The sequence below is a fragment of the Schistocerca cancellata genome, chromosome 10, assembly GCF_023864275.1.
Source record: "Schistocerca cancellata isolate TAMUIC-IGC-003103 chromosome 10, iqSchCanc2.1, whole genome shotgun sequence".
Classification (NCBI taxonomy): Eukaryota; Metazoa; Arthropoda; class Insecta; order Orthoptera; family Acrididae; genus Schistocerca; species Schistocerca cancellata.
This window is the reverse complement of record NC_064635.1, coordinates 17,399,884-17,521,779: the sequence shown is the minus strand read 5'-3', so window position 1 is coordinate 17,521,779 and position 121,896 is coordinate 17,399,884. Positions and strand designations below refer to the sequence as shown.

At 44.8% G+C, this 121,896-nt stretch overlaps 1 protein-coding gene and 1 pseudogene across 1 annotated transcript; one reads left to right on the top strand and one right to left on the bottom strand.

The window, feature by feature from the left end:
• The first annotated feature begins 2,729 nt into the window (after window positions 1-2,729).
• On the top strand, window positions 2,730-90,584 carry LOC126106718 (uncharacterized). The gene is made up of 7 exons (XM_049913098.1): window positions 2,730-2,858; window positions 34,761-35,069; window positions 46,607-47,000; window positions 54,860-55,098; window positions 67,044-67,203; window positions 72,050-72,338; window positions 88,089-90,584. The coding sequence occupies exons 1-7, from the start codon at window positions 2,730-2,732 to the stop codon at window positions 88,402-88,404; spliced, it is 1,836 nt and encodes a 611-aa protein (XP_049769055.1). The 3' UTR covers window positions 88,405-90,584.
• LOC126107165 (5S ribosomal RNA) lies at window positions 24,093-24,210 on the bottom strand (annotated as a pseudogene).
• Window positions 90,585-121,896: the final 31,312 nt, after the last annotated feature.

The window sequence follows — 121,896 nt, the reverse complement described above, 5'->3', positions numbered from 1 at the left end:
GACGAACGTATCCGTTAGGGCAGTGCAGCGAAATTCGCCATTGATAGGCTATGGCAGCGGTCGACCGACGCGAGTGCCTTTGCTGACAGGCCAACATCGCATGCAGCTCCTCTCCTGGGCTCGTGAACATATCGATTCGACCCTAGGCGACTGAAAAATCGTGGCCTGGTCAGATGATTCTGGATTTTCTTTGGTGGATGGTTCGGATCGACTGTTGCTCAGACTCCATGATGCCATCGATCCAAGTTGTCAACAATGCTCTGTGCAAGCCTGTAGCGGCTGCATAATCATGTGGGCTGTGTGTACTTGGAATGGACTGGAAATGGTTTTGTTCAGCTACTTGTAGACCATTTGAAGGCATTCATGGAATTCGTGTTCCCAAACAACGACGCAATTTTTATGGATGACGCTGACCCATGTCACGGGGCCGTAGTTGTTCGCGGTTGGTTTGAAGAACATTCTGGACAATTCGAGAGAATGATTTGGCCACCCAGATGGCGCCACTTGAATCTCATCGAACATTTATGAGACACAATCGAGGTATCAGTTCGTGCACAAAATCCTGCTTCGGCTACACTTTCGCAGTTACGGGCGGCTAAAAAAGCACCACGGCTCAGTATCTCTCCAGGGGACTCAATAACGACTTGTAGAGTCCATGCCACGTCGAGTTGCAGCAACACGCCCGTCAAAAGTACACTACTGGCCATTAAAATTGCTACACCAAGAAGAAATGCAGTTGGTAAACGGGTATTCAAAAATGGTTCAAATGGCTCTGAGCACTATGGGACTTAACTTCTAAGGTCATCAGTCCCCTAGAACTTAGAACTACTTAAACCTAACTAAAGTAAGGACATCACACACATCCATGCCCGGGGCAGGGTTCGAACCTGCGACCGTAGCGGCCGCGCGATTCCAGACTGTAGCGCCTTTAACCGCTTGGCCACCACGGCCGGCGGGTATTCATTGGAGAAATATATTATACTAGAACTGACATGTGATTACATTTTCACGCAGTTTGGGTGGATACATCCCGAGAAATCAGTACCCAGAACAACCACCTCTGACCGTAATAACGGCCTTGATACGCCTGGGCATTGAGTCAAACAGAGCTTGGATAGCGTGTACAGGTACAGCTGCCCGTGCAGCTTCAACACGATACCACAATTCATCAAGAATAGTGACTGGCGTATTGTGGCGATCCATTTGCTCGACCACCATTGACCAGACATTTTCATTTGGTGAGAGATCTGCAGAATGTGCTGGCCAGGCCAGCAGTCGAACATTTTCTGTATCCAGAAAGACCCGTACAGGACCTGCAACATGCGGTCGTGCATTATCCTGCTGAAATGTAGGGTTTAGCAGCGATCGAATGAACGGTAGAGCCACGGGTCGTAACACGTCTAAAATGTAGCGTCCACTGTTCAAAGTGCCCTCAATGGGAACAAGAGGTGACCGAGACGTGTAACCAGTGGCATCCCATACCATCACGCCGGATGATACGCCAGTATGGCGATGACGAATAGACGCTTCCAATGTGCGTTCGCCGCGATGTCGCCAAACACGAATGTGACCATCATGATGCTGTAAACAGAACCTCGATTCATCCGAAAAAATGACGTTTTGCCATTCGTGCACCCAAGTTTGTCGTTGGGTACAGCATCAAGGCGCTCCTGTCTCTGATACAGCGTCAAGGGTAACCGCAGCCATGGTCTCCGAGCTGATAGTCCTTGCTGCTGCAAACTGTTCGGGCAGATGGTTGTTGTCTTGCAAACGTCCCCATCTGTTGACTCAGGGTTCGAGACGTGGCTGCACGATCCGTTACAGCCATGCGGATAAGATGCCTGTCATCTCGACTGCTAGTGATACGAGGCCGCCGTGATCCAGCACGGCGTTCCGTGTTACCCTCCTGAACCCACCGAAACCATATTCTGCTAACAGTCATTGGATCTCGACCAACGCGAGCAGCAATGTCGCGATACGATAAACCGCAATCGCGATAGGCTACAATCCGACCTTTAACAGTCGGAAACGTGATGGTACGCATTTCTCCTCCTTACACGAGGCATCACAACAACGTTTCACCAGGCAACGCCGGTCAACTGCTGTTTGTGTATGAGGATCTGTTAGAAACTTTCCTCATGTCAGCACGTTGTAGGTGTCGCCACCGGCGCCAACCTTGTGTGAATGCTCAGAAAAGCTAATCATTTGCATATCACAGCATCTTCTTCCTGTCGGTTAAATTTCGCGTCTGTAGCACGTCATCTTCGTGGTGTAGCAATTTTAATGGCTAGTAGTGTAGTTCCGACCCCACATTAGGGGTATACCATGACTTTTATCGCCTCAGCGTAGTTTTAGCTATGTCAGTTCAATTTAAACTGTTGACATACAAAGGGTTAATAGATTAATTTTTCAGTGGGAATAATGTGTGTTCGTAAAATTAATTTTGTTTTGGTTCATATGGATATACAAGCGGAGGAGCGGGCGCTAAGGTGGTAGTTAGCAATTAGTTACTTGCTGCGCCTTCTGCTGTTAACGGCCAGGCCATTTTGTTCCTGGCACCACGGTCATCGCTTCACAGGACTTGTATCGTATATCTACCTGTCCTGTACCGTTCGCAGGGAGAAAGCATCGTTACTCAGCTAATCTCGCGGAGGAAACTGCCCCCGCTACAGTAGTGCAGAGAGCCTCGCTGTTTTCTGCGCCCCGCGGACAAGTCGATAAAAGCGCCAATGTCGCCGGCGCCTTTTTTTACTGTTCCTCCGGGGTCCGCGCTCGCGGCCGCCGGCGGTCGGGGAGGCTACCTCGGCGGCGTCCGTCCGTCTCTGCAGGCTCCCCACCACCACCACGAGGCCGCGGCGGTATAAAGGGGACCGCCGACGGGCGCCGTCTCACAGACAAGACCACCAGCAGCAGCAGCCGCAGCCGTCCGGAGACCACACGGGACGCCATGGCAACCACGGTGAGTCCGTCTGCGACTCTCTCCACCACTGACAGCTCCACTGCCGCGTCTCCAGCTCTTCGTCCTTTTAGTCACTACTAGCTCCGAAGCTGACCGAGGTTTTTGGGGGTTTTCCCCTGGTCATCAGGCGAATGCCACAGCTACATGTTCCCCCTCCCCCCATCCCCCACCACCAGCTATTCCCAGCTGGTAAATTGCTGTGCATATTGGGATATTTGGCTCTAAAGATCAGATGTCTACAATATCTACTAGGGGCATCCAATAAGTAATGATGTAGTTAGAATCTTTTATTTAGCTGGCAGAATTGGCGCTCGCTGTATTGCAGTAGTTCGAGTAACGAAGATTTTTATGAGGTAAGTGATTGATGAAAGGTATAGGATATTGTTAGTCAGGGCCATTCTTTTGTAGGGATTTTTTGAGATTGCGTTGCGCTAAAAATACTGTGTGTTAGTTTAGTGTTGATCAGAATAAGTAAAGAGCGAAATGTCTGAGTACGTTCAGTTCTGCTCAGCTGTTTGAAAATCAAATAACGTAAGGGGTTTACCAGCACAGTAATTCAATAGTTTCTCTAAGGGGACGTTTCAATGAAACTCATTTTTTTTCTGAAAGGAGGTTGGGATTCTTCAGGAGTCCAACATTTTTTTGAATCATCAGCCTTCTGACCAGTTTTATGTGGCCCACCACGAATTCCTCTTCTCTGCCAACCTCTTCATCTTACAGTGACACTTGCAACCTATGTCCTCAATTATTTGCTGGATGCATTCAAATCTCTGTCTTATTCTTCAGTTTTTGCCTTCTACAGCTCCTTCTAGTACCATGGAGGTTATTCCTTGATGTCTTAACAGATGTCCTACCATTATGTGCCTTCTTCTTCTCAGTGTTAACCACACATTGCTTTCCTCGCCTATTCTCTGTAGAAAATTTGGAAATTTGTGGTAAGCTCCATGGGACCAAACTGCTGTGGTCATCGGTCCCTAGGCTTAAATACTACTTAATCTAACTTACTATCCTGTCCCTTCTTTTTGTCAGTGTTAATCACACATTGCTTTCCTCGCCGGTTCTCTGTAGAAAATTAGGAAATTTGTGCTAAGTTCTATGGGTCCAAACAGGTGAGGTCATCGGTCCCTAAGCTTACACACTACTTAATCTAACTTAAACTAACTTAAACTAAGGACAACATACACACTCATGCCCAAGAGAGGACTCGAACCTCCGACGGGGGCAGGCGCACGAACCGTGGCAAGGCGCCCACGGCTACCCCGGTCTGCTCTCTGTAGAACTTCCTCATTCCTTACCTTATCGCTTCACCTGATTTCCAACATTCTTCTGTAGCAGCACACGTCAATTGCTTCTATTCTCTTCTGTTCCGGTTTCCCCACAGTCCATTTCTCACTACCATACAATGCTGTGCTCCAAACGTACATTCTCAGAAATTTCTTCCTCAAATCAAGGCCCATGATTGATACCAGAATGCCCTTTTCTCCAGTGCTAGTCTGATTTTTATGTCCTCCCTACTTCCCTCGATCACGAGGTATTTTGCTGCCTAAACAGCAGTTTTTCTTAACTGCATTCACTTCGTGTTCAACGATTTTCATCTTAAGTTTCTCACTGTTCTCATTTCTGCTACTTCTCATTACTTTCGTCTTTCTTCGATTTACTGTCAGTCCGTATTCTGTACTCATTAGGTTTTCATTCCACTGAACACATCCTGTAATTCTTCTTCACTTTCATTGAGGATAGCAATTTCATCATTGAATCTTAACGCCGATATCCTTTTACCTTGAATTCTAATCCTGCACTTGAACCTCTCTTTTGTTTCTGTTATTGCTTTCTCAACGTATACAAGCAACAGCAGGGGCGAAACACTACATACCTGTCTTATACCCTTCTTAATCCAAGTATTTCGTTCTTGGTCTTCCAGTCCTATTCTTCCATATTATATATAACCCATCTTTCGCTACAGCTTACCCCTATCTTTCACAGAATTTTGATCGTCTTGCACCATGTTACACTATCGAACGCTTTTCATATGTCGACAAAGCCTACGACCTATCTTGATTTTGCTCCAGTCTTCAGCCATTATCATCTGGAACGTCAGAACTGCTCCTCTGGTACCTTCACTTTTCGTAAACGAAAAGCGATCGTCGTCTTACATATCCTCAGTTTTATTTTCCATTCTTCAGTGTATCATTCTTGTCAGCAAGTTGTATGCATGAGATGGCAGATCGGTGTACACATTACTAATTTATAGTCCACGACGCGTTTTTGTGTCTGTATGTGAAGGCAAATCTCAGGAACTACTGTAGTGATTTTGGTATGGATTTCACTACTAGGTGAGACTAATTCGCGAGGAAGGTTTCTGTATCGTTGGCGTATAGGTCGAACCGTATTCAGGCTTGAACTTCGTAAACAGCTGGCGTTACCAGTCCTGGTGTTCTGGTAGGGTATATAAGGGGCGCGAACAGCGTCAGAAGCTGAGTGATCACTGTGTAGGACCCCGAGAATCGTGTACTCGTGTGAGACAGCGTTATCAGCATATGACAAAATTTGAAAGGAGCCTCGTTGTAGGGCCCATTATGGCTGGCTGGTCGAATCGTCCAGTACCCAGATGTGAGGGACATTTTGACGTGACAGTGGCCTGATGTTGGAGAGTGTGGAAACGTGAGGGCTCCAATCGACCATATCTGACCGCCCCAACGGAGGATCGCTGGTGCACCAAGCATATCGTAACCCCTTCACACCTTCGCCTACTATTCGAGAACAAGCAATGGACCCGCTGGATCATTCTTTGTCCTCTCCGCACCGTCGGTCAAAAACTGGCAACAGCCCGACTTGGATATTACCGCCCCATATGTAGGGTGCTGTTGGCACCACAACACAAATGGACGGGTTTGGTGTGGTGGAGTGATCGGGAAGTATAGAACGCTGATGAATGGTATCGCACTGTGCTCGGCGATGAATAGCGGACGTGCCTTACTCCCAAAGATCATCTTCGGCAGTATGGCGGCGGTCTGGGGAGAGGTCTCGTTCTTCTAACGTTTTGGAGAGACACAGAAGTGATATTCCAGGCTTCGTGGTGTGTACAGCCATCTGCTAATGTCAGAGCTGGTCGTGATTGATGAAACTCTGATGGCATAACTGTATGTCACGGACATCCTGGCTTCACACGTATTACCTCGTATGCGACAGTATCGTGTCGCTATTTCTCACTGACGTGACAAAAGTCGCGGGACAACAATATGCACATATACAGATGACGGTAATATCGCGTACACAAGACATGAATGGGCAGTGCATTGGTACAACTGTCATTTGTAGTCAATAGGTTCTTGTAAAAACGTTTCCGGGCTGATTATGGCTGCACGACGGCAATTAATAGACTCTGATCGCATGGGACATTCCATTTTGGAAATGGTTCGGGAATTCTATATGCCGCGATCCACTGTGTCAGGAGTGATTCCGAGAACACTAAATTTCAGGAATTACCTCTCACCACGGACAGTGCAGTGGCTGATGGTCTTCACTTAACTACGGAGAGCAGCGGCGTTTGCTTGCAGTTGTTTGTGCTGAGAGACAAGCAACTCCCCGTGAAGTAATTGCAGAAATTGAAACATCCCCTTACAAAAATTTATGAATTACTGTGCTGATAAACCTCTTACATTATTTGACTTTCAAATAGCTGAGCAGAACTGAACCTACTCAGACGTTTCGCTCTTTACCTATTCTGATCAACACTAAACCGACAGACAATATTTTTAACGCAACGCTATCTAACTTTCAATAATCTCTACAAAAGAATGGCCCTGACTAACAATAACCTATACCTTTCATGAATCACTTACCTCACAAAAATCTTCGCTACTCGGACTAGTGCAATACAGCGAGCACCAATACTGACAGCTAAATAAAAGATTCAAACTACTGAAGGCACTAACTACTGATAGGCATAGTTAGCAAATCAAAAATTTTGATAGAGAACAAACAATGTATATATATATAAACAAAGATGATGAGACTTACCAAACAAAAGCGCTGGCAGGTCGATAGACACACAAACAAACATACACACAAAATTCTAGCTTTCGCAACCAACGGCTGCTTCGTCAGGAAAGAGGGAAGGTCAGGGAAAGACGAAAGGATGTTGGTTTTAAGGGAGAGGGTAAGGAGTCATTCCAATCCCGGGAGCGGAAAGACTTACCTTAGGGTGAAAAAAGGACAGGTATACACTCGCACACACACACATATCCATCCACACATATACCACGTATACCTTCCCTCTTTCCTGACGAAGCAGCCGTTGGTTGCGAAAGCTAGAATTTTGTGTGTCTGTCTGTGTGTCTATCGACCTGCCAGCGCTTTTGTTTGGTAAGTCTCATCATCTTTGTTTTTAGATATATTTTTCCTACGTGGAATGTTTCCCTTATATATATATATATATATATCAGTTCATGACATCCAGTCTTACAAATTTACTCTTTCTCGCGGACACACGTCCAGATCATCCGCTCTTAAAATTCTGCCATCTCTCTCCCCACATCCACCACTGCTGGCGGCTCACCTCCAACTGCGCAACGCTTCGCGCTCAGTGTTGCCAACTATAAAAAACCCGAGTCGCTAGATTCAATATCAAAAGTCGCTAGAAAGTCGCTAAAACTGAGTTTACTAGGGGTGTACTGAAAATTTCGTGCTGTGAATGGTGCAATAAACCAGTGGGGGTGAGGGGGGGGGGTTCAATGAAATATTAATAAAAATTGTCTCATACCTAATTGCTATATTGTCTTAATTAAATGACGCATCGCTTGCAACAACATACTTATAAAATACACTAACGTTTAATTAAACATGTTATCATAATTGACGCAACACATAAATTGTTGTTTCAATCACAGTAGTCAAATATACTAGAAATATACAACTATATTTGTAACAAAAGAAAGCAAGAATTCAAATTAGGTTACAAAATATATACATACCGGTATGTGAGCTATTCATCGTCGTCACTCAGAAGATCGAATAACTCTTCTGTTTCATGCTCTGACAGAACTGTAGTTGGTATTCACTGAGGCGTGCGAAACTGCAAGCTGAAGAGAGTGACAAATGCAACGGATCACTACCAGATGCTTCAAACCATATTGTCTCTTGAGATGTTCGTAAAGCCCATTGTTTATTCCAACTATTGCAGAAGCATTATCTGTGCCAATTCCTACCATATTAGCGATTGGAAGTTTGCGATCTTTCAAAGAATTCACAAGAACAGCAGCCAGATTTCTTGCGTCTGCAGTTTCTACTACAGCGAGTTTGATAAATGCTGATCTAATGGTTTGGTTGTTTACACTATAGTACCGTACAACTATACCTAGCATTTTAGATATTGATACATCTGTGGATTCATCTATTAGTACACTGTATTTTTGGTCACTTATATCTTCAACCAATTATTGTGTAAAATATAGAGCCAAAACTTCTGTTATAATGTTAGTGCACTTTGTATGATGTAATTACATGTTTTATCACCGTAAAACACCTTCTTGCACAGTATTGCTAAATGATCTACAGCTAAAATAGAACAATATTCAGCAATAAATAAAGAAAGGGCAGCTTCCTCTCTGCTTGCTATTCTAACTGTAGTTTTCGGAACAATTTTCACAGGTAAGGTGGTTTGTGTTTTTTTTAATCAATTTTTTGTTTATGGTTAATAGTTTTCGAATGCTTTCTAATATCATACAATTTAGCATAAAACTCTGTTGCACATACTTGACATCTTGCCTTGGATAAGTCTCCAGCGACTGGTTTCAGCCACCCATTGAATTCAGGTTCTGCTTCCCACACATCCCGATATTTATGAGCGTACTGCTTCTTCTTCTGCGGTAAATCCATTATGTAAGCCACCACAACATGAGTTTCGCCAATTTATAATTACTGAAAATACATTCAAATTGAGGCGAACTAGAGGTCATGAAACAATCTACTCACTCGGTAACTCGATATCAGTCCTACTGTTCATTGTTTAAAACGTAATAATGTCTGATATACCCCTACCGAATTGTCCTTGCATTACCACTGTGCATGTGTTAATAATTTGACTGCGAGTTAACATCTCCAAAAATTAGAGATTGCTGGACAGAAATGTATTTTATTATACTTAATATTATGTATGTTTTTTGTCAATTCGAAAAATAAAGGTAGTTCAAAAGTTGAAGAATTATAGATCGATACGCTATCGATGATAGCAGGCTAGTGGGTAATGAATAATGAATTGTTCTATAGTCAAGGTTTTCTTACTCTGTAGGCAATTCTGACATTCAGGTTTACTAAATGCTGAACAGTGCTACATGATCCGCTAAGAACTTAATTTAACTTAGTAAATCTAGAACAAAGTCAGTGTAGTACCCATTCTATAGTTAAAATCTTAGTTTTGTTACTGAAAATACTGGACCAAAATAGTTTTCATTTGTACTGCAAAAGTCGTCAGTACTCCAAAAGTCGCCAGATAAGTCGCTAAATAATTTTTGTCGCTAAAAAGTTTTTTTTGTCGCTAAGACGAAGGCAATAGTCGCCATTTCTAGCGACAAAGTCGCTAAATTGGCAACACTGTAATCGCGCTGTTCACATCCAACAATAGCGACTATTCCAACAACGCCAACGAGCCACAGACTGCACACAGCACAGTCAGTGATTTCCATACAGAGCGCTACGTGACGTTACGAATATAAAAACCTAAACAGCCTACTTACAAAAAATCAGTGTGGGGCGTACGACGGACATAAACATTAGGAAGTGCAGCGATTTTTGGCATTAATGGGCTGTGGCAGCAGACGGCCGATGCGAGTGCCTCTGCTAGCAGCACCACATCGCCTGCACCGCCTCTCCTGGGCCGGTGACCTGTCGGCAGGACCGTAGGCGGCTGGGAAACCGTGGCCTGGTCAGATCAGTCCCGGTTTCAGCTGGTAAGAGATGATGGTAGAGGTCGAGTGTGTCGCAGGCCCCACGAAGCCGTTGTTGTCGTCAACAAGGCACTGTGCAAAGCTGGTGCTGGCTCCTTAAGGGGCTCCGGGACGCCCTATACTTGCAATGTTAAAATAACGCTTATAAATTACATCTTTCCTCACAAAGTATTTGAGGCAGGAAGTTGAACTTTTTACAGATTATTTATTGGAATATGGGCGACAACTTAACACAGGGATTTTACAAAATTTTAGTTCAGTTATTAAAGATGATTTTTTTTCAATTGTAATGAAAATTCGCAACATTTTTTGCAATTTTTTATTTATATATTCAAAAATATTCAGTTTTTTGGAAAAAGGCTGTGTTAAATTCTGCAGAAGGTACTGTGTAACATTTACTGAAAGTTTGAAACAAATATGTTTGGAAGATCCTTAGAAAACATGTAATTAGTATGAGAAAATAAAAGTTTTGGGAATCGAGCGACAAAGATTGGATTAACTTTTTAGTGCATTCCAGGTCCATAGGATGGATTATCTTCATCCTCTGCAAACTCCTCCTCCAGCTTCCTCTTGTTCCTCCTCCTATTTACTCTTGCTTGTATTTCTAGACTCTTTACAGCCCTGTCTGCAGCCCGAAGGCGTTTCTTGTCTAAAGCGAGCATCGCTCGTACCATGTTAGAACCTATCTTCATTCCCATATTTCTAAATACCTTGCACCTTACAATGTTGCCGTCATTGAAAGTCGCAACAGCATCATACACACCAAAGTGAAGTGTTTCTATTCCAACAAATACAGTCTTGAGGATTGTCGACCACATAACACTATTTACACTTTCATTGGGGTTTTGAGTTTTTCCGTGAATACACTTTTTCAACAGTTCAGGTGCTGCTAAGTCTCTGAAAATAGGTTACCCACACACATACTTTATCTCACATCACTAAAATGTACCTGATGAACACGGACGTTAATAATAATTAATGGTGTGGACTGTGCTTACAGGGACTGGATCCTCTGGCCTAACTGAACCGATCATTGACTGGAAATGGTTTTCTTGTTCCGCGAGACCTGTGTCTTAGGGTATATGTTGCATCTAACTACCTAGGAACTACAATTCCGAACAACGTAAACTGCAACGATCCCAGAGATAATGTTGTTGGGAAGGCAAACCAAAGACTATGTTGTATTGATAGGACGCTAAGAAGATCCAACGGATCTACTACAGAAATGCAAGCACTAAGCTTGTTCGTTCTTCTGTGAAGTATGGTCATTACCAGAAAGGACTGAGGAGGACGTACAAGAAGGGCTGCAACTTTTGTATCACCGAGAAATAGGGGACAGAGTTGATGTGGCAAACAGTAAAACGAAGGCTGTCTTCGTTGCGAGGAGGCCTTTCCACGAAGTTTCAATCTCCAACTTTCTCCCCCCAAATGCGAAAATATTGACGCCCACCCCTAGATAGGGAGAAATGACCACCGCAATTAAAATAAGAGAAATCAGAGATCGCACGCAAAGGTTTAACTGTTCCTTCTTTCCCGCGCGGTTGAACCATTGCTTTATTTCACTTGATGAAAGTACTACAGACTGACTTCACTCAGAAGAATCACTGGATAACTCAGTCAACTAAATCACTAAAAGCCAGCCGGAGTGACCAAGCGGTTCTAGGCGCTACAGTCTGGAACCGCGCGACCGCTACGGTCGCAGGTTCGAATCCTGTCTCGGGCATGGATGTGTGTGATGTCCTTAGGTTAGTTAGGTTTAAGTAGTCCTAAGTTCTAGGGGACTGATGACCTCAGAAGTTAGGTCCCATAGTGCTCAGAGCTATTTGAACCACTTTTTCCCGCACGCTGTTCCAGAGTGCAAAGGTAGAGGAATAGCGTGAAAGTGGATCGATGAACCATCTGCCAAACACTTGAGTGTGAATTGCAGAGTAGGCATTAAAATCCATGGATAAGAAATAAAAACTTTGAGGTTCGCCGATGACATTGTAATTCTGTCAGAGACAGCAAAGGACTTGGAAGAGCAGTTGAACGGAATGGACAGTGTCTTGAAAGGACGATATAAGATAAACATCAACAAAAGCAAAACGAGGATAATGGAATGTAGTCGAATTAAGTCGGGTGATGCTGAGGGAATTAGATTAGGAAATGAGACACTTAAGGTAGTAAAGGAGTTTTGCTATTTGGGGAGCAGATGATGGTCGAAGTAGAGAGGATATAAAATGTAGACTGTCAATGGCAAGGAAAGCTTTTCTGAAGAAGAGAAATTTGTTAACATCGAGTATAGATTTAAGTGTCAGGAAGTCATTTCTGAAAGTATTTGTATGGAGTGTAGCCATGTATGGAAGTGAAACGTGGACGATAAATAGTTTGAACAAGAAGAGAATAGAAGCTTTCGAAATGTGGTGCTACAGAAGAATGCTGAAGATTAGATGGGTAGATCACACAACTAATGAAGAAGTATTGAATGGGATTGGGGAGAAGAGAAGTTTGTGGCACAACTTGACTAGAAGAAGGGATCGGTTGGTAGGACATGTTCTGAGGCATCAAGGGATCACCAATTTAGTATTGGAGGGCAGCGTGGAGGGTAAAAATCGTAGAGGGAGACCAAGAGATGAATACACTAAGCAGATTCAGAAGGATGTAGGTTGCAGTAGGTACTGGGAGATGAAGAAGCTTGCACAGGGTAGAGTAGCATGGAGAGCTGCATCAAAATAGGATCAGGACTGAAGACCACAACAACAACAACAATGTAAATGTACAAGTAGATGAGTGTAGTGAGTGTGGTGCTATGTTGGTGGCCCAAAGATGAGCACGAGAGAAGATAGACTGAATCCCGATGCTAGTACACACAAACTACTGCTCTCGAATAGCACGGAGGTGGGCCGGCGAGCTTAACTTCCCCACCCGAAGACGGATCACCGTCAACAGTGTCACATGGCCTCGCTCATGAAACAGTGCGAAGACGACTGGAGTTTAAACCGTGACATTTGGCGTAAAGTCTGCTAACGAGGGACATTATGCGGGGTAAATACTGGAAGCCACAACACAGACGTGTGGTAGCTGATCTCGGCTAAGGAAAGCTGGTTTCGCTGCACGTGTACGTTATTACTTGCTGCAGGGGTGTCTACTTTTCCCTTGCGTCCATCAGCACCGTAAGTCAGACGCTACCGTAAATGTCTCATTGACCCACATTCGGCTGATTTAGATCACGCTACTTAGGAGCTAATTACGACAGTAAACGGAACGTAAGTTTCTCCCGTTTATTGCACAGGCAGAAAGCAAACCGCGCTGCTGGCGTCTCGAAAGTCAATTTAGAGGGTCTCACCTGCAGTGTTATACGGCCGTTATACGGCGGTGGAGGCCAGCAAAATAGAATACGGGCGATGTAGTACTTGGTAACTGGTGTGCATGAAGGAGAGAGCTATAACATGATATCTCGATTGCTAGAAAATGAAACGACTACAGACGCCCCTGTGATCTTACTTATTGTGTAGCTACCAGTTTCGGAGCTTCGATGCGCCATCTTCAGGCCTTAGGTGACGCTGAAGGGGTTACCACGATCCATATACAGGGTAATTCACGAAGATATGCAAATATTTTAATATGTTATCCTACTAGTAAAACTAAACAAAAAAGTTCACATAAACATACGTCCGCAAATGTTTCGTCACGGAGTTACGGCTAATAAAAGAATTTGCCTGAAATTTAGCAACTTCGCTTCTATGAAGCCATCGCAAATATGCACGAGGTTAAAGTAAAGCACGATTTCCATTTATTTTGTTGTTATTGGTCTGGTGAATCTAATAAAACATGGTTCAAATGGCTCTGAGCACTATGGGGCTTAACATCTGTGGTCATCAGTCCCCTAGAGCTTAGAACTAATTAAACCTAACTAACCTAAGGACATCACACACATCCATGCCCGAGGCAGGATTCGAACCTGCGACCGTAGCAGTCGCGCGGTTCCGGACTGAGCGCCTAGAACCGCTCGGCCACATCGGCCGGCCAATAAAACATGTCCCAGACATGTCTCTGCAGTAGTTTTCCGGAACATCCGCAGAAACAAAGACGAAATTTCGTAAAATTTTCTAATTTACTAACTATTTGGCCTATTTTTTTTTAATTCCATACAATTGCACGAAGCTTTCAACAGAAAATGTAGAGAATTTAATTTTGGAAAAATGATGGTAATAACGTTACCTAAAACTCTGTGAATTTGTCAGATAATCTGCTTTTATTAATACCATAGCACACGTGTATTCATGTTAAACCGGGAAAAACAAACCTCAGTATTATGGAACTTGTACAGTGTGCATACAATGTCACAATACATTCATCACAAATGTTGAAAAAAAAAAAAAACAACTCACTAGCGGTCGTCAACAATCACATAAACGTTTCTACATTCTTAATGGAAAGTAAACAAATTTACTTGTAAAAAAATCTTTGCTTCTCTGGATGTTCTGGAAAACTACTGAAGATACACGTCTGGGACATGCTTTATTAGACTCACCTGACCAATAACAACAAAATAAGTGGAAATCGTGTTTTACTTTAACCTCGTACAGTTTTGCGATGGCCTCATATTAGCGAAGTTGCTAAATTTCAGGCAAAATCTTTTATTAGCCGTAACTCCACGACTAAACATTTGCGGACGTATGTTTACGTGAACATTTTTTGTTTAGTTCTACTTGTAGGATAACATATTAAAATATTTGCATATCTTCGTGAATCAACCTATACGCAGCGTCAGTGGCCAACATAACTGGTTTACGCAGACTGTCTGTAACTGTGACGTCAGCACTCCAATCATTAACTTCCAACTGATGCAGCGTTTATATGGATTGTGATAACCACTTCAGCATGAAGTAAGACCTGAAGATGGCGCACTGAAGCGGCGAAACTGGTAGCTACACAATAAACAAGATCATAAGGGTGGATGTAGGCGTCTCATTTTTTACCACAGTGAACGGCCGTGTGTCCAAGACCTCCAGTCGAAAGGATGGATATACAAAAACTTAATGTCTGGATTTGTCGTGCTGGGGACTATTTAAGCTGGAAAGGCAGGTATATCTCTACTTTCTGTCTCTCTAGTTTTGCATTCATGACATTTTCGCGATATACACATAGGAAGCGGTGAAAACAACAGTCTTGATTGCAGAACTGATTTTATTGCTTTATTATTCACGTGTGGGCCCAATAGGACCATGCGAGGTACAATCTATCAATGTTACTTTTGATAGTTGTCCTTCCTTTGTGTCCAAATATGTTACATCCGTTCAGAATGACGTCTCTTTCTTTCAAGATACCATCGTGTTCCAGTCCGTTTTCTAATTTCCCTCCGATCAACTTTCCAAGCAAATATCTTATTGCTTTATTGATTCCTAATGCATGGCATCTTCAGATAGACCAGTGTAAAGTCGGTAAGTGGGTACTGGGTGCCACGATGAGGGCATCGACAGAACTAACAGGCTCTCGTCATATATAGTAAAATAAATCGACGAGGACAGTCTATTTCAGACGATGCCCTAATCGTCGCATCCAAAACCGGCTTACCGACACTATACTGATCAATCCGAAGATGCCTTGTATTAGGCAAAACGCACGTCATGAATAAATACAGCAATAAAAGTAATTCTGCAACCAAGGCTGTTGTTTCCACCACATTCTACACACTGGCTGCTGCATCAACGCGCCATGAAGTGGAAATCAGTTTATGTAGGAGGCAGCATTATGTTGTAGGGACGATGATGTCGAAATTTTAATAGCGAATCACGTGAAGATCAAGAGTTGACTTTAGTGACTAGTTTCAAATGTATATAGTTTGCCGCAGTTATTCGGAGATGAAGAGGCTTGCACGGGACAAAGTAGCTTGGAGAGCTGCATCAAATCAGTACTCGGAATGAAGACCACAACAACAGCAACAACAACAACAACAACGACGACGACGACGGCGACGACAAACCATACCCTGATGCAAGACGCCTCTGTCGCAGCCTCTGCCACTACAGTCAGACGAGCACCTATGTGACGCTTTCACCCTCACTAAACGAACCTGTGACGAAATGCGCTGCTCTTCTTTGGATTTTCTCTGTTTACTGTATCAGTCCCACAAGCTGCGACATCGCCGCGAATAAAACAGGGAACCGTAAACTGCAGAATAAATCGCTTTTATTTCAATCTGTGAGCACAAAATGTTTGTTCTCAGACTGCCGGTTTCAGTCTGCAGTGACGATCTTCAGTCTTGTTTTACAACCATTTGCTATAGCTTTCTTATATTTGGACTTGTCTCAAAACAGACCTGAAGATGGTCACCGCCAACCGAAACCGTTAGTATACAAAAATTTTGTGATCGTAGACTGAAGAAAAATAAATTCTGCATCTCTACATCTACATCTACATCGATACTCCGCAAGTGGCGGAGGGTACTTTCAGTACCTCTATCGGTTCTCCCTTCTGTTCTAGTCTCGTGTTGTTCGTGGAAAGGAGGATTGTCGGTACGCCTCTGTGTGGGCTCTAATCTCTCTGATTTTATCCTCATGGTCTCTTCGCGAGATATACGTAGGACGGAGCAATAAACTGCTTGACCCCTCGGTGAAGGTATGTTCTCGAAACTTCAACAAAAGCCCGTACCAAGGTACTGAGCATCTCTCCTGCAAAGTCTTCCACTGGAGTTTACCTATCATCTCCGTAACGCTTTCGCGATTGCTAAATGATCCTGTAACGAAGCGCGCTGCTCTCCGTTGGAATTTCTCTATCTCTTCTATCAACCCTATCTGGTACGGATCCCACACTGCTGAGCAGTTTTCAAGCAGTGGGCGAACAAGTGTACTGTAACCTACTTCGTTTTCGGATTGCATTTCCTTAGGAATTCTTTCAATGAATCTCAGTCTGGCATCTGCTTTACCGCCGTTCAACTTTATATGATCATTCCATTTTAAATCACTCCTAATGCTTACTCCCAGATGATTTATGGAATTAACTGCTTCCAGTTGCTGACCTGCCATATTGTAGCTAAATGATAAGCGATCTTTCATTCTATGTACTCGCAGCACATTACACTTGTCTACATTGAGATTCAATTGCCATAGCCCTGCACCGTGCGTCAATTCGCTGTAGATCCTCCTACATTTCAGTACAATTTTTCATTGTTACAAACTCTCGATGTACCACAGCATCATCCGCAAAAAGCCTCAGTGAACTTCCGATGTCGTCCACAAGGTCATTTATGTATATTGTGAATGTCAACGGTCCTACGACACTCGCCTGCGGCACACCTGAAATCACTCGTACTTCGGAAGACTTCTCTCCATTGAGAATGACATGCTGCGTTCTGTTATCTAGGAACTCTTCAATCCAATCACACAATTGGTCCGATAGTCCAAATGCTCTTACTTTGCTCATTAAACGACTGTGGGGAACTGTATCGAACGCCTTGCGGAATTTATTCTAATCCTGTCCGGTAAGGATCACAGACTGACAGCCAGTATGCAATTAATGGTCGAACGAGAATTTTGCCAGTTACCTCTCTTGTGGATGGAGTCCATTTTCTAAGGATTCTTACAATGAGTCTTAGACCCGCATCTTTCTTACCTCGGCCTATACTCATACTCCCAGATATTTGATAAAGTCGCTTCCAGTTCTCGGTCTGCATTCCGACAATCAAACAACACCGCGTCTTTCCTCTTGCGCAGTATGTCACATGTACTTATATTGAGGGTCAGCTGCCGATCCCTCCATCAAGCTTCGATGCTCGGCAGGTCTTTCTGCACTTCGCTACTATTTTCTGACGTAGCGTCTTCTCTGTATTGGTCAGCACAATCCACGAACCGTTTCCTGGAGATCCCGACTTTATCTCCCCCTTTAATCCAAGCTAGCAAGGGTTCCGAATCCGACGAGCAGTACATAAGCAATGGTCCAGCGAGGAGTTTGTAAGTGACGCCACTCGTCCGCAAATTTTTCCTCCAGGTTGGCACAGGAGAGGAATTCGTGGCGGACCGCATCAAACCAGTCATAAGACTGATGACGCAAAAGGAGTAAAAGTTTTTTCCAGTAAAATCTCTCGCATCTGTCCTCATCACGGCTAGTTTTATGTGGTCGCTGAAGTTTAAATCATCCTGGAAAGATACGAGGCGATATCAAAAAGCAAGATACACATTAGTGTGGCAGTGCTGGTAAGTCTTATTCAGTACTGCACCACACGTCATAGTGACACAGATACACTGACCAGTCAGAACATTACGGCCACCGACCTACTAGCGATGTAAACACGTCCAGGCGATAGCACCGAGACCTGGCGAGGAATGACTGCTAGTCAGACACACTTACCATGGAGGTAAGAATAAGGGGAGATGGCGCTACGTATCCCAGCCGTACTACGTTTTGAAGCCATGGGGGCGTGGCTCGCTGCCATGACACTCTGACCAAAACATTGCCAGTGTGCTATAGCGCTGCGTGTATTACAATCGCTAATTGCACCATATACGCAAGTAACGTCATCTGATTGGTTGTTTCAAAGTTTTTGTTTAAAATAAAATCTCGTAAAGGCGAAATTCCGCGTTTCTTCTGATTAAAAATAGTTTAATGTAATATTACGAATAGCTAGCCTTCAATGTAAACGATACAATTTGGTTAATTCAGTAATGAACGTGTATCACAAACTAAATGATGGAAACTGAAGATTAAGTTAGCTATACCCTCCCTCCAAAGCCCCATAAATACATCTTGTTTGTAATACGTACTGGGACATTTCAGTTACGTTACACTACTGGGAAACACTGTTCATTACTACCAATATTTACTGAAATACGGTACATAGATTGACAAATCTACACAGTGTCCTGTTTAGGCCTATACTTTACGCCAGTTAATGTAGTGTTAGCTTTTAATTTGGTACATGATGAAGACAAAGTGAGTTACTCAACACTTCGATCATCGACGATACGTACGTATTATACTGAAACGTGAACTTGAAAACTAAGAATTTAATTCTTTGAATTAACATATCTTTTGCAAATGTTTTGGGTGTGTAGGGAAAACTGATGGTACAGCATTTTCTCGGAGCCTTACTGTTGAAAGGGAAGTTCGGTCTATGTCCTCTTCTCGGAAATGCTGAGAACATATAGTGCTCCATTTAGACGCACGCCAATTCTTCCTCCTCACGGCATTCTCCCACAGAGCTTTCCGACTTTCATTTTTAGGAAATCTAAAATCATACAGGAGAAAAACACGCTATAGTACAAGTACCGATGTAGCACACGTTCATTCACAATGAAGTTGTAAAATCACACTTGAGGAGACAACTTACACATGAAATGTTATTCCATTCGATTTCGCATCACAATCAGAACGATTCGTACATCCGAACACCACACAAGTCACCATAAAGCGAGCGACAAGCCTATGCACACAAGCTAACAGCAACAATGTTTTGGTCGGATTGAGACGGCTACCCTCGGCTTCACATAGCTTCGCAGCTGTGACGTCACGGCGTCTCCCTCTATTCTTACCTCCATGACACTTACGGTGCATTTAGTATCTGTGAAAATGCTGTCCGCCTCTAGAATGGTCTACCTGAGTTTGACCGAGGGCAGATTGTGATGCCCTGGAGGCTCGGCGCGAGCATATCGGAAACTGCACGAGTTGTCTCGTGTTCGAGGAGTGTTGTGGGGAGCGTCTTCAACACGTGGCGAAACCAGGATGAAACTGCGCCCAGACGTCTTGGCTTTGGGAGGCCACCCCTCTTTACACATTTCGAACGTCGTAAACAAATAAATAAATGTCTTTTGAGTAGGACCTCCCGTCGCGTAGACCGTTCGCCGGGTGCAAGTCTTTCGATTTGCCGTCGCTTCGGCGACTTGCGCGTCGTGGGAGATGAAATGATTAGGACACTTTTTTTTTTCACTAGCTGCTTATATTTTATGACCCACCATCTAATTTCTCATGGTGGGTCGTATGTTGCCACTTAGCCGCTGTGACTGGGTCCGGGGTCCCGTTCTACCATAGGTATCCGTCGGGTTGGGCTCAAAAGAGAGGGACCACAATTAAGGTCCTTCCATCCAGATTGTGCGCTGCCTCTTAACGGAAGGCGTAGGTCCCTTGAAGAGGTACCCAGCTTTAAGCTCGTATTAGACATGGAGATGCTGTTAACTATTTACATATAAGGTGCAATCTGTTTTTAGGATTGTGTGTGACTTGTGCACCTCTTGTCGGTTGTTCCACACTGTTCTTGCCCGTGTCCCGCCACGTGGAGGCGGGCTCTATTTGTTTACATCCATTTGATATCTTCTTTTTTTGTGCAGCATTAGAAAAACTTATAACTAATAGAAAATCAAGTAAGATATTAATAACCAAATCGAAATTAAATATTTAGAAAGAAGGAAGGAAGAGAACTGAATAGAGAAGGGATAGGTATAATGTTGCCCGTCACCTGGTTGTGGGCGGCGGCCCGGGTCTTGGAATGACCCTCAAGACGCTGGCCGTCGCTCACCACGCCTTTAACATCTACCATCCTAAAAACTAACTTAACTAGATCAGAGTACGTTAAAGCTAGAAACTAAGACTAAGACCTCCATGTCCAGATTGCTAAACTATTTACGATATACAATAGAGAGGTAACTGATTTTGTGCTCGGCTCAAAGTTGCTAATGTAAGGGTACTTGTGGTAAAAGTAATAAGGTAATGACGCTAACGGTTTGTGTTGAGCCTACAAGGCTCCTAGTAGAGTACATCAGGCGCAAGCACCTCCCGGCCCTGCCGACAACACGACCTGAACGGTGGTTTTTCCCGATCTACCATAGGTATCCGTCGGGTTGGGCTCAAAAGAGAGGGACCACAATTAAGATCCTTCCATCCAGACTGTGCGCTCCCTCTTAACGGAAGGCGTAGGTCCCTTGTACCCAGATTTAAGCTCTTATTAGACATGGAGATGCTGTTAACTATTTACATATAAGGTGCAATCTGTTTTTAGGATTGTGTGTGACTTGTGCACCTCTAGTCGGTTGTTCCACTCTGTTCTTTGAAGTTGACTTGGTTGACACTATGGACCATCCGCGCTGGACGCTTCAGTATCTGTGTTGGTGCCCTGGTCTGTATCTGTTTCTTCTTCATCACTCGTGGTGCTAATCATATCTGTGTCCCCCTGGGCCTCGTGACGTCTGTTTGGACCGACTTGCCTTCGGTAGGGTCTGTTGCGCAAGTATTCTATTTGTTGGATCTTCGAGATTTCGTCAGTTAGTTTGTTGAGTTCAGTCCACCTTTCCGGGTCGCGTGTTATGTCATGTAGTTCGTTCTGTGTGTTCAGCCGATTTATGTGTACTGTGTGTCTTATGTTCGTGCGCTGTCCGCAGAGGAAGATTAGGACAACACAACATCCAGTTCCTGACCGGAGGAAATCTCCGACCCAGACGGGAATCGAACCCGGGCCAAGAGGACTGAAATTCTGTAGCGCTGACCATTCCGTTACCGGGGGCGGACGTAGAACGTCTAGGTTGAGCAGACTGGTAAAACAGGACAGGCGGCGAACTGTACCGGAACTGACATCAGACTTTAATGCTGGCCAGAGTACCAGTGTGTCCGAACTCACAGCGCACCGAACACTCCTAACGGTGAGCCCCCGCAGCTGACCACCCGAGCACGTGCCAATGTTGACACCACGAATTTGGGAATTACGACTGAAATGTGCACGTGACCATCGGAAAAGGACGCTGGCGCAGTGGCGGAGCATTGCACGGTCTGATGGTTCCCCATACCTGCTTAATCATGCCGATGGGAGGGCTCGAAGCGATCGTTTTCCAGGGGAACAGCTTCTTGAGTCCTGTACTGCAAGCTGGCGGCGGCTTCGTTATGCCCTGGGGAACATGGTGGGCATCCATAGATCCAGTATATTTTAATTTTAACTGGACTTGGTACTATGTCAAGAAAGAGGGAAAATCGAATCATTCGGAACATTATATGAATTTAATTCATATTATCCATTGGATTAATAGGATATATTGTATGGGCATACCATATACACTACTGGCCATTACAATTGCTACAGCAAGAAGAAATGCACATGATAAACGGGTATTCATTGGACAAATATATTATACTAGAGCTGACATGTGATTACATTTTCACGCAGTTTGGGTGGATAGATCCTGAGAAATCAGTACCCGCAACAACCACCTCTGGCCGTAATAACTGCCTTGATACGCCTGGGAACTGACATGAGCTTACATTTTCACGCAATTTGGGTGGATAGATCCTGAGAAATCAGTACCCAGAACAACCACCTCTGGCCGTAATAACGGCCTTGATACGCCTGGGCACTGAGTCAAACAGAGCTTGGATGGCGTGTACAGGTACAACTGCCCATACAGCTTCAACACGATACCACAATTCATCAAGAGTAGTGACTGGCGTATTGTGGCGAGCCAGTTGCTCGGCCACCATTGACCAGACGTTTTCAGTTGGTGAGAGATCTGGAGAATGTGTTGGCCAGGGCAGCAGTCGAACATTTTCTGTCTCCAGAAAGGCCCGTGCAGGACCTGCAACATGCGGTCGTGCATTGTCCTGCTCAAATGTAAGGTTTCGCAGGGATCGAATGAAGGGTTGAGCCACGGGTCGTAACACATCTGAAATGTAACGTCCACTGTTCAAAGTGCCGTGGATGCGGACAAGAGGTGACCAAGACGTGTAATCAATGGCACCCCATACCATCACGCCGCGTGATACGCCAGTATGGCGATGACGAATATACCCTTACAATGTGCGTTCACAGCAATGTCGCCAAACACGGATGCGACCATCATGATGCTGTAAACAGAACCTGGATTCATCCGAAAAAATAACGTTTTGCCATTCGTGCACCCAGGTTCGTCGTTGAGTACACCATCGCAGGCGCTCCCGTCTGTGATGCCGCGTCAAGGGTAACCGCAGCCATGGTCTCCGAGCTGATAGTTCAAACGTCGTCGAATTGTTCGTGCAGATGGTTGTAGTCTTGCAAACGTCCCCATCTGTTGACTCAGGGATCGAGACGTGTCTGCACGATCCGTTACAGCCGTGCGGATAAGATGTCTGTCATCTCGACTGCTAGTGATACGAGGCCGTTGGGAGCCAGCACGGCGTTCCGTATTACCCTCCTGAACCCACCGATTCGATATTCTGTTAACAGTCATAGGATCTCGACTAACGCGAGCAGCAATGTCGCGATACGATAAACCGCAATCGCGATAGGCTACGATCCGACCTTTATCAAGGTCGGAAACGTGATGGTACGCATTACTCCTCCTTACACGAGACATCACAACAACGTTTCACCAGGCAACGCCGGTCAACTACTGTTTGTGTATGAGAAATCGGTTGGGAACTTTCCTCATGTCAGCACGTTGTAGGTGTCGGCAGCGGCGCCAACCTTGTGTGAATGCTCTGAAAAGCTAATAATTTGCATGTCACAGCATCTTCTTCCTGTCGGTTAAATTTCGCGTCTGTATCACGTCAACTTCGTGGTGTAGCTATTTTAATGCCCAGTAGTGTACTACTGAAATGCCTCACTGATATTTCCATGATTGATTATGTCGTGTTTGCATCCTGCAGAGAGATATTTTGTTTCAGCAAAAAATATTGTTAGTCAGACCTTATACGCTTCTACGATTTTCTTCGTCACTTACTCTATATCTGAGTCATCTGCAGCCAACAGAACTCAATTATCAGCGAATAATATACCACATGGGGAATCCACATCCACGTCTTGGCCCATTCCTCCATCCGTTGTCGACTGTTCTTTAAGAACTTCGTTCAGAAGCATTTTGAACAGAATAGGTGCCTTGGTTGGTCGTATTACATGGGAGATATTTTTCCTGTTTCAATCATTATGTGTAGTCCCTCAGAACACAAGACGTCCACGAGGGCAATCGGAGCACATGGACTGGGAAGGGAATCGGCCGCGTCCTTTCAAAGAAACCACTCTAGCATTCATCTTAAGCGATTCAAGCGAAAATCGCACTCAGTCCGTCTTCAGGCCACAAGTGGCTCATCGAGACCATCCGACCGCCGCGTCATCCTCAGGTGACGATGCGGATAGGAGGAGCGTGTGGTCAGCACACCGCTCTCCCGGTCGTTACGATGGTTTTTTGTGACCGGAGCCGCCACCATTCGGTCGAGTAGCTCCTCAGTTGTCATCACGAGGTTGAGTGCACCCCTAAAAATGGCAACAGCGCATGGCGGCCTGGATGGTCACCCATCCAAGTGCCGGCCACGCCCGACATCGCTTAACTTCGGTGATCTCACGGGAACCGGTGTATCCACTGCGGCACCGCCGTTGCCGCAGGCGAAGACCGCGGGATACGTACATCTGCATGGCCAGACGGGAATTTGTGACTCCGGCGCCTTCCCACTGCGCTATCACTTCTCGGCGGTCGCCTCGGGTTCCCGCTGCGGTATTCACGCCGAGCAGTCCAATTTGCTGTGGTGTGGCGCACGAGCGCCAACGGGGCGTGTAAACTGGCGCGGGAGGAAGCGACATGTCGAACTTGAAAGGCGCGCGGTTTCTCGGAGAAAGCGGCGCTTTTTGCGCGGCCTGCCCTCTCGCGGAGACTTTTCCCCGCCTTTGTCGGCGGCGGAGGCGTGACTTGTCTTCGCGCTGCGGATACCTTTCGGTCCGATCCGGTCCGCTCGCTCCATTCTCTCTGTTTTTCCGGTCGGATCCGCAGAATTTGGCGGCGCTGACGCAGGGAATGGAGGCACTCGAGCGGTGTCCGCGAGACGCGATGATTCCCTCACGGGGCGAAAGCGCTTAAGGGGCTCCGGAACGCCCTATACTTGCAATGTTAAAATAACGCTTATAAATTACATCTTTCCTCACAAAGTATTTGAGGTAGGAAGTTGAACTTTTTACAGATTATTTATTGGAATATGGGTTACAACTTAACATAGGGATTTTACAAAATTTTAGTTCAGTTATTAAAGACGATTTTTTTTTCAATTGTAATGAAAATTCACAACATTTTTTTGCAATTTTTTATTTATATATTCAAAAATATACAGTTTTTTGGAAAAAGGCTGTGTTAAATTATGCAGAAGGTACTGTGTAACATTTACTGAAAGTTTGAAACAAATATGTTTGGAAGATCCTTAGAAAACATGTAATTAGTATGAGAAAATAAAAGTTTTGGGAATCGAGCGACAAAGATTGGATTAACTTTTTAGTGCATTCCAGGCCCATAGGATGGATTATCTTCATCCTCTGCAAACTCCTCCTCCAGCTTCCTCTTGTTCCTCCTCCTGTTTACTCTTGCTTGTATTTCTAGACTCTTTACAGCCCTGTCTGCAGCCCGAAGGCGTTCCTTGTTTAAAGCAAGCATCGCTCGTACCATGTTAGAACCTATCTTCATTCCCATATTTCTAAATACCTTGCACCTTACAATGTTGCCATCATTCGAAGTCCCAACAGCATCATACACACCAAAGTGAAGTGTTTCTATTTCAACAAATACAGTCTTGGGGATTCTCGACCATATAACACTATTTATACTTTCATTGGGCTTTTGAGTTTTTCCGTGAATACACTTTTTTAACAGTTCAGGTGCTGCTAAGTCTCTGAAAATAGGTTTTGTCACCTCCATTATTGCATGAGGCAGACTATGCTTATGAGTGTACACTTTACCAGTTAGCAATCCTTTGTTATATTTACACCAACTGTCTTCTTCTTTGGGACACAAGCTGTGTTGGGGATTTTCATCGGTTGAAGAAGTATGAAAAAAAAAGAGCCCAAACAGCCTTCTTCATTTCGTCGACACTTTGTGTATTTTGCCTAATAGCCATTCCATAATAGTTCTGTATTTTGTCAATTACACTGTCAGTTAACCTTCCCTTCCCATCCAACCCTTTACCATCACTGAGTTTTTGTTTTTTGTACGAAGCTTTCAGTCGCCGAAGTCTTGTTCCCATTCGCTTCTGTACGTGTCCAATACACTCAAATTTCTGGACTACAACATCATCACCATAGGGCTTCAGTCCTTGAACATGTTTGAAACGTTTAGAATCACCGTCACCAAGGTAATTAACATATCGCACAGCGCCACAGTGAGTCACGCCCATGTAGAACACATTTCAAAAAAAATTTAAAAATAGTTGTAGTCTTCGGAATTGAATAAATTATATATCTATTAAAAGGTAATAGTCTGCAGATTCAGAAAAAGCAAAAAAGGAAAAAATTGAACTTTTCATGATTTTGAGCCTTTCCGGAGACCCTTAACCGCCGACGCATTCCGCTTTACCGGGACGCGTAAGCTGAGTCCGTCTCTGCATCGGCGTACGTACAGATGACTGCATCCTGCGTTGCATAGTTTAGTGACAGACTTAACAGCTTTCCTGCAGGCCGTAGTATAGCGGTTCCCAGTCTGGGAGTAGATACTGCCTTCCACATTCATATCCACGTACGTATTCGGCAAGCTATCACATGGCCCGTGGTGGACCACTCCCACTACCACTACTTGTTACTCCCCAGCCTGTTACTTTTGCAAACGGAGCGAGGGAAAAGGGCTGTCCATAAGCGTCCGGAAGACCTCGGATTGCACTTATATCCTTCTTTGGCAATGTGTACGTTGGTGGCAGCAGACTCGTGCTGCAGTCAGTAGCAAGTCCCGTTCACTAAACACTCTTAATAGTACTCGACCTACCAGTGTTAAATTTCCTTGCCGGCCGGAGTGGCCGTGCGGTTCTAGGCGCTACAGTCTGGAATCGGGCAACTGCTACGGTCGCAGGTTCGAATCCTGCCTCGAGCACGGATGTGTGTGATGTCCTTAAGTTACTTAGGTTTAAGTAGTGCGCGCTACTGCTTAACATTTTGTTGTCCTCGTGGAGTACTACGAGTCTACGAAGTATGCAGTAAAATCCGCCTTCCAAACGTCGTGGCTTCCCCTTGTAAATTGTACGCACAGCCGGCCGGCGTGGACGAGCGGTTCTAGGCGCTACAGGCTGGAACCGCGCGACCGCTACGGTCGCAAGTTCGAATCCTGCCTCGAGCACGGATGTGTGTGATGTCCTTAAGTTACTTAGGTTTAAGTAGTTCTAAGTTCTAGGCGACTGATGACCTCAGAAGTTAAGTCGCATAGTGCTCAGAGTCATTTTTTAAATTTCCTTGAGTTAGTGCATTTGTTTACATTACGTGCGTACAAATGGCTCTGAGCACTATGGGACTTAACTTCTAAGGTCATCAGTCCCCTAGAACTTAGAACTACTTAAACCTGACTAACCTAAGGACATCACACACATCCAAGTCCGAGGCAGGATTCGGACCTGCGACCGTAGCGGTCGCGCGGTTTCCGACTGTAGCGCCTAGAACCGCTCTGCCACCCCGGCCGGCTGCGCGTACAATTTACAAGGGGAGGCCACGACGTTTGGAACGCGGATTTACTGCAAACTTCCTACACTCGTAGTACTCCACGAGGACAACAAAATGTGTAAGCAGTAGCGCGCACTTCTCAAGAAAATCGCAAGAAAATTTCGGTCGTCAAATATATTAAATGGAAGAGGCTGTAGATGAAGATGAAATGGGAGATACGGTACTGCGTGAATAGTTCGACAGAGCACTGAAAGACCTGAGTCGAAACAAGGCCCCGGGAGTAGACAACATTCCATTGGAACTACTGACGGCCTTGGGAGAGCCAGTCCTGACAAAACTCTACCATCTGGTGAGCAAGATGTATGAAACAGGCGAAATACCCTCAGACTTCAAGAAGAATATAATAATTCCAATCCCAAATAAAGCAACTGTTGACAGATGTGAAAATTACCGAACTATCAGTTTAATTAGTCACAGCTGCAAAATACTAACGCGAATTCTTTACAGACGAATCGAAAAACTAGTACAAGCCGACCTCGGGGAAGATGAGTTTGGATTCCGTAGAAATATTGGAACACGTGACGCAATACTGACCCTACAACTTATCTTAGAAGCTAGATTAAGGAAAGGCAAACGTACGTTTCTAGCATTTGTAGACTTACAGAAAGCTTTTGACAATGTTGACTGTAATACTGTCTTTCAAATTCTGAAGATGGCAGGGGTAAAATATAGGGAGCGAAAGGCTATTTACAATTTGTATGGAAACCAAATGGCAGTTATAAGAGTTGAGGGGCATGTAAAGGAAGCAGTGGTTGGGAAGGGAGTGAGACAGGGTTGTTGCCTCTCCCCGATGTTATTCAATCTGTATATTGAGCAAGCAGTGAAGGAAACAAAAGAAAAATTCGGAGTAGGTATTAAAATCCATGGAGCGGAAATAAAAACTTTGAGGTTCGCCGATGACATTGTAATTCTGTCAGTGCCAGCAAAGAACTTGGAAGAGCAGTTGAACGGAATGGATGGTGTCTTGAAAGGAGGATATAAGATGAACATCAACAAAAGCAAAACGAGGATAATGGAATGTGGTTGAATTAAGTCGGGTGATGCTGAGGGTATTAGATTAGGAAATGAGACACATAAAGTAGTAAAGGAGTTTTGCTATTTGGGGAGCAAAATAACTGATGATGGCCGAAGTAGAGAGGATATAAAATGTAGACTGGCAATGGGAAGGAAAGCGTTTCTGAAGAAGAGAAATTTGTTAACATCGATATTGATTTAAGTGTTAGGAAGTCGTTTCTGAAAGTATTTTTATGGAGTGTAGCCATGTATGGACGTGAAACATGGACGATAAATAGTTTAGACAAGAAGAGAATAGAAGCTTTCGAAATGTGGTGCTACAGAAGAATGCTGAAGATTAGATGGGTAGATCACATAACTAATGAGGAGGTGTTGAATCGGATTGGGGAGAAGAGGAGTTTGTGGCACAACTTGACTAGAAGAAGGGATCGGTTGGTAGGACATGTTCTGAGGCATCAAGGGATCACCAATTTAGTATTGGAGGGTAAAAATCGTAGAGGGAGACCAAGAGATGAATACACCAAGCAGATTCAGAAGGATGTAGGTTGCAGTAGGTACTGGGAGATGAAGAAGCTTGCACTGGGTAGAGTAGCATGGAGAGCTGCATCAAACCAGTCTCAGGACTGAAGACCACAACAACAACAAATATATACCTGCGCGTGGCCATTTTAACCAAGAAGCGGCGGCAGCCGAGTGGTTAGCGTTCAAGCCCCGTAATAGCTGTATCGCTGGATCGAGTCCCGTTCGTCAGTTTCTCTTTTTATTTTCAACACAGTCATTTCCTTTACTATTTACATTACAACTGATAAAATGGGAAAAATACGTGTAATCGGATGAACTTTTATTAAATTTACAACGTTATTTGGCTGTCTACATATTTTTATTATCACAAATAATATAATATTCATAACTTTACTGAAACGACCGGTTCCGACCTGGGCTTCCGCCACCTTCAGACAGCACCAGCAGCTGAAGTTGACGACGTGTAGAAGAGTCAGTTGAGATCCAAAACAGTCTACCAGTACTGAAGAATGGGCGGCAGTAGTGTTCTGCACGCGGTCTCCCTGATAGAGGGATACCGTGTACAGGTACAGCTGTCCATGCAGCTTCAACATAATACCACAGTTCATCAAGAGTAGTGACTGGCGTATTGTGACGATCCAGTTGCTCGGCCACCATTGACCAGACGTTTTCAATTGTTGAGAGATCTGGAGAATGTGCTGGACAGGGCAGCAGTCGAATAGTTTCTGCATCCAGAAACGTCCGTATAGGACCTGCAACATGCGGTCGTGCATTATCCTGCTGAAATGTAGGGTTCCGCACGGATCGAGTGAACGGTAGAGCCACGGGTCGTAACACATCTGAAATGTAACGTCCACTGTCCAAAGTGCCGCCAATGCGAACAATTGGTGACCGAGACGAGTAACCAGTGGCACCCGATAACGTCACGCCGGGTGATACGCCAGTATGGCGATGACGAATACACGCTTCCAATGTGCATAAACCGCGATGTCGCCAAACACGGATGCGACCGTCATGATTCTGTAAACAGAACCTGCAATCATCCGAAAAAATGACGTTTTGCCATTCGTGAACTCAGGTTCGTCGTTGAGTACACCATCGCAGGCTCTCCTGTCGGTGATGCGGCGTAGAGGGTAACCGCAGCCATGGTCTCCGAGCTGATAGTCCATGCTGCTGCAAACGTCGTCGAACTGTTCGTGTAGATGGTTGTTGTCTTGCAAACGTCCCCATCTGTTGACTCAGGGATCGAGACGTGGCTGCACCATCCGTTACAGCCATGCGGATAAGATGCCTGTCATCTCGACTGCTAGTGATAAGAGGCCGTTGGGATCCAGCACGGCGTTCCGTATTACCCTCCTAAACCCACCGATTGCATAATCTGCTAACAGTCATTGGATCTCGACCACCGCGAGCAGCAGTGTTGCGATACGATAAACCGCAATCGCAATAGGCTACAATCCGACCTTTATTAAAGTCAGAAACGTGATGGTACGCATTTATCCTTCGTACACGAGGCATCACAACAATGTTTCATGAGGCAACGCCGGTCAACTGCTGTTTGTGTATGAGAAATCAATTGGAAACTTTCCTCATGTCAGCACTTTGTAGGTGTCGCCACCGGCGCCAACCTTGCGTGAATGCTCTGAAAAGCTAATCATTTTCATATCACAGCATCTTCTTCCTGTCGCTTAAATTTCGCGTCTGTACTACGTCATCTTCGTTGTGTAGCAATTTTAATGGCCAGTGGTGTAACTTATGTGCAGCTTAAGGTCACTGTCCTCCATAGACTATGTTGTCTAAATGTATGAGTTGACCTCAGTCGCTGAAACTGCTAAAAGCAGTTTTAGTGATTGAGGTCAACTGACCGTTCGACGCATCGTCAATTTCATTTGATTGATGATGCTGTCTGAAAATGGCCTCAGGCCGAAACCGGTCATTTTAATAAAATAACCATCGCGATCCACATTGTTTTTCCACTGATTTTGCATAGAAACAGGAAGCAGTACGTTACCATACCGAGTGCACACGGCCGGGAGCCAAATGGCTATTTGATCTTCTTCTGCTGGTCCCGGCGGAGGTTCGAGTCCTCCCTCGGTCATGGGTGTGTGTGTTTGTGCCTACGATGATTTTGGTTAAGTAGTGCGTAAGCTTAGGGACTGATGACCTTAGCAGTTAAGTCCCATAAGACTTCAGTCCGTCTAATTAACACGTTCAGTATGCTATGGGACTTTAAACTTCCTCCGACGTTCCTTCATTTGCTCACCTTTGCCTTCCAACTCTTGCACAGTGGGTTTTCTTCCTATATTTTGGAATTGTTTTGTCATGGAAATGTCCCTCACCTCTTAATTTTGTTGCTATATTTTGTTCTGACTTCAACCTCTTGTTGATTTATACCAATTTCTTGCAGCTCTCTTGTTGTTGTTGTTGTTGTGGTCTTCAGTCCTGAGACTGGTTTGATGCAGCTCTCCATGCTACTCTATCCTGTGCAAGCTTCTTCATCTCCCAGCACCTACTGCAACCTACATCCTTCTGAATCTGCTTAGTGTATTCATCTCTTGGTCTCCCTCTACGATTTTTACCCTCCATGCTGTCCTCCAGTACTAAATTGGTGATTCCTTGATGCCTCAGAACATGTCCTACCAACCGATCCCTTCTTCTAGTCAAGTTGTGCCACAAACTCATCTTCTCCCCAATCCTATTCAATACCTCCTCATTAGTTATGTGATCTACCCACCCTAATCTTCGGCATTCTTCTGTAGCACCACATTTCGAAAACTTCTATTCTCTTCTTGTCCAAACTATTTATCGTCCATGCTTCACTTCCATACATGGCTACAGTCCATACAAATCCTTTCAGAAAAGCTAACACTTGGTTCAAGAATCATAAAAGAAAGTTGTATACATGGAAAAAGCCTGGAGATACTGAAAAGTTTCAGATAGATTATATAATGGTAAGACAGAGATTTTGGAACCAGGTTTTAAATTGTAAGACATTTCCAGGGGCATATGTGGACTCTGACCACAATCTATTGGTTATGAACTGTAGATGAAAACTGAAGAAACTACAAAAAGGTGGTGATTTAAGGAGATGGGACCTGGATAAACTGACTAAACCAGAGGTTGTAGAGAGTTTCAGGGAGAGCATAAGGGAACAATTGACAAAAATGGAGGAAAAAATACAGTAGAAGAAGAATGGGTAGCTTTGTGGGATGAAGTAGTGAAGGCAGCAGAGGATCAGGTAGGTAAAAAGGCGGGGGCTAGTAGAAATCCTTGGGTAACAGAAGAAATATTGAATTTAATTGATGAAAGGAGAAAATGTAAAAATGCAGTAAATGAAGCAGGCAAAAAGGAATACAAACGTCTCAAAAATATCGACAGGAAGTGAAAATTGGCTAAGCAGGGATGGCTAGAGGACAAATGTAAGGATGTAGAGCAGGGATCCCCAAACTATTTTGGACAAGTGACCCCTTTTCCAAAATGAACTGTTACCTCAGACCCCATGGCCAAATTAACTACTTTTAAGATCAACCCCCTTATTCATAATGGACCGCTAACTTAAAACAGCTGCTACAGAGTGATATTTTTCATTCTGACTTAGGCCAATAGAAGAAGACAGAGTGAGAATTAGCAATGCTTTAAGTTAGCAGAGTATTATGAATAGGGGGGCCTACCTTTAGTTTTTTCCTATTAAAAAAATAGCTAGGTACTAAGGTACCAATTGGAAAACTTTGCACTTGGTTAAGTGAGTAAAGTTGACTTCATTTTCTCATCAAAATTTAACAAGATAAAAGACATACAATTCAGTAAATATCAAGTTTAATTTATAATGATTATTACAAATTAAGTACTTATAAGTAGGTAGGAAATTATATTTAAAAAAGTATTAATTCGCAAAGAGAAAATAAAACATTCAGTGTGATGGATGAACCTGGTGACTATCTACTAATTTAGCTACATCTGATTCGATATTGGTGAGTTGCAACCTTAAATCTCCACGTTCGTAGATTTTGAAACGGTTTCTTTGTTTCGTCAAAATGTTTGTTACCACACTGAAGCTTTCTTGAACTAGGTATGATGATGGAAATGCGATAAGATATCTTTCAGCAATGTTCCACAATGTAGGATACTGTGTTTCAATGTTGCGTTGCAACCAGAACTTCTGATAGCCTTGGTTGAACTTCTGCTTAAGCTCTTCGTCTGTGCTGATGAACTTGTGTTAATTTAATAGGGGTCGATTTTTAGACCTCGTCGACCCCCAAAATCAGTTTTCGTTTATGTCGACCCCTTGGAAACCGATACCGACCCCAAGGGGTCGATATGGACCACTTTGGGAAACCCTGAGTTGTAAAGGCTTATCTTTTCTCTGTGAGGTACTGGATGGGCTAAACAAAAAGTTTCGAACGCTTGGCGTATTTTTTGATTTAACAAAGGCATTTGACTGTGTTGATCTCACAATATTGCTCCAGAAGTTGGATCATTAGGGAATAAGGGGAGTAGCTCACAATTGGTTCATCTCTTACTTTAGCAACAGGCAGCAAAAGGTCATTATTCACAATGTTGATAACGGCTGTGATGTGGGATCTGAGTGGGGTACTGTTAAGTGGTGGGTGCCCCAGGGATCAGTGTTGGGGCCGCTCCTGTTCCTTATTTATATAAATGATATGCCCTCTAGTATTATGGGTAACTCTAAAATATTTCTGTTTGCCGATGACACTAGCTTGGCAGTAAAGGATGTTGTGTGCAACATTGACTCGGTTTCAAGTAGTGCAGTGCATGACCTCAGTTCATGGCTTGTAGAAAATAGACTAACGTTAAATCACAGTAAGACTCAGTTTTTACGGTTTCTAACACACAATTCAACAAAACCTGACGTTTTAATCTCACAGAACGGGCATATGATTAGTGAAACTGAACAGTTTAAATTCCTAGGTGTTCAGATAGATAGTAAGCTGTCGTGGAAAGCCCACGTTCAGGATGTTGTTCAAAGACTTAATACTGCCATTTTCACTATTCGAACGGTATCCAAAGTGAGTGATATTTCGACACGTAAATTAGTGTACTTTGCTTATTTTCATTCACTTATGTTGTATGGTATTATGTTTTGGGGTAACTCTTCCCATTCTAGAAGGATATTTTTGGCTCAGAAACGGGCGGTTCGGGCAATAAGTAGTGTGAGTTCACGAACCTCTTGTCGACCTCTGTTCACGAGTCTGGGTATTTTGACATTGGCCTCTCAATATGTATATTCCTTGTTGTCGTTTCTTGTTACCAATATTAGTTTATTTCCAACAATAAGCAGCTTTCAATCGGTTAATACTCGGTAGAAATCAAACCTGTATTTGGCTCGGACGTCCTTAACTCTTGTGCAAAAAGGTGTGCAGTATACTGCTGCATCCATTTTCAATAAGCTGCCACTCGAATTCAAAAATCTTAGCTTTAATCCACACGCTTTCAAATCGAAACTGAAGAGTTTCCTCATGGGTGACTTCTTCTATTCTGTCGAGGAGTTCCTTGAAAAATTAAGCCGATTCTCGTTGTATTACTGATAGCGTTTGCTTAAACTTATGGACTGATTTTCTTTCAGGTTCATGAACATTTATTTTTATCTGTTATTACTTTTATGTTGTAAGTTAATGTACTGGCACGTTCCATGACCTTGGAGATTCGCTTCTCAATTTGGTCCTACGGAACTCGACGTGTAAATAAAATAAAATAAATAAAACTAGGGGTAAGATAGATACTGCCTACAGGAAAATTAAAGAGACCTTCGGAGAAAGGAGAACCACTTGTACGAATATCGAGAGCTCAGCCGGAAACCAGCAGCTCTCTTGCAATTTCATAAATCAGTGAGTTTGGGTTTTCACTTTTCAAAATGTCGTTTGACTTTTTCGTGTGGGAGCTGCCTAGTCCTGAGCGACGCGTTCTCGTGTTTCAGAGTACCTCGGGAGCGCGGAGCCCCCTGAGACAGGCGCAGGTGTTTGCCCTGCTGGCGCTCTTGGCGCCGGCTGCTCTGGCGGCGGGTGTCGAGCGACTCGCTGAGGGCGTGGCAGCAGGAGGCGAGGCGGCGGCCAGCGCGGTGGGGGCGGCGGCCCCCGAGGGCAAGGGCAAGCGGCAGGCCGTCTACGGAGGACCCTTCTCCTCCCTGCTGTCGTCAGCCTACCAGCTGCCGGCCGCGGCGTCTGGAGGGTCCGGCTCCACGCTGCTCTCCTCCGGCACTCAGCACGCGCCCGCCTACCAGCCACTGGTAAGGGCGCGACGCGCTGACGAGTTCCCACATGATTTTCATGTCGGTGTACACGGTGTAACAAGACGACACAGCCAACGTTCGACTTTATGAAATAAACATTTTCAATTAAAAACTTTTAATACCTAGACCGCGTGCTTATATATATCATCATCATCAGCCAATTCAATCATTAGATGATGTGGCCTCTTCGAGTCGTGGATTCAGGTAGGCTTTCAGCAGTCTTCTCCAAGTGGGACGGTCTTGGGCAGTTCTCTGCCAGGTGTTACCAGCGATCTTCTTGATGTCTTTGTCCCATCTGTCTGGTGGTCTTCCTCTAGGCCTCCGGTGCTCTCTCGGACTCCACTCCAGTACTAGCTTCGTCCACCTGTCGTCTTTTCTTCTTGCAACGTGGCCAGCCCACTGCCATTTCGAGGAACCTACTCTCTCTAAGATGTCATTAACCTTCGTCACAGACCGGATGTCTTTTCCTGTCCTTTCTTGTATAGCCCAGCATTGATCTCTCCATGGCTCTCTGTGCTGTCCTTCCTTTTCCCTTTTGTGAATGAGTTCAGTGTCCATGTCTCGCAGCCGTACGTCATCACAGGAAGAATGCACTGATCAAATACTGCTTCCTTCAGATTTACTGGCATTTTTGATCTGAATACTTTTGAATTCTTCCCAAATGCTTGCCAGCCAAGCTTGATGCGTCGATATATTTCTGGTCTTATGTCTCCCTTCATATTTATAATCTGGCCGAGGTAGACATATTCACTGACCTCTTCTAGTAGAGTGTCCTTGACTTTCACATCTCCAGCTGCGACCCATTTGTTGGATATTACTTTTGTTTTGGAAAGGTTCATGTTCAAGCCAACCAGCTGACATTCCAATGCAAGATCTGTAACTAAGTTTTGGAGCTCTGCGACGTCTTTGGCCTGTATATATAGATATATATATATATATATATATATATATATATATATATATATATATATATAGATATATATATATAGATATATATATAGATATATATAGATATATATAGATATATAGATATATATAGATATATATATAGATATATATAGATATATATATATATATATATATATATATATATATATATATATATATATATATATATATATACAGGGTATTACAAAAAGGCACGGCCAAGCTTTTAGGAAACATTCCACACACACAAAGAAAGAAAATATGTTATGGGGACATGTGTCCAGGAACACTTACTTTCCATGTTAGAGCTCATTTTATTACTTCTCTTCAAATCACATTAATCATGGAATGGAAACACACAGCAACAGAACGTACCAGCGTGACTTCAAACACTTTGTTACAGGAAAGTGTTCAAAATGTCCTCCGTTGGCGAGGATACATGCATCCACCCTCCGTCGCGTGGAATCCCTGATGCGCTGATGCAGCCCTGGAGAATGGCGTATTGTATCACAGCCGTCCACAATACGAGCACGAACAGTCTCTACATTTGGTAGCGGGGTTGCATAGACGAGAGCTTTCAAATGCCCCCATAAATGTGGAGGCCACGGAATTGGTCCGCCTCTACCAGTCCATCGGTCACCGAATCTGTTGTTGAGAAGCGTACGAACACATCGACTGAAATGTGCAGTCGCTCCATCGTGCATGAACCACATGTTGTTTCGTACTTGTAAAGGCACATGTTCTAGCAGCACAGGTAGACTATCCCGTATGAAATCATGATAACGTGCTCCATTCAGCGTATGTGGAAAATGAGCTCTAACATGGAAATTAAGCGTTTCAGGACAAAATGTCCACATAACATCCTTTCTTTATTTGTGTGTGAGGAATATTTCCTGAAAGTTTGGCCGTACCTTTTTGTAACAATACATATATACACTCCTGGAAATTAAAATAAGAACACCGTGAATTCATTGTCCCAGGAAGGGGAAACTTTATTGACACATTCCTGGGGTCAGATACATCACATGATCACACTGACAGAACCACAGGCACATAGACAAAGGCAACAGAGCATGCACAATGTCGGCACTAGTACAGTGTATATCCACCTTTCGCAGCAATGCAGGCTGCTATTCTCCCATGGAGACGATCGTAGAGATGCTGGATGTAGTCCTGTGGAACGGCTTGCCATGCCATTTCCACCTGGCGCCTCAGTTGGACCAGCGTTCGTGCTGGACGTGCAGACCGCGTGAGACGACGCTTCATCCAGTCCCAAACATGCTCAATGGGGGACAGATCCGGAGATCTTGCTGGCCATGGTGGTTGACTTACACCTTCTAGAGCACGTTGGGTGGCACGGGATACATGCGGACGTGCATTGTCCTGTTGGAACAGCAAGTTCCCTTGCCGGTCTAGGAATGGTAGAACGATGGGTTCGATGACGGTCGGATGTACCGTGCACTATTCAGTGTCCCCTCGACGATCACCAGTGGTGTACGGCCAGTGTAGGAGATCGCTCCCCACACCATGATGCCGGGTGTTGGCCCTGTGTGCCTCGGTCGTATGCAGTCCTGATTGTGGCGCTCACCTGCACGGCGCCAAACACGCACACGACCATCTTTGGCACCAAGGCAGAAGCGACTCTCATCGCTGAAGACGACACGTCTCCATTCGTCTCTCCATTCACGCCTGTCGCGACACCACTGGAGGCGGGCTGCACGATGTTGGGGCGTGAGCGGAAGACGGCCTAACGGTGTGCAGGACCGTAGCCCAGCTTCATGGAGACGGTTGCGAATGGTCCTCGCCGATACCCCAGGAGCAACAGTGTCCCTAATTTGCTGGGAAGTGGCGGTGCGGTCCCCTACGGCACTGCGTAGGATCCTACGGTCTTGGCGTGCATCCGTGCGTCGCTGCGGTCCGGTCCCAGGTCGACGGGCACGTGCACCTTCCGCCGACCACTGGCGACAACATCGATGTACTGTGGAGACCTCACGCCCCACGTGTTGAGCAATTCGGCGGTACGTCCACCCGGCCTCCCGCATGCCCACTATACGCCCTCGCTCAAAGTCCGTCAACTGCACATACGGTTCGCGTCCACGCTGTCGCGGCATGCTACCAGTGTTAAAGACTGCGATGGAGCTCCGTATGCCACGGCAAACTGGCTGACACTGACGGCGGCGGTGCACAAATGCTGCGCAGCTAGCGCCATTCGACGGCTAACACCGCGGTTCCTGGTGTGTCTGCTGTGCCGTGCGTGTGATCATTGCTTGTACAGCCCTCTCGCAGTGTCCGGAGCAAGGATGGTGGGTCTGACACACCGGTATCAATGTGTTCTTTTTTCCATTTCCAGGAGTATATATATATATATATATATATATATATATATATATATATATATATATATATATATGGTATTACAAAAAGGTAAGGCCAATCTTTCAGGAAACATTCCTCACACACAAAGAAAGAAAATATTTTATGTGGACATGTGCCCGGAAACGCTTACTTTCCATGTTACAGCTCATTTCAATACTTCTCTCCAAATCACATTAATCATGGAATGGAAACACACAGCAACAGACCGTTCCAGCGTGACTTCAAACACTTTGTTACAGGAAATGTTCAAAATGTCATCCGTTACCGAGGATACCCTCAAAAAATGGTTCAAATGGCTCTGAGCACTTTGGGACTTAACATCTGTGGTCATCAGTCCCCTAGAACTTAGAACTACTTAAACCTAACTAACCTAAGGACAACACACACATCCATGCCCGAGGCAGGATTCGAACCTGCGACCCTAGCGGTCACGCGGTTCCAGACTGAAGCGCCTAGAACCGCACGGCCACATCAGCCGGCCATCCACCCTCCGTCGCATGGAATCCCTGATACGCTTATGCAGCCCTGGAGAATGGCGTATTGTATCACAGCCGTCCACAATACGGGCACGAAGAGTCTCTACATTTGGTACCGGGGAAGCATAGACGAGAGCTTTCAAATGCCCCCATAAATGTGGAGGCCACGGAATTGGTCCGCCTCTACCAGTCCATCGGTCACCGAATCTGTTGTTGAGAAGCGTACGAACACATCGACTGAAATGTGCAGTCGCTCCATCGTGCATGAACCACATGTTGTTTCGTACTTGTAAAGGCACATGTTCTAGCAGCACAGGTAGACTATCCCGTATGAAATCATGATAACGTGCTCCATTCAGCGTATGTGGAAAATGAGCTCTAACATGGAAATTAAGCGTTTCAGGACAAAATGTCCACATAACATCCTTTCTTTATTTGTGTGTGAGGAATATTTCCTGAAAGTTTGGCCGTACCTTTTTGTAACAATACATATATACACTCCTGGAAATTAAAATAAGAACACCGTGAATTCATTGTCCCAGGAAGGGGAAACTTTATTGACACATTCCTGGGGTCAGATACATCACATGATCACACTGACAGAACCACAGGCACATAGACAAAGGCAACAGAGCATGCACAATGTCGGCACTAGTACAGTGTATATCCACCTTTCGCAGCAATGCAGGCTGCTATTCTCCCATGGAGACGATCGTAGAGATGCTGGATGTAGTCCTGTGGAACGGCTTGCCATGCCATTTCCACCTGGCGCCTCAGTTGGACCAGCGTTCGTGCTGGACGTGCAGACCGCGTGAGACGACGCTTCATCCAGTCCCAAACATGCTCAATGGGGGACAGATCCGGAGATCTTGCTGGCCATGGTGGTTGACTTACACCTTCTAGAGCACGTTGGGTGGCACGGGATACATGCGGACGTGCATTGTCCTGTTGGAACAGCAAGTTCCCTTGCCGGTCTAGGAATGGTAGAACGATGGGTTCGATGACGGTCGGATGTACCGTGCACTATTCAGTGTCCCCTCGACGATCACCAGTGGTGTACGGCCAGTGTAGGAGATCGCTCCCCACACCATGATGCCGGGTGTTGGCCCTGTGTGCCTCGGTCGTATGCAGTCCTGATTGTGGCGCTCACCTGCACGGCGCCAAACACGCACACGACCATCTTTGGCAACAAGGCAGAAGCGACTCTCATCGCTGAAGACGACACGTCTCCATTCGTCTCTCCATTCACGCCTGTCGCGACACCACTGGAGGCGGGCTGCACGATGTTGGGGCGTGAGCGGAAGACGGCCTAACGGTGTGCAGGACCGTAGCCCAGCTTCATGGAGACGGTTGCGAATGGTCCTCGCCGATACCCCAGGAGCAACAGTGTCCCTAATTTGCTGGGAAGTGGCGGTGCGGTCCCCTACGGCACTGCGTAGGATCCTACGGTCTTGGCGTGCATCCGTGCGTCGCTGCGGTCCGGTCCCAGGTCGACGGGCACGTGCACCTTCCGCCGACCACTGGCGACAACATCGATGTACTGTGGAGACCTCACGCCCCACGTGTTGAGCAATTCGGCGGTACGTCCACCCGGCCTCCCGCATGCCCACTATACGCCCTCGCTCAAAGTCCGTCAACTGCACATACGGTTCGCGTCCACGCTGTCGCGGCATGCTACCAGTGTTAAAGACTGCGATGGAGCTCCGTATGCCACGGCAAACTGGCTGACACTGACGGCGGCGGTGCACAAATGCTGCGCAGCTAGCGCCATTCGACGGCTAACACCGCGGTTCCTGGTGTGTCTGCTGTGCCGTGCGTGTGATCATTGCTTGTACAGCCCTCTCGCAGTGTCCGGAGCAAGGATGGTGGGTCTGACACACCGGTATCAATGTGTTCTTTTTTCCATTTCCAGGAGTATATATATATATATATATATATATATATATATATATATATATATATATATGGTATTACAAAAAGGTAAGGCCAATCTTTCAGGAAACATTCCTCACACACAAAGAAAGAAAATATTTTATGTGGACATGTGCCCGGAAACGCTTACTTTCCATGTTACAGCTCATTTCAATACTTCTCTCCAAATCACATTAATCATGGAATGGAAACACACAGCAACAGACCGTTCCAGCGTGACTTCAAACACTTTGTTACAGGAAATGTTCAAAATGTCATCCGTTACCGAGGATACCCTCAAAAAATGGTTCAAATGGCTCTGAGCACTTTGGGACTTAACATCTGTGGTCATCAGTCCCCTAGAACTTAGAACTACTTAAACCTAACTAACCTAAGGACAACACACACATCCATGCCCGAGGCAGGATTCGAACCTGCGACCCTAGCGGTCACGCGGTTCCAGACTGAAGCGCCTAGAACCGCACGGCCACATCAGCCGGCCATCCACCCTCCGTCGCATGGAATCCCTGATACGCTTATGCAGCCCTGGAGAATGGCGTATTGTATCACAGCCGTCCACAATACGGGCACGAAGAGTCTCTACATTTGGTACCGGGGAAGCATAGACGAGAGCTTTCAAATGCCCCCATAAATGTGGAGGCCACGGAATTGGTCCGCCTCTACCAGTCCATCGGTCACCGAATCTGTTGTTGAGAAGCGTACGAACACATCGACTGAAATGTGCAGTCGCTCCATCGTGCATGAACCACATGTTGTTTCGTACTTGTAAAGGCACATGTTCTAGCAGCACAGGTAGACTATCCCGTATGAAATCATGATAACGTGCTCCATTCAGCGTATGTGGAAAATGAGCTTTAACATGGAAATTAAGCGTTTCAGGACAAAATGTCCACATAACATCCTTTCTTTATTTGTGTGTGAGGAATATTTCCTGAAAGTTTGGCCGTACCTTTTTGTAACAATACATATATATATTACTAGGGTCATTAAAACTGCTACACCAAGAAGAAATGCAGATGATAAACGGGTATTAAGTGGACAAATATATTATACTAGAACTGACATGTGATTACATTTTCACGCAATTTGGGTGCTTAGATCCTGAGAAATCAGTACCCAGAACAACCACCTACGGCCATAATAACGGCCTTGATACTCCTGGGCATTGAGTCAAACAGAGCTTGGATGGCGTGTACAGGTACAGCTACCCATGCAGCTTCAACAAGATACCACACTTCATCAAGAGTAGTGACCGGCGTATTGTGACGAGCCAGTTGCTCGGCCACCATTGATCAGACGTTTTCAGTTGGTGAGAGATCTGGAAATATGCTGGCTAGGGCAGCAGCCGAACGTTTTCTGTATCCAGAAAGGCCCATACAGGACCAGCAACATGTCCTCGTGCATTATCCTGCTGAAATGTAGGGTTTCGCAGGGATCGAATGAAGGGTAGAGCCACGGGTCGTAACACATCTGAAATGTAACGTCCACTGTCTAAAGTGCCGCCAATGCGAACAAGAGGTGACCGAGACGTGTAACCGATGGCACCCCATACCATCACGCCGGGTGATACGCCAGTATGGCGATAACGAATACACGCTTCCAATGTGCGTTCACCGCAATGTCGTCTAACACGGATGCGACCATCGGGATGCTGTAAACAGAACCTGGATTCATCCGAAAAAATGACGTTTTGCCATTCGTGCACCAAGGTTCGTCGTTGAGTACACCACCGTAGGTGCTCCTGTCTGTGATGCAGCGTCAAGGGTAACCGCAGCCATGGTCTCCGAGCTGATGGTCCATGCTGCTGCAAACGTCGTCGAACTGTTCGTGCAGATTATTGTTGTCTTGCAAACGTCCCCATCTGTTGACTCAGGAATCGAGACGTGGCTGCACGATCCGTTACAGCCATGCGGATAAGATGCCTGTCATCTCGACTGCTAGTGATACGAGGCCCTTGGGATCCAGCACGGCGTTCCGTATTACCCTCCTGAACCCACCGATTCCAGATTCTAACAGTCATTGGATCTCGACCAACGCGAGCAGCAATGTCGCGATAGGATAAACCGCAATCGCGATATGCTACAATCCGACCTTTATCAAAGTGGGAAACGTGATGGTACGCATTTCTCCTCCTTACACAAGGTTCAAAATGGTTCTAAGCACTATGGGACTTAACATCTGAGGTCATCAGTCCCATAGACTTAGAACTACGTAAACCTAACTAACCTAAGGACATCACACACATCCATGCCCGAGGCAAGATTCGAACCTGCGACCGTAGCAGCAGCGCTGTTCCGGACTGAAGCGTCTACAAACGCTCGGCCACAGCGGCCGGCCTTACACGAGGCATCACAACAACGTTTCACCAGGCAACGCCGGTCAACTGCTGTTTGTGAATGAGAAATCGGTTGGAAACTTTCCTCATGTCAGTAGGTTGTAGGTGTCGCCACCGGCGCCAACCTTGTGTGAATGCTCTGAAAAGCTAATCATTTGCATGTCACAGCATCTTCTTCCTGTCGGTTAAATTTCTTGTCTGTAGCACGTCATCTTCGTAGTGTAGCAATTTTAATGGCCAGTACTGTGTCATTCAGCAGTCTCGCGGTAACGTCAATAATATTGTGCAATACAGGGTGTTACAAAAAGGGCTTTACAACTTTAAAAATTCATATAAATTTATTGAAAGAAGATACAGAGCTGGGTTCAATGTTTTTTTGTAGGGAAACAGATCAATTTTTTTTTTTCCTTAGAGAGATTTTGTATGTGGGTTCCAGTGGTTTTCCTGCACACATCCCATCGGAAGTCAGTTTTTTCCCAAACTTGCTGTAGCATCGCAGGTGTAACTTGTTCAGTGACAATCTGTACGGTTTCAAATGCAAGCGGTTTTTCAACACACGCCAAATAGTCGAATGTGGGATTTGCAGTTTGCGAGATGCGCAACATGTCGATTTCGTAGGGTCATTGTCGCGCTCACTCAACGAACTCGTCTGACGTGCTTTTCCCATGCCATACCGAGCAGCCGGTTTCTACAAAACGTTTATGCCACTCACAAATTGTAGGCCTACTAGGAGGATCTTTAGCGTACTGAGTACGGAAATTACGCTGAACTGTTGTCGCCGACTTCGATTCTTCAAACCAAAACACACAGCTAGCACACTCGTGTCCAGTGAAGGCAGCCATCTTTAAGGGGCGTAGGACGTCAAACGGGACGACTTGGAGCAGGAGAGACACCACAGGACATTTTAATTTCCACTGTCTATACTGTTACAAATAGATTCATAAAACGTTCTCAGAATGACCAGAAAGGATTCAGGAGTTACACTTATGGTGGTGGAAGTTCAAAAATATAAGAAAATAATTTATTTTTTTGACATTTGTATTTCACCTTTTTTCCACTTACCATTGGCTGCACTTTTGCTATAGGTACACTTTTCTTCATAAGTAAGGGAGAGTCTTCGATGAATTTTGCACAACATACAAAGCACACTTACAGGTGTATGAAATTCTATAATTTTCCAAATCTACTAAAAACTGTGGTAAAAATTGAGGTAATTAACTATAAAATTTGAGTTTTTTCTAAACATGAAGTTTAAAATATAACAGCACACTCATTTTTTCATAAATTAAATAATTTCTAGAGTTTCATACACCTGTAAGTATGGTTTGTATGCTGTGCAAAATTCATCGAAGAATCTCTCTTACTTATGAAGAAACGTGTACCTATAGGAACAAACGCAGCCAATAGAAGTGAAAAAAATGATGAACTTTCACATGTAAAGAAATTTATTTTGTTATTTTTTTTAACTTCCACTGCTATGATTGTGAATCCTTAATCCTTCCTGGTGATGCTGACAAAGTTCTATGAATTTATTCGTAAAAGCATAGACAGTGGAAATTAAAATGTCCTGTGATTAGATTAGATTAGTACTTGTTCCATAGATCATGAATACGACACTTCGTAATGATGTGGAACGTGTCAGGTTAATAAAAGGTGTCTATACAAGATATTACATTAGACAAAATATTACGACACTCAATATCTTTTTTTTGTGGAGGTTGGGAAATTTCCCACTTACTATATCCAAAAATTCATCTAATGAGTAGAAGGAGTTGCCATTAAGAAATTCTTTTAATTTCCTTTTAAATGCTATATGGCTATCTGTCAGACTTTTGATGCTATTAGGTAAGTGACCAAAGACTTTTGTGGCAGTATAATTTACCTCCTTCTGAGCCAAAGTTAGATTTAACCTTGTGTAGTGAAGATCATCCTTTCTCCTAGTGTTGTAGCCATGTACACTGCTATTACTTTTGAATTCGTTCGGATTGTTAATAACAAATTTCATAAGTGAATATATATATGTGAGGCTACAGTGAAGATTTCTAGCTCTTTAAATAAGTTTCTGCAGGATGATCTTGGATGAGCTCCAGCAATTATTCTGATTACACGCTTTTGTGCAATGAACACTCTTTTACTCAATGATGAGTTACCCAAGAATATGATGCCATACGAGAGCAGAGAATGAAAATAGGCGTGGTAAGCTAATTTACTCAGATGTATATCGCCAAAATTTGCAATGACCCTAATAGCATACGTAGCTGAACTCAAACGTTTCAGCAGATCTTCAGTGTGTTTTTTCCAGTTCAACCCCTCATCAATGCATACACCTAGAAATTTTGAGTACTCTACCTTAGCTACCGATTTCTGATCGAAATCTATATTTATTAATGGGGTCATTCCATTTACTGTGTGGAACTGTATATACTGTGTTTTGTCAAAGTTTAATGAGAGCCCATTTGCAGAGAGCCACTTAATGATTTTCTGAAAAACATCGTTTACAATTTTACCAGTTAATTCATGTCTGTCGGGTGTGATAGCTAAACTTGCACCATCGGCAAAAAGTACCAGTTTTGCATCTTCGTTAATATAGAATGGCAAGTCATTAATATATATTAAGAACAGCAGAGGACCCAAGACCGAACCTTGCGGCACCCCATTCTTCATTGTTTCACAGTTTGAGAAATCACCAGTTTTTTGCATATTATGTGAACTGTTTATTTCAACTTTCTGCACTCTTCCAGTTTGGTAAGATTCATACCACAGTACTTGAGCTTATCTAGAAGTATTCCATGATTTTCACAATCGAAAGCCTTTGATAGATAACAAATAATCCCAATGGGTGACTTACGGTTACTCAGAGCATTTAATATTTCATTAGTGAAAGTATATATAGTATTTTCCGTTGAAAAACCCTTCTGGAAACCAAACTGACATTTTGTTAAAACTTTATTTTTACAAAGGTGTGAAGCTACTCTACAATACATTACTTTTTCAAGAATTTTGGATAAGGCAGTCAGAAGAGAGATTGGGCGGTAGTTGTTGACATCAGACGTATCCCCTTTTTTATGCAGTGGTATAACAATGGCATACTTCAGTCTATCTGAGAAAATAACCTGCCTCAGAGAGCTATTACATATGTGGCTAAGAATCCCACTTATTTGTTGGGAACAAGCTTTTATTATGCTGCTGGAAATGCCATCAATCCCATGTGTCTCCCTTGCTCCAAGACGGCCCGTTTGACGTCCTACACCCCCCTTAACGCAACTGCCACTAGCGCTTCTTCCGGTGTGATTCGGCACTATCGAACTATGTGAGACAAAACTTGAAGTATTTCCCTACAAACTGACACTACAATCACCTCTCTAGGTACTATGAATTAATTTATATGAATTTTCAAAGTTGCAAAGTCCTTCTCGAAACACCCTGTATTGCGGTGCAGTATTATTGGCCGCCTAGGGGCCGCTTAACACCAGCTGCCCTGTTCGCAGACGGGCCTGGGGCTGCCCCTGGGCTACGGCAGCGCCTCCGCGGCCTACGCGCCTTCCCTGCTGCGCTCCGGCCTGCTGACCGCAGCCTCCAACCACTCGTCTGCCGGCTCGCCGCTGGCGGCGCTGCTGTCGGCCGGCTTCCCCGCGGCTCAGTACTCGGCCCAGCACAACTTCACGCTGCCCGTGGCGGCCAACCTGCTGGCGCAGGGCCCCTCCTACTTCCCCGGCGGCGGCCTCTACGCCTCGGCCGCGCCCGCTGCCGCCGACTACCCGCAGAACTTCACCTTCGGCCAGCCCGCCGCCAGCAGCCTCTTCGCGCAGAACTCTGCCGCCTACCCCAGCTTCTACCCGGCGCCGTCGGCCTTCAGGCAGAATTTCAATGCGGGGCTCTTCGGTAAGTTGCCGACCTGACTACTACCACAGTCTGACGTAACAGTCGCGACACTCACTGCTGTAAAAGTTTGACAGACGGAGCGACACTAGCGCTCCAAGCGGCAGGTAAGGTGAACGTCACACGCGTCGTAAGCATAATGTTTGTTTGCATCCATTTCCTACGTAGTTTCCGAATTATTTGAGTTATTTTCTTGCCTCCAATAGTTTGTGTAGTATCAGAAGGTGCAGTGTGCGTACTGTAAGACCTTCGGTACACACACCATCAGATTATTTGACTGGTCGCTCTAACGAAGTAGGCGAGTGTCAGCAATATGTCTCGTGGTCTTATCGTGGCGTGTTTATCTTCTGCCGCTAGGTCAGACGATAGAAATGCCACTTGCATGCTTATAGTAGCAGATTGACGGTGACCATCTTTAAACAGAACTTGATTAATTTTCACACACATTTATTAAAATAATAAAAAGCCTAGACATTACGTAACTTGATTCTGGATGCTGCTTACAGTTGACAATCTGAAGCTCCTTTGGTCTTGGTACGTTAATCTTATTCTCACATATCTCTGATACTTGAGAAAGTGTCTATACATCTTTCTTCATGGCTATGTACAGGAATATGATAATCTTCTTAGGCGTAGACAAACTTGACTATAGACTGGTACAGACTAATGCAGACTGGTACAGACTGGTGCAGACAAATGCAGACTAATTATTGGGAGGTCTGTACACTCGTTATAATACCTCGCGCGTTCAGGTATCACTGCGCGAGTGTGATCCGCGAGGAGAAAAGGTTCTACGTTAGCAGCAATCTGATTGACTGCGTTACATATTACTATACGGATCGGCGGAAGCAGAATTTGGTCCGTGTCTAAGGCAGCGCCTTTTCGTAGTGCGGAGACGGACGAGTGCTGCGCCTGCACTGTTGCATTTAGCGGGGCGCACTCTAGTGGGAAAGCTGTGTACGCGCTGACTACGCGGAACTATGTACACAACAGAAGGCATATACGTTTCTAAAACTGATTCTAAAATATGCGCAAGTATGGACAAAAACCATGAATAGAGTGGCAAGCTACAACACATTCGTGAAGAAACACTTATGACATTGGACAGAATTGCAGCTTACCACATTGATATCAAAACAATATAAACACACAGATTCACATGGAAGAAGCATGTACCTCTACATGCAGTAACGATCGACAACTCGTTTATTGTTCTGTAGGCCTACTGCGTTTGTCATTGTCGCCTGTTGCCACAAGTACGACCTTCATCTTTATACTATTCTAAGTGAGACAAGCAACTGCCAAATAGTGGGAGAATTATGCTGAAAACATTATAATGAGCTGATTACATTACATTTCACGAGAAACCAAATATTTGAATAATTTTCAAACAATCTGTCTGTAGGCACTTTCCTTGTCCCGTAATAGTTTCGCTCGAAGTCTAGCGATCTGCACATTCTGACACTTCACACGCTTTTGTAAGATACGAACAGCTGCACTTAATTTAACCACTTCATCATCATCAAAGCATGTCTGTGTTGACGATTCACACGAATTCGCCACTGATACATGGAGAGTTGAACTGGCTGCTTCTGTGTCATAGAACTGTTTTACAGCTTCAGATTGACTTCGAATCTTTGTGGCAGTTTCCTCTTCACCGTCAGTTGAGGTGGCTTATTTGGAATGTCAAACAGTGTGGGTACTGCATTCCAAACAAGTTTGTTATTGTCTGCGTTCATGAACTGGTTTTGTTCGAAATGTAGCGAACAAAACCTAATATTATTATACAGGTAAACTGGGCCTTTCTTCATAAGGTCTTCTCGTCTGCTGTTAACTACCCGTTTTCTGCTCCCAAAACGAAACATTCATCTTTAAATACATACAGTTTGCAAGTGAATCCTGGCGATACAGTTAGTAACATGATGGTATAGACCTCTCAGGATCCTTAGGAAACCTAAAAAAAAGACAGTTGTGGTGACTTCTTCCTGTTGTTGTTGCAATTTATTGCGCTACAGACGCTCCCGATAGTAAAAACCATTGTATTAATCAAAATAAACAATCACTATTCGCTTTCACGATCGCGCCGAACTCACAGTTCAACCTACCGGCCGCTTGGTGCGCTGCTGGCGCTGTAGGCAACAAAATCGAGGCGAAGTGTCGCGACTGTTATGTTAGACTGTGCTACTACCTCGGCACGACACCAATCGAAAGCCTGCCGCAGCCAACTGACTATTTGCTGCCGATTACTAGTGTAAGACACGTATCCAACTTGAGCTGCGCCGTTGTGCTGTAACAGGTTTGATCACCAAGAATGAACTGAACGCCAGGGGACGATATCTTTGCTACAAACGATTATTTCCGCTCTTCTGGTAGGATAATACTTTTTTTGGGTCACCAGTCTTCTGGCTGGTTTGATGCGGCCCACCACGAATTTCTCTCCTGCGCCAACCGCTTCATCTCAGAGCAGCACTTGCAACCTATGTCCTCAATTATTTGCTTGACGCATTCTAATCTCTGTCTTCCTTTACAGTTTTTGCCCTCTACCGCTCCCTCCAGTACCATGGAAATCATTCCTTCATGTCTTAACAGATGCCTTATCATCCTGTCCCTTCTCCTTATCAGTGTTTTCCACATGTTCCTTTCCTCTCCAATTCTACACAGAACCTCCTCATTCCTTACCGTAGCAGTCCACCTAAGTTTCAACATTCGTCTGTAGCACCACATCTCAAGTGCTTCTATTCTCTTCTGTTCCGGCTTTCCCACAGCCCATGTTTCACCGTGCTGCACACGTACATTCTCAGAAATTTCTGTCTCAATTTAAGGCCTATGTTTGATGCCAGTAGACATCTCTAGGCCAAGAATGCTTTTTTGGCCATTACTAGTCTACTTTTGAAGTCCTCCTTGCTCCATCCGTCATTAGTTATTTTCCAGCCTGAGTAACAGATTTCCTTAACGTCAACTACTTCGTGACCATCAATCCTGTTCTGATTTTTGCTACCTATTACTTCGTCTTTCTTCGATTTACTCTCAGCCCATATTCTGCACTGATTAGATTGTTCATTCCATTCAGAAGATCGAGTAACTGTCATTCGCTTTCACTCAGGTTAATAATGTCACCAGCGAATCGTATCTTTGATATCCTTTCACCTTGAGTTTTAATTGCACTCCTGAACCTTTCTTTTATTTCAATCATCGCTTCTTCCGTGTACAGATTGAACAGTAGGGGCGAAAGTCTACATCCCCGTCTTACACCCTTTTTAATGTCCGACTGCTTACGTGGGAAGTAACGTGCTCGCCTCCCATGCAATCGGTCCCAGGTTCTATTCTCGACCGGGTTGGAGATTTTCTCCGATCGGGGACTGGGTGTTGCGTTATCGTCCCGGCCAACGATGCCATACGTTCATTTCCATTTTACCCGTTTTAATCTGAGCACTTCGTTCTTGATCATCCGTTCTCATTATTCGCTCTTGGCTCTTGTACATATTGTATATTATCCGTCTCTCCCTGTAGCTTACACTTACTTTTCTCAGAATTTCGAACATCATGCTCCATTTTACATGATCTAACTCTATGAACGGGTCTTGGTTTTTCTTTAGTCTTGTTTCCACTATCAGTTGCAACGTCAGAATTGCCTCTCTCTCGTGCCTTTACCTTTCCTAAAGCCAAACTGGTTGTCATCTAGCACATCCTCAGTTTTCTTTTCAGTTCTTCTGTATATTATTCTTGTCAGCAACTGGGATGCATAAGCTCTTAAGCTGATTGTGCGACAATTCTCGCACTTGTCAGCTCTTGGAGTCTTCTGAATAGTGTGGGTGACAGTTTTCCGAAAATCAGATGTTATGTCACCAGACTCGTACATTCTACACACTAGTGTGATTAGTCGTTATATTGCCATAATACATAGCGTGACGAAAAACTTGAAGCAGCGAAAGCTGAGCAGCAAATGGAATGGAAGTTCATGGACTTGATGTTATTTCAGTGATTACAAGATCGAGTCAGATATAGAGGATTTATAAGTTAGTCATGCAAAAGTAACCTTCAACTTTGAAAAAGGTAGATAACTGACACAAATGTTTGATACAGCCCTGAACGCAGTGTGCTAACTAATTTATAAACTGTATAAAATACATGTTTGACTATCAGCTGTTTTTATTTTAAACCCAAATATCAACCGATTTTAGCCTTGGACCACCTTCACGGATAAGGGTTAAAATGGTTTAAGCCAACACATTACATTTTTCATTACTTAAATACTGTGTGGAGCATGTCATGAATATCAACATAGGACACAAGACTTTTAGAAGCAAACATACTAATACTAAATCTTCTTTTCAGTACTGCTTCGTGTACATTTAGCATTAGTATGTTTGCTTCTAAAAGTCTTGTGTCCTATATTGATATTCATAACATGCTCATTATTTAAGTAATGACAAATGTAAGGTGGTGGTTTAAACCATCTTAGGCCTTATCTGTGAAGATGGTCCAAGACTGAAACCAGTTGATATTTGGGTTTCAAATAAAAACAGCTGATGGTCAAACATGCATTTCATACATTACTTGACGCCTGTTGATAGTCACCTTCCAGAAATATTTAATTTAGAAACTCCTTGTATATAAAGCGCTTGGCAGTTTGAGGCCACTTATCAGTACGACATTGTACCAACTTGTGGCTTGAGTGCATGCATTGATTCGGTGCAGAAGGGCGTTATGAAGCCACTGCACCCTCTCATGGGGCAAAATGCTCCACAACTTTCGTAACTGGTCCTCGACGTCATGGATGCCCGCAATGGAACGAAGTTGACCTCTGAGCTGGTCCCACACAGGTTCTGTTTGGGACATATCTGGGTAGTTGCTGGCCGTGGGAGTAACTCAACAATATGCTGACAGTTCACAGGCACATGTGCCATTAATGGACCAGCATCGTCTTGTTAAAAAATGGCAGTACAATACTCTCACATGAGGAGTAACTCAGCAGGATACGGGATTTCTACCACATATTGTCCTGCCATCGGAGTTTCCCCAACCACTGACCTAAACTCATGCCTGATGGTCTCCCACACCATAATGCCATAATGCTAGAAGTAACACGGTTGACGATGGACACGCAGGGCAACGTGGAACTGCCATTCATCGCTGAACACAATGCAACGCCATTCTTCGTCAGTCCAGGTTTTCTGGTCACAGCACCACTCAAAACACACCCATTTGTGCTGTGGTATTCACAGCAGCTAATGAATTGGACGGTAATTCAATAGTCCAGCTGCTGCTAGTGTCTGACCAATGGTGTTGAATGGCACAGAACGCTACACGGAGTCCCTCATAGATGGCAGGCACAGACGTGAAGCGGTTCCGTTGTGCTTCGTGCACAGTACAGTGATCCTTCGTTGTACTGGCCAAACACGGACTGCATGAATCTAGACGGCCAGTGTGCCTCCCTTTACCTTCTGGTGCAGACCAACACCGGGCCACTGTCACAGCCGAATGACCCACAAATATGGATATTATTGCACAATGCGTCCAGCGTACCAAATTCACACCCACGATGGGGTCCCTGTCGAACTCTGTGCCGAGCGAGCTGGCGGAGTGGTTGGCACACTGGACTCGCATACGGGGGGGGGGGGGGGGGGGGGACGGCGGTTCAAACCCCCGTCCGGCCATCCCGATTTGGGGTCTCCGTGATTCCCCTGAATCGCTCCAGGTAAATGGGAGGGTGGTTTCTTTGAAAGAGCACGGCCGACTTCCTTCCCCATCCTTCCCTAATCCGAGCTTCCGCTCCGTCTCCAAATGATCTTGTTGTCGACGAGACATTAACCACTAATGCTGTCCTCTTCCTCGAACTTCGTCAGTTACGGATAACGCTACGTGGCATGTCTGTGTTCTTCACAGTGATTAATCATTTACGTAAAGGCCCTGGTTTGCGAGTGTACAAACATTGGCATCTCGCTATGCTTTGGCATGATTTTTTTTCCCCTTCTTGTCAGGCACCAAGAGATGAATACACTAAGCAGATTCAGAAGGATGTAGATTGCAGTAGGTACCGGGAGATGACGCTTGCACAGGATAGAGTAGCATGGACAGCTGCATCAAACCAGTCTCAGGACTGAAGACCACAACAACAACAACAACAACAACTTGTCAAGCACAGTATGACGGATCTCTTGAGCATTCTCGTGGAGAACCACATGAAGAAATGTTTGGAGACTAATGCGGTGGAAAGAAAGGATGGCTCGCCTGTTGGTTCCATGGCCAGTTTTCCACAAACTCGTGAGGAGAACAAGAAAATGCTGTTCATTGGGAGCCCCAAATTCAGACAGGTGTCCTTGACGGAACTCCACGCCGGAGACAGGAGGGGGACCACTATGCACACAGTAGATGAGAAATTAATTATAAAACAATCTAGATCGCAAGGCACGTTTGTTAAAAGGCGCCAGTTTCGATCATCGCATGACCATCACCCATATTGACGAACAATGGCTGTGCATGGAGCAGGAACCACTGAATGAGGTCGCTTTTCAGAAAACGTCCCTTGCGATCTACACTGCTACAATTAATTTGAAATATTATGGAGAGTAGTAATTCGCAACTTAACTGCGAAGCGAAGCAGTAGGGGGGGTTCAGCCTTGAGGGAGACTAGGCAGCATGGTTTCAGAAAATATCGTTCTTGTGCAACGCAGATAGCTCTTTATTCGCACGAAGTAATGGCCGCTATCGACAGGGGATCTCAAGTTGATTCCGTTTTTCTAGATTTCCGGAAAGCTTTTGACAGCGTTCCTCACAAGCGACTTCTAATCAAGCTGCGGGCCTACGGGGTATCGTCTCAGTTGTGCGACTGGATTCGTGATTTCCTGTCAGGAAGGTCGCAATTCGTAGTAATAGACGGCAAATCATCGACTAAAACTGAAGTGATATCGGGTGTTCCCCAGGGAAGCGTCCTGGGACCTCCGCTGTTCCTGATCTATATAAATGACCTGGGTGACAATCTGAGCAGTTCTCTTAGGTTGTTCGCAGATGATGCTGTAATTTACCGTCTAGTACGGTCATCCGAAGACCAGTATTATTTGCAAAGCGATTTAGAAAAGATTGCTGTATGGTGTGGCAGGTGGCAGTTGACGCTAAATAACGAAAAGTGTGAGGTGATCCACATGAGTTCCAAAAGAAATCCGCTGGAATTCGATAATTCGATAAATAGTACAGTTCTCAAGGCTGTCAATTCAACTAAGTACCTGGGCGTTAAAATTACGAACAACTTCAGCTGAAAAGACCACACGGATAATATCCTGGGGAAGGCGAGCCAAAGGTTGCGTTTCATTGGCAGGACACTTAGAAGATGCAACAAATCCACTAAAGATACAGCTTAGACTACACTCGTCCGTCCTCTGTTAGAATATTGCTGCGCGGTGTGGGATCCTTACCAGGTGGGATTGACGGAGGACATCGAAAAGGTGCAAAAAAAAGGGCAGCTCGTTTTGTATTATCACGTAATAGGGGAGAGAGTGTGGCAGATATGATACGCGAGTTAGGATGGAAGTCATTAGAGTAAAGACGTTTTTCGTCACGTCGAGATCTATTTACGAAATTTCGGTCACCAACTTTCTCTTCCGAACGCGAAAATATTTTGTTGAGCCCAACCTACATAGGTAGGAATGATCATCAAAATAAAATAAGAGAAATCAGAGCTCGAACAGAAAGGTTTAGGTGTTCGTTTTTCCTGCGCGCTGTTCGGGAGTGGAACGGTAGAGAGATAGTACGATTGTGGTTCGACGGACCCTCTGCCAAGCACTTGAATGTGAATCGCAGAGTAATCGTGTAGATGTAGATGTAGATGCAGCAGCAGCTGAGGGGTGGGCGTGCGTTGCCGGCAGGGGCGGCGACGACCTCGACGGCGTTCCCGGGCAGCGTGCTGGCGCAGGGCGGCGCCGCCCCCGGGGCGGCGGGCAGCCCCTTCACGTTCTTCTCGTACCCGGTGGCGGCCAAGTCGGGCCAGCAGGCGGTGGCCACGGTGGGCGTCAGCAACCAGCTGCTGTCCCCGCACCAGCCGCTCAGCCTGGACCAGGCCCGGCGCCGCTTCCCGCAGTACTTCACCGGCGTCGAGGAGCCGTACGCGCGCTTCCAGCAGCAGCTGCAGCAGATGCAGCAGCTGCAGCACCAGCCCCAGCAGCCGCAGAGGCAGCCCCAGCAGCTGCAGCTGCAGCCGCCGCTGCCGCCGCAGCTCCACGGCGCTGCAGAGTCTCCGAAGCCACCGCAGGTAGCGTGCAGAACCTCCTATTACCTCTACACGCATCCAAGTGTCCATGTATAGAACGAAATTTGTCCATCACCTGCTTTCTTACATGAAACCCAAATATCGAACGGTATCAGTCAGGCCATCTCCACACATTATATCTAAAGATACAGGGGATAGGCAAATTAATGTGAACACGTCTGGCCATTAAAACTGCTACAACACGAAGGTGACGTGCTACAGACGCGAAATTTCACCGACAGGACGAAGTTGCTGTGATATGCAAATGATTAGCTTTTCAGAGCATTCACACAAGGCTGGCGCCGGTGGCGACGCCAACAACGTGCTGTCATGAGGAAAGTTACCAACCGATTTCTCACACACGAACAGCTGTTGACCGGCGTTGCCTGGTGAAACGTTGTTGCGATGCCTCGTGTAAGGAGGAGAAATGCGTACCATCGCGTTTCCGACTTTGATAAAGGTCGGATTGTAGCCTATCGCGATTACGGTTTATCGTATCGCGACACTGCTGCTCGCGTTGGTCGAGATCGAATGACTGTTAGCAGAATATGGAATCGGTGGGTTCGGGAGGGTAATACGGAACGCCGTACTGGATCCCAACGGCCTCGTATCACTAGCAGTCGAGATGAGAAGCATCTTATCCGCACGGCTGTAGCGGATCGTGCAGCCACGTCTCGATTCCAGAGTCAACAGATGGGGACATTTGCAAGATAACAACCATCTGCACCAACAGTTCGACGACGTTTGCAGCAGCATGGAATATGAGCTCGGAGGCCGTGGCTGCGGTTACCCTTGACGCTGCATCACAGACAGGAGCGCCTGCGATGGTGTACTCAGCAACGAACCTGGGTGCACGAATGGCAAAACGTCATTTTTTTCGGATCAATCCAGGTTCTGTTTACAGAATCATGATGGTCGCATCCGTCTTTGGCGTCATTCCGGTGAACGCACATTGGAAGCGTGTATTCATCATCGCCATACTGGCGTATCACCCGGCGTGATGGTATGGGGTGCCACTGGTTACACGTCTCGGTCACCTCTTGTTCGCATTGACGGCACTTTGAACAGTGGACGTTACATTTCAGATGTGTTACGACCCGTGGCTCTACGTTCGATCCCTGCGAAACCCTACATTTCAGCAGGACAATGCACGACCGCATGTTGCAGGGCCTGTACGGGCCTTTTTGGATACATAAAATGTTCGACTGCTGCCACGGCCAACACATTCTCCAGATCTCTCACCAATTGAAAACGTCTCGTCAATGGTGGCTGAGCAACTGTCTCGTCACAGTATGCCAGTCGCTACTCTCGATGAACTGTGGTATCGTGTTGAAGCTGCATGGGCAGCTGTACCTGTACACTCCATCCAAGCTCTGTCTGACCCAATGCCCAGGCGTATCAAGGCCGTTATTACGGCCATAGGTGGTCGTTCTGGGTACTGATTTCCCAGGATGTACGCACCTAAATTGTGTGAAAATGTAATCACATGTCAGTTCTTGTATAATATATTTGTCCAATGAGTACCGGTTTATCTTCTGCATTTCTTCTTGCTGCAGCAATTTTAATGGCCAGTAGTGTACTTGGGAATAGTTTATTAATAAGGGGTTGGACCCACTTTTGCCAGTAATACAGCTGAGATTGTTCTCGGAATACTGGCATATGATGATTGTTTAGTCGCCGGCCGCTGTGACCGAGTGGTTCTAGGCGCTTGAGTCTGGAATTGCGGGACAGCTACGGTCGTAGCTTCGAATCCAACCTCGGGCATGGATGTGTGTGATGTTCTTAGGTTAGTTAGGTTTAAGTAGTTCTAAGTTGTAGGGGACTGTTGACCTCAGATGTTAAGTCTCATAGTGCCCAGACCCCTTTGAACCATTTGAACCATTTGATTGTATAGTCTCCAGTGGAGTGTTATGCCACTCATCGATCAGAACCTCTTCTGACTCCTGTAGTCACAAGGGAGGCGTAAATCTGCTCTGGAGTCTGCGCTCCAATACCGCCCACAAGGGTTCCTTAAAGTTCAAGTCCAGGGACTGCGCTAACCAGGCAAAATCGTTGCACTTCAGTTGCGTGCTCCTCATACCACGTTTGTACTGCCCTGGCTGTGTGAATGGGTGCATTATCGTCCTGAAATATGGCATCATTGTTGGGGAACAACGTTTGAATCGCGAGATCCACCTGATTACCTAAAATGTTGACATAATCGTTGGCTGTAACAAGGCCTTTGAGTGTAATGATGGGACCAGCAAAATATCGTGATATGGCTGTCCACACCATCACACTTGCACCTCCGTGCTTAACAGCTGGAATCAGGCGATCAGGATTGTAGGCTTCTTTCGGCGTTCTCCAGACGTAAACCCGGCCCGATGTTGGAAATGACGAAAAAGTTGACTCTTCGGAGTGTATGACGAGTTTCCACTGAACAGCTGTCCAGGATTTATGCTGCTGACACCCTGTTTTACGCTTCTTTGCGTTGGTTGTTGTCACTGAAGGTTTTCGTATAGCGGCTCGTCCACGAACATTCGCTTTATGGAGTTCTCGGCGGACAGTGTCGATAGATAAGGGATCTCGAAGATGGCTATTGATCTCTGCAGTCCCTTTGGCCGCCGTCGTTTTGACACAATTCGTGTTAACGTACGAGGATCTCTGTCATTTAGTTTTGATTTGCGCCCACTACTACGTGTATACGATGATGTCTTTCCATGTTTTGTGTAGGCTGTCATGACTGTCGGAACAGTCGCTCTTGAAACTGAAACACGTATGTATTCAGTGACAGCGATGGCGAGGGATGACAGAATCTCTGACCAGAGTGTTATTTATCGTTGCTAGTCTGCGCTTGACCGCGCGAGAGTTCAAGTCAGTTCGAGACTAGTAGTTGTAGCGAGTGGACGGTTGTACTGAGCGGGCGTCGACATGGGTCGGCGGCGTGCTCTCCCTCCATCTCTGGTCACGATTCTGGACGAGGTATATTGTTATCAAAGGTAATGAAGCAGCATTGCGCTCAGCTAATAACATATGTTAATTGTAATTTGTTCAAGAATTCCCCCAATAATAAGTTTTTATAAAGTGGATCTTTTAAACAAAGTAATCAATTTAATTTAAAGAGTTTTCCTAGGCATTTCCTCCAAGAATCAGAATTAAATATACGCCAGCGTTGCACGAAGCTGTGCCAAAAATAAGATAGTGATACAGTTTTGCTGATGTGAGAGTTTTGGTTTTTGTGTTCAGGTATAATTGTTGCACAGGGCCAAGGGTCAGCGCAGCTGCCCTTATAAAATTTATCAGGTTCATTTTAGCGTTAATTTTGTGGGGACTTAACATTTTTTTCTCATTTTTATTATGCAGTTTTGTGGGAAGTCAACATTTGGCACACGTTTTCATTGTCATTGTCCTTTTAAAAATTCTGCGGGGAGGTTACACTTGGCTCTGTTCCCATTAACATTTAATTATTGTCTTTCAAAATTTTACGGGGAGGTTACAAAACATTCAGTGAGTTGGCTGTCTTGGTTACAGATGCTCCAGCTAATCGGGCCCCCACAATCTGCCCTCTTTGGAACTCTGTTAGGTCCTTCATTACACGTCGACTTGGTCTCTGAATGCAAATTCGGAGTGCGCACTACTCGTAAACAGCCTGCACTGGTGCCTGGTCCGTACCGAACGCGCACAGTCCATCGCGGTTCGTGCCTTACCTGCATTGTTGACTGTCAAATAAAAACATCCCATTACTACCGCTATTCATGTTATTTTGCCTGTCCCCTGTATAAAAACGAGTACGTGTAGTATACGGGTAAACGTTTGTTGTGGCTTGGCAAGACAGCCAAGCCACTAGGAGGAAGCCGAAAGGCACGCGTTTAAGCTCACGCAGGCTGGCGTGAGGTCTGGAACAGGTCAGGTAAATGAGCCTAACAAAAATTGTACGTAGCTGCTGGAATACTTAACTTTAATCCATAATTGGTGAACATCGCTCTTGACGGTACATGTTTTACAGCAGCAATAGTTACTTGTAATGGCGCCTTGCTAGGTCGTAGCAAATGACGTAGCTGAAGGATATGCTAACTATCGTCTCGGCAAATGAGAGCGTAATTTGTCAGTGAACCATCGCTTGAAAAGTCGGCTGTACAACTGGGGCGAGTGCTAGGGAGTCTCTCTAGACCTGCCCTGTGGTGGCGCTCGGTCTGCAATCACTGATAGTGGCGACACGCGGGTCCGACGTATACTAACGGACCGCGGCCGATTCAAAGGCTACCACCTAGCAAGTGTGTGTCTGGCGGTGACACCACAACGTTACAAATTCTTTTCCAAGGAAGTGAAAAATATACACTGCCCTCCATAAGTTTGGAAACACCATGCTGCGTATTACAACAGAGCAAGATGGAAGTGATCTATGTGAACTATTGGTTAGAATACGGAATAGCAAGCTCAAATAATGGTTAGTAATGACACGTACAGTATTGTACACTTAATTATTGTACATATACATACATATTGGAACATACTAGTATTGTTCCGTTTTATATAAACCGACGTTACCTGTCCAAGCAGTTCTAAACACGCCAGGTGCCGCGCGTAGACCGTACGGCTATGAATACGTACGATCTTTACATTTCTGTTCACATGTAGTTGCCTTTGCATAAAGGTATAACTCGGTGCGAAAGTAATTGAAAATGGCCCAAAAGGGCCAGGTTCATAAGGAATCACGGGTAATAATAATCACTTTGTACCCAGAAGGCAATAGTGTCCGACAAATAGCACAGAAACCGGTGACTTACATCAGCAGAGTTGTCAAAATCATACACCGGCATCGAGAAACAGGCTACTACGGAGATCGTCGTCGCTCAGGAACACCCAGGAAAACATCAGAACGCCAGGGAAAGTGTTTGATAGCGACCAGTAAACGTAACGGATTAAAAACTGTCCGCGAATTGACTGCTGAACGAAACGCAACGAGGGATACACCGGTGAGTGAGTCAACAGTGAGACGACGCCTGGCAGACAACAACCTCCGAGGTTATGTAGCAACAAGGAAACCACTGTTGCCGCCTGTTAACAAAAAGAAAAGGCTTCAGTGGGCTAGGACACACCAACATTGGACAGCGGGGGATTGGGAAAGAGTCTTATTCATTGATGAATCCAAGTTCGAAATATGTGGAAGTAAACGCCGTCAATTTGTACGCCGTTTACCTCATGAACGCTTGAATGCTCAGAGCGTAATTCCAACTGTAAAACATGGAGGGGGTTCTGTGATGGTATGGGGATCCTTTGGAGGGAATAAGGTAGGAGATTTGGTGAAAATAGATGGAAAAATCAACCGAAAGGATTATCATGCCATTCTCCAGTAACATACTAAGACATCTGGTTTGCATCCGATTGGGAAAGGGTTTGTCTTGCAGCAAGACAACGACCCGAAACATACGTCTCACTCGTTTCAGAACTATGTGAAGTCTCTAGAGGTTCGTAAAATATTGAAAAACATGGAATGGCCACCCCAATCCCCTGATTGTAACCCAATCGAGCTGCTGTGGGATGAATTGGACAGAAGGATCCGAAAACGGGAAATCATGAGAGGGTCACAATTGTGGGACGTCCTGCAGCAAGAATTGAGATTGATTCCAACTGAAACCTTGACGGAACTGATGCAGCGCATGCCGAGAGTCTGCGAGGCAGTGATGAAAGCAAAGGGTGGCTAGTTTGAGGAATCGAAAATTTAATTATATACACAGGGTGAGTCACCTAACATTACCGCTGAATATATTTCGTAAACCACATCAAATACTGACGAACCGATTCCACAGACCGAACGTGAGGAGAGGGGCTAGTGTAATTGTTTAATACAAACCATAAAAAAATGCACGGAAGTATGTTTTTTAACACAAACCTACGTTTTTTTTTAAATGGAACCCCGTTAGTTTTGTTAGCACATCTGAACATATAAACAAATACGTAATCAGTGCCGTTTGTTGCATTGTAAAATGTTAATTAAATCCGGAGATATTGTAAACTAAAGTTGACGCTCGAGTACCACTCCTCCGCTGTTCGACCGTGTGTATCGGAGAGCACCGAATTACGTAGGGATCCAAAGGGAACGGTGATGGACCTTAGGTACAGAAGAGACTGGAACAGTACATTACGTCCACATGCCAACACCTTTTTATTGGTCTTTTTCACTGACGCATATGTACATTACCATGAGGGGTGAGGTACACGTACACACGTGGTTTCCGTTTTCAATTACGGAGTGGAATAGAATGTATCCCGACACGTCAGGCCAAAGGATGTTCGATGTGGTGGCCATCATTTGCTGCACACAATTGCAATCTCTGGCGTAATGAATGTCGTACACGCCGCAGTACATCTGGTGTAATGTCGCCGCAGGCTGCCACGATACGTTGTTTCATATCCTCTGTGGTTGTAGGCACATCACGGTACACATTCTCCTTTAACGTACCCCACAGAAAGAAGTGCAGAGGTGTAAGATCAGGAGAACGGGCTGGCCAATTTATGCGTCCTCCACGTCCACCACGAAACTGAACGTCGGAGGTTTCAAGCGTCAACTTTAGGTTACAATATCTCCGGATGTAATCAACATTTTACAATGCAACAAACGGCACTGATTACGTATACAATATGTTCAGATGTGCAACATTCCTAACGTGGTTCCATTTAAAAAAAACGTAGGTTTGTGTTAAAAAAACATACGTCCGTGCATTTTTGTATGGTTTGTGTTAAACAATTACACTAGCCCCTCTCCTCACGTTCGGTCTGTGGAATCGGTTCGTCAGTATTTGGTGTGGTTTACGAAATATATCCAGCGGTAACGTTAGGTGACTCACCCTGTATACTAAGATGGTATCTGTTCTTTCGGACATGTCCATCCGACATGTCCATCTTAGTATATATATAGTTAAGGCTCACCGGCCACTTGACCATCTTCTTCTTCTGTGCGAATGCACAAACAGTGCCCGAACTCTTACGGGAATCGGCAACGCGCCGCGAGTAATGAGTATAATGGGCGGGGGCACTACGAATGTAGTGCGGGACAATACGTTGAGAATGTGGGTTTCGCGGGAGGCGTGCCAGAGATAAATCCCTGCAGTCGTGGTATACTCTGTGTCCTCGGTGGCTCAGATGGATAGAGCGTCTGACATATAGGTAGGAGATCCCGGGTTCGAGTCCCGGTCGGGGTACACATTTTCATCTGTCCCCGTTGACGTATGTCACGCCTGTAAGCAACTAAGGGTGTTCATTTCATTGAAAATTTAATTGTTGAATCTCCCTGTGTATTATTTGAGCTTAATAATCATTTGGAAAACAACAAGATGCATTTTTATGCTGTATTTCCTTTCCATTGTCTATAATTGCGAGGTGTTTCCAAAATTATGGAGCACAGTATAAAAGAATACTTATAGGGTTAAAACATCACATCTCTGTCATTACTTAAAGAGTGGCTACGTCTCAAATGTAGAGCATGTCATGAATTCCAGTAAACAACATAGGACTTTTAAAGTCAAACATACTAATAACAAGAGCAAACAGAGCAGTATTCAAGAGAGGATCAAAGGTATAAGTATTACAATTGTACAAAATATAGAGTAGTTAGTTAAAGATCGTTAGAAAGTATTTGCGTCATATGGTATAAAGATATTTCGATGATAGGTTTCTTGCTGAAAGCATAGGACTGAACTGTCTTTGATGAACATCTTTGGTACAGAGATCGTTAGAAAGTATTTTCGTCATATGGTGTAAAGATATTTCGATGATATGTTGCTTGGTAAAAGCAGAAGACTGGACTGTCTTTGATGAACGTCTTTGGTATAGTTTCATAAGTAAACAGAACAGTGAAGTTTTTTTTATCGTTGAATAGAATCCGTGAATGTGGTCTATAACTGAAATTGGTCCGTATTTGGGTTTTAAATAAAAAAAAGCAGCTGAAGGTGAAACATGCATTTCATACATTACTTGATGACCGTTGATACTCTCCTTCGCGAAATATGTATAAAACAAGTGTCAATGTATGAGGGTCACACCAATGCCTCCCATTTACTTTCATGCAAACTGCAGTGGGGCAAAACAAAATTGGACCAGGAAATATTTATCGTGATACCGCACCGATGGCCGTGTGTGTTAAAATTGTGCCCACTTCCAGGGCGGGAAAAACCAACTCGTTAAAAATGACTTTCAGCACTATGGGACTTAACTTCTGAGGTCATCAGTCCCCTAGAACGTAGAACTAAGTAAACCTAACTAACCTAAGGACATCACACACATCCATGCCCGAGGCAGGATTCGAACCTGCGACCGTAGCGGTCGCTCAGTTCCAGACTGTAGCGCCTAGAATCGCACGGTCACTCCGGCCGGCTACTGGTTAAAACCGATACCGGAATCTTGATTCCGAATAACCGGTGTTCTTCGGTATTTGTTTGCTCTCGGTTATAACAGGTGTTTATTTATTGAGATTTTCCTCTATACATACAGTCAGTTTCACAACTAAGTGTACGCCGTTTTATCATAATAATATGTTTAAACGAAAATACATGTTATTACTAATTGCACAATTCCCTAATACTTAATCGAATCGCTGCCATCGTAGCTTGGCACCTTAACCATCTCTCCGATAAATGATCCATGTTTCCAGCCTCTAAATATAGTTTGACCCACTTCGCAACGAATGTCTTTGACTTTCTAAGGGTTTTAGCAGCAGCTGCCTGTGTAAGCTTTGGTCCCTTTGGACGGTTTACAAGGGACACTGCCCTGCGACGCTTCAGATACTTTGCACTCACTTGAAACTGCAACCGACAAAACAAAACATTCAGCTCTAACTCTGTTTATCTATACACCGTGCAAAAACACACTGATCACAGACTAGAGATCCTACCAGAGATGCTGCTGCGGATGTTAACATTTAAAATTACGGTGTACACCTTCTTGTGAAACTGGTTGTGGGGTTTCTCTCCAACATACATAGGAAACGAAATCCGCTAGTGGAAGCAGTATCTGCCGTAAAATATCTAGGAGTAACTATCCGGAGTGACCTTAAGTGGAACATCCACATAAAACAAATAGTGGGAAAAGCAGACGCCAGACTCAGATTCACAGGAAGAATCTTAAGGAAATGTAACTCACCCACGAAGGAACTGGCTTATAAGGCGCTTGTTAGACTTATTCTTGAGTATTTTTCATCTGTCTGGAATCCCTACCAGATAGGACTGGTAGAAGAGATAGAGAAGATCCAAAGAAGAGCGGCACGTTTCTTTACGGGTTCATTTAGCCTGCGCGAGAGCGTTAGGGAGATGGTCAATAAATTTCATTGGCAGGCGTTACAACAGAGGCGTTGTTCATCACGCAGAGGTTTACTGTTGAAATTTCGAAACAGCACTTACCGGGGAGAGTCGGACAACATATTACTTTCCCCTAATACGTCCCGTGTAATGAGCATGAGGAGACAATTCGAGAAATTAGAGCCGACACAGAAGCTTACCGACTATCATTCTCCTCACGCACTTTTCGTTAGTGGAACAGGGTTGGATGGCTCACTTAGTGGTACGAAAAATACCCTCCGCCACACGCCATTATGTGGCTTCCGGTGTGTGACGTAGATGTCGGGCAACGTAACAAATACCCAGAAATTATTACGTGTGTTACATAAGATCTTAATTTTCCTGAAGTGAAAACTGGTAATACACTTTCACGAAAATTTTGAGCAAGCAAGGATCTGTTACAAGACTGCCCTATCTCACTAACATCATTTAAAATGTATATAGACATCAGTCTTAAGACAGTCTTGTAAATACGATCGGATGGTGCTATACGTTAAAGACGGAGTTTATTTACATTACCTCTTATTTGCTGACGGTAAAGTACTTATAGCGCAAGACGGGAAGCATGCGAATTATACATGCAATCAGATAGCAATGGAATACAGAAACTGGAGACCGAAGATTAATGATCAGAAAACGGAATACCTTAGTATTAATCCAGATGACTTGGAGGGAAAGAGGATTTAGAAGGTCAATACTCTCTGTTGTTTTGGATCCATTTCAGAGACGGACTGAAAAATCAGAGGTAGAAATTAATGAAGGAATTAAAAGTGGAAGAAAGGTCATTGGGATGCTCAACACAATCCTATGGAGCAGAAATGTAAGCAGCGTACCTGAAACATGCAAATACACTCCTGGAAATGGAAAAAAGAACACATTGACACCGGTGTGTCAGACCCACCATAGTTGCTCCGGACACTGCGAGAGGGCTGTACAAGCAATGATCACACGCACGGCACAGCGGACACACCAGGAACCGCGGTGTTGGCCGTCGAATGGCGCTAGCTGCGCAGCATTTGTGCACCGCCGCCGTCAGTGTCAGCCAGTTTGCCGTGGCATACGGAGCTCCATCGCAGTCTTTAACACTGGTAGCATGCCGCGACACCGTGGACGTGAACCGTATGTGCAGTTGACGGACTTTGAGCGAGGGCGTATAGTGGGCATGCGGGAGGCCGGGTGGACGTACCGCCGAATTGCTCAACACGTGGGGCGTGAGGTCTCCACAGTACATCGATGTTGTCGCCAGTGGTCGGCGGAAGGTGCACGTGCCCGTCGACCTGGGACCGGACCGCAGCGACGCACGGCTGCACGCCAAGACCGTAGGGGACCGCACCGCCACTTCCCAGCAAATTAGGGACACTGTTGCTCCTGGGGTATCGGCGAGGACCATTCGCAACCGTCTCCATGAAGCTGGGCTACGGTCCCGCACACCGTTAGGCCGTCTTTCGCTCACGCCCCAACATCGTGCAGCCCGCCTCCAGTGGTGTCGCGACAGGCGTGAATGGAGGGACGAATGGAGACGTGTCGTCTTCAGCGATGAGAGTCGCTTCTGCCTTGGTGCCAATGATGGTCGTATGCGTGTTTGGCGCCGTGCAGGTGAGCGCCACAAACAGGACTGCATACGACCGAGGCACACAGGGCCAACACCCGGCATCATGGTGTGGGGAGCGATCTCCTACACTGGCCGTACATCACTGGTGATCGTCGAGGATACACTGAATAGTGCACGGTACATCCAAACCGTCATCGAACCCATCATTCTACCATTCCTAGACCGGCAAGGGAACTTGCTGTTCCAACAGGACAATGCACGTCCGCATGTATCCCGTGCCACCCAACGTGCTCTAGGTGTAAGTCAACTACCCTGGCCTGCAAGATCTCCGGATCTGTCCCCCATTGAACATGTTTGGGACTGAATGAAGCGTCGTCTCACGCGGTCTGCACGTCCAGCACGAACGCTGGTCCAACTGAGGCGCCAGGTGGAAATGGCATGGCAAGCCGTTCCACAGGACTACATCCAGCATCTCTACGATCGTCTCCATGGGAGAATAGCAGCCTGCATTGCTGCGAAAGGTGGATATACGCTGTACTAGTGCCGACATTGTGCATGCTCTGTTGCCTGTGTCTATGTGCCTGTGGTTCTGTCAGTGTGATCATGTGATGTATCTGACCCCAGGAATGTGTCAATAAAGTTTCCCCTTCCTGGGACAATGAATTCACGGTGTTCTTATTTCAATTTCCAGGAGTGTACAATGTGTTCAAAACTTTTGATCTCCATTGCGTGCACAGTAAAAATTTGAGAAAGATATCTCATTAATTGTCTAGGTGATAATTTTGTTTTTGGAATTTGAAATGAGGCTTTCTGGACACCTCGTATTTGCTTCTTCAAATATTCGTGTGAATACATCATTGCTTAAGTTAATGACTACTGTAGCCTCCAGTTGCGTGAAGGTAAGACGCTGCAGTTAACAATGGCACTGTGCCCGTCGACAGGTGACGGAGTTCCCAGAGGAGAGACCGGCCAGTGGCTTCGCCAGGCCCCATCCCGCCCCCGCCCCCGCCGCCGCCGCCGGCGACGCTAATGACGATGACGACGACGGCAGCTACGACGAGCGGCCAGCCTACAGGTCCAGCGGATACCACGGCGCCGCAGGTGAGGCTCCTCCTCCTACAGCACGCACTCCGCGTTACTGGGGCGCAAGTCGCGGTTTAAGAGCCGTCACAGTTCGCGCCAGGAAACATCGCACTGTACTGAGGAAACCACGGCCTAAGTGATATCTCTCTAACTTTTGTCGGCGTTTCTGTCTATATACAGGGTTATTACAAATGATTGAAGCGATTTCACAACTCTACACTAACTTTATTATTTGAGATATTTTCACAATGCTTTGCACACACATACAAAAACTCAAAAAGTTTTTTTAGGCATTCACAAATGTTCGTTATGTGCCCCTTTAGTGATTCGGCAGACATCAAGCCGATAATCAAGTTCCTCCCACACTCGGCGCAGCGTGTCCCCATCAATGAGTTCGAAAGCATCGTTGATGCGAGCTCGCAGTTCTGGCACGTTTCTTGGTAGAGGAGGTTTAAACACAATCTTTCACATAACCCCACAGAAAGAAATCGCATGGGGTTAAGTCGGGAGAGCGTGGAGGCCATGACATGAATTGCTGATCATGATCTCCACCACGACCGATCCATCGGTTTTCCAATCTCCTGTTTACGAAATGCCGAACATCATGATGGAAGTGCGGTGGAGCACCATCCAGTTGAAAGATGAAGTCGGCGCTGTCGGTCTCCAGTTGTGGCACGAGCCAATTTTCCAGTTTGTCCAGATACACGTGTCCTGTAACGTTTTTTTCGCAGAAGAAAAAGGGGCCGTACACTTTAAACAGTGAGATTGCACAAAAACACGTTAACTTTTGGTGAATTTCGAATTTGCTGCACGAATGCGTGAGTATTCTCTACCGCCCAGGTTCGCACATTGTGTCTGTTCACTTCACCATTAAGAAAAAATGTTGCTTCATCACTGAAAACAAGTTTCGCACTGAACGCATCCTCTTCCATGAGCTGTTGCAGCCGCGCCGGAAATTCAAAGCGTTTGACTTTGTCATCGGGTGTCAGGGCTTGTAGCAGTTGTAAACGGTAAGGCTTCTGCTTTAGCCTTTTCCGTAAGATTTTCCGAACCGTCGGCTGTGGTACGTTTAGCTCCCTGCTTGCTTTATTCGTCGACTTCCGCGGACTACGCGTTAAACTTGCCCGCACGCGTTCAACCGTTTCTTCGCTCACTGCAGGCCGACCCGTTGATTTCCCCTTACAGAGGCATCCAGAAGCTTTAAACTGCGCATACCATCGCCGAATGGAGTTAGCAGTTGGTGGATCTCTGTTGAACTACGTCCTGAAGTGTCGTTGCACTGTTATGACTGACTGATGTGAGTGCATTTGAAGCACGACATACGCTTTCTCGGCTCCTGTCGCCATTTTGTCTCACTGCACTCTGGCGGCAGAAACCTGAAGTGCGGCTTCAGCCGAACAAAACTTTATGAGTTTTTCTAGGTATCTGTAGTGTGTCGTGACCATATGTCAATGAATGGAGCTACAGTGAATTTATAAAATCGCTTGAATCATTTGTAATAGTCCTGTACTTGAAGTGCAGCTACACACACAGATCGATTGTGGCTGTAATTATCGTATGGCAGCGAAACTTGGTAGAGATTCTGATGCGTTGATGCGGAACCCATTAACGTTGAAAAAAACTTTTTCTAATGTTGGCCACCAGGTGCACATATAGTCCTCAGAATGCAAGAAAGCCGTACAGAGATATTTCCGTACGTAATGGATTAGGAACGGGTCGTGGACAGAAAAGGTCAAACAAGTGAAAAAGGCATAATGTTGGTGTTATTATTAACCGCTCCTTACACAACTTGTTCAATATGAGGACTGGAGACGTCGATGAGGTGTTGTACAGCGCCTTATTTGCACTTGTTGGGAGAACCGATAGAGGTACTGAAGGTACCCTCCGCCACACACCGTCAGGTGGCTTGCGGAGTATGGATGTAGATGTAGATGTAGAAATTGTAACTATGTAATTTACAGCGTAAATCGCTTCCCGCATTCGAATATCTACCGAGTTTCGCTGCCATATGAATATTAGAGCCCACAGTGGATCTCCGCAAATAGCTACACTTCAAAAATGAGCGCCCGACGTATAGACAGAAACATGAGGTATCACGTAGGTTGTGGTTTCCCAGTACACCTGCTTCTTATCTAGCTACATAGCCAGCTACCTACCAATTTCAGCCACCGTATGGTGCATGGCGAGATTAATTCACTAACAAATGTTACACACTTTCTTCCCCATTCAGCCTCTGTAGAAGTGGAACCCGATCTGCTATGACAACATTTCGGAGTTTGTTTAGAGATATTTTCTGAGAACGTAAGAATAGAAGAATCGGATGAAAACGTGCTCAGAACATAAATTGCTAATCCCAATAAACAGTGGTGTGAGCTATTCGTATGCAAAAGTTTGCCTTTTACCGCGACAGACATTTGAATGACCACGTATTCAAGGTCTCGGAGAGGGACATTGATAATGAGAACAAACAAAATATCGCTACAATAGGACTAAACGCACACGCATTTCATTGCCGTGACTTATCGATATGATTCTCTCCGTTTAAAATGATTATGCTTTTTCTTAAATTAAAAGGAAGGTCAAAAGCGATGGCCGTAATATTGATGGTTTATTGATAGCAAAATCGATCAGATAGTGTTTCAAAATTGATTTTTGTATCAATAAACCACCAATGTTACAGCCAACGCTGACCTTCCTTTTAATTTAACATACAGGGCTATTACAAATGATTGAAGCGATTTCATAAATTCACTGTAGCTCCATTCATTGACATATGGTCACGACACACTACAGATACGTAGAAAAACTCATAAAGTTTTGTTCGGCTGAAGCCGCACTTCAGGTTTCTGCCGCCAGAGCGCTCGAGAGCGCAGTGAGACAAAATGGCGACAGGAGCCGAGAAATCGTATGTCGTGTTTGAAATGCACTAACATCAGTCAGTCATAACAGTGCAACGACACTTCAGGACGAAGTTCAACAAACATCCACCAACTGCTAACTCCATTCGGCGATGGTATGCGCAGTTTAAAGATTCTGGATGCCTCTGTAAGGGTAAATCAATGGGTCGGCCTGCAGTGAGCGAAGAAACGGTTGAACACGTGCGGGCAAGTTTAACGCGTAGCCCGCGGAAGTCGACGAATAAAGCAAGCAGGGAGCTAAACGTACCACAGGATGGTGCTCCACCGCATTTCCATCATGATGTTCGGCATTTCTTAAACAGGAGATTAGAAAACCGATGGATCGGTCGTGGTGGAGATCACGATCAGCAATTCGTGTCATGGCCTCCGCGCTCTCCCGACTTAAACCCATGCGATTTCTTTCTGTGGGGTTATGTGAAATATTCAGTGTTTAAACCTCCTCTACCAAGAAACGTGCCAGAACTGCGAGCTCGCATCAACGATGCTTTCGAACTCATTGATGGGGACATGCTGCGCCGAGTGTGGGAGGAACTTGATTATCGGCTTGATGTCTGCCGAATCACTAAAGGGGCACATAACGAACATTTGTGAATGCCTAAAAAAACTTTTTGAGTTTTTGTATGTGTGTGCAAAGCATTGTGAAAATATCTCAAATAATAAAGTTATTGTAGACATGTGAAATCACTTCAATCATTTGTAATAACCCTGTATATGGTCGTTGTACACACAGCACTCTGTGGAGTAGCCAACCAATATTCTTTTTCTGTTTGTCCCGGTAGTGTTATGCAACTATTCAGTCTTTGTAGTGCAGATGTGGTTAATCAGTGAAGTGGTCAAGGCAAAGTTGTACCACATTCGTTGCCTTCTCCAGCTCACAAACTGTCACCATTCAGCCTAAGCCACACATCAGGTTATGCTACTAATCAGTTGCCACAGCCTTCGTTACAAAATAGTACCAAACTGAGGTCGAAGCCAAAGATGCCAAAAATCAGGGAAACCACTAATAATGTATGGAGAACATCGAACGGTTTCGATTTAAGCTGTTCGAAGTACATCGCATTTTTTTCCCTGTACATCACTGGTTATCTAAGACTATCTGTCGACTGGCTAAACAAAATCTAAGCGTTTTCCAACTTGCGTAGCCTGCAGCAAAGGTTCTGTTATATACGAGGGCTGTTCAGAAAGTAAGTTACGATTGATCCCGAAATGAAAATCACAGTGAAAATCAGAGATGTTTCATTTGTAACAGTTAGCTACACCTTTCAGCTACTTCTCTACGTAGTCGCCGTTCTGACTCAGACATTCGTCGTAGCGTTGTACCAACTTTCCGATACCCTCGTCATAGAAGGCAGCCGCCAGTGCTTTCCGCCAATTCTCTACGCTGGCCTAAAGCTCGTTGCCTGTGCCAAAATGTTGTCTTCATAGCCAGCGGTTCGTTTGAGCAGAGATGAAACTCAGTGGGAGACAATTACGGGCTGTATTGTGGGTAACCAAACATTTCCAATTGAAACGATGCAGGAACATCTCCATTGCCCCTGCAGAATGAGGCTGAGAATTGTCTTGAAGAAGAAACCGCACGACAATTATGTAATGTTGGTTGCATAGCTTCAGGGGACAATTCTCACCAGGCCCTCGTACTTGGCGCGAGACACTATTTTCTGCAACATCTTTACGCGCTCACTAAAAGCTCAGGAATGAAAAGAGCGACAATTCTACCTAGAGTCATATTAGAGACACTGCTCAACACATCTTTGCAAAGCTTTATCGGATTTTCATAGTCGTTTCCATTTCGCGACCGATCGTAACTTACTTTCTGGACAGCGCTCGTAGTTTAACCGGCAGCACCTATATCTCGATTACACCTGTTTGTCTTCTGATGTACTGTCAAACACTGCTGTGGTGTATCTGGTGCCACTTCCTGAAGTGTCGTGCCTCTGAATGCCCAGGGGTGGACCACCACAAGATTCGGGCCGAGCAGGAGTCTGAGGACGAGGACAGCGCAGAGCGGCACCCCAACAGCTACCAGACGGTCGTGTACCACGGCAAGCCCTACCACGGCGAGCAGGAGTCTGGCAAGTCGTCCTACCCCGGGTACTACCCCAAGGCCGCGCACCACAAGAAGCACCACGCAGGCGACGGCGAGGACGAGGACTCCAGGAGGCCGCAGGAGAGCAGCGGCGAAGACGACGACGAGGACGAGGACCGCCGGCCGGCGTACAGCTCGTCCTACCAGAGGTGAGCGCCGGAGTACTTGCTACTCCGCTTTCTGAACTAGCGAGGTGCCTAGTGTTACAACTCGGTCGTTAAGGGTCGTCTTTGCTACCCTGTTGTAACACGCACACTACTCCATTCCACGCTCTAACAAGGAGACGGCACGACCGTGGGGTCGGGGATTTGTCCGAAATTTTGTGTGGTGAAAGAGGACCCGTAACACCTCACGTGGTTAAAATATTAGGACGCACTACCCGGAAAATCCCGGGAAAAATCGATCCAAAGTTTCTTAGGTGCCTTATGAGTATAAAATGTTAGTCCACTGCCGAGCTGCCGTCAGGCCTCGGATTCTTACGCCAGGGGTCTCGTGTTCGATTCCTCCTCTGGCACTTTTTTTTTCTTCTGTTTCATTTTCTTTGGTTATTCCACCAATTATTCAGAAAGTTTCCCAAACCTACATTATCTTTAACAAATTAGTTACATTATTGAATAAAAATTATTTTCATTTTGTTCAACAACACAATTGATGGAGGTGGGTTTTCCATTTTTCATCGTAAAGTGTATGAGGAGAAACAGTGCCTTTTTAATCAGAATAACAAAGTCGATTGGGAAACATTCAATTTTTATACATATAACAATTATAAACAAGAACCGTAGTGGTAATTATCGTAAAAACAAAAAAAACAATAATTTTTGCGACATCTTGCGCAGCATATAAAAACGGATTTTTTACAGTCACAGGGCGTTTGCAATAAATCTGTACAAAAACATGCCCCATTAACATTTACGAAAATGTTTCGAGTTCCTGACAATTTTGAGGCAAACCAGGCATATTAAATCATGTCTCGGAATATTGGTGACGATAATTGATGGTGGATTGTAGAATGAATTTTTATACAATCTTCCCGGGAATTAATTTCACTATTCTCCTGTAACAATGCGCTGCAATTTTGCAAGCAACAGAAGAAAAAAAAGTGCCGGAGGAGGAATCGAACACGAGACCTCTGGCGTAAGGGTCCGAGCGCTAACCATGTAGGCCAGACGGCGGTACGACAATGGACTAACATTTTATGCTCATAAGGCACCGAAGGAACTTTGGATCGATTTTTCTCGGGATTTTCCGAGTAGTGCGTCCTAATTTTTACCCATGTGAGGTGTTAAGGGTCCTCTTTCACCACACAAAATTGCGGACAAATCCCCGACCCCACGGTCGTGCCGTCTCCTTGTAAGAGACTGGTATGCTCTCCACTAAACATCTCAGCCACTATTTACGATAAAATCGTTATTCATCTAAGGCAGTCGATTCTGCTAATCACATTCCACTCAGAAAGCTCAAAGTTTACATTTTTCAAAGTTCATTGAGAAAATGAATCATTCATACTGACCTGACAGGATGCAAAGGGACATCCTAGATACTGCATACAGTTTTCATAATGAATCTTATGAATGGTTAAAATTTGCGACTGGTCTTCCACAGGGTTCAGTACTGGAACCATTCCTCTTCTTGCTATGTATAAAGGAGCTTCTTTCTTACTCTGCTAAAGCAGAAATAGTGGCTTTTGCTAATGATGCAAGCGTCGTAACTCTAATCGATAGAAATCACCATAAGGAACAATGTGTGAAAAGTTCACTACTTTATATGTAGGGCAACCGCAGCCGAAATATTCCACGATGTGAAAAAAAAAAAAAGACCGCTGCGACTGTTAGAATCCTCTATTGAGAGAACAAGACAGGTTTCGCAAATAAAATTTCATCCTCATATGCTTCATGTCAAAAAATTAAAGATTCAATTCAAACCAGATACAGCCATTCCCAGCATTTACATCTAGGTATGATATTGACTTGAAGCATATGAAGATGCAAATTTAATTTGCGAAACTGGTCGTGTTCTCCAATAAAGAATTCTTAGTCGCAGCGGTCTCGTTTATTCAAATAAAAAAAATTATGACTGGTTCTCGATAAATTGGCGATCACTTAACTTGGTAAAAGTACACAGGTCATTTAACTGTGCATGAACCAGAACACATATTTCATCAAGAAGGGTTCAGAACAGGGCAAAGAAAATATTCAGAATTATTGGATGTCTTCAATACAGCCCCAGAAAAAGAAGTTGCAGCTGTTCATGTACGGAGAATATGATGGCCAATCGAGACCCATGCCAGTGGCCTCTGGGTACCCCAGAGCCAGAATGCGATCCCCAAACTGCTCCTCCAGGACATCAAACACTCTCGTGATTCGATGGAGGTCGAGCTCCGTCTTGCATGAACCATATCTTGTTGAAATGAGAGACACTTTGGATAATGGGAATGAAGTAATCTTCCAAAACTTTCACGTACCGTTCGGCAGTCACCGTGCCATCAAGGAATATCGCATCGATTATTCCGTGACTGGACATTGGACACCACACAGTCACTCGTTGAGGGTGAAGAGACTTCTCGATCTCGAAATGCGGATTCTCAGTCCCGCTTATTGACGAACCAATCCAAATGAACAAATGACTGATAACAACATGATGCTTGCGCATGCGCATACTAATACCCATCATGCCCCGGGGCCAGCCGTGCAGTTCGAACGCTCTAACGCAAACCGTTCAGAAGTTATGACGATTTTATTTCGTATAGTTCACAAACTGTCACCCAGTCTTTCGCCATGGCCTACTCTTACTTTTATCAGGTTTTAGAACATCTCGCACCATTTTACATTGTCGATCGATTATTCCAGGTCGACAAATCCCATCAACGTGTGTTGATTTTTCTTCAGTCCCGCTTCCATTATTCAGCGCAATGTCAGAACTGCCCCTCTGGTGCCTTTACCTTTCCTAAGGCGAATCCGATTGTCATCTAATAGAGCCTTAGTTTTTCCTCAGTTTTCTTTTCCGTTCTCTTGTCAGCAGCCGATTGTGCGATAGTTCTCGCATTTACCTGTCCCATCTTCGGAATATCGCGGATGGTATTTTTCCTAAAGTCAGATGGTACGTCGCCATTCTGAGATTCTATACACTATCTTGAGCAGTCGTTGGGTGGCACTTCCCTCAGCGACTACAGAAATTCCCAAGGAGTGTTATGCACGCCTTCTGTTCCATTCGATCGCAAGTCTTGGAAAGCACTTTTAAATTCTGATTCTAATACTCGATCCCCTAACTCTTCCCTGTCGACTCCTGTGTCTTCTTCTATCACGCCATCGGACAAAGCGCCCCCCTCTCTCCTTCCACCTGCGTTCTCCTTGGTAGTGGAATACTGGCTGCGCTCTTTACGTTGACGCCCCTTCTTCTGATTTAACCGAGGGATGTTTCGACCTTTTATATGCCGAATCAGTCCATCTGCGGACGATCAGTCAAAGAATCTGCTATATGTGCCTAATACCGTGTAGGCCCCCGTTAGCACGCAGAAGTGCCGCGACACGACGTGGCATGGACTCGACTTATGTCTGAAGTAGTGCTGCAGGGAACTGACACCATGAATCCTGCAGGGCTACCGATAAATCCGTAAGAGTACGAGGGGGTGGAGATCTCTTCAGAACAGCACTTTGCAAGGCCCCATAATGTTTATGTCTGGGGAGTTTGGCGGTCAGCGGAAGTGTTTAAAGTCGGAAGAGTGTTCCTGAAGCCACTCTGTAGGAATCATCGACTTGTCAAGTGTCGCGTTGCCCTGTTGGATTTGCCTTATTCCGTCGGAATGCACAGTGAACACGAATGGATGCCGGTGATCAGGCAGGATGCTTACGTACGTGTCTCCTGTCAGAGTTATACCTAGACGTATCAGGGGTCCCATATCACTCCAACTGCACATGCCTCACACCGCTGTAGAGCCTCTGCCAGCTTGAACAGTCCGGTGCTGATATGCAGGTTGGACGGACCCATGAGGTTGTCTCCACAGCCGTACACGTCCGTCGGCACTACACAATTTGAAACGAGACTCGTCCGACCAGGCAACATGTTCCCAGTCATCGACAGTCCAGTGTGGGTGTTGACGGGCCCAGGCGAGGCGTATAGCTTTGTGGCGTGCAGTCATCGAGCTTACACGAGTGGGCCTTCGGGTTCCGAAAGCCCATATCGATGATGTTTCGAAGAATGGTTCGCACGCTGACACTTGTTAATGGCGCAGCGTTGAAATCTGCAGCAATTTGCCGAAGGTTCGCATTTCTGTCACGTTGAACGATTATCTTCAGTGTTTGTTGGTCACGTTTTTGCAGAAGGTTTTTTTCGGCCACAGTGATGTCGGAGATTTGATGTTTTACCGGATTCGTCATATTCGGGGTGCACTCGTGAAATGGTCGTACCGGAAATATCCCCACTTCATCGGTACCTCGGAGGTTCAAAAATGGTTCAAATGGCTCTGAGCACTTTGGAACTTAACATCTGAGGTCATGAGTCCCGTTGAACTTAGAACTACTTTAACCTAAGGAAATCACACAGATCCATGCCCGAGGCAGGATTCCAACCTGCGACCGTAGCTATAGCGCGGTTCCAGACTGAAGCGCCTAGAACCGCTCGGCCACCCCGGCCGGCATCTCGGAGGTGCTGTGTCTCACAGCTAGTGCGCCGACTGTAGCACCACGTTCGAACTCACTGAGATTTTGACAACGTACCAAATGCGCCAGATTCTTGTTGTTGCCCACCGCAGCATCGTATTCTGCCTGTTTACGTATCTCCGTATTTGAATATGCATGCCTATAGCAGTTTGTTTGCCTCTTCAGTGTACAAGCGGTTTAAATGTTACGGCCCGTCAACAGCGAGTTAAGCTTGTGGGCCCGTTACGGCCGATCTAACAGACTCGCACTTGACCGCAGCGCGAAGTCGCAGTCCGTGGCGTCGCGCTACCACCCAGAAGAGGAAGCCGAGGAGCTGGAAGGAGGTCGCCCTCGCCCGCGGCTCGTCGTGACGTCAGCGTACTCGCGCTCGTACTCGCGGCCGTACTACGGCAGGCCGGGGGCCGGCGCCAGCCCAGAGGAAGCACCTGCCGCGGCGGAGCTGGAAGAGGGAGTGGCCGGCTCCGACACGTACAACTCGCTCAGGTCGGCACAGCTCTGCTCACCGCTACTGCACTGGCACTGGTAGGGGGAGGGGTGAGGGGGGAGGGAAGCCCTGCTAGTGGCTAGGGGGCTGCGACACTTGTGAGGAGACGAATGCCGGACATTTGCCACGCCGGACATTTGCCACACCTACCCCTTCGCCAGGTAGCTTGAGTAGTGACCCTCAGGTAAGGGCACCCTTCCTCGTACTTCCGTCCGCTTTCAAAACACCGTCTCCACATCTTACTGGATACAACCAGTACGTAACGGACTTTCTTCTTCGACATCTTAGCGAAATAGAGACCTTCTTTTCCGAAATCGAAATATTTATATCTTTTGGGAAACGAAAGAAATTCCGACGATTATGTCAGTATGTAATTAGTTCTGCCAGGTATAAATATAGATCCCTATGTCTGTACTGTAGCTTCCTTACACGCTTACTGATTGCGATAGAAACAGTCCATCGCCATGGGAGTAACAAGAAAGGAACGCTGTGAAGAGAATGCGAATGTACGCTAATCCTTTCTTTTTGATCGCTGCATTTGTACCTACTTCAATTACTACAATTGCATGCCCAAAAGGCAATAAGGAAAGAAGAAATGGGTATGTGAATATTTCAAAAGAAGAACGACATACTCCATATTAATTTACTCTCTAAAATCCGATATCTTTTGCGGCGAAACATTAGTTAATAAAGTGTAGCGGGACAATGTTCAACACATGACTGAAAGTACGTTCATAAACAGAGATAAGAACATCTATGATTGACATGTCATCTAAAGTCGAGGTACAATTTTAAAATGTTAGAAATAACGAAATGAAGTAATACAGAATGCTATGCTTCTAACGTATGTTGTTTTTCTACACTGTTTAGCTCCGGTATTTACAGGGTCACAGAGAAAACATCCTAGGTTTTGGAGGGAAAAGCCGTAATTGTAATGATCTCCACTACAACAGAAACAAGAAGCACAACTTGAGGAAAATTAATGTAATGTGTGTTCCAGCTCACAAGCGACATTGAAGCAGATAGTTGCTGTGACTTTTTTTAGTATGGACAGAGGTTATATTCGACAACCGGAATAAATTAATAACCGGCTCCTTTTACCGACCCCCGGTCTCAGATGAAACAGTTGCTGAACATTTCAAATAAAACTCGAGTTACATCGCCAATAGGTACACTACTCACACAGTTACAGTTGGCAGTGACTTCAATCTACCTTCCGTATGTTAACAAAAATACATTTTCAGACGCTACTGTAGATAGAAAACAACTTCCATAATTGTTCTAAATGCTTTTTATAAGATTATTTTGAACAATTAGTTCACGAGGCCACTCAAATTGTAAATGCTTACGAGAACACACTTGACCTCTTAGCCACAAATAATCATGAGCATCACGACGGCTACAGGAATTAGTGAACACACAGCCGTAGCGAGGCTCAATTCCGTAACAAAGAAATTCACCAAAACTAAACGCGACATATATATATTTACAAAAGAAACTAAAAATTCGGTTGACGTCTTTCTAAGAGACAGTCTCCAATCCTTCCAAACTATGTAAGTGAAGACAACATGTGGCTTAAGTTCAAAGAAACAGTATCAACAGCACTCAAGAGATTCATACCAAATAAATTAATATCAGACGGAACTGATCCCCCATGGTATACAAAACACGACAGAAAGCTGCTGCAGGAGCACCGAAAAACGCACGTATAATTTAGACGAGCGCAAAATCTCCAAGATTGGCGAAGTTTTACTGTGGCTCGAAATTTGGCGCGGATTTCAATGCGAGATGCATTTAATAGTTTCCACAGCGAAACTCTCTCTAGACATGTGGCGGAAAATCCAAAGAGATTCTGGTCCTGTGTTAAGAAAACCAGCGGAAAGCCTCAGTAAGCGATGAGGAGGAGGAGGAGGAGGAGGAGGGGGGGGGGAGACAAGGTTCAAATGGCTCTGAGCACTATGGGACTCAACTGCTGAGGTCATCAGTCCCCTAGAACTTAGAACTACTTAAACCTAACTAACCTAAGGACAACACACACATCCATGCCCGAGGCAGGATTCGAACCTGCGACCGTAGCGGTCGCGCGGTTCCAGACTGTAGCGCCTAGAACCGCTCGGCCACCAGCGGCCGGCTACGGGGAGACAAGGGTTGCAACCCTTCGCAGCAGGTAAAATCGTGGCAAATGTCCGGCGTGGCAAATGTCCGGCGTGGCAAATGTCCGGCGTGGCAAATGTCCGGCGTGGCAAATGTCCGGTGTGGCAAATGTCCGGCGTGGCAAAAGTCCGGCGTGGCAAAAGTCCGACGTGGCAAATGTCCACCGTGGCAAATGTCCGCCGTGGCAAATGTCCGCACACCGAGGAGACCCGGCGCACAGGTAGCAGGTGGTCTACAGGGACACCAAACAGGTAGCACACCGCAGTTCAGTACTGCATCGTCACATCACTGCTGTCATACAAGAGTGCAAAACAATCCTGCAACGCATCAGGCAAAAAGCGTGGGATCTACACAAGATCCTACCGATGCTGCAGGAATATTTCTGCAACAACATCATTCGCTAATGAACGATGGGAGCAAATTTTTACTTGCAGATGAAGACAGAGGACCAAATGATAGGATATTGGTGTTCGCCAGAGAAAGGGGAAAATCCTGTTTAACAGACTGCAGTTCGTTCTTTTTCGATGGAACTTTCAAAAGCTCCAGCAAGCAGTTTGGACAGTTATTTACTGTTCATGCCGATATTTCTAGTTCTGAGGAGGAAACAAACACAGTTCCAACCGTGTACGCCTTGCTACCCAATAAAAAGCGAGAAACGTACGATCGCTTTTTCCATGCTGTTGAGAGAAACGTACTTGGATGGAATCCTGCAGCTGTCATGATGGATTTTGAAGCTGCCTGCGAAAGGCAAAGGTCTCGAGTTCGAGTCTCGGTCCGGCACACAGTTTTAATCTACCAGGAAGTTTCATATCAGCGCACACTCCGCTGTAGAGTGAAAATTTCATTCTAGAAACATCCCCCAGGCTGTGGCTAAGCCATGTCTCCGCAATATCCTTTCTTCCAGGAGTGCTGGTTCTTCAAGTTTCTCACGTCAGCTTCTGTGAAGTTTGGAAGGTAGGAGACGAGGTACTGGCAGAATTAAAGCTGTGAGGACGGGGCGTGAGTCGTGCTTGGGTAGCTCAGTCGGTAGAGCACTTGCCCGCGAAAGGCAAAGGTCCCGAGTTCGAGTCTCGGTCCGGCACACAGTTTTAATCTGCCAGGAAGTTTTAGTAACACATTTGTTTCCTGATTTAAAGATTAGTGGCAGAATTGCCGCCTTGTTACTGCCTACAAGGAAAACGAAGAAATTCGTTTTCACATAAGATTGCGTTCCGCTTTGGCTCACATTCCCCTGGACATGTTAGATGATAGGTGGCTATGCATTCAGGAGAGCCCGACATATAATGAAAAACTGCAGGTTTATACGACAATTTTGTTGAACAATGGCTGGATAATGAAGACATGCCAAGAGATATATGGAACTGCGCAGGAAGGCGTCACCGCACCAACAATGTTTCAGAAGGATGGAATCGGAGGATAAATACATTAATTTCGAAGGTTCATCCAAATTTTTAATCCTTAGTAAAAATTCTCAGAGAACACGCAGAATATCATGGGCACCGACTACTTTTAAATCGAGGTGGGAAAAGGAGAAAGAAGTCCGCAATTAAGACAGATGAGATAGTTTCTAAGACCCTTGCAACACTCCAAGTTGACGGCAATATATAATAATTTATTACTTGTGTGGCTTATGCACAGAAACTGCAATAAGAAGGAAATGGCTGAAGCAACAGTAACACTTGTAAACATTTAAAAGGGGTTCAGTTCACGCCAATAGCCCTATTGTAAAAATTGTAAATAAATAATCATCCTGTAAGTACATAAATTGCATTCCTTAACGCTAATTGCTAGCAGGACTCACATTAGACCTCAGTACAGTTTCCTGCGTGGTACGGCAAAATTGAGGTTTATTTCGAAATAATTAAAGAAAAACTTTCTACCGAGAACCAAATTCTTTAGTTGGCTCCTCTTAATATATGGTAAAAGGTTGCCACTCCTCTCATATCATACTTTGGGTGAGGGGTTGAAAGATGGAAAACATTTTCGGTTTCTATAGTTTCTGTAAAATAAATCGTTAAGTATGACGTTCAGTGAAAATTATGCACTAAGTAAGATTAATCAGAACGAAAGTAGCGCGACGTGGGCACAGTCGTCGTTCTTGTAACACAGCTTCACAAGCAGAGCGCGATCCTGCACTGACACAGTCATGGGAAACGTCGCAGACGCGAAAGGAGGGAAACCCATGTAGCTGGCGCGTTTGTACCAACTTCAATGGGTCGAGCGCATGATAGGTGTTTTCATTTATGTATTCTGATACATCTATTGATCAATTTTCACACTTTGTTTTTCTTCTGCCATACGTTTTCCCCCTTCTCCGATAATATTCCGTTGCAATTCGACGTCATTCCGACCAGTGGTGTTATTTCTACTGCACTTTGAAAGTTTAACTTTAATTACACTACTGGCCATTAAAATTGCTCCACCAAGAAGAAATACAGATGATAAATGGATATTCATTAGGCAAATATATTATACTAGAACTGACATGTGATTACATTTTCACGCAATTTGGGTGCATAGACTCTGAGAAATCAGTATGCAGGACAACCACCTCTGGCCGCAATAACGGCCTTAATACGCCTGGGCATTGAGTCAAACAGAGCTTGGATGGCGTGTACAGGTACAGCTGTCCATGCAGCCTCAACACGATACCACAGTTCATGAAGAGTATTGACTGGCGTATTGTGGCGAGCCAGTTAGTCGGCCACCATTGATCAGACGTTTTCAGTTGGTGAGAGATTTGGAGAATGTGGTGGCCAGGACAGCAATCGAACATTTTCTGTATCCAGGAAGGCTGTACAGGATCTGCAGCATGCGGTCGTGCATTATCCTGCTGAAATGTAGGGTTTCGCAGGGATCGAATGAATGGAGAGCCACAGGTCGTACACATCCGAAATGTAACGTCCACTGTTCAAAGTGCGTCAATGCGAACAAGAGGTGACCGAGACGTGTAACCAGTGGCACCCCATACAATCACACCGGGTGATACGCCAGTATGGCGATGACGAATACACGCTTCCAATGTGCGTTCACCGCGATGTCGCCTAACATGGATGCGACCATCTTGATGCTGTAAACAGAACCTGGATTCATCCGAAAAAATGACGTTTTGCCATTCGTGCACCCAGGTTCGTCGTTGAGTACACTATCGCAGGCGCTCCTGTCTGTGATGCAGCGTCTGTGTATAATTGTCAGTGCTAACAGACAAGCAACAAAGCTTGAAATAACAGAGGACCGAGGCGAGTACCTTTGCTAGCAGCGGGACATCGCCTGCAGCGCCTGTTGTGGGCTCGTGGCCATATTCCTTGGACCCTAAATGACTGGAATACCTTGGGATGGTCAAACGAGTTCCGATTTCAATGGTAAGAGCTGATGGTATCTTTCGAGTGTGTCGCAGACCCCACGAAACCATCGACCCCAAGTTGTCAACAAGGTACCGTGTGAGCTGGTGGTGGCTCTCTAATGGTGTGGCCTGAGTTTAAATGAACCGCACCGGGTCCTCTGGTCCAAGTGAACCGCTCACTGGCTGGAAATGGTTCTATTCGGATATTTGGAGACCATTTGCAGACATTCATAGACTTCACATTCCCAAACAGCGATGGAATTTTTATGGATTACAATCCGCTGAGTCACTGGGCCAAAATTGTTCGCGATTGTTTTGCAGAACATTCTGGACCAATCGATCGAATGATTTGGCCACCTAGATCGGCCGACATGAATCTCATCGAACGTTTATGGGACACAGACTTTCACAACTATGGACGGTTACAGAGACACCATGGCGCAGCATTTCTGGAGGGTATTTACAACGATTTGTTGAGTCCCCGCTACACCGACTTGCTGCACTAACGCTGGGCAAAAGGAGCTCCGACACGATATCAGGAGGTATTGCAAGACTTTTGTCTCCTCAGTGTACTATGGCATATTGGCCCCCATAAAACTTGACAATGGCCTTAAGGCGAAATTTGCCATTTGTGCGAGTTTGAATGAAATAAGTACACGTAGGTAACAGAAACTTCAGTGTCCTTCAACAAATATACTCGTATTTATTAACCGCATTTACTCGAATCTAAGCCGCACTTGAATCTAAGCCGCATCTGAAAAATGAGACTCGAAATCAAGGAAAAAAAATTTTCCCGAATCTAAGCCGCACCTGAAATTTGAGACTCGAAATTCAAGGGGAGAGAAAAGTTTTAGACCGCACCTCCAAACCGAAACGAAGTTCGTCCACTGTAACATGAGACACAGTTTAGGTCGAATGGATCTAGATACAGCCACACTAGTTTGGTTCGAGTCGTAAGCTTGTTGAGTTTTAACAAGTAGCCATTGCTATGTGTCAGGCGCTCCGACCGTACTTATAGGTACCCTTCCTTTTTCACGTGCTTCAGCTGGTTTGAATCGATTGCTTATTTTGCTTTGATCTAATAAGTGCCGTTCTCTTTGTTATTGGTGTTTACGTCACTCTAAGCTGAAAATAAATTATTGTACCGTCATGCATTGTTTGTCGCATTCTGATAGTGCGTGTTCACGAACCTGTCGCCGCTCGCGGCATGGCTTGCTTTTGTGCGTGCTACCACGGCTTACAATAAAAAAAAAGAGAGGAATTGTCTCATAAACGAAACAATGGCAAGAGACTGCTATTTTTTGTTACTTACACTGCTGCTTTCTTTGATAATGATCAACAAGAACCATATAACAGATTGCGTATGATAGAAGATGTTCTGAACGAGAGTTTAGCGAAAATTTTTCTCCGTTTGAAAATCTTTGCAGACGCCTCTTTAGTATATTACATTCTGCACAGAAATTAGAGTCATCTCATATTTAAAATTCTCGTCGATTGCCGTGCTTCATTTCTGACTGTATCACTATTCAGCATAAGAATAATCCGAATATAAACATGACATGACATGTATATTCTTCCGCGTTCGGTGTGGTTTCACTCTAGTTTCGTAGTTTATTAGGCAGACAGGATTTAAATGACATAGCAGCAAACATGAAAGAATACATGCCATAATGCTTACATTCTTCTACCTTTTCTTTTAATTTATTTTACTGACGCAGAGGTTTTGGCGCCAATATTTATCTTTGTGCCTGAAAAACATGCCTGTGTAGCGATACATATATTCGACGGCAGAAGTTAGTTGTGGCGGCGCCTACCAATATTTTTCAGAACTTACGCTTACTTTGCACTCGATTCTAAGCCGCAGGCGGCTTTTTGGATTACAAAAACCGGAAAAAAAGTGCGGCTTAAATTCGAGTAAATACGGGTAGTTACTTATTGCTTATTTAGCCTGACGATATTAGCCCTGGCCGGCTGCTGTGGTCGAGTGGTTCTAGGCGCTTAACCCACAACCGAGCTGCTGCTACGGCCACAGGTTCGAATCCTGCATCGGGCATGGATGTGTGTGATGTTCCTACGTTAGTTAGGTTTAAATAGTTATAAGGCTACGGGACTGACAACCTCAGTTCTTCAGTCCCATAGTGCTTAGAGCCATTTGAACCATTTGTTAGCCCTGACCAGGACCAACACGTAGCAAAACAATTACAAAAACATTCATAATAAGAATAAATACTAAAAATAATCATAGTAAAGGTTATTAAGAGCGATATAGTTGGTGATTGAGTGATGATGTTACAGACTTTCAGGGGTTATGGAAGAAGGGAAATGTGTTAATTTTAGGTAAGGACCCTTGTCCAGAAACGAACCGAGTGGAAAGTTATAAACGAAAATCATTCTCGTATCTCTGACAGGTGACCCCTTCTACTGCAAGCTGTTTGCTTTCCGTATTTTAGGAGGAGGCAGTACGGATAAAACAAAGCAAAAAAAAGTCTAGTAAGCATTGGCTGCAAAATGCATGTCTCAAGAGCTATGAACACTCGTTCACTAGAAGATACGTGTTTCTTGTCTAAACTATTTATCGTCCACGTTTCACTTCCATACATAGCTACACTCCATACAAATACTTTCGAAAAGACTCCCTAATACTTACATCAATACTCGATGTTAACAAATTTCATTTCTTCAGAAACGCTTTCTTTGCCATTGCCAGTCTACATTTTATTTCCTCTCTACTTCGACCATCATCAGTCATTTTGCTCCCCAAATAGCAAAACTCCTTTACTACTTAAAAGTGTCTCATTTCCAAATCTAATTCCCTTAGCATCACCCGACTTAATTCGACTACATTCCATTATCCTCGTTTTGCTTTTGTTGATGTTCATCTAATATCCCTCTTTCAAGACACTGTCCATTCCGTTCAACTGCTCTTCCAAGTCCTTTCCTGTTTCTGACAGAATTACAATGTCATCGGCGAACCTCAAAGTTTTTATTTCTTCTCCATGGATTATAATACCTACTCCGAACTTTTCTTTTGTTTCCTTTACTGCTTGCTCAATATACACATTGAATAACATCGGGGAGAGGCTACAACCCTGTCTCACTCCCTTCCCAACCACTGCTTCCGTTTCATGTGCCTCGACTCTTATAATTGCCATCTGTTTTCTGTACAAATTGTAAATAGCCTTTCGCTTCCCGCATTTTACCCCTGCCACCTTCAGAATTCGAAAGAGAGTATTCCAATTTAACATTGTCAAACGCTTTCTCTAAGTCTACAAATGCTAGAAACATAGGTTTACCTTTCCTTAATCTTTCTTCTAAGGTAAGTCATAGGGTCAGTATTGCCTCACGTGTTCCATCATTTCTACGGAATAGAAACTGATCTTCCCCGAGGTCGGCTTCTACCAGTTTTTCCATTCGTCTGTAAAGAATTCGCGTTAGTATTTTGTAGCTGTGACTTATTAAAGTGATAGTTTGGTAATTTTCACATCTGTCAACACCTGCTTTCTTTGGGATTGGAATTATTATATTCTTCCTGAAGTCTGGGGGAATGTCGCCTGTCTCATACATCTTGCTCACCAGATGGTAGAGTTTTGTCAGGACTGGCTCTCCCAAGGCTGTCAGTAGTTCTAATGGAATGTTGTCTATTCCCGGGGCCTTGTTTCGACTCAGGTCTGTCAGTGCACTGTCAAACTCTTCACGCAATATCGTATCTCCCATTTCATCTTCATCTACATCCTCTTCCATTTCCATAATATTGTCCTCAAGAACATCGCCCCTGTATAAACCCTCTATATACTCCTTCCACCTTTCTGCTTTCCCGTATTTGCTTAGAACAGGGTTTCTATCTGAGCTCTTGATATTCATGCAAGTGGTTCTCTTTTCTCCAAAGGTCTCTTTAACTTTCTTGTAGGCAGTATCTATTCTACCCCTCGTGAGATAAGCCTCTACATTCTTACATTTGTCCTCTAGCCATCCCTGCTTAGCCATTTTGCACTTCCTATCGATCTCATTTTTGAGATGTTTGTATTCCTTTTTGCATGCTTCACTTACTGCATTTTTTTTTATTTTCTCCTTTCATCAAATAAATTCAGTATCTCTTCTGTTACCCAAGGATTTCTACTAGCCCTCGTCTTTTTACCTACTTGTTCCTCTGCTGCGTTCAGTAGTTCATTCATCAAATCTACCCATTCTTCTTCTACTGTATTTCTTTCCCCCATTCCTGTCAATTGTTCCCTTATGCTCTCCCTGAAACTCTGTACAACCTCTGGTTCTTTCACTTTATCCAGGTCCCATCTCCTTTAATTCCCACCTTTTTGCAGTTTCTTCAGTTTAAATCTACAGTTCGTAACCAATAGATGTGGTGAGAGTCCACATCTGCCCCTGGAAATGTCTTACAATTTAAAACCTGGTTCCTAAATCTCTGTCTTACCATTATATAATCTATCTGAAACCTTTTAGTATCTCCAGGGTTCTTCCATGTATACAACCTTCTTTCATTATTCTTGAACCAAGTGTTAGCTATGATTAAGTTATGCTCTGTGCAGAATTCTACCAGGCGGCTTCCTCTTTCTTTCCTTAGCCCCAGTCCATATTCACCTACTACGTTTCCTTCTCTTCCTTTTCCTATAGTCGAATTCCAGTCACCCATGACTATTAAATTGTCGTCTCCCTTCACTACCTGAATAGTTTCTTTTATCTCATCATACATTTCATCAATTTCTTCGTCATCTGCAGAGCTAGTTGGCATATAAACTTGTACTACTGTAGTAGGCGTGGGCTTCGTGTCTGCCTTGGCCACAACAATGAGTTCACTATGCTCTTTGTAGTAGCTTACCCGCACTGCTATTTTTTTATTCATTATTAAACCTACTCCTGCATTACCCCTATTTGATTTTGTATTTATAACCCTGTATTCACCTGACCAAAAGTCTTGTTCCTCCTGCCACCGAACTTCACTAATTCCCGCTATATCTCAGCAGTAGTGCTGATCTAAGAAGTGGAAAATAAGCTGAAAACGTGAAGTTTGTGTTATGGAGGGCATTGGACTAGGATGGTCCGTGCAGCTGGATTACCTATACTTCTGTGGTGTAATGGCTCGCACACATATCTAGTTAGCAAGGCACTGACCATGGCACAAATTTTAATTCATTTCTTCACATTCCATTACTAACATTGTAAGAAGCTGATGATCAACATTTGGCTTACTGTTCAACTTCACCCCGAATGTGCGACCGGCGAGTGACAGACAGTCTGTCTGTGTCTCCAGGTTTTCCTCGCCGGAACTGGACTCGCACTTCAACAGGGCGGCGGCGGCGTCGCAGGGTTCGAACCCCGGCGGGCCCCGGCCGGCGGCCCAGACGCTGCACACGTACCGCTTCAAGGTCCCGGACTACGCGACGGAGGACTACTCGCCGGTGACCGGGCGGCCCTCGAGGCCGAAGAGCGGCCCCCAGCGGCGACCCCACCAGGGAGACGACGGGGAGAGCGACGGCGACGACTCGGCGGCCCACTACTCCAGCCCCGGGCTTCGCGTCCACAAGACGGCCTGGTCCTACACCCGCTCCCACTCCTCCACGCGGTGATCCTCCACCGCGCGCTCGCCATCTCTAGTGTCCCCCTGACACTGCACTGAACATAGCCCGAGCTCACCTCTCGACCTCACTTCGTGTCCATTTGGGAAACTGTCTAAGAACAAATACTATTTTAGATACATATTGTTACAGAGCCATCACCATCATCACTAATAATCAGCCAGAGGGTTCCTTGGTAGCAGTTATCGATCCTCATGATTTCTGTTAATCCGTTCACAGCATCGTATCGTGTTTCTCCCATAATCTGCTCCGTACACCACAACTCTGACCTTCCATTCGCTCTGCGCACGCTCACACGTCCCCCTGTTATGGTAATCAGCATTGCCCATATCTCAGAATATGCCTGCAGAACAGTGTTCGTCTAGTCCAGGGGTCTGCAAACTACAAAGAGAGAGAGAGAGAGAGAAAGAAAAAAAAGAAAGAAGCCGGTTAACAGACTAGTTTGGCGAAAACATTTTAGGTAATAAAACTCTTTGCATTTTATTCTACTCACGAGTCTGAGGCAAGTCTTTCAAATGGACGCCACTTCGGCGACTAGCCTTAATAATCAATCATTATGGAAGATGCTGCTTCTTAAGCGAGGTTTCACTTTCTTTACGTATTTCGATTTTCAGATTTTCCTTGTCTCTTCGAATTCAAACTTTGAATTGTGCCACACCTACTAGTACAGCGCATAAAACACTAAAAAACCTCGTGAGACACTCGCAACATAGACACAATCGCGCAACAGAACTATCAAATATATGCTCTGGCTCTGCTACTCGTTACAAGACTGCATAACTAAACTTATTGTTGCGCCGCTTGAAATAGCAATGCGTTGACATACTCTACCTCTGTTACGTCTTGTAGTAATGGTGTTGCTAACAATCATTTTGAGATTTCGTTAACTTTGCAGGACGCTTTCGTGAATATTGTGCAGTGACATACTTTTTTGTCGGTGAAATTCGCCAGAGTAAAATATGCCAGAAATTCGGTCAGGTACGTCCACCAATCAAATAAAAATCGTAGTTCGTTTCAGTGCTGCCTATTCCCACAACCTTAGACTTTTGCGATTTCATATTTCCTTTAGCCTTACACTACGGTGATCGTGGAGTGCTAGGGTGCTTTAATCCCACTAGGTAGATCTTGGCCCTTATGACTTTGTGGAGGAACCAATGTGACCCGCAGACTAAAAAGTTTGGAGACCCCTGGTCTAGTCACATCTTTCCAAAGACTTACCCTCTCCTCCGCTCTTTCAAGTAACTCCCCATTTATCTTGCCAGTCTATTTTATCCCAACTATGCGGCTGTGGCTTCATATCTCAAACGAATTCAACATCGTCTGCTCTACGACTTGTGATGGCCAGTCCCAGTCTTACAGAGTAACATTATTTTCTCCCCAGTACGATTCAGTACCTCGTCACCGAATATCTGGTCTACTCTTCTAATCTTCACAATTTCAAAATCCCTCTATTCTCGTCTTGTTCTAACTGTTTATTGTTCACTTTCCACTCCTTAATAAAATTTTCAGTAAACGCTTCCTAACACTGCCATCCAGGTTAAAATACATCTCTTCATGAGAGCCATCGTTTGTTATTTTACTATCCAAACACGAAAACTCGTGTTCTACTTTCAGTGCGATCATTTCCTGATCGAATACCCCCAGTTTGACTGCACTTAATTATCCTTGCTTTGCTTTTGTTGATGTTCACCTTAAAACCTCACTTCAAGACGCTACTCATTTCATTCACCTAGTCTTCTAGGTGTTTTACCGCCTCTAATAGAAGTGCAGTGCCCCTGGAAAACTTCCTTTAGGCCTGAAACAGTTACACTCTAAGAATTTTCATACTTCTGTGTATAAGTACAGAGTTGTCACTTCCGTTAGGGGCATTTTCTTTTTTATTTCTTCTTGACAAGATTTCTTTGGGATACATCTGACTACTTTATTTCTAGTAGGCAATAATTAACATCTGACTGCTACTTCTTGTGTGCCGTTTGAGTACAGAGCTTCAAGGTACAGTCACGTTGTGGAACATTCATTATGGACCTCGCTCAATCGCTGAATTATACAATTTTACAATAAACCTTGGTGGTAATCGCGCCACTGTAACAACATTTCATCGCAAACTTCACTCATACTTCACTGTGTAAATTGTACGCCATCTGCTCAGGATTAATTCCAATGTTTATCATTTTGTGTATTGTTTGTTATTCAACAATGTTTTGTTATTAAAAGAAATGTTATAATAATATGTATTGTGAATTTTTTTGTTCTTTGCACGTCCGAACACGCGATTCGCCCACAACACATCCTATCCAGTTTCTTATGTGAAGAGACTTCACTTGTTAGCAGTAGCGGAATGCTGCAAGAGGCGGAAACCAGGGTTACTCTTTAACACCAGTGAAATTCAGTTTGTAAATTGAAGGGACAGCGAAGGAAACAAAGGAATGTATCTGTAGATATTGAAGATAATTCTCGTTTACTGTTCCGTCTCAGTCGCACACTTTTTTTAATTGGATTACATGTTTCGATCACTCTGGCTCATCTTCAGATGTAAGTGATTATATCAGAAACCCGTCTTGTCTTCTAAGAACAACACATCAGAGTAGGGTCATCTTCAGATCTAAGTAACCTCATCAGCAACCCGTCAAGAACAAAATATTAGAGTATCCCGATCTCTTGTTCTGAGTAGAGAAGACCGGTTGCCGAAGCAATTCCTTCGATCTGTAGATGATCCAGAGTGTTCGAAACACATAATCGAATTAAAAAGGTATGCAGCTAGGACGGAACAATATATGAGATTTACCTTAAATATCTAGTCGTATACAGTTGCTGAATTCTCTCGAGACGATTGTGTCGACTACAGCGTGAATTTAATCGGATTGGGAGCTAGAGGAACCAGAGAAGCAATAATAGAGAAACCACTAGGTAAGAACGTGACAACATACATAGCTTTCGTAGATGTAGAGAAAGCCTTTGATAATGTTAAATCGGATAAGATGTTTGAGGTACTCAAAAAAGTAGGAATAGACTATAAAGATAGAAAAATGATATGGAACCTGTACAAAAACGAGACAGCAGTTATCCGTGGACGGACAAAACAAGAAGAGGTGCAGACACGGAAAGGTGTCCGACAAGGTTGCGCACTATCCCGTGTTATCTTTAAACTATACACTGAAGAGGCGCTGAAAAAAGTAAGGGAAAATTCACAGACAGGTGTGAATAGATAAGATATGCCGATGATATAGCTGTCCTGGCTGAAAGTGAAGAAGATCTTGTAGTCCTACTGAATAGAATGGATACGTTATGGGGGAAGAAAATAATATGGGAATTAATAAAGCAAAAACAAAAGTAATGGCATGCGACAAAAAAGATCAAGTGAAAGTCCAAGTTCATGTAGGCAATGAACTGCTTGAATAAGATGATAAATTTACTTACATGGGCAGTAATATTACCAGGGATGGAAGGAACAAGGCAGAAGTGAGAAGTAGGATTGCTCAAGCAAAGGCTGCTTTTAACAAGAAGAAAAACATCTTAACATCTAAGAGCATCAGCCTTGAAATCAGGAAAAGATTTTTGAAATCATATGTGTGGAGTGTGGCATGCTATGGGTGTGAAACATGGACTCTCGGGACAGAGGAAGACCAGAAGCTAAATTCTTTTGAAATGTGGTGCCATAGACGCATGCTGAAAATAAAATGTATCGACAAGGTCACAAATGGTTCAAATGGCTCTGAGCACTATGGGACTTAACTTCTGAGGTCATCAGTCCCCTAGAACCTAGAACTACTTAAACCTAACTAACCTAAGGACATCACACACATCCATGCCCGAGGCAGGATTCGAACCTGCGACCGTAGTGGTCGCGCGGTTCCAGACTGTAGCGCCTAGAACCGCTCGGCCACTCCGGACGGCGACAAGGTCACAAACGAAGTGATTCTGGAAAAAGCAGGTGAGAAGAGAAGCTTCTGAAGTTTCATTGTTAAAAGAAGAGTGCAATTTACAGGCCATCTTTTAAGACATAAAGAACTCCTGAACACAATCGTAGAGGGATATGTCGAGGGAAAAAGACCAAGAGGAAGACCAAGACTGAGGTACATGGATCACATCGTGGAAGATGTGGGATGTAACACCTATAAAGAAATGAAGAGACAAGCTGAAAGACGCACAGAATGGAGACAAGCTGCCATTGTAGCTGTTCCAAACCAATCCTTGGATTGACCACTACAGAAGACGGGAAGACTCCCGCATGGAAGACGTAGTAATAGGCGTGCTTGGCGCAGAAAAGGAACCATCTCTTGCACAGCACAAAGTCCCAAGCGATTGGAAAGAAAAGGAGGAGGCTCCCTATGCGAGAGCGATAAGAGACCGTTCCAGCATAATTACAGACCAATATCCTTAACATCACTTCGCTGCAGAATTCTTGAATACTTTCTCAGATGTAATATACGCGAAAGCTTCTGTCCACAAATCAACACGGTTTCGCTCGTGCGAAACTCAGCGTGCCCTTCCCTCGCTCAAACCAGGGATGAAGGGCAACAGGTAAGGTTCATATTCCTACATTCGCGAAAAGCGTTTGACAACGTGCCCCATGGCAGATTATTCACGAAAGTACGGGCAGACGGAATAGCTTACCAGATGTGATACTCGCTGGAAGATTTCTTAAGTGATGGAATCCAGTATGTTGTCCTCGATGACGAGTATTCATTAAAGACAAGGGGGTCGTTAGGAGCACCGCAGGGAAGTGTGATAGCACCGCAGTTGCTCTCTATATACGAGGTGCATTCAAGTTCTAAGGCCTCCGATTTTTTTTTCTCCGGACTGGAAAGAGATAGAAACATGCGCATTGTTTTAAAATGAGGCCACGTTCATTGTCAATACGTCCCAGAGATGGCAGCACCGTACAGCACATGGAATTTTACCGTCAGCGGCGAGAATGAGAACTGTTTTAAATACTTAAAATGGCGACGTTTTCCTTACTTGAACAGCATGCAATCATTCGTTTTCTGAATTTGCGTGGTGTGAAACCAATTGAAATTCATCGACAGTTGAAGGAGACATGTGGTGATGGACTTATGGATGTGTCGAAAGTACGTTCGTGGGTGCGACAGTTTAATGAAGGCAGAACATCGTGTGACAACAAACCGAAACAACCTCGGGATCGCACAAGCCGGTCTGACGACACGATCGAGAAAGTGGAGAGAATTGTTTTGGGGGATCGCCGAATGACTGTTGAACAGATCGCCTCCGGAGTTGTCATTTCTGTGGGTTCTGTGCACACAATCCTGCATGACGACCTGAAAATGCGAAAAGTGTCATCCAGGTGGGTGCCACGAATGCTGACGGACGACCACATGGCTGCCCGTGTGGCATATTGCCGAGCAATTTTGACGTGCAACGACAGCATGAATGGGACTTTCTTTTCGTCGGTTGTGACAATGCATGAGACGTGGATGCCATTTTTCAGTCCAGAAACAAAGCGCCAGTCAGCTCAATGGAAGCACACAGATACACCGCCACCAAAAAAATTTCGGGTAACCACCAGTGCTGAAAAATGGTGTCCATGTTCTGGGACAGCGAGGGCGTAATCCTTACCTATTGCGTTCCAAAGGGCACTACGGTAACAGGTGCATCCTACGAAAATGTTTTGAAGAACAAATTCCTTCCTGCACTGCAACAAAAACGTCCGGGAAGGGCTGCGTGTGTGCTGTTTCACCAAGACAACGCACCCGCACATCGAGCTAACGTTACGCAACAGTTTCTTCGTGATGACAACTTTGAAGTGATTCCTCATGCTCCCTACTCACCTGACCTGGCTCCTAGTGACTTTTGGCTTTTTCCAACAATGAAAGACACTCTCCGTGGCCGCACATTCACCAGCCGTGCTGCTATTGCCTCAGCGATTTTCCAGTGGTCAAAACAGACTCCTAAAGAAGCCTTCGCCGCTGACATGGAACCATGGCGTCAGCGTTGTGAAAAATGTGTACGTCTGCAGGGCGATTACGTCGAGAAGTAACGCCAGTTTCATCGATTTCGGGTGAGTAGTTAATTAGAAAAAAATCGGAGCCTTAGAACTTGAATGCACCTCATACATGAAGCATCTGGCGAACAGGGTGGAAATTAGTCCGCGGCTATTTGGTGATGAGGCTGTGGTGCACGGGACGGTGCCGAAGTTGAGTGACTCTAGAAAGATACAAGACGACTCAGACAGAATTTCTAGTTGGTGTGATGGATAGCAGCTTGCTCTAAATGCATAAAAATGTAAGTTAGTACAGATATGTAGGAAAAATTATCCTGTAATGTTCCAATATAGCTTTAGAGCTGTGCTTCTTTCCATGGCCCGCCGACTAAATATCTAGGGTGAACGTAACAAAACGATGTGAAATGGAATGAGATCAACTAAGGTTCACTGGTGAAATTTTAGGAAAGTGTTGCTCATACAAAAGGAGACAGCGTATAGAACACTAGCACAACCGATTCTTGAGTACTGCTCGAGTCTTTGGAATCCGTACCAGGTCGGATTAAAGGGATACATCCAAGGAATTCACAGGCGTGCTGCTAGATTTGTTACTGGTGGAATGGAAAAGAAAACGGAGGATGTGTTAGCTGACGATCAGTTTCGCTTTATGAAAAGTAAAGCAATTAGAGAGGCAATTCTGATCTTGCGATTGATAATGGAAGCGAGACTAAAGAAAAATTAAGACACGTTCATAGGATTTGTCGACTTGGTAAAAGCGTTCGACAATGTAAAATGGTGCAAGGTGCCTGAAATTCTGAGAAAAATCTGCGGTAAGCTAGAGGGAGAGACGGATAATATACAGTATGTTGAAGAGCCAAGAGGGAATAATAAGAGTCGACGGCCAAGAACGACGTGGTCCGATTAAAAGGCGATTAAGACAGGGACGTAGCCTTTCGCCCCTACTGTTCAATCTGTAGATCGAAGAAGCCATGATGGAAATAAAAGAAAGGTTCAGGAGTGGAATTAAAATTCAACGTGAAAGGATATCAACGATTCGCTGGTGACGTTGCTATCATGAGTGAAAGTGAAGAAGAATTAAATGGTCTGCTGGAATGAACTGTCTGAAACATCCCCTTATAAAAATTAGTGAATTACTGTGCTGATAAACCTCTTACGTTATTTGATTTTGTAACAGCTGAGCAGAACTGAACGTACTCAGACATTTCTCTCTCTACTTATTCCGGTCAACACTAAACCGACACACAATATTTTTAGCGCAACGCAATCTGCCTTTCAATACTCCCTACAAAAGAATGGCCCTGACTGACAATAACCTATACCTTTCATGAATCACTTACCTCACAAAAAATCTTCGTTACTCGAACTACTGCAATACAGTGAGCGCCAATCCTGCCAGCTAAATAAAAGGCACTAACTACTGATAGGCATAGTTAGCAAATGAAAGATTTTGATAGAGAACAAACAATGTATTTACCTTAATAATATTCAAAAGTCATATATCGGTTCATGATACACAGTATTACAAATTTACTCTTTCTGATGGACACACGTCCAGATCGCCCGCTCTCAAAACTCCGCCATCTCTCTCCCCACATCCACCACTGCTGGCGGCTCACCTCCAACTGCGCAACGATACGCGCTGTTCACATGCAACTGTCAAACACTACAATAGCAAAAATTCCAACAATGCAAACCGGCCACAGACAGCACACAGCACAGTCAGTGATTTTCACACAGAGCGCTACGTGGCGTTACCAACATAAATCCTAAACAAGCCTACTTACAGGGTGTTTAAAAAATGACCGGTATATTTGAAACGGCAATAAAAACTAAACGAGCAGCGATAGAAATACACCGTTTGTTGCAATATGCTTGGGATAACAGTACATTTTCAGGTGGACAAACTTTCGAAATTACAGTAGTTACAATTTTGAACAACAGATGGCGCTGCAAGTGATGTGAAAGATATAGAAGACAACGCAGTCTGTGGGTGCGCCATTCTGTACGTCGTCTTTCTGCTGTAAGCGTGTGCTGTTCACAACGTCAAGTGTGCTGTAGACAACATGGTTTATTCCTTAGAACAGAGGATTTTTCTGGTGTTTGAATTCCACCGCCTGGAACACAGTGTTGTTGCAACAAGACGACGTTTTCAACGGAGGTTTGATGTAACCAAAGGACCGAAAAGCGATACAATAAAGGATCTGTTTGAAAAATTTCAACGGACTGGGAACGTGACGGACGAACGTGCTGGAAAGGTAGGGCGACCGCGTACGGCAACCACAGAGGGCAACGCGCAGCTAGTGCAGCAGGTGATCCGACAGCGGCCTCGGGTTTCCGTTCGCCGTGTTGCAGCTGCGGTCCAAATGACGCCAACGTCCATGTACCGTCTCATGCGCCAGAGTTTACACCTCTATCCATACAAAATTCAAATGCGGCAACCCCTCAGCGCCGCTACCATTGCTGCACGAGAGACATTCGGTAACGATATAGTGCACAGGATTGATGACGGCGATATGCATGTGGGCAGCATTTGGTTTACTGACGAAGCTTATTTTTACCTGGATGGTTTCGTCAATAAACAGAACTGGCGCATATGGGGAACCGAAAAGCCCCATGTTGCAGTCCCATCGTCCCTGCATCCTCAAACAGCACTGGTCTGGGCCGCCATTTCTTCCAAAGGAATCATTGCCCCATTTTTCAGATCCGAAACGATTACTGCATCACGCTATCTGGACATTCTTCGTGAATTTGTGGCGGTACAAACTGCCTTAGACGACACTGCGAACACCTCGTGGTTTATGCAAGATGGTGCCCGGCCACATCGCACGGCCGACGTCTTTAATTTCCTGAATGAATATTTCGATGATCGTGTGATTGCTTTGGGCTATCCGAAACATACAGGAGGCGGCGTGGATTGGCCTCCCTATTCGCCAGACATGAACCCCTGTGACTTCTTTCTGTGGGGACACTTGAAAGACCAGGTGTACCGCCAGAATCCAGAAACAATTGAACAGCTGAAGCAGTACATCTCATCTGCATGTGAAGCCATTCCGCCAGACACGTTGTCAAAGGTTTCGGGTGATTTCATTCAGAGACTACGGCATATTATTGCTCCGCATGGTGGATATGTGGAAAATATCGTACTATAGAGTTTCCCAGACCGCAGCGCCATCTGTTGTTGAAAATTGTAACTACTGTAATTTCGAGAGTTTGTCTGCCTGAAAATGTACTGTTGTCCCAAGCATATTGCAACAAACGGTGTATTTCTATCGCTGCTCGTTTAGTTTTTATTACCGTTTCAAATATACCGGTCATTTTTGAAACACCCCGTACAAGTCCAATGGGTACAGAATATGGATTGAGAGTAAATCGAAGGAAGATGAAAGTAATGATAAGTAGAAGAAACCAGGACACCGACAAAATTAACATCAGGGTTGATGGTCGCGAGGTAGATGAAGTTGAGGAATTCTGCCACCTAGGCAGGAATGTAACTTATGAAGGACGGAGCAAGGAGGACATCAAAAGCAGACTAGCACTGGCAAAAAGGGCGTCCCTGCCCAAGAGAAGTCTACTAGCATCAAACATAGGCCCTAATTTGAGGAAGAAATTTCTGAGAATGTACGTGTGCAGCACAGCTTTGTACGGTGGTGAAACATGGACTGTGGGAAAACCGGAAGAGAGGAGAATAGAGGCATTTGAGATGTGGTGCTACGGACGAATGTTGAAGCTTAGGTGGACTGATACGGTAAGGAATGAGGAGGTTCTGTGTAGAATTGGAGAGGAAAGGAATATGTGGAAAACACTGATAAGGAGAAGGGACAGGATGATAGGACATCTGCTAAGACATGAGGGAATGATTTCCATGGTACTGGAGGGAGCGGTAGAGGGCAAAAACTGTAGAGGAAGAGAGAGACTGGAATACATTCCTCAAATAACAGAGGACGTAGGTTCCAAGTGCTGGTCTGAAATGGAGAGGTTGGCACAGGAGGGGAAATCGTGGTGGGCCGCATCAAACCAGTCAGAAGACTGATTACAAATAAACAAATAAAAGGAAAAGGTTCGATCGACGGGCAACTCTTACGCTGATGCTTCATGAATTCCAATGGGAATCCCCGGGGGGTAGGCGACGTTCTTTTCCAGAACCACTATCAGTCAAATTTCGAGAAGTGCGGCTGAATGCACAACGCTGCTAAAGAACCGTGAAGACAATAGAAATTAGGTCTCGCACGGAGTTGTATGGAAAGTCGATTTTTCCTCGCTCCATTTGCAAGTGGAGAAGGGAAGGAAATACACTCCTGCAAATGGAAAAAAGAACACATTGGCACCGGTGTGTCAGACCCACCATACTTGCTCCGGACACTGCGAGAGGGCTGTACAAGCAATGATCACACGCACGGCACAGCGGACACACCAGGAACCGCGGTGTTGGCCGTCGAATGGCGCTAGCTGCGCAGCATTTGTGCACCGCCGCCGTCAGTGTCAGCCAGTTTGCCGTGGCATACGGAGCTCCATCGCAGTCTTTAACACTGGTAGCATGCCGCGACAGCGTGGACGTGAACCGTATGTGCAGTTGACGGACTTTGAGCGAGGGCGTATAGTGGGCATGCGGGAGGCCGGGTTGACGTACCGCCGAATTGCTCAACACGTGGGGCGTGAGGTCTCCACAGTACATCGATGTTGTCGCCAGTGGTCGGCGGAAGGTGCACGTGCCCGTCGACCTGGGACCGGACCGCAGCGACGCACGGATGCACGCCAAGACCGTAGGATCCTACGCAGTGCCGTAGGGGACCGCACCGCCACTTCCCAGCAAATTAGGCTCACTGTTGCTCCTGGGGTATCGGCGAGGACCATTCGCAACCGTCTCCATGAAGCTGGGCTACGGTCCCGCACACCGTTAGGCCGTCTTCCGCTCACGCCCCAACATCGTGCAGCCCGCCTCCAGTGGTGTCGCGACAGGCGTGAATGGAGGGACGAATGGAGACGTGTCGTCTTCAGCAATGAGGGTCGCTTCTGCCTTGGTGCCAATGATGGTCGTATGCGTGTTTGGCGCCGTGCAGGTGAGCGCCACAATCAGGACTGCCTACGACCGAGGCACACAGGCCAACACCCGGCATCATGGTGTGGGGAGCGATCTCCTACAATGGCCTTACACCACTGGTGATCGTCGAGGGGACACTGAATAGTGCACGGTACATCCAAAACGTCATCGAATCCATCGTTCTACCATTCCTAGACCGGCAAGGGAACGTGCTGTTCCAACAGGACAATGCACGTCCGCATGTATCCCGTGCCATCCAACGTGCTCTAGAAGGTGTAAGTCAACTACCCTGGCCAGCAAGATCTCCGGATCTGTCCCCCATTGAGCATGTTTGGGACTGAATGAAGCGTCGTCTCACGCGGTCTGCACGTCCAGTACGAACGCTGGTCCATCTGAGGCGCCAGGTGGAAATAGCATGGCAAGCCGTTCCACAGGACTACATCCAGCATCTCTACGATCGTCTCCATGGGAGAATAGCAGCCTGCATTGCTGCGAAAGGTGGATATACACTGTACTAGTGCCGACATTGTGCATGCTCTGTTGCCTGTGTCTATGTGCCTGTGGTTCTGTCAGTGTGATCATGTGATGTATCTGACCCCAGGAATGTGTCAATAAAGTTTCCCCTTCCTGGGACAATGAATTCACGGTGTTCTTATTTCAATTTCCAGGAGTGTAACTAGTAGTGGTACAGGGTACCCTACACCGTGCGCCGTACGGTGGCTTGCAGAGGATGTATATGTATGTAGCTGTATACGTATACAGTATAGTAGTAAGAATGGAAACTATTAAATTTGTAAGCGATTTTGGCGCGTAAAGAGTGAGAAATTAGCCCGCAGAGCCCCCCGGCAGTGTGCACGCGTCTAAACCGGTTGGGCATCGAGCTCAAATGATGATACGTATCAAATGACTGCAATGGAACCCAGGAAAGGCGGCCCAATCCCTGAAAGCTCGTGGCAGATTAAAACTGTGTGCCGTACCGGGATTCGAACCTGGGACCTTTTGTGGTGAATGTGTGGCTGCTATTCTGTCATTCTGCGCAACGGATTAAATTGAGATGTACCCTTTACCCTGTGGCTCCTGCAAGATGCAATTTCCACCCCCCACACTACTACAGAAGTCAGACAGACGCTCCTAACGTTCTAAAGACAAATGGCTGAAAAACTTTCAGCAATAAATATCTTCTGGAGTCGTCTGCTGTAAGGAAATAACACAAAAATTCACAAAATTTCTTACGTAACTAGTGGGACACTTGGGTACTGGAGTACTGCTAGTTAGTGTAAGAAAAACATGAAACTAACGAAAATTATTATTTTTTTTGCAAAAATTCTGAGAAATCACAATGGAACTTTCAGTTATGAACTGAACAAGTTATTTCCGGGTTCTTTTCGGAATGTGAAGTTACCTCTCAAGGATAGGATTCGCTAATGAAATTTCTATACAAAGTTTAAGATTGTTATTGACTTGGCAGAATGGCTGAGAGCCGCGCCTACTCAACTTGAATAATTATCTGTTAGAATGTTGCTAGGTACGGTCAAGGCTATCGCGTGTGGATTGCAGTGAAGTGTACTGTTGTGGAGGAAATATGGCGCTCGCAAGAGCTGTAGCGCACAATACCGTAAGCTGTGATGACTGCTGTCTGCGCCGCTCGCTGCTGACAATTAAGATAACTCTCATTCTGTCTGGATTGACCTTCGCCAATCAAACTCCCCCTACGCCTTGATGAAGTCAAGGACTCCTATTCGCCCCTAGTCTAACTATTGGCGTGGTACACCAGTCAGATACCCAGTCCACTGCGTTACCACTCAAAAATTCGCTCACAGGCGTTTAACTATAACTCTGTCTGTTCACACCACACAATAAGTGTGGCGGCCAACACAGTGAACAACACTTAATTGCAGGGACTCAATACAGAGTCGCACTCCGATTCACTCGAGAGAGAGGTGCTCTCCCAGTGAAGTGCTGAGGAGAGACTTGTTCCTCGCTCTTTGAATGGACGTACGTCGCACACGCTCCCGTTGCGTGTTCTCGCTCCAAGAGCGACAACGGACCGGCCCCTCTCCACACCACACGTGAAGGGGTATATCTTTTGGTCTCTTCCATTACTCCTTCAGCTCAACGCGTCAGGAATATTGTCTGCCAATCAGCATTGCTCTTCTAAAACGGGAGAATGACGTTTCGTTTAAGGCGACCAATCCGGAAACCTGTAGCATTGGCGTTTGGCGTTTGCTGTCTCCCTGTGAAAACCTCTGAAACTGTGTGCTGTGTTTGTAAAGAATACGTAGGCTGGGCGCTCCCACACAATGTAGCGGAATTTGCTTTTAAGGCAAACACGGGGTCGTTCTCCCTTTCACTCGGGCAAATGCTGTCTGCTCTACGGGCGGTCGCCAGCCGACGTAGATAGGTTGAATCGTCCTCTGAAGGGACCGGCCTCCTGGCGTGCGGTTTGCCTCTCCCAAACTAAAAGCTTTTGTGACCGTCGTGTCTTGAATGTGTGTGTGTACACCAGCCTCGAGTATTTCACCCTCGGTGCACACTTGCGATTTACTTGTTATTTGCATATCGTTTACATGAATTCATACAACATTGACTTTATCTTATCGAGTTTGGGTTCGAATGAAGTGTCTTGATGTGCGGAATACGATTGTGAGGGCGCTATATGTAAGCAATGAAGGTCAGGAGATCACGACGTCTTACAACCTTTCCAGGCCAGTGCTATACCGACTGAGTTGCCCAAGCACGACTCACGACGCGTCCTCACAGCTTCACTTCCGCCAGTACATCTACTACCCTCCAGACTTCACAGACGTCTTGTTGCATAGCTACTGTGGAGGGCTAGCACTGGTGGAAGGAAGGAAGGATACTGCGCAGACATCAGATACGTGTATTAGTAGATATTATGAGCTCGCCCTTTGGCCATAGATAGTTACTGCTTCCCACGTGAAGGGGCAAGAACGAAGACAAGCAGTAGAAACTTATGCTGTGTGTAAACAATTATGTTTAGGATGAAGAGTTCAGTGCGCCCTCAAATGGACTCTCAGTAAGTCAACACACAGATAATGTAATCAAGAAGCTGAGTTTAGCGAGCCCTTATAAGTATCACTCAGTGCGTTGACCTAAAGGTAAGAGTGTTCGTTTATTTTCTATATCTTCATTCCCCGCTGTCCTGTGGAATTATCACCTGGAGCAGTGTACTTACAGTACATAATCTGTTCAGAGGAAGCAGGTAGTAAGACTATTAAGTAAAGCAGATAACCACACATCTTGCATGAACCTTTTTAAAGGACTTGGAATTCTTACACTCAATTTCCACTACACTGATTCCTTCATAGTATTTGTTGCTGACTATAGACAGTTTCAGGTGAACTGCTATCTGCACAGTCCCAAAGTAAGACAAAAAACAAACAAAAAATGGTTCAAATGACTCTGAGCACTATGAGACTTAGCAGCTGAGATCCTCACACCCCTAGAACGTAGAACTACTTAAACCTAACTAACCTAAGGACATCACACACATCCATGCCCGAGGCAGGATTCGAACCTGCGACCGTAGCGGTCGCGCGGTTCCAGACTGAAGCGCCTAGAACCGCTCGGCCACTCCGGCCGGCGACAAAAAACAACTTTCTTGTAGACTTGGCCTCCCTCTCTAGGATTCAGTATGATTTCTGGTGGGAAGATACTCAACATTATGGTTTCCGAGACAAATGCAAGAAACTGGGGGTCCCTAAAAAGCAAAAGAAAATTAAAAACGTACTTTATCAAGCAGTCTTTCGACTTTATTAACAGAATATCTGCATTCAGCGTCTGAAAAGTCTGTAAACTACATTTTAAGCAGCAGTGATTGTTTCTAATCTTCATGACAAGTAGAAAACTTACAGATGTAAATATATACGAAGACTATTCGGAAAGTAACTTTCGACAGGCCGCGAAACGGAAGCCACTGTGAAAATCAAAACAAGTTTTATTTGCAACAGTTTGCCGCACCTTACAGCCACTTCTCTACATAGTCACCGCTCCGCGTTAGATATTTTTCGTAACGTGTTCTAACTTTCCCATACCGTCGTCATAGAAGGCAGGCGCCTCTGCTCTGCGTCGATTTCGACGCCGATCTACACGTCGTTGTCTGTGCCAAAACGTTGTCTCCGCAGCCAGCAGTTCACGTGAGCAGACATGAAACTCAGCGGGAGCCAATTACGTACTGCATTGTGGATGATCAAACACTTCCCATCAAAACGCTGCAGGATCGTGTTCAATACCCCTGGAGAGTGCGGCCGAGAATTGCCTTGAAGAAGGAACCGCATGACAGTCATGTCACGTGGGCTGCATGGCATCAGCTGAATCTCTCTCCAGGCCCCCACACTTCCCGGTAGGCGCTATTGTCCTAGACATCTTGGCGTACTCGCTGTGCTCTCAGACCTGAAAAGGGTGACGTGACGCGATCGACACGCATACTAAAGGCGTCACCCAACACAAATATGCAAAGCTTCATCGGATTTTCGCAGTGGTCGCCATTTCGTGACCGATCTGAACTTACGTTGTGGGTAGAGCAAACCAAAGACTGCGATTCATTGGCAGAACACTTAGAAGGTGCAACAGGTGTACAAAAAGGGACTCCTTACACTACGCTTGTCCGCCCTATTCTGGAGTACTGCTGTGCGGTGTGGGATCCGCATCACGTGGGACTGACGGATGACATCGGAAAAGTACAAAGAAGGGCAGCTCGTTTTGTATTATCGCTAAATGGGGGAGATAGTGTCACAGACATGATACGTGAATTAGAGTGGCAATCATTAAAACAAAGGCGTTTTTCGTTGCGACGGGAACTTCTCATGAAATTTCAATCGCCAGTTTTCTCCTACGATTGCGAAAACATTCTGTTGGCACCCACCTACATAGGGAGAAATGATCATCACGATAAAATAAGAGGAATCAGAGCTCGCACAGAAAAATTTAAGTGCTCGTTTTTCTCGCGTGCCGTTCGAGAGTGGAACGGTACACAGACAGTTTGAAGGTGGTTCATTCAACCCTCTGCCAGGCACTTTATTGTGAACAGCAGAGTAATCACGTAGACGTAGGCTTCCCGAATAGCTCTCGTATTTTACACACAAGCGCCAAAGAAACTAGTATAGGCACGGGTATTCAAACACAGAGATATGTAAACAAGCAGCCTATATAAGACAACAAGTGTCTGGCACAGTTGTTGGATCGGTTACTGCTGCTACAATGGCAGATTATCGAGATTTAAGTCAGTTTCAACGTGCTGTTATAGTCGGCGTACGAGCGATATGGGACACAGCATCTCCGAGGTGGCGATGAAGTAGGGATTTTTCCCGTACGACCATTTCAAGAGTGTATTGTGAATATCAGGAATCCAGTAAAATATCAAATCTCTTATATTGCGGAGGCCGGAAGAAGATCCTGCAGGAACGGGACCAACGACGACTGAAGGGAATCGTTCAACGTGACATAAGTGCAACCCTTCCACAAATAGCTGCAGATTTCAATGCTGGGCCAGCTATCAGCGTGCGAACCATTCGACGAGACATAATCGATATTTGCTTTCGGAGCAAAAGGCCCACTCGTGTACCCTTGATGACTGCACGACACAGAGCTTTAAGCCTCGCGTGGGCCCGCCAACACCGACATTGGACTGCTGATGACTGGAAACATGTTGCCTGGTCGGACGAGTCTCGTTCCAAATTGTATGGAGCAGATGGACGTGTACGGCTATGGAGATAACCTCATGAATCCATGGATACTGCATGTCAACAGGGGACTGTTGAAGCTCTTGGAGGCTCTGTAATGATGTGGGTCGTGTGCAGTTAGAGTTACGTGGGATCCCTGATACGTCTAGATACCATTCTGACAGGTGACACGTACGTAAGCATCCTGTCTGATCACCTGCATCCAGTCATGTCTATTGTGCATTCTGACTTGAGTGGGCAATTCCATGACGACAATGCGACACCCCTCACATCCAGAATCGCCACAGAATGACTCCAGGAACACTCTTCTGAGTTTAAACGCTTCCGCTGGCAACCAAACTCCCTAGACATGAACATTATTGAGCATATGCCTTGCAACGTGCTGTTCAGAAGAGACACCCACGCCCTGGTACTCTTACGGATTCATGGACAACCCTGCAGAATTAATTGTGTCTGTTAACTCCAGGGCTACTTCAGACATTAGTCGAGTCCATGCCACGTCGTGTTGCGGCACTTCTGCGTGCTCGCGGGCCCTACACGATATTAGGCAGGTGTACCAGTTTGTTTGGCTCTTCAGTGTATTTGAATAATACCATGGTGATTGAAAATAAATAGCAGCTATATCGTAATACTGAAGATGTAGTAGTTTTGTTTCAAAATAGCAACTGTGTTACTAATGTACGCTATCAAATTTCGATAGCATAAGCGTGAGTATAATTAAGCAGCATAGTGATAGCTTATTGTTTCTATGATTTCCTTTTCTTTCTTGATGTGTACCTTACTCGCTCCACACCCATGGAGGTTCTTCATGTCCGTGGAATCTGCAGAACACGCTGCACGAATGAATGACAGCCAAATAAGTCAGAAAAATAGTACGTCTCTGATTTTTTTTCGCTCTGAAGGTGAAGCAGTTGCCATTCACAGAGAAAATAAAATTTTTGGACGATCGCTCTAATCATCCTATGCTCCTAATTCTCGCATTCGTGCCTCCGAATGTGCTGACGCGTTCCTCCTGGCAGGCTCGCCGTTAACGCCAGTTCGCTTGGCGGAACAAAGCAACTTAGTGTGAGTGGCTTTAACTCAGGTAGCAGACTTTACGCGGGCTGTGTAAACCGGGACCGCACAGTGCGGTCCGTTTTATAAGGGCCTCTCCAGTTCTTCCTTTCCCTCTTCCGCTGCTGACCTCGACTTTCACGACTACCGTCGTGCGGCCGTACCCTGTGGTTAGAGTGGACGGCGGGACCGAATACTCGGCGGGACGCGGGCGAGAGAATGGGAGGTTCCTCAGGGTAGCATCCTCGGACCAATATTGTTCCCGGTACACTAGCGTGCTAGTCATGAGGAAGACATTCTCTTTCGTGATCATAGCAAACACTTTAATCACTGACAAAAATATCAGACTTTCTGTCAGAGAAAGCAAATGCAGTCGGGCAAAGTATAATAAAAAATAATGATTTACAGATTAAAAAAAGCCCTTGAAACTGAAAGAGATTAAGCTTTGGACGTAATCTTCCTTGGGGAAGCGTCCTACGACCAATATTAGTTTTCGTGTACGCCAATGTCTTGTCAGATAATGCTAGCAAGAGGGAAACAATTAACTTAATTTGTAGTTGTCACACACGAAACGACACAACTCATGGCAGAGGAAGCAAATCAAACACTCGACGTTGTTTAGAATTGTGCAGTATGCAACAAACTATAATTTGTTTATAGATTGAAGTAAGAGTTTTGCTATACAGAACGGATCTAAAGTAGGGGCATAGTGCCAGAGTTTATCTCCATCGCTTCATACAAGTTTTAAGAAGTATATAGGGTGTTAGGGTGCAAAAATGGCTCAAATGGCTCTGAGCACTATGGGACTTTACATCTGAGGTCATCAGTCCCCTAGAACTTAGAACTACTTAAACCTAACTAACCTAAGGACAGCACACACGTCCATGCCCGAGGCAGGATCCGAAATTGCGACCGTAGCAGCAGCGCGGTTCCGGACTGAAACGCCTAGAACCACTCGGCCACAACCGCCGGCCAGGGTGTTAGGGAATTCCCTTTACAAACGCATAGGAATTTTACAGGGGCTGACTAGACATATACTGGGGTGGTTTGATATGCTTGGTAATTTTCCATGAAAGACTGGAATGTTTCTGTTGTGCCTTCATGGTTGGTTAGCTAGATTATTCCAAGGATCGTATAAAGAATTTCAACAATGTACAAAAATACTGTTCATTGCTGATAGCCGTCTGAAACGGTCAGTGCATCAGCTGCGATTGAAAATTAAGAAAACAGAGTTTCGTGTTGTTATTGAACATTTCTATTTGAAGGGTTGGACTGCTGTGCAAATCAAAACAGAACTGGATAAAGTTCGCACGGATTCTGCACCTTTATTGAAGGCCATTTACTTTTGGATTGATGAACTGGAATGTGGCCGGACAAACACCGAAGACGAAGCGCGCTCCAGCCGACCAATCGAAGTCACCACAGGTGAAACCATTGACAAAACCCATGACATGGTAATGTAAGACAGGCGAATAAAAATTCTGAGGTTGCTGAGACTGTAGGCATGTCATCAGAATGAGTACATAATATCTTGCATGGACAATTGGCTATAAAGGAGTTCTGTGCCAGGTAGGTGTCGCGATTGCTCACAGTCGACGAAAAGCGCATCCGGCACAGCATTTTAACACAGTGTCCGGCGATAGTCAACCGCGTTCCGAATGACTTTCTGCTCCGATTTGTGGCTGTTGATGAAACCTGGACCCACCATTACACACCAGAGTCAAAAAAATAGACAAACGTTGGTGACCGTGCACTGGAGAAGGCAATGACCGTTTTGTCAGCTGCTAAGGCAGTGGCCACTGTTTCTCGGGATTCCCAAGAAATAATCCTCATAGATTACTTGGAAAAAGGGAAAACCATAACTGGACCCTATTACGCTTGCGTTGGCTGAGAAAAGACCAAGGTTGATACGCAAAAACATGTGCCCGTTCACCAGAATAATGCACGATCCCACACATCAGCGATAGCAATAGCAGAAGTGAATGAATTGGCCTTTGAATTGGTTCCTCATCCATGCTGTTCACCAGACTTAGCCCCAAATGACTTCTTCTTGTTACCTAACATGAAACTTTGGCTTTCTGGGAAGAAACAGTCGTCAAATGAGGAAGCGATAGTTCAAGACAACAAGCATTTTGCAGAGTTAGACAGAATCTATTTTTCCGACGGGATGAAAAATCTGGAGTATCGCTGGACCAAGTGTACATTCCTCAAAGGACACTACTTTTCCTTGATTTTTTACTAGACTTACCAAACCACCCTTGTATATGTCCGGAACAATACTACTATCTTTCCTACAACCATTTGAAATCAGGTATTTAACTTATTAAGTTCGGCGAGGGAAAGAACAGTGTTTCAGATTTATCTGTTAAGTTAGGTAAAAGGGTAAATTAACTGTGAATAATGTGATATCAACTACAGGTATGTAAGACCCTTAAACGTTTAGACAGTCAAAATGAGAACACTAGAGAACATACATTCACTTGCACCGTATAGGCAGAAATACGTTGCTGCACTAAACTTAGAACTGCAGTGACTAGCTGCACAGACTTTAACAACATAATAACCGGAAAAATAAATGTCTCTTAAAACATAAATAATATGTACCAACTTGCACCCAGATTAATTTATATAGTAAACACTCACATAAAAGTGCAAATCACTCCAAAACTTCCAAAAATAGCCACAAGTAGGCTCTGATAATTACAGGGGATTACGTAATTTAATAAACTTAATGCAAAATATCCCTGCACCAATATTCAAAAATGGATGATGCTGTAAAAGCAAAGCGATACATAAAATAGTGGGCTGATATGTGAAACAACTAATTTCTATTTTTTTATTTTTATTTTATTTGAACTTATTTTTGTTACTATTTTAGAAGTATTATAATTACGAAAGTGACATCAAATAGAAACAGAAATCAAGCAGAAACAGAAATTAAATGTAATATAACTGAGTAGGAAATCGGATTCGTACACGACGACGCTAAGGGATGAGGAAGTCAGTAGAGGCTGTTTGAGACTCTTTACAGAGGCATCACAGGTTAACAAATCAAGAACTACGGAAACATAAATTAGTGCTTGCAAGTTGTAGGATGCGGAAGGAACGATAAGAAGTACAGGAATGCCACAAGTTCAAAGCGCGCGTGAAGATACTTCGCAATCGGAAGATGATGAAAAAATGTGGTACTTTTGAAAACTGTGTAGAGTCCTTGGTCTGTGAATGCTTCGGCTGTAATTTTTTGAATCAAGTGTAACGTAAGGAGCTCATTAATAATCTAGTTTAAACAGTTATTCAGAAAATAAAATTGTTTAAAAATGACAGTAATTTGTATAAAGACTACTTTCAGAGTATGCTGATGCAAAAGCTCCGTGCTTAACTACCATATACAGCCGTTCTCTCGACGAAAGATCTGTACCCAGAGCCTGGAATGTTGCACCGGTCACACCAGTATTCAAGAAAGGTAATAGGAGTAATCCACTAAATTACAGACCCATAGCATTAACGTCGATATACAGCAAGATTGTGGAACATATATTCTGTTCGAACATTATGAACTACCTGGAAGAGAACTGTTTATTGACAAGCAGTCAGCACAGATTTAGAAAACATCGATCTTGTGAAACACAACTGGCTCTTTACAGACACGAAGGTGTTGAATGCTATTGGCGAGGGATTTCGAATTGATTTCGTATTTCTAGATTTGCAGAAGGCTTTTTGACGCTGTACCACACAAACAGCTTGTAGTGAAATTACGTGTTTGTGGAGTATTGTCTGTTATGTGATTTGATTCATGATTCCTGTCAGGCAGGTCGCAGTTCGTAGTAATAGACGGCAAATCATCGAGTAAAACTGAAGTGATATCAGGTGTTCCCCAGGGAAGCGTCCTGGGACCTCTGCTGTTCCTGACCTATATAAATGACCTGGGTGACAATCTGAGCAGTTCTCTTAGGTTGTGTCGCAAATGATGCTGTAATTTACCGTCTAGTAAGGTCATCCGAAGACCAGTATCAGTTGCAAAGCGATTTAGAAAATATTGCTGTATGGTGTGGCAGGTGGCAGTTGACGCTAAATAACGAAAAGTGTGAGGTGATCCACATGAGTTCTAAAAGAAATCCGTTGGAATTCGATTACTCGATAAATAGTACAATTCAGAGAAGGCTGTCAATTCAACTAAGTACCTGGGTGTTAAAATTACGAACAACTTCAGTTGGAAAGACCACATAGATAATATTGTGGGGAAGGCGAGCCAAAGGTTGCGTTTCATTGGCAGGACGCTTAGAAGGTGCAACAAGTCCACTAAAGAGACAGCTTACACTACACTCGTTCGTCCTCTGTTAGAATATTGCTGCGCGGTGTGGGATCCTTACCAGGTGGGGTTGACGGAGGACATCGAAAAGGTGCAAAAAAGGACAGCTCGTTTTGTGTTATCACGTAATAGGGGAGAGAGTGTGGCAGATATGATACGCGAGTTGGGATGGAAGTCATTAAAGTAAAGACGTTTTTCGTCACGTCGAGATCTATTTACGAAATTTCAGTCACCAACTTTCTCTTCCGAACGCGAAAATATTTTGTTGAGCCCAACCTACATAGGTAGGAATGATCATCAAAATAAAATAAGAGAAATCAGAGCTCGAACAAAAAGTTTAGGTGTTCGTTTTTCCCGCGCGCTGTTCGGGAGTGGAATGGTAGAGAGATAGTATGATTGTGGTTCGATGAACCCTCTGCCAAGCACTTAAATGTGAATTGCAGAGTAATCATGTAGATGTAGATGTTCATGTCAGAGAGGTCGCAGTTCGTAGTAATTGAGGGGAAACTATCGAGTAAAACAGAAGTGATTTCCGGCGTTCTCCAAGGTAGTGTTATAGGCCCTGTGCTGCTCCTTATCTATACAACCGATTTAGGATACAATCTGAGCAGCCTTCCTAGGTTGTTTGCAGGTGATACTGTCGTTTATCGTCTAGTAATCTCATCAGAAGATCAAAACAAATTGTCAAAATGATTTCAAAAAGATATCTGTACGGTGCAAAAATTAGTAATTGACCTGAAATAACGAAAAGTGTGAAATCGTCTACATGAGTGCTAAAAAGAATCCGCTAAACTTCGAACGATAAATGAGCCACAGTTAAAGACCACTAGTTCAACTAAAACTTAGGAATTACAGTTACGAACAACTTCATTGGAAGGAACATATAGAAAATGTTGTGGGGAAGGCTAACCAAAGACTGCATTTTATTGGCAGGACACTTAGAAAATGTAACAAATCTGCTAAGGAGACTGCCGACTGCCTACACTACGCTTGTCCGTCCTCTTTTAGAATACTGCTGCGCGGTGTGGGATCCTTACGAAACAGGACTGACGGAGTACATCGAAAAAGTTCAAAGAAGGGCAGCACGGTTTTATTATCACAACATAGGGGAGAGAGCGTCACTGAAATGATACGCGATTTGGGGTGGACATGATTAACGCAAAGGCATTTTTCGTTGCGGTGGGATCTCCTTACGGAATTTCGAACACCAGCTTTCTCCTTCGAATGCGAAAATATTTTGTTGACGCCGCCCAACATAGGGAGAAGCGATCATCATAATAAAATAAGGGAAATGAGAGCTCGCACGGAAAGATGTGTGTCCGTTTTATTCGCTTCGCGCGCTGTTCGAGATCGAAATAACAGAGAATTAAAACGAAGGCGTTTCGATGAACTCTCTGGTAGGCACTTAAGTATGATTTGCACAGTATCGACGTAGATGTGGAAGAAATAGTTAGTTGGAAAACGAGATGCACACAGAAATAAACGTGATATTGCAGTGCTTGTGTTGTTCAGAAGTTTGGTGCAATGTTCCCTCGGACACGCATGCGGCGACTACAGCCGTTACGAAATACGTTAAATGTATTTGCAGTCGCAAACATGGGCAACCATCGGCTGTATAATGGAATGTCGAAAATGAAAGTTTGTGCTGGACTGGGATTCGAACCCAGGTTCTCCGCTTATTGTGAGCGATCGCCTTACATTTAGTCTATCCGAGCACGCTTCAGGGCCAGGCCCAAACTTCCGTATGTCGTCAACCATGCGTCTACGATCTGTACTGTACGTCCAGTATGTATACAGGGTGGTCCATTGGTCGTGACCGGGCCAAATATCTCATGAAATAAGCGTCAAACGAAAAAACTACAAAGAACGAAACTTGTCTAGCTTGAAGGGGGAAACCAGATGGCGCTATGGACGGTCCGGCAGGTGGCGCTGCCATAGGTCAAAAGGATATCAACTGCGTTTTTTTTAAATAGGAACCCCCATTTTTTATTACATATTCGTGTAGTACGTAAAGAAATACGAATGTATTAGTTGAACCCCTTTCTTCGCTTTGGTGATAGATGGCGCCGTAATAGTCACAAAACGTATAAGTACGTGGTATCACGTAACATTCCGTCAGTGCGGACGGTGTTTGCTTCGTGATACATTACCCGTGTTAAAATGGACCGTTTACCAGCTGCGGAAAAGGTCGATATCGTGTTGATGTATGGCTATTGTGACCAAAATGTCCAACTGGCGTGTGCTATGTATGCTGCTCGGTATCCTGGACGACATCATCCGGACCGTTCGCCGGATAGTTACGTTATTTAAGGAAACAGGAAGTGTTCAGCCACATGTGAAACGTCAACCACGACCTGCAACAAATGATGATGGCCAAGTAGGTGTTTTAGCTGCCGTCGCGGCTAATCCGCACATCAGTAGCAGACAAAATGCGCGAGAATCGGGAATCTCAAAAACGTCGGTGTTGAAAATACTACATCAACATCGATTGCACCCGTACCATATATCTATGCATCAGGAATTGCATGGCGACGACTTTTAATGTCGTGTACAGTTCTGCCACTGGGCACAAGACAAATAGCGGGACGATAACAGATTTTTTTGCACGCGTTCTATTTAGCGACGAAGCGTCATTCACCAACAGCGGTAACGTAAACCGGCATAATATGCACTATTGGGCAACGGAAAATCCACGATGGCTGCGACAAGTGGAACATCAGCGACCTGGGCGGGTTAATGTATGGTGCGGCATTATGGTGCAATGTATGCTGATTTCCTACGTAATGTCCTACCGATGTTACTACAAGATGTTTCACTGCATGACAGAATGGCGATATACTTACAACATGATGGATGTCCGGCACATAGCTCGCGTGCGGTTGAAGCGGTATTGAATAGCATGTTTCATGACAGGTGGGTTGGTCGTCGAAGCACCATACCATGGCCCGCACGTTCACCGATCTGACGTCCCCGGATTTCCTTCTGTGGGGAAAGTTGAAGGATATTTGCTATCGTGATCATCCGACAACGCCTGACAACATGCGTCAGCGCATTGTCAATGCATGTGCGAACATTAAGGAAGGCGGGAAGGCGAACTACTCGCTGTTGAAAGGAATGTCGTTACACGTATTGCCAACTGCATTGAAGTTGACGGACATTATTTTGAGCATTTATTGCATTAATCTGGTATTTACAGATAATCACGCTGTAACAGCATGCGTTATCAGAAATGATAAGATCACTAAGGTACATGTATCACATTGCAACAACCGAAATAAAATGTTCAAACGTACCTACGTTCTGTATTTTAATTTAAAAAAACCTACCTGCTACCAACTATTCGTCTAAAATTGTGAGCCATATGTTTGTGACTATTACAGCACCACCTATCACAAAGCGAAAAAAGTGGTCCAACTAAACCATTCATATTTCTTTACGTACTACACGAATATGTAATAAAAATGGGGGTTCCTATTTTTAAAAATAAACGCAGTTGATATCCGCTGGACCTATGGCAGCGCCATTTGGCGGGCCAACCATAGCGCTATCTGGTTTCCCCCTTCAAGCTAGACAAGTTTCATTCTTTGTAGTTTTTTCAATTGACTCCTTATTTTGTGAGATATTTGGTCCGGTCACGATCAATGGACCACCCTGTATGTATCAAATTATGAAAACGAAGAGTACGTAACGTGACAAGCCTACTTCCGTAATCTGGCATTTTCCTTAACACGGACAGGCGAAACTGATGTTCGGTCTATGTCCTCTTCCCGAAAATAGTGAGAACATATTTTGCAATGTTGGTCGGTTTCCAACCCTGCCTTTTCACAGCGATCACCCATAGAGCTTTTAAAATTGAAGTCATAGTAAATTTAAATTTGACTGACAAAAATAAAACCACTGCAGTAAAAGTAGTCATCACAAAGAAAATTCATGGTACATGAAAGAAAATATCGATTCAACGAGTCAGATTATGAATGAAGTATGATTCCTTTACACTTTAGATTGTAGTTTGAATTATCAGTACGCCCGTAAATGGCACAAGCTGGCGTTTCCGATCAAAAATTATCCAGCAGACACTTCTGTTTGCGGCAACTGACGTGGCGGACATCGGCTTCGAGCTGTGAAGGCATCACAATTCTCCTTCCACGGCGCCCCGCAAAATTCATTGAATCTCTGGTGTGTGGTATCACTCAAGTTTGAAATCAAACAGTTTTCATCTTATCAAAAAGAATCTTCCGATTTGGGGCGTTTATATTTCTGAAACTAATAAACATATACAATGAATTTTGTTTTTCGATGAACTAAAAAATCAAAGTTTTATTCATACGTGTTTGATATGTCCCCCTTGAGATGCACAGCATATGTCAATACGGTATTCAAATTGTTGCCACACTGCAGCCAGCATGTCTCGAGTTACAGTTTCCACAGCGGCTGTGATGCGATGTCTCAGTTCATTCATTCTGGTTGGTAAGGGAGGCACATAAACAGAGTCTTTTATAAACCTCGACAAATAATAATCACACGCAGTCAGGTCCGGTGACCTTGCAGGCCAGTAATACAAGGCTAAACCATTTAAGGCTGAATCATTTTAAATCTGCTGCAATAAATGTTGTTGTTGTAGTCTTCAGTCCTGAGATTGGTTTGATGCAGCTCTCCATGCTACCCTATCCTGTGCAAGCTTCTTCATCTCCCAGTACCGACTGCAATCTACATCCTTCTGAATCTGCTTAGTGTATTCATCTCTTGGTCCCCCTCTACGATTTTTACCCTCCATGCTGCCCTCCAACGATAAATTTTAGATCCCTTGATGCCTCAGAACATATCCTACCAACCGGTCCCTTCTTTTTGTCAAGTTGTGCCACAAACTCCTCTTCTCCCCAATTCTATTCAATATTTCCTCATTAGTTATGTGATCTACCCATCTAATCTTCAGCATTCTTCTGTAGCACCACATTTCGAAAGCTTGTATTCTCTCCTTGTCCAAATTATTTATCGTCCATGTTTCACTTCCATACATGGCTACACTCCATACAACTACTTTCAGAAACGACTTCCTGTCACTTAAATCTATACTCGATGTTAACAAATTTCTCTTCTTCAGAAACGCTTTCCTTGCAATTGCCAGTCTACATTTTATATCTTCTCTACTTCGACCATCATCAGTTATTTTGCTCCACAAATAGCAAAACTCGTTTACTATTTTAAGTGACTCATTTCCTAATCTAATTCCCTCAGCATCACCCGACTTAATTCAACTACATTCCATTATCCTCGTTTTGTTTTTGTTGATGTTCATCTTATACCCTCCTCTCAAGACACCGTCCATCCCTTTCAACTGCTCTTCCAAGTCCTTTGCTGTCTCTGACAGAATTACAATCTCATCGGCGAACCTCAAAGTTTTTATTTCTTCCCCATGGATTTTAATACCTACTCCGAATTTTTCTTTTGTTTCCTTTACTGCTTGCTCAATATACAGATTGAATTACATCAGGGAGAGGCTACAACCCTGTCTCACGCCCTTACCAACCACTGCTTCCCTTTCGTGCCCGTCGACTGTTATAACTGCCATCTGATTTCTGTATAAATTGTAAATAGGCTTTCGCTGCCTGTATTTTACCCCAGCCACCTTCAGAATTTGAAAGAGAGTATTCCAGTCAACATTGTCAAAAGCTTTATCTAAGTCTACAAATGCTAGAAACGTAGGTTTGCCTTTCCTTAATCTTTCTTCTTAGATAAGTCGTAGGGTCAGTATTGCCTCACGTGTTCCAATATTTCTATATATATAAATATACTAGGGTAATAATGCAGCTGTTGCAGATTTAGCGCGACGTCATGTCAAGTCCGCATAAAACCTATAATTCTCGTACAATGTACGTTCCTCCATCGATTTAGTATACAGGGTGTTACAAAAAGGTACGGCCAAACTTTCAGGAAACATTCCTCACACACAAATAAAGAAAAGATGTTATGTGGACATGTGTCCGGAAACGCTTAATTTCCATGTTAGAGCTAATTTTAGTTTCGTCAGTATGTACTGTACTTCCTCATTCCAACATGATCAAATTGTAAATTTTCACAATCAACATGTGTGGGCTGACGAAAATCCGCATACAATTGTGCAATTAAGTCATCAACACAGATTTTATGCGAACGTTTGGGCAGGCATTGTTGGTGATGTCTCGATTGGGCCCCATGTTCTTCCACCTACGCTCAATGGATCTCGTTATCATGATTTGATACGGGATACTCTACCTGTGCTGCTAGAACATGTGGCTTTACAAGTACGACACAATGGCCGGCCGAAGTGGCCGTGCGGTTAAAGGCGCTGCAGTCTGGAACCGCAAGACCGCTACGGTCGCAGGTTCGAATCCTGCCTCGGGCATGGATGTTTGTGATGTCCTTAGGTTAGTTAGGTTTAACTAGTTCTAAGTTCTAGGGGACTAATGACCTCAGCAGTTGAGTCCCATAGTGCTCAGAGCCATTTGAACCAAGTACGACACAACATGTGGTTCATGCACGATGGAGCTCCTGCACATTTCAGTCGAAGTGTTCGAACGCTTCTCAACAACAGATTTGGTGACCGACGGATTGGTAGAGGCGGACCAATTCCATGGCCTCCACGCTCTCCTGACCTCAACCCTCTTGACTTTCATTTATGGGGGCATTTGAAAGCTCTCGTCTACGCAACCCCGGTACCAAATGTAGAGACTCTTCGTGCTCGTATTGTGGACGGCTGTGATACAATACGCCATTCTCCAGGGCTGCATCAGCGCATCAGGGATTCCATGCGACGGAGGATGGATGCATGTATCCTCGCTAACGGAGGACATTTTGAACATTTCCTGTAACAAAGTGTTTGCAGTTACGCTGGTACGTTCTGTTGCTGTGTGTTTCCATTCCACGATCAATGTGATTTGAAGAGAAGTAATGAAATGAGCTCTAACATGGAAAGTAAGCGTTTCCGGACACATGTCCACATAACATATTCTCTTTCTGTGTGTGTGAGGAATGTTTCCTGAAAGTTTGGCCGTACCTTTTTGCAACACCCTGTATATTTGCAGATGCAGAAGCAGTTTTGTCGAGTGTCGTGAGAGGTGATTGTAGCCACCCGTCGTAAACACGGCGTAGCCCTGGTATTAGAGGAGAAACCTGGAAGTAGGAAGCCAATCCGCTGGATGGCCCGGCCGGCCTGGAACGCCGTCCGCGGGTGACGGTCCGCTGACGGGTCGAGTGAAGGGCGACGCGGCGAACAATACCGTCACGACGGCCGCCGGTGGGAGGCGGAGGCGGAGGCGGCGGGTAATTGGAGTCATCATCATCAGCGCTGGCCCCACCCCTGGGGACCCCAGCCGGGCCGGCAGCGGTCCGCTGGAACGGTAAACTGGAGGAAGCGGCGCCGGAGTATAAATATTGGGCTGGACGGTGGACCGGGCACCAGTCGCTCCACAGGCACCAGCAGTTCCTCCGTCTACCAGGACGAGCCCACATCCTCTCGCAAGAACCATGATGAGGAACGTCGCGGTGAGTAGACTGCGCGACTCTGTAGCAGGTACTGACGAGTGCAGTGTTCGGTCTGAAGACTCGCTTGACACAGCACGCCACTGTAGTTTGCCCTGTGCCCAAATGCACCTGAAGCACCTTACTCTATAGCACACAGATTTTCACCATCTATACTTTTCTCAGTTGCCAAACCAACTATTCTTTGATGGCTCAGGAGATGTCTTCTCGACTGTGCTGTGCGCACTGTAAGACCTTCGGCACACACACCGTCAGATTATTTGACTTGTCGCTGTAACGAAGTAGGCGAGTGTCAGCAATATGTCTCGTGGTCTTATCGTGGCGTGTTTATCTTCTGCCGTTAGGTCAGACGATAGAAATGCCACTTGCACGCTTAGAGTAGCAGATTGACGGTGACCAACTTTAAACAGAACTTGATTAATTTTCACACACATAAACTTGGTTCTCGATGCTGTTTACAATCGACAATCTCAAGTTCCTCTGGTCTTTGTACGTTAATCTTATTCTCACATATCTCTGATACTTGACAAAGTGTCTATTCATTTATCTTCATGGCTATGTACAGGAATATGAAAATCTTACTAGGCGCAGACTGAAACTTGACTATAGACTGGTACAGACTAATGCAGACTCACTGATCGGAGGTCTGTACACTCGTTATACCACCTCGAGCGTTCAGGTATCACTGCGCCAGTGTGACCCACGAGCAGCGTTAGCAGCAATCTCATTGGCTGTGTTACATATTAATACGCGGATCGGCGGAAGCAGAATTTGGTCCGTCACTATGGCAGCGCCATCTCGTAGTGCGGAGATGGACGGGCGCTGCGCCTGCGCTGTTGTGCTTAGCGGGGCGCGCTCTAGTGGGAAAGTTGTGTACGCGCTGACTATGCGGAACTATGTGCACAACATCGACCTATTCCTTTTTTCAGTCAAATTGCACCATACATTTCCACATTTATGCTCCACAACCCACAGTACGGTGTGTGGCGGAGGGTTCTTCAAATACAAACAACAACCAACATTTCTAACAACGGTCTGTTGCACAATCCCTGAACGTGTTCTCAGAATGTCATAAATTTCTTGAGACCGAGTAGATTAAGCCCACAAATCAGCACGGTCGGTAGTACATACTGCGGGAACCGGCATCTATGCTGCTGCTGAGGTCTTCGGTCTGAATACTCATTTCATACAGCTCGCCACAGTTGTGGGCCCTGTGCAGAAATTCACTCGAAGCATCTTACTATAGAGCACAAAGATTTTCACTATCTAGATTTCTCTCAGTCGTCAAACCAACTGTGCTGTGATGACTCAGGATGTGTCCTCCCGATCTGTTCCATTTTCCAGTCAAGCTGCACAATACATCTCCACATTCACGCTCCGCAAGCCACCTTACGGTGTATGGCGGAGGGTTCTTTGTGTATCAGTACCGACCGATATTCCTAATATCGGTCTGCTGCAGAATTCTCAAGTTCATTCCCAGTTCGAATATAATATGTTTTCTTGAGACTGGGAAGCTTATGGCCACGAATCGGCATGCTCTAAGAAAGCATCGCCCCTTTCCTCACAAGAAAACACTACCAATTATGGATACAGAAAGATACAACATTTCCGGAAGGTATTTGATACCTTAAGGCAAGATTAAGGAAAGGCAAACACTTAGAGAAAGCTTTTGACAATGTTGACTGGAATACTCTCTTTCAAATTCTGAAGGTGGCAGGGGTAAAATACAGGGAGCGAAAGGCTATTTACAATTTGTACAGAAACCAGATGGCAGTTATAAGAGTCGAGGGACATGAAAGGGAGACAGTGGTTGGGAAGGGAGTGACAGGGTTGTAGCCTCTCCCCGATGTTATTCAATCTGTATATTGAGCAAGCAGTAAAATTCGGAGTAGGTATTAAAATCCATGGAGAAGAAATAAAAACTTTGAGGTTCACCGATGACATTGTAATTCTGTCAGAGACAGCAAAGGACTTGGAAGAGCAGTTGAACGGAATGGACAGTGTCTTGAAAGGAGGGTATAAGATGAACATCAACAGAAGCAGAACGAGGATAATGGAATGTAGTCTAATTAAGTCGGGTGATGCTGAGGGAATTAGATTAGGAAATGAGACACTTAAAGTAGTAAAGGAGTTTTGCTATTTGGGGAGCAAGATAACTGATGACGGTCGAAGTAGAGAGGATATAAAATGTAGACTGGCAATGGAAAAGAAAGCGTTTCTGAAGAAGAGAAATTTGTTAACATCGAGTACAGATTAAAGTGTCAGGAAGTCGTTTCTGAAAGTATTTGTATGGAGTGTAGCCACAACAACAACAACAACATTTGATACCATGTCGCACTGCACACTGTTGACATAGGTACGAATATATGGAATAGGTTCCAAGATATATCAGTGGTTCGAGGACTTCTTACGCAATAGATCCCAGTATGTCGTCCTCAACAACGAGTGTTCACCGCTTCGAGTGCCCTAGGGAAATACGATAGGACGGCTGTTATTTTCTGTATACATAAATGATCTGTCGAACGGGATAAGCAGCAGTAAGCAGTTGTTCGCTGATGATGCTGTAGTGTATGAGAGGGCGGCGAAGTTGAGTTACTGTAAGAGGATACAAAATGACTTAGATAAAATTTTTATTTGTTGTTTTCACTGGCAGCTAGTTCTAAATGTTTAAAAATGTAAGTTAATACAGATGAGCAGGAGAAACAAACCCGTAATGTTGGAACACAGAATTAGTAGTGTGTTGCTTAAGAGAGTCCGATCGATTAAATATCTAGGCGTGCTATTGCAAAGCGATATGAAATGTAACTAGCATGTAAGTATAGTAGTAGGGAAGTCTACTGGAAGAAGCAATGGTTTCTTCCTTTGCTTGGCTAGCATTCCCACAACGGCGACGAGGTGATTTTCAAGTTGAATCGTTCCAGGAATAGTCGAAATTGTGCTTACAAGATCTTCGCCAAGTGCTCCATCACTTCGAGGAGTGTGTCGCACTGAAGGGTGAATATACGGAATATACGTTCAGTTATGCTATGGCTCCGAATGCGTGTACCCCTGCTGGACACAGAAACTTTTTTTTATGTCAACAATTTGCATGGTGTAACCATGACCTTTTCCTGTTTGGCGTTCGACTATGATTTTGCTTCCCTTAGTACGTTCTTCCTTTTGAATATTATCGCACCTTCTAACTTTAGACGTCATATTTTACTCTTTACTATTTACTTTTTTGGTTTCTCTATTCACGGATGTGTAGAACCACTTTCATTATTGTTATACTGTTACAACCAAACTCTTCATTCAACTTGCCTCTTAAAGAAGTGCAAGTTATTGCGTGATATGTTTATTACTGGTACATGAATGTTTTGTTCAACTTTCGTCTCTTGCGATCACAAAATGTTTCTTCGGTGTAACTCTGCATAGCTGTATACGTTCATCTAACATTTATATACAGAGAGATTCGTGAAAGTTATTGTGTGATATGGTTATCAGAGGTACATCTAGTTTTTGTTCGACTTTCGTCTCTTGGGGTCATAAAGTTTCTCTTCGGTGTAACACAAAGTGATTCAGCTATTCAGCTGCACCTTCTATGGGTTTTATGCATCCACAAAGTCGTCAAATTCTAATACCCAAGACTTTCATATTCTCTCGCTCTTTATGTGCGCTCTATTAGTCCTACAGGACCTTTCTGTAGGAAGTTTAACGTAGTTAAATTTCATACTGGGATACGTTTTCGTTAGAGTCTGTAGTTTTCCAGTTATTCAAGGAAAACGTGCAGAAATAACCTTCGAACGCGTTTTTCTTGATTAACAAGAAAAGCATGACCTCCCGCGAAAACGTATCCCAGTACAAAATTTAACTACATTGAATTTCCTACGGAAATATGCTGTTCCTTTTTTCTGTAGGACTAATA

What these genes read in the sequence shown, in the direction of transcription:
- LOC126106718 (XM_049913098.1), top strand. Translation starts at nt 2,730, where the DNA reads ATGTCGCCGGCGCCTTTTTTTACTGTTCCTCCGGGGTCCGCGCTCGCG. An exon ending in CGCCCGCCTACCAGCCACTG is followed by an intron (nt 35,070 to 46,606) that starts GTAAGGGCGCGA and finishes CCCTGTTCGCAG; the next exon opens with ACGGGCCTGGGGCTGCCCCT. An exon ending in TTTCAATGCGGGGCTCTTCG is followed by an intron (nt 47,001 to 54,859) that starts GTAAGTTGCCGA and finishes CGTTGCCGGCAG; the next exon opens with GGGCGGCGACGACCTCGACG.